The sequence below is a fragment of the Equus caballus genome, unplaced genomic scaffold (genome assembly GCF_041296265.1).
Source record: "Equus caballus isolate H_3958 breed thoroughbred unplaced genomic scaffold, TB-T2T haplotype2-0000564, whole genome shotgun sequence".
Taxonomy (NCBI): domain Eukaryota; kingdom Metazoa; phylum Chordata; class Mammalia; order Perissodactyla; family Equidae; genus Equus; species Equus caballus.
The window spans coordinates 44,352-158,259 of NW_027221927.1; the positions used below are offsets into that span (position 1 = coordinate 44,352).

Here is a 113,908-nt window from a genome sequence, read left to right on the forward strand (position 1 = left end):
TGGTTCCTCCTCCCGCGCGGGCTCCCGGGACAACACGACACTGACCCTGGTCGTCGTCACGCTCCTTGCCCGGGAGCCGCGGCCGCCGGCTGGAAAGCAGAGGCCCGGCCGTGAGCGCCCCCCTCCGGCAGGCCGCGCGGTAGCGCCGTCCCCGCGTCGCCCGCATAAGGCAAGCGAGAAGGGACGCACGTCTGCCGCCTCGGAAAGCGGGGCGGAGCGGGCCGGCCGCTGGGGTTCGGTGGCGGGGGCCTGCCCGGATCCCCCGAGGCGAGGAGGATCGGGGCCTCGCAGCCTCCTCGCGACGGGCCAAGACCCTCTGGAGGAGGACAGCAAGTGAGGACTGGGGCGCCTGGAGGTCGCTAAGATTCTCGCCCCCGGAGGGCGAGGAGGGGCTGCCTCTGCGAGCTGCCGCCCGCGAGCAGGGGACTCCGGCCCGGAGGCTCCCCTGGGCGCTGCCGTTCCCCGGAGGGACAGGGAGCCTCCCAGCGTGGCCGGCGCGGCCAGTCTTCCTCAGCAAAAAGAGGAGGATTGGCGGCAGATGTTAGCTCAGGTCTAATCTTCCTCAAAATAAATAAATAATTACAGAGATAGATCAAGGATAGTTGTTTTCCGAATAAAATTTTTATACCATTGCACCAAGTGTTTACATAAACCCAACTTATCCTAAGAATCTTGCATCTGATTGCCCTAGGCTTCTCTAGGAGAATCTTCAAACAAGCTTCCTAAATTATAATCTTAATCTAAATCATCACCTAAATTTTTTTATCCTAATTAACACACATCAACATTCTAGCTAATTTATAATATGAAACATTGTGAATAGTTGAATAATCCTGCTTAAAACCCTTAAATGACTTCTCATTGCTCTTAGAATAAAGACAAAAGTCTTAGCTATGGCCTTCCTCTCCTTCTCAGCCTTATTCCACACCCCCTGCTCCCTCAGCCCACCCACTTCAGCCACATTTGCCTCCTCACACTTCCTGTAAAGCATCAAGCTCCCGCTTGCCTCGGGCCTTTCTTCCTGCAGTTCCGTTTAGCTGGAACGCTGGCCTTCCCAGGCCCACTCTCCCACCCACACTCCTAACTGGTGTGCCTCAGGCCTCAGGTCACACATCCTTTCCTAGAGCCTTCCTGACTCTGCAACCTGAGTCAGCTGCCTCTTGCCCCGCCTCATGGCAACGTGTTCTTTTACTTCAGAGTGCTCATCAAAGTTGTAAACACATATTTTTTGTGAGTTTTTACAAATTAACATCTGTTTCCCCCCACTCTCACTATGATTTATATGCTCCATGAGGGCAGGAATGTGTCTGTTTTGTCCTCCATGGTAACTCCACCACCTAACACACTGCCTTGCACACAGTAGGCATACTGTAAATGTCTGTTCATGAATGAATGAAGTTATTCTGAAATCATCATTTCAGCCCAACTCCAATTTTCTCTACTATTGCTGGTGATAAATGAAACACATTAATGTGCCTTTGAATCCCAGATAACAATAAAAAAAAAAGAAGTCAAAGAATAGCTCACCCATTGGTTAGTTGAAAATTGATTTTACTAACAGATGGAAAACATCAAAGGCCATTCAGATGCTTTTACTTTTTTTTTTTTTACATCTTTGCTCATCTTCTCTTAAGATTATATTTTCATTACAAAGGGAAATTCTTTGCAAGAGCAAACATCTTTTCAAAATGAGTGTCCTGTGTCCATTTTTCTACTAAGATATTTGTCTTTACTTCTACAGTGTAAAAGGTTTTTAATATATTAAGGCTATCATTCCAGTTGTAAAGATATTTCCCATCTTGTCATTTACCTTTCTATTGTTTACAATGCTTTGAAATATAAGGAGCTTTATTTGATTTCATTTTTGTTGTTTATATTTTCTTTTTATAAGGCGAATTCTATCTTTTCCTTCAAAATTTGTGCTGTTTATGTCATGCTTAGAATGGGCAAGTAAGCTTTTTATTCCTCCATGCACAGCAGAATCTGCAATGCACCCAGGGTACTTTTCTCCAGCTATTTTTCCCACCACCCCCAAGACAATGTAGAGTATAACTCATTCATTTACTCATTCCTCTATTTATAACTTTGTCATTTATTCGGCACCAGGAACCTGGAAAACTGACACAATGCCTATCTTCATGGAGCCTGTAGTGAGAAGAACCAATCATAAATATACTACAAATAGACAAATGTCATTAACAAAAGCATACGCGTACAGTATTAATTCCTGTGGTGAACTTGCTGATTGTAAAGTCACGCTTAAGGGGCTGAGGGCCCTTCTATAATGGAAGGAATTGCCATTCTCGGGTTGGCCCTCCCTTTTCCAGAGTTCACTACTTCCACCATGTTGATCTCTTGTCACGTCCACCCCAAATCACAAGCCCATCTCCACCACTCAAGTTATTTAACCTTTTTGTACCTCGATTTTCTCATCAGTAAAATAGATATACTTATCACACCTAATCTATAGGTCATTTTAAGGATTACAGGAGCTAATATACATGAAGCGCTTAGAAGAGTGCCTGGTACATAGTAAGCACCCAATAGAAGTGAATTACTATTAGTTGAAGGGCGTGAATAGATACAATAAGTTTATAGGCAACTCATAAATACAGAGCAGGGTATGATAAGACCCTGCCTGACAGAAGACCTTATGAGGATTCTGAGGAGGAGGCAATCGTACCTGGTTAGAGGGATCAGGAAGGCCTCGTGAAGGGGGGATGGGGCATTTGGGATGGCAGGGTTTGGACGTGCAGAAAAAGGGGGGTAGGACTGGGGGTATAGACTTCCAGAAGGAAGGAATGGCACTCATTCTGTTTGCTCACTGTGTTTCAAAAAGAGGAAAGCTTAGAGGACTAGCAGGAGGGAAAGCAGGATTGGTCCCATGGCACTGTATTTCGAAGAGCTTTGAATAATAAGTTTATATTACTTCATTGGTCATACAGAGAGGCTGGCAGTTTTCGAAAGGGGAACAGTAGCAAGATCGGAATCCGGTTACTAGAATGTGATTAAATCTACTCAAATCCATCATGGTAATAGGAAACGTTTCCTCAGAACTTACACATTGTATTTGCACACCCATGTTCATAGCAGCACTATTGACCAGAGCCAAGAGGTGGAAGCAACCCGCATGTCCATTGACGAATGAAGGGACAAATAAAATGTGGTCTATACATAACACGATGGGATATTATTCAGCTTTAAAAAGAAAGGAAATACTGTCACATGCTGCGACATGGATGAACCTGGAGGACGTTACACTAAGTGGAATAAGCCAGTCACAGAAAGACAAACACTGTATGATTCCACTTACACTATGCGGTATCTCGAGTAGTCAAATTCCTAGAAACATAAAGTAGAATGGTGATTGTCAGGGGCTGTGGGAGGGGTTAATGGGGAGTTGTTCTTTAATGGGTATAGTGTGTCAACTTTGCAAGGTGGAAAAGTTCTGGAGATTCGTTGCACAACAATGTAAACATTCTCAACCTAATGAACTGAACGCTTAAAAATAGTTAAGCTGGTAAATTGTATGTTTTTTACCAGAATAATAAAAATAAAACGTAGATTTGCTGCTGGTGACTTCAGCTTTTGCCACTAATAAGCTGATTTGGAGTCCTTTTTGAAAGAAGAGTCAGCCTTATCAACGTTCATTTAGGAATCAATAGTGTCAGGTGCCTCTTTTCCCCAGTCGTCCTTTGAAACGGGCTCATCACAGCTGGACTTGGTGGCCCCACAGTCACAGTCCTAGGGAAGGTGAGCGCAAACCAATGCGACTTTAGTGCCAGAGTATCTAGAATGACATTAAGAAACAGTAGGTCTCAGAGGTTGGGACAGCCACAACGTGAAGTGACTGCATTTAGGACACATGCTGAAATCCTGGGTACACTTCTGGGCGGAGAAGTTGTGAGCAGACATAAAGTAAGTGTGCTTGCTGGGTGAGACCCAGTTGGAAGTTGAAGAAAAGACCTGATTGCAGTGATTATGTGCCTGAATCTAATTTTAAAATATCCTGAACCTTACAACAGAAAAATCCTGTGGTTTGGTAGCTTAAGAGGGGAGCACATTTTTATTTGAGATTCATCCTGTTGACCTTAAAAATAAAACAGCCAATTATTTTACCTTCAAAACAAGTTTACTTGGGAATAGCCAAAGACTAGCAATTCAGGTTATGCATGCTGTGGGAATCACGGCAAATCCAATGAACAAGGGAGAGGGACGTTATTTTATAAAGAAAAAGGAGAAATTTGGGAGGGGTTGTTTTGCAGGAAAGTCCATTGGAGAAAAGCAAGCATTCAACGATGGTTTCTCATGCTGAGTGTTGTTGGGGTAGCCAATTTCTGTTTTGGATACAAGGCACATTTCTTCCTGTAATTAACGAGTCTTTCCTTTTAACGACTTCCGTTGGGCTCTGTAATTGACTATCTTTCCTGTAATTTAGGTCCAGTGGTGTTCCTGGGGGCTCACCCTTCTGGCCTCCTGACTCCATTTTCAATGAGGGTTTCCCTTATCAATCTTCACAGTCCCAAAGAGTTACAGATACTGAACAATAAAGCCTCCTCGTCATTCACACAGATAATTCTCACCGGGGATGAGGGCAAGGAGGAGAGAAAAGAACACTTATGAGAATTAGATCCGAGGAAGAGGGAGATGTAGTTTGACCAAGCATATTGTTCAAGCTCCCTTTTTAAATGAAATGTGAATGTAACAGGTTGAGTTAAAAAGAAGTAGATCCTTTTACAAAGAATTGTTTTTTATGTTTTGCTCTTGTAGCCTTGAGAACAAAACAACAAAGTGAAAAGGTAACTTCCCTCCTCCTCTCTTGGGGAGGAAGAGCCTCCAGACCTCGGGCTCTGGGCCTCTGGGTCCCTCACACAGGAGGGCACTGACAGCTCTTCAGTGCTGGGAGCTTATTCCACAGACCACCCCGGCGGTGGTTTGGAAGGTCTGTGCCTGTGGAGAGAAGGGGCCTGGAATGGGGGTGGGACAGAGAGTTTTCAGAGAGGTGGAGCACCAAGGGGTAGGACCCTAGCACCCTGGGGCGGGGGGTGCTGTGTGAATTCCTGAGGATGGAGCACCAGGTTCATGACCTTGGGAGCCCAGGCCAGGCTCAGAGGTCCAAGCTGGGGACAGAGGGAGTGGATGCCACGTCAGGATCGTCTGCTGCCTCAGGGTGCAGCCAAGAGTGAGCTGACCTGGGCCCAAAGCCGGGTGAGCAAGCCCTGCTTCTCTTGCATTCGGGGTTCCTTAAGACCCTGGTTGACAGCGCTGCTCTACAACAGTCATAATCCCCAAGCACGCACTTTCAGAGACCCCATCTTACATCATATAAAAGGTACTGAAATGCACCTGTGTCCCACATTAAATAAAATTTTTGTCCAAAACATTTTTTTGAGTTTTCATAATTTTGCTTCCGAGATTTTTCTATGCCTAACTCATTTAATTTATGTTTGGCTCTAATTTCTGAGGAAAATATTGTGTGTATTGTAAAAATTTGTTTTTTTAAGTTTTTTTATTTTCTCTTTTTCTCCCCAAAGCCCCCCGGTACATAGTTGTGTATATTTAGTTGTGGGTCCTTCTAGTTGTGGCATGTGGGATGCCGCCTCAGCATGGCCTGATGAGTGGTGCCATGTCCACGCCCAGGATTCGAACTGGTGAAACCCTGGGCCACCGAAGCAGACTGTGTGAACTTAACCACTCGGCCACAGGGCTGGCCCCTAAAAATTTTTTTGAACTGTTTTCAAATTTGACAGTTTGTCTTGTTGTTTTTTTGAGAAAGATTGGCCCTGAGCTAACATCTGTGTCAATCCCCCTCTATTTTATATGTGGGACGCCTGCCGCAGCGTGGCTTGACATCGGTCCTAGGTCTGCACCCGGGATGTGAACCTCGGGCCTCCAAGGTGGAGCACACAAACCCAATGGCTCTGACACCGGGCCAGTCCCTGTGGCAGTTTTTTAATACTAAATTTAATTACTAATAAATAGGCAACAATAGAACATTTTCCAAAGTTTAATTAAGCATCGATTAATTGTGATTTGGCTAGTTTTTTTGAAATGAGTGGCCTTTTCTCATCTTCAGGTCTAAGAGATTCTCATAGGCCCTGAAAAGCTCATGGGTCCTGGCACTCTGACTCTAGGGTCTACTCGATAAAGTATTCCTGGATGTGTCGCAGGAAAAGGGAAGGGGCTAGAAGGATGACCAACATTCCATCTATTACCAGCCTTGTTGAGTGGAAAGCTGAAATCGCATTTAATTTAGGATGTTCAAGAAATGCAGTATTTCTTGTCTCCAGTGTCGTGGAAGGATCCATGCCTGAGACACACACTGAAGAGAGTAGCTACAGGGGGCACAGCTGTAAAAGTTTGGGAAGCCCTGACCTGGTCAGTCTTACTCCAAGGGTCTTCAGGCAGTACCTAAAAAAGGTGCTGACTGGGAGGGGCTGGCTGTCCTGATGGCCCATGTGAGGTGCCCATACATCAAACTCACCCACTAGTTCCCAAACTGTTTTGAATAGTTGCACGAATTTTGAAGTTATTAGCCTCCAAGAGTAAATATCTCTCTCTATTTTGGTGATGAAGATTAGCCCTGAGCTAACGCCTGCTGCCAATCCTCCCCTTTTTGCTGAGGAAGAGTGGCCCTGAGCTAACATCTGTGCCCATCTCCCTCTATTTTCTATGTGGGATGCCTGCCGCAGCATGGCTTGACAAGCTGTGTGTAGATCAGCTCCCCGGATTCGAACCGGCAAATGCCAGGCTTCCAAAGGGGAGCACACGAACTTAAACCATGCGCCACCGGGCCGGGCCCCAAGAGTAAATATTTTTAAGGACAAAACTCACTTAGCTGGATGTTTGCTAGTGTGTTTAATTTAATTTTATGTTATGCTTATTGCTTGTGTGCTTGTGGTACATAGGTTAAAATGCTGATTTACAAGAGGATATTTTAATTTAGCAAGCTGGCTGTGGTATAAAGTTTTAATTTTCTTTAAAAAATGTAAATTTGCATACCACATAAAATCAAGTGGTGGTTCTGTCTAGCAGCAAGGAAGTAAACTCGAGAGTCTTGTTTGTCCAGATTGATGTATTGTGTCTTGATGACCTGCTCTACTTGGCACCAACACTTTCCCCCTGTGTGTGTTAGTCTCTGCTCTCAGCATGTGATGCTTCTTTGTAAGAGAAAATGATATACTGTCTTACCCCAGGTCCTCTAGAAAACAGAGCCTGAGGCACAACTAATGTGCAAACGCGATACCAGGAAGCAAGAGCAAGGGGAAGGCGTGCTCAGTCACGCCATTCGGCTCTCAAGCAGCTGTATGGGAACCTTACTTCTCAGAACAGTTCGTGGGAGGGAGGGCAGGGAGAAAGGAGAAGTATTCATTTTTCTGCTTCTTCACATTTACTCTCTCTCAGTGGTCAAAGTTAGCCCCAAGGGGCACTCACTTCTGCATTCTTCCTAATTGTTTCCTGGCCCTCTGGGCAGCTGTTGGACACACCAAAGCCTTTGTCAGCAGAAGGGCCTTCCTCTGAGTGAGCTATAGGTCGAGGGAGAGCCAGCAAGATGAGGGCAAGACCCAGGGACACTCCTGCCTGCCTACCTGCAGCCTCAGGACTTGCCTGGTCAAACCAGCACGTGTCAGGAATGCTAGGCAGGTCCTGAGGTGTGTCATGCCTCAGTCGTGACCGTGAGGCCCCAAGGGAGCAGATGAGAGGGATACGGGGTGAGGCCTGAGGTGAGGTGCTAATGAGTTGTTCTGTGAGCACAAGGGACTGGGAGCAACTGCTGCAGAGAGCCCAGCTGGCACCCTGGCGGAGTGCTGTAAGCCCTACTTCCGAGGTGAGCTTGTTGAGAGCCTCCCTCCAAAAATGATCCAGACCTTCTCTCTAAGCCGTAAGAACAAGGTCCATGGCAAGCAACCTTCCCAGAGGGCCATCGGTAGCATTGAGCAGAAAGGCATCTTAGAGGAAAAGTGGGAAGGTTCATAACTAAGTCTAGCACTTACTCCACTAGAAAATAAGTAGAGATCCTTGCAAGGCAGGACAGGTATGTCCCACAAAACATCTTCCCTGGGAGGATGCCTCTTGATTTCAGTGGTTTTTAATATATTTACAAGGTTGTGCAATCATTACCACTATCTATTTCCAGAAGATTTTTGTCATCCCAAGAGAAACCCCATATACGTTAGCAGTCAGCCTCATTGGCCCTTCCTCCAGGCCTGTGAACCACTAATCTAATCTATTTCTGTCTCTTTGTTTGCCTATTCTGGACATTCCATATAAATGGAGTCATACAATGTGTAGCCTTTGGCATGTGGCTTCTTTCACTTAGCATATTTTCAAGGACTATCTGTGTTGTAACATGTATCAGTATTTCATTCCTTTTCATGGCTGTCTAAGATTCCACTGTTCATATATAACACATTTTGTTTATCCTTTGATCAGCTGATAGACATTTTGTTTGTTTCCACTTTTTGATACTTCTTGATTTTTAATGCTCAATTCCATACAATGTCATATCTCTTGAAATAATGTTTTCAGCAATATTTATATAGAACGATTTATATTTCTATCCTGAAAACTTAATACATTTTAAACAAAAGGAAGAAGGAGAAAAGTCATGATTTATATTCTAAATAAAATTGGTAGAATCACACATAGATATTTTGAAAAGTGTGTTGAGTGTCAATGAAGGGGATGTCCATCTGGGACGTTGCTGGAGCTAAGAAAGAGATCAAAACATCATAGTCATCCACAGTGCATAAAGTTTGTGGTTAAATATTTGGTTTAGTTTCCTCAAAAGCAGAAAATAGAGACAAGGATCCGAGTTTAAATATCTTATTTGGTTAAGGATCTGGGAAACACCGGTAAGGTAGTCAGTGTTGGACACATGCCTCAGAGTTACTCCACCAGGAGAGAGGGAGCAGTGGTCTTTAGCCACCCACTCTGTCAGTCATTGGGTGAGAACTGCTCCCAGGGGGCGTTATTGGAGACATTTCGACCCTGTGACAAAGTCCTAGTCCGGGGACTGTGAGCTCAGTGGACTGTGAAGCCCTCAGGCGGAGTCTCAGGTGCTGGCAGCCGGAACTCAGCAGCTGCAGGAAAGGCCCGGGCCACAGACAGGGTCCGCTGCTGCGTGAGTCAGGCTCTCCAGAGAAGCGGAACCGGAAGAACCAACACGTGAAGGGAGTAGAGGAGATCTACTGCAGGAACTGGCTCACGCACTTCCGGAGGCTGAGTCGTCCCACCACCTGCCATCTGCAAGCTGGAGAGCCAGAGAGCCAGCAGAGCCGGTGGTGTCCTTCAGCCTGAGGCCTGAGGCCTGGGACCAGCCCAGTCGGCCAGTGTCATGCCCGGAGTCTGAAGGCCGAGAACCAGGAGCTCTGAGCTGAGGGCAGAAGATGGACATCCTCGCTCAAGAAGGGGGGTGGGGGACGGCCCGGTGGCTGCTGCAGGGGTCAAGTTCGCCCTCTCGGCTTTGGCGCCTGGGGTTCTCTGGGTCAGATCCCAGGCTCGGACCTACGCACTGCTCATCGCGCCATGCTGTGACAGGCGTCCTACATATAAAATAGAGGAAGACGGGCACAGGTCTTAGCTCAGGGCCAGTCTTCCTCAGCAAAAAGAGGAGGATTGGCGGCAGATGTTAGCTCAGGGCTAATATTCCTCAGAGAAAAAAAAGAAGAGAGAGAGGGCATTCATCATTCCTCCACCGTTTTGTGCCTTTGGGGCCCTCAGTGGATTGGATGGTGCCCACACACATTAGTGAGGGCCATCACTTTACGTAGTCTACTCAAGCAAAAGCTAATTTCTTCAGGAACACCCTTGCAGACACACCCAGAAACAATGTTTTACCTGCTGTCTGGGTATCCCTTGGGCCAGTCAAATTGACACATAAAATGAACCATCACAGCAACATAGGACGTGGAAACTGTTCACATTGCTGCATACGAAGCAATCATTAATACAAGAATAAGCCTGTTAATTTTTTGGTGATCCGAAAGTCACAATTTGAGACATTTACATTTTAACATGAACATTGTTTATTACATTTGGGCTTTTCACTGTGTAGTGTTGCATTTTAGGAAAAGCTTAAGCATTGACGCGTAGCCGTTACAGTTTTTTCCTTTCAAAACAATGGCAAAAAGGACCGGTTGTGTTTGTGGCATTTAACACTGGATTTTCAGGACTGGCGTACTCATGTTCAGAGGGAGACGCCTATTTATAAGCAAATGCTATATTCTAGGTCAGATCTCATTCTGGAAAAAGACACCATCCACGTGCACCTTAGTAGGTGGCAAGTGCTTCACTGAAGAGCCTGCGAGGAGCTGTCAGCGAGGAGCAGAGCTGAGGGCGGAGGGGGCGTGGCTGGGGGCGGGGCGTGGGTGTGCTTCCCACGCTCCCCGCAGTGTAGTCACAGCACCCTCTTTATTGAGCTACCCTTCACTAGCGGACATCTAAACTTGTCTTTTCCTGAAACGTCCCTGGAACCACGCTCACATGACCACGGGAACTGTTTACCAAACAACTTTGTCCCATGAACTTTTACAATAAATCAGAGATGAAGACACAGCAATTTATCAGCTACTGAGTAACGTTGTAACAAATCCTTAGTAAGCCATTTATGAAAGATCTTTCCCAACAATGCATTCATAAAATAAACATCAAAACAGGAGATATTTTTCTTTTTCCCATGGTCTCAAACCCTTGTACCAATGCGGAACACGTGAAGGACGTGTCCCACCCTCACTAGCTGCCGGCTGCCCGGCAGCGCTTCCCCCGAGGCCGCAGGGCCCACGGCGTGAGGACATCTCGAGTTGGCGGAGGGGCTCCGCGGGTGATCCAGTTACCTCCTCTGTGGCCACGAGACCGCGCCTCTCCGCCGTCACCCGCGGCGCAACTGACGGAGGGCCCCGCGCTGAGCTCCATCGCCGGGCTTGCGGGGAGGCTGGTCCCAGCCAACGAGCGAGGGCTGCAGGGACGCCGGGCACCACGACGGGCCGGGCCTGGAGACAGGCCTGCTCCAGCGCGGGACGCGGCTCCGGGACTCTGGCGGCCGCGCTGAAGCTCCCTCAGGCTGTGGGCGCCCTGGGACGGCTGCCCAGCCTTCCTCCCGGCTCCTTCCCTCAGTCAGACCCGCAGCAGTTGGACGGGCCCCCAGCTCGTCTGCCTTTCTCCCCGTTTTCTCTCACACAGATGTTTCCCCTAATAAAATCCTTTGCCTTCTAATCCCATCTTGGAGGCTGATTCTCAGCAGACCCAGAATAACACACTTTCTTAGTTTAGAACCACTGAATTAGATTCTCTTTACCCAGAATTTCTGGCTCTGCCTCCGAAATAGAAAGCTTATAATACTCAGTTGTGCGTGTTCCTCCAAATCGTCCTCTAGCCAGGTGGCTGCTTTTCTGTGAAGTCACCTGCTACTGTTTACAAGTTGCCCTCAAAATAAACTCTTCCAGACTTAACTCCTCGGCTTTGATTCCGCTAATTAGTAATTTTCTAAATGGTGCCCTATCCACAAAACCTTAAAAATGAATAAATAAAAGCAATTGTTTTCCTTTATATTTCAATTTTCAAATTAAGATAATCAAAAACGTCTATTTTTCTGTTACTGTTTTGTTCCTTTGTGATTTTTTTAAAAAAACAAAAATATTTCTGAGTTCTGAAACACTGTTCACTGACGTGGTTATTCTCAAGTTTTACTGGGTTCAGGGACCCAGCACTTGCCCCAGAAAAAGACTTAGACATGCAAAATTTTCACAAAAACCCTACACCAAGGGTCTTTCTAGGCTAAGGAACATTTCAGAATGTCCTCGTTGCTGCTCTGAATTTAATGTATTTTGCTTCCTACTCTGAGCTACTTTTGAAAAGGAAAAGTTAAATTTGTTGTTCATGCTGATTCTTTGGAATTCATGTATAAGTCAATGGAACACATAAATGTAAGATTATATAACTTATATTTAACTCAGATGACCATTTTTTCACATAATCTTCCTGTCTGAAGCAGAGAGTTTATGGAGGAAAGTGCAGAAGATAATGTGGGACTATGGAATGCAGGTTCTGGAGACAGACTTCCTAGGTTTGAATTCCACATTGCCATTCCTTACATATAACAAGCACTCTCCCACCTCAGGGCCTTTGCACTTGCTGTACCTTCTTCCTGGAAACCCCTTTTCTCAAATATTTACATGGCTGATTCACTCACTTCTTCAGGTCATTTCTCAAGTGTGACCTTATCAGAGAGACCTTCCTTATGGGCGCCACTCTCCATCAGTCTCTACCCTGACTCTGCTTTATATTTCTTCATAGAACTTGTCACCACCTGACATATCATCTATTTGTTTCTTTACTGTCCATGTCCTCTTGAAAGGATACAAAGCTCCATGTAAGGAAGGATTTTGCACAAACATACACACACATACCCATCAACCCCATTCTAGAACAATGCCTTACACAGGGTAGGTGCTCAATAAATATTTGTTAAATAAATTGTAGAACCTTAAAATAATGTACATTTTGGGATGTTTGCACAGAACAAAGACTACTTCTAATATAATAGTCTAAATTGCTTTTAACTAATAGTGCTATTCGTCTTTTAATGAGATAGATAAATGACCTTTTAAAGCAGATACTTTGGTCTGCAAAAACATAGTATGGAAGTACATATTGATTTAGTCATCTCGAGATTCCAATAAAACTTCCTTCAGTAAATGTATGTGAAAGCTCACAAATAATTATAACTAATGCTTAAATGGTGCTTACTGCTTTAAATGGTCTACCTATGTTAGTTCGCTAAGTCTTTTAACAGCCCTGTGATACAGACAGTGATCCCCAGGTTACAGATAAAGAAGCCCAGGCATGGAAAGCTTGTAATCTACCCAAGATCACCTTGTTAACCAGTGGCAGAGCTGGGATTCAGGCAGTCAAGTCTGGATGCAAGCTCTTAACCACTACCTTATACGGTCTTTCTAGAACATGAAAGAGAAAACTGGAATTAATGGTCAGGGAAATGTCTATGTTTCCATTGTTTGTACTTCCTACTTACAGTGTGAACATAGCACTGCCGTGGTTATTTAAAGTGCTCAAATTGTCTTTTCTAAAACTCGAAGAAAAAAACCCAAAAGGTTAATTGCTTGAACAACCATCCCACACCACTAGTAAAGCACAATCCTTGGCCGCCTCTTTCCTGCCCCTCCTGAGCAGCTTGTTTCTACACACATTGCACCGCACTGAGTTTTCAACATCACCCTTGCAGTTCAGCCCGGGAATATGTTTTCATACCAAAGGCAGTTAGCTTGTAGAATGGTTTTCTGAGAGACAGTAGCAAAGTTGTTATAGTTTTGGGCTTGGAGAGCATTACCTGTCTAGGAATGTTCCTGAGGGGAGACGGCCCCGGGCCGGCCAATCCTGGGAGCACAGCTTCTCCTTCCTAGTCTGTGCTGCCCTGGTCCTTTGAGGGCATCAGGGTCCTTTCTGAAGGAGATATCACATTTTTTACTGATTCCAGATGTCCAATGAATTTGAGAACTGCATTTAGTCTGATCTATAATTTTGTACTGTATGCTGGAATTTTTGCCAAATCAATCTGAGAAAATAAGTTGGCAGTATTTCCAGTTTCAAAAGCAGGTGTGAAATGAATTTAAGCTTTGCAGGATGGTGAGGACCTAGGCCAGGCTCTTGATGACCACGGCTTACCACCGAGGACCGTGTGCCGGGAAGCTGTGCAGACACAGGCTGTGGATTGCAGGTGCCTCTGCAAAGACCTAGTTGTGCATCCGGCCAGTTCTGCTTCATTTTCTGATGCAAATGGCAGCTGTGCCAGTAAGTGTCTATGGATTTGACTGAGTTGCACTGTGTTCTTTTTTTATACTCATAATTTTGGATTTCAGAAAAGTGAAGGTGTTGAAAAGAGTTCACAGATTTTAAAACTTTACATTAACATTTTTAAAGAGCATAGAGTTTGACATTTCTCCTGAAGCAGCTGCTTCATCACTATTGATTGCCTTGACTTCCAGTTCTAGAAATAAACAGAAGTTCTATCTCACAAATGTTCAAACTAGGACTTAGCAGAGGCTCACGGACAACTAAGTCTATTCTCAGTTCCCCAAGAGCTCACCAAACCTCGTGCTTTATTCGTAATCCATGGGCCTAGCATTATTGGCTCTCTCTATCTCACATTCTTTTGAGAATAAGTAGAATATAAATAAATTCCAAACACATTTTTAAAAAGTCCCTTTGTATTATAACCCTCATCCATGCAGTGGACGCTTCATGATTGGGTCCCAGTATTTCATTTCTCCCTTCTAACCTCCACTTTCCTTTTAGGGACCCATGAGGTTCTCGGAATACTGTTTCTATCCTCAGCCCCTAAGATAGAGCAGGTGACACAGGCTAAGTCAATGACTCAGTCAGAGTCTGAGGGGTGGGATGTGGAAATGGGAGGCTTGAAACAAGAGCAAATGTTTTGCTACCATGAAGAAAGCCAACCTGAAGAAGAAGCCAGTACACGGGGCAGACAGAGTTGAGAAGATGAGGCGGGAAAAAAGCCAGAGTACTGATGACATGAAGAAACTCTAGCTCAAACCCCCTGAAGCCTGCCTCCCTCTGGACTTCTCATTTACATGAGCCAATGAATTGCTTTTATTGTTTAGATCTGAACTGTGGCTTCTGTTACTTGCAATTTAAAACTTTCTAATAATAGTCTTTTGCAAGGTATAAACTGGTACACAGAGGCAGTTTCTTAATACTGGAACTCTATCTGCCCCACTTTATGGACTAGGATGCTTTTGGCTGCAACCGCAGTGGCTTAACCAATGAGATCCAGGACCTCCATGCTGTACGACGTGGAGAGTTCTCCCCGGAGTCATGCAACACAGTGGCTCTGATGAGGCTGTTTATAACACCACTCAACAAGAAGTTCAGAAGCAGGCCTGCTCTAGGCTTGGTTAATGTGCAGCTCGAGAAGTCTTTAAAGACCTGGATCCTTCAGCTTTCCACTCTGCATCCTCAGTGGCTTGGCTTGGTTCCTCGTAGCCCCAAGACACCTGACAAGGAGGAGATATTTTCCTCAGAAGTGCCCCAAAGACTTTGACTCATATCTCATTGACCAGGACTGGGTCACCTACCTACACAAAAGCAAAAATAGATGGGGTTGGGCAAATCATAATCTATATTTTTGGGCTCAGGATGGATCCCACTTCCCTGTGTACACTGCCGTTTGATAATCTGAAAAGAATTAGCGTTCTTAACATGGCTGCATTGGCAACTAACAGTGTTTGCCATATCCACCAAGGATGTCATCAAAAATATCTGTTACAAACCTTTTTATGTTCTACCTTGAGAGAAATATTTTTATCAAAATGTTGAAAGCACAATCATACAGTGGAAATAAAAAAGTGATTTCCAAATCCAATTTTTTATGTCTGTTTTATTGTATGTCAATTTTACCTCAATAAAGCTATTAAAATATCTGTTATTAGTAGTGGTATCACAACTGTTATGCTTGACCCATATTTTAATACTAAAACACAAAGTCCCTGGACCTGGGTGAATTCAACATCAAAGATATTAAAAGAAGAGGACGCTCAATTAATCTGTTGTGTAGCAAGATCTTTCAGATGTAGAAGCTACTATCCTCTCCATACCCTCTCTTGAGGAAAATAAGCTGAGAGCCACACAGGAGTTAAAATATTTGTTTCATATGCCTGTGATTCAAGATATATTATTGCAAAACCTAGTTATATTTTTGAGACTAGAAGCAAAGTTTAACCAACAACAACTTAAGAAATGACAAAATGAAGAAACAGAAAAAACTAGATAGGTAAGGAAAAGGAAATTGAACTAAAGAAAAAGGAAAATAGACAAGGGGAGTAATAAAAATATTTTTCAAAAATTACATATGCCTGGCTATCGTTAAAAAACCACCCAAATATAAGTGATATCTATGTTTTCAGAGATATTGCTATTCGTATAATACTCATTTCTTTTGAGTTTTTCAGTATCATCAGTCTCTCGCTATAGAATTACATTTGCTATGCCATATTATTTATTCTGTATTAAATTGCTCTGGCAATAATCAAAGACATGCTGTGGGTTTCTGTAACGTTCTGACCTATGGTTCTCCTTCAGTCCTCTTACTTTGATTAGTATGGTAGTTCTCCTGCTACCCTAGAATGGATTCCAGAAATGGAGAAATTGGCTTTGGCTTAATATTTATTACTTCCACTTTTCTTATAATAAGCTCTTAGGCCCCACTTATTTCAACATACATCTCCTGCCTTTTCATTGTTTTGTTGTTTATAATGTCATTGGCAAACACTGCGGGGGGAAAAACAGCTCTAACATAGAGAAATTCTGTCTGTAATTATCATGGTAGATAGTGGTAACAATTGTATCATGGCTTCTCTTTGTTTAATATAATTCAGCTTATATTTGTTAATCAAACGCTTAGTGACAATATGTTGTAAATTGCTGCTTCTGAGATGCATCATTTTCTAGTGTCACATCCTCTACATCTCTCTCTCCTTGACCGGGCTTAAATTGACACACATTTCTTTGTGTCCACATGTACTGGATGGATTCCAAAGCTGCAGCTGCAGAAATCTCAGGTGAATTGTCAATGACATTTTAAATTGGTGCTTCAACTGGAAAAATCTCAGATGGTGGTTGTGATAGGCAGCCTCTAAAACAGCTCCCAGCAATCCCCTCCTTCTGGTGTTCATGAGCTTGTGCAGGCCCTCCCCTGGAGCGTGGGCTGGACCAGTGCTCCCTTCTAATAGATAGTGTACGGCAAAAGTAAGTGATGGGATGTCGCCCCTGAGATAAGGTTACAAAAAGACTGTGGCTTCCATCTTGGGCTTTCCCTCTGAGGGAAGCCAGCTGCCGTGTTGTGAGTCCCCAGTGGAGAGGCCCACGTGGCAAAGAGCTGAGGGAGGCCCCCAGCCCCCAGCCAGCAGGTAACTGCAGCACCTCAGTCCAACAACCCCTGAGGAACCGAATCCTGCTGAGAACCACGTGAGTGAGCCTGGGGGTGAATCCTCACCCAGTCAAGGCTTCAGATATCACCCTGACTGCAACTGGAGCCCCAGGCACCCTGCTAGGCTGCACCCAGACCTCTGACCCACAGGAACAGTGAGGTAACAAATGTTTCATGTTTTCAGTCTCTAAATTCTGAAGTAACTTGTTAAGCAAGAATTGATAACTAATATAGTGGCCAATTTAGTCCTTTTTTCCCCCAAAGACTGAATTGAGAATATTGTAAAATGGACTGTTAGCTCTGAAAAAACAAGAGCGGTTCAAGATTACCAGCTGACTTCTTGAAGTAGCCCCACTCCCTCTGTTTCAATGGTGAGGTGGGGAGTGCGGGGCGGGACCTCCTCTACCACCATATAATCTGTCCATAATCAGTATTTGTTAAATATATTAGGGTCCATTTTTCATTGCCTCTTTTGCAAAATAGGTTTGAGGCAGTTTATATTAAAGAGCATAAACACAATACAATTAACATTGCAATAGGAAATCAAGGCCAGGAGAAGAAGACTGCATTGCATCTACCGAGGGTGATGGTGGGAGGCAGAACGATGGCCCCCAAAGATGCCCACATCCCTAATCCCTAGATCCTGTGAGTGTGTTATGTTAGATGGCAATGGGGAGTCAAGTTTGCAGATGGAATTAGATGTGCTGAAAGCTGACCTTAAAATAAGGAGATTATCCTGGATCATCTGGGTGGGCCCGGAGTAATCCCAAGAGCCCTTAAATGGGGAACGGGAAGAACCAGAGACTTGGCGTCAGGAGAAAGAATTGACCGGCCACTGCCGGCTTTGAAGATGGAAGGGGCCCAAGCAAGGGAGTGACCTTTTTCTAAGTTTTCAGACCCTTGTCATTTTATCTGGTCATCAGACGAAAAGATTTCAGGGGCAAGTAGGCACCAAGGCAGGCTAATAATTTCAAGCGACTTCAAGCCTCTGCTCTGTCAGTATTGACTCACCGTTTACGTAGAGAGGCTGAGAGTAGTGTGCAGGAAGGGCCCTGCTCTGAGAAGTTCAGCTTAGGCTGCAAATCTGCAAGTCCCACACACTCGGGGAAACAGAAGCCCCATCACAAACACACCGCACAGACCTACACATCTTAGAAGGAGTTTAGCCATGATTTGCTGCTTCTTGAGCAAGCCGCCTTGGAGACGGGTATCCCCCACCCATCACTGTAGAAAAGTGTTCTGACCCATCCCCTTCCCCTGTCTTTCTCCACTGCAGCCACGCTGGCCTCGTTCCTGTTCCTAAATGCCCCTGCAAGCTCCTGCCTCCTGGCCTTTGTGTTTCTGTTTCCTCTTTCTGGTATGTTCTTCCCCATTGCTCCCTCACCCTTTTCAGATCTCTGCTGAAAGTCACCTTGACAGAAAAGCCTTCCCTCTCCATCCTGTGTAGAGTGCTCCTCCCCTGTCACTGTCCCCTTAATCTGCTTTCCTCTCCTTCGTAGCCACTGTCACTGCCTGACATTTTCTATAGTGATTCTGCACCGTCTCATCCCCCACTAGAATGTGGTCTCCACAAGGGCAGGGTTCTGGCTTTCTGATCACTCTTCATCCCCAGCATCCAGGACAATTCTAGGTGTACAGAAAGCACACAGTGAGTATTTAATGAACAAGTGAATGAATGCTTTCTAACCACCTATAGTCATATCCCCCAGAGAAGTTTCCATAAATGGACTTTTCTCCATCTTGCTTCATTTTCACTGCTGTCTATGCCATCCAGTGATGCGGGGAGTTCTCTGGCACCTGGGACGCTCCTTGTAGGCCCCGTCCTTGACTGGACTCTGTGAATCCACAAATTTGACCTGTATATGCTCGTTAGAGGGTCAGTAACATCTGTTCTATTCACCTAGAACTTACTTATCCCAAGTCGAATCTAGATCTCTAATAAATAACAGATCTTAGTGCATTGTTTTCAAACTTGTTTTAGCCCCAATCCCTTTGTTCAAAGGAGGAGCAGAAGTCTAACACGTAAAACTAAATAAAGCAGCTATGCTCATTCCTGCTCCAAACTCACCCCTCCACACCTAAAACTCCCCAGGGGGCTCCACACCTCCCTGCTCTTCTGAGACCACACAGCAGAAGACATCCGTCTCCAGGCATATGTTATTCCTGGGGATCCCTCAGTTCAGGGGTCAATAACAAGGTCTCCTGAGCACTGTATACTCTGAGCATTTTTTTACCACTTTACTACCATCGGAGTCATGGGAATATGTCTAAAGAGTAAGAATTTAGGGAGTTCCACCATCTCTTTCTTTCGGCAGACATGTCCCTTTGGTCTGTGTAATCCAGGGTCTGCTAGTCCTTTCTCAGATTCCACAACATCTTCCCAAAGGTTTAAGATGTTTAAATCCCGGCAACGTTAATGAGACAATATCGTTAATGAAATGGAGGGAAAGCCCTACATAGTCTACTTTTTTCTGTTACAAAAGTCATATACGGTCATTGTAAAAGTTCTCTCAAATACAGAAATGAATGAGATAGACGTGCCCCCCGGCGTCGGGCTGCGGCACAGCTGCAGTAACATCTCCCCTCTCTTCCCTTCCGTCACCTGTGCCCCGTGTGCTCCTGTGTGCAGGAAGTCCAGGGCCTCCTTCCTGAGGCTCCCTCTCCTTCTTCCCCCTATCTGGCCAAGAACCCCGGGCTCACTCAGGCAGAAGTACCAGGCCTGCTGCTTCCAAACAGGACAGTGTCACCAGTCAATAGCTGATCCCTTTCTTGGCTGATTTTCTTGTGTTGCTTCCACTCAGGATTGCTGTGAAAGTGGTGGTCTGCTGCCCTTGCTGAGCCACACTTGACAACGTCACCAGGGTCCCTGTATCCCTCCTCAGCACTGTGAACATTCACCATACACACGCGGCTGAATGTGGCCACTCAGACAGGGAGGAAGACTCAGGCAGGAGCTGCTCCACAGAGGAGTCCTCCTCTGGAGCCCACAGACCCCGGAATTTCACTATAATTTGTTTCTGTGAAATGATATGTATTCAATTTTGTGCTTTTAAAAATGTTATTCTGAGAAAGTGTTCATAGGTTTCACCAGGCTATCTAAAGAGTGCATGGCACAAAAATGGTTAAGAACCCCTTGGAGAATGACAATTCTCATGCTCAAAGTTCTGTATTCTCAGCCACCCATCACATATAATACGTAAAAAGTAAAAGTCTCTTGCAATCCTGGTCTTCATTGTCTCCCCTAAGCCTGGTTCTCCTCTTGAATTTCCTAATAAATTTGAGATTCTTCCTTGAGCCCTCAAATGCCAACCGCTGTGGATTTTCCCTCCTAAGTATTTCTTGAATCCATCTACTCCTCACCTTCCACGGCTACCGTGCTGGGCCACCATTCTTCTCTTCCCAGGAGCATTGCCATGGCCTCCCGGCAAGTCCACTGCTCCCCTACTAGTGCCCATTCCTGCTCCTGAACTCCTGACATTTGAGCAGACACCCAAAGAAGGTGAGGGAGCAAGTTAAACAGATGATGGGAAATCTGGTAGGAGGATCGCGTCCAGGCAAAATGAATGGCAGGTGCACGAACTCTGAGAAGGGAGTGTGCCCAGGGATTGGAAGCCAGTATGAAAGGAAAGGAATGAGTGTGTCAGGGTGAATGGTAAGAAGGTGGGGGACAGTGCACAGATCAACTAGGGCATTCTAAGTCACTGTAAAGACTTTGGCATTTACTCAGAATAAGATGGAAGCCATTGGAAGGCTCTCGGCAAGGAAATAATATGACTTGACTTCCGGTTTTTGTGTTGACAATGGACTGCAGATGAGCTAGGGTGAAATCAAGGAGACCAGTCTGGATTGCAGTAATCCAGGGACCCACGGTGGGAACAGAAGTGGTCAGATTCTGTATATATTTTGAAGATAGAGCCCACAGGATGTGCTGATGGGTTAAGTGTGGGTGAGAGAGAGAGAGAACAGTCAAATATGATTCCTAGGTTTTTTCCCTGTGCACCTGGTAAAATGGAGTTGCCATTTACTGAGATATTAACCTATCAATAATGATGCCTATCTTTCTAGATTCATTTTTTCAATGCACAGAGAAAAATAGGTTTATTTTACAAAAATAGGATCAACTTGCTTTAAAAAGTCACACTTATAAGAGTAACACATCCTCCGGGTAGAAATTCAAACAGGAGAGACGGGACTACATTGAAAAGTGAAGTACTCCCCATCTCACATTTCCACACACTAGACACAGTCACTTTTAAGATTTCTTTTTGTATCTTTTCAGAAAAAAATTTTTGCATATACAAATATTTATGTATGTTCTTTTTCATATTAATAAGATGATACTATTCGTAACATTTTTTATACTTGATTATTTTTATATCATTTATAGATCTACCTCTTCATTCTTAATCTTCGCACAATATGCCACTGCGTGCATGTACAATTATCCCTTACCTAGATAGGTATTTTAGATTAACGACTTTCTTTTTTAAATGCCTCTACTGTCTCAGCCAGGTGATCAAGAACAACATCAACAGTGATAAATCATGTTAATAGCATGCACACTTGATATGATATGTTCAAAGTGACATTTTACCTCTGTGGTCTTCCTCCCCAAACTTATAACTGCAGTCTAACCATGAGAAAAATGTCATACAAATTCCAATAGAGGGGTATCCTACAAATTGCTTAACCAGTACTCCTCCAAACTGTCAAGATAAGCAAAAACAGGGTAAGTCTGAGAAACTGTCATATCCAAGAAGAGTCTAAGGAGATATGGCAAGTAAATATAACATAATATCCTGGATGAGACCCTAGAACAAACAAAGACATTAGGTAAAAAACAAGAAAAAAAAATCTATGTGAGATGATGGACATTAGCTGAACCTGTTGTGGAAATCATTTTACAGTATTTGTAAATCAAACCATCATGCCATATACCTTAAACGTACGTGGGGTTGTATGTCAATTATTTCTCAATAAAGAAATAATACTTTTTTCTCTGGAAAATAACTAAGGAAATCTGAGTACATTACAGACTTTAGTTACTAATAATGTATCAATATTGGTTCATTAATTGTAACAAATGTACTAATGTAAGATCTTCATAATAGGGGAACCTGAGTGCGGGGGTTTATGGGAACTCTCTGTGCTATCTTCTCAACTTCTCTGCAAGTCTAAAACTGTTCTAAAAAATAAAGTCTGGCAAAAAAGGCAAATTTCATAGAGAGAACTTGTGTATATCTTTATATATATTTAGAAAAGTGGAATGCTGAGTTAAAGCATTTCTGCATTTAAATTTTTGATAGTGACAAACTGCCCTACTGTTTACTCTCCTGCCAGCCAGATATGAGTGCAACTTGTTCTTTTCCTCTTAGTAATGTTTAGTAGCCTATGTTGTTAGTTCTAATGGTTACGTACTCTCTTCTATGGATATAGCTTAATTCATTTAACCAATCCCCTGTCATAAAATGTAAGCTGTTTCTGATGCTGCAGTATACATCTTTGTTCATCTTTACACATGATGCTTACTTAGGATTAACTCCTCTAAGTGGAATTGCTGAATTCAAGGCCTTACACATTAAAAAATCTCCACACATATTAACTCTAGAAAACCTCTAGAAAAGCTGTGCCGATTGACATTGCTACCAACAAAGTCTGTTTCCTCACATGCTCACCAACGTGACTTTTCATCTTTGCCAACCTAACAGGAAAAAGAAAAAGGTATCTCACTCTAATTTACGTTCCTTTGATTGTTCCTGAGTCTGAGGTCTTTTCAAACGCTTGTTGGTCATTTGCATTTCTTCTTAGAGTTGTCTTTTCTTGTCCTTTGCTCATTTATCTATCAAGTAGGTTATCTTTTTCATAATTTATTTGCAAAGGCTCTTTGTGCGTTATGAATATTAACTTTATTTCCTGTCATATATGCCTAAGTATTTTCCTCAATTTTGCATTTTAGCTGTTTTTGGTGTCTTTTGATGCACTCGCTGTCAATCTTTTTTTACAATTTCTGGTTTTGGTACATGCTAACAAAACTTCTTCCCTTCAAAGACTATATTTTCTCCTATTACTTCAATGTTTTCCCTTTTACATATAAACATTTCACATTCCTCATAATTATTTTAATGTATGGTATGAAGTAGGAATATGTACATACTCCTGTATTATATTATATATATTTCAAATGGCTATTCAATTAACATATATTGAACGATCTGTGTATTCTCCCCTTGACTGGAAATATGGAAATACACTATCTTCATCATATCATTAATCAATTAGTATGCATAGAATCTCTACATTTCACTTTATTTATTGATTCCTGGATGAGTACCACACTATTTAATAACTGTAATTGATGACATGACCATATGTTTTGATATTGTGTAGGGCAAGTCTCCTATGACTAATCTTCATCTTCAAAATATTCATGGTGATTTTAAGTAATTTATTCTCCCAGAGGAACTTTAGAATGCATTTTTCATCTCTTCTCCACACCCACCCAGACTCTTTTTGAGGTTTGGATTAGGAGTGCATTGAATTTATTAGGGAGAATTGTTATTGAAACTCCTCATTCAGGAATATGACATATTTCTCAAATTATTCAAGTCTTCTTTTAAATTCAATATATTAGTGTCAGATATTCCTTGGTAAGTTTATTCTACTTATTTTATAGGTTATTATTGTAAGTAGAGTTTCCTTCCAGTATACTTTCTTACCAATTATAGCTAAAGAAAAGCTATTGCATAAATGAGATTGGTCTGCGTGTGTGTGTGTGTGTGTGTGTGTGTGTGTTTGCGAGTGTGTATGTGGTGGTGGTGGTGTTGTGATTCTAAACTTCATCAAGTTTCGTATTAATGTTATGCCAGCCTTGAATGTTATGTGAGTTTACCACTGTTGGCTTGCCTATAATCTCTGCTTAGTCCATATGACCATGATGTATATGCTAATATTTTTAAAATATTCATCTTATATCTGGATATCTGATCTTTCCATCGTTCTGATATATTTTTAAGTTGACTATCCTGGGATTCCTAGGTCTATATCTAGAATATATCATTGCAAATAATAGTTTTGCTTTTCCTTTCTGATACTATGCTTTTTATTTTTCTTTTGCATTGACTAGAACATTCAACAGAATGATAAAAAATAGCAAAAATGATAGTGTAAAAGATGATATGAATCGAACTATGTTAAAATAGAGCTAAGGGCAGGCCCCATGGCCGAGTGGTTAAGTTTGCACGCTCTGCTCCCGTGGCCCAGGGTTTTGCTGTTTCGGATCCTGGGCGTGGACATGACATCACTCATCAAGCCATGCTGAGGCAGCATCCCACATGCCACAACTAGAAGGACCCACAACTAAAAATACACAACTATGTACCGGGGGGCTTTGGGGAGAAAAAGGAAAAATAAAATCTTTAAAACAGAGCCAGAGCAGCCATTTCAGAGGAATTGCCTTGCATGTCTTGTTTTCTTTATCTTCCAAACTAGACCAAACCATCAACATTCCAAGAAGTCACTAACAAACAGAATATCTTGTTTATTACGACTCATGAAATTGGACTCTGCTGATGACTGAATCACTAAACAATCAACGAAGTACGAGTCTAGCCTTTTTGCCTGATGGCTGAACCTCAAGCCAATCTATGAAGGACATCCCAACCTCACCTCATCTAGTGTCACTTAACCCTCTTGATACAACTCACCTCAGCTTCCTCCATTTTTCCTATGAAAATCCTAAGCCCCTCTCCTGTAATTGGGACACTATTTGGGTTTCTACCTGAATCTGTCCTCCCCAATTGCAATTCCTTGATCCCAAATAAACACTTTGCCTCTTAAACTGGTTTTTGTTTTTGTAGGTTGAAATAGAAACCCGTGCCTAATTTCTAATCTTAACAGAAATAGGTCTAAGTCTGGTATTTCACTCTTAAGTACAATGTGTGCTATTGATTTCTGGAACATAATTTTGATATTATTAAGGTAGTTGTCTTTTTCTCCTAGTTTACCATCAGGAATTAATATTTAATTTTATGGAATTTACTTTTTCATCTATAGTGATGATGATTTCATATTCCCCCTTTAATTTGTTAATGTATAGTAACTGATTCTATAATATTGAAGCAATCTTGCTTTCCCTTGAGCATCCTCACTTTTGCTGCTGGGCTCCTGGCTGACCAGTACTCACTCTGCCCCTCATCTAGTGGTGTATATTGTTACCTCCCCACCAACAGTGTCTGCTTGGACCAATAAAAATACGCGATCGATGCACTTCAGTCCACAGGCATTATATTACCTGACTGAAAAAGATGAGTTCTTGGGGCTGGCCCTGTGGCCGAGTGGTTAAGTTCGCGTCATCCGCTTCGGCGGCCCAGGGTTTCGCCTGTTAGAATCCTGGGTGTGGACATGGCACCGCTTACCGGGCCATGCTGAGGCAGCGTCCCACATGCCACAACTAGAAGGACCCACAACTAAAATAAATAAATAGAAAAATGCATTTGATATTCTGCAAACCTGAATGATTGGTTATCTGAAAATGTCTTAGACAGATGATGTGTGTGTTTGAACAAGATAGTTAGTTCAGTTGTTCCCTTTTTAATTATAGCATATATAAAAATCAGGTCTAGCTTGTTTATTCCAGACTTCATGGTAATCTGTTTTTATAAAAGTTAGTTTGAAGTTTATGAGAATATAAAATCTTAACTCTTAAGTCTTTGTTGTTTGAGAAAGTGTTTCTGAGCCAGCCCTGATGGCCTAGTGGTTAAAGTTTGGTGCATTCGGCTATAGCAGCCCAGGTTCAGTTCCTGGGCACGGAACCACAACACTTGTCTGTCAGTAGCCATGCTGTGGCAGCAGCTCATGTAGAGGGCCTTAGAAGGACCTACAACTGGGATATACAACTATGGACAGGGGCTTTGGGGAGGAAAAGAAGAAAAAGGGAGATTGGCAGCAGATGTTGGTGCATCTTTCCCCGCAAAAAAAACCAACAAGAAACAAGAAAATGTTTCTATCAAGGAGAAAAAGAACAGAAAATCTGCTATCACTCTCTCATGCTACTGTCATCCTTTTGTAACTTTGGAAGTAGAACTATGTGATTGTGCTCATACTCTTCTAATTTTCTGTATCATCTCCTGTTAATTTTATTAGTGTTTCATGCCTTTAATTTGCCACTAAAATAAGATGTGTATGTGTCGATTCATTTTTATAATGGAAAGTAATTGAGCATGTATTACTTAAAGATGTTTTTATAAAAGTTAGTTTGAAGTTTATGAGAATATAAAATCATGCATATTTTAGCATACTAAATACTATAACATATTGGGAAGCTGTCATAAGGCATACATTTTAAATAACACTTTTGCATAAATTCACTTGATAGAGCAAATCTCAATAGACACTGTGATGATTCCCCTTTTCCCTAAATCATTAGGCTGATGGTATCTTGAATCATTATATTCAAATATGAAAACACACTTTAATAAATAATTGTACTTAGAACAATATAACATCTATACATCATATAGCAGAGAATTCATAGAAACTTTTTTCCTCCCAGTTTGTTTACCATAGAAATCAAATAAAAAGTGAATTAAGCATGTATTTCTTCTTATGCCACAGTGCTCCCTAGGTGCCACTTATAAAATAGGTGACATATAGAGATTCAATGTCAATTCTTTATGTCTACATGATGCTGAAAGTGACTTCAGAATTTATTTTTACCGTAATGCTAAAGTCAACCAATATAAAAAAGAAAGCTCTCTGTAGCTTGTAGTTCACATACTTTTTCTTTATGGATGACTGTTGTTGTTTCTGGAACCCTGGGTCTTTTGGGAATGCAAGGATATTAACAATTTGGTGAATGTGACCTTGATAATAAGGCCAAGTTGCATACTTGGGCTCCTTGCCACTTTAGTGATTTTCCCGGTACCTGGCAGTATCAGAGGTTTTCATTACTGTACCTTCATGGCTCCATTATCCTTTACTGTCACAGGGCAGTTGCAGGAGCACCTTGGAATCAGATGGTGCCCTGCATGTCACAAAGTGATGGTGTTAGAGGTGGGGCCTTTGGGATGCGATTAGGTCAGCAAGGTGAAGCCCTCATAAATAGGATTAGTGCCTTTATAAAAGAGACCCCAGAGGACTCCCTTGCCCTTTCTGCCATGTGGAGACACAGTGAGAAGTTGGCTGCCTATGAACCAGGGAGCGGGCCCTCATCAGACACCGAATCTTCCCGGCACCTTGATCTTCAACTTCCCAGCCTCCAGAACTATGTGAAATAAATTTCCACTGTTTATAAGCTAGCTGATCTGTGGTATTTTTGTTGCAGCAGCCTGAATGGACTAAGACAGTGGTCTTAGGCTGACGGAGCTAGGACAATTTGGAGTCTGCTGAGGTTTGACTTACACCCTCGCTGCAGTGAATTAGGACCTTCCGTTTGGCAGTAATGTACATATCTGAGGCCTCTTGAGGCCCCCTGTCCCTGATTACATGGATTTTGCAGTGCATCCGCATTCTGATGATCTCTTTGACCCCGATGTCATGCTTATTGTCTCCTGGGGTTTGGGGAATCTGATCAGACTTCGGAGTCCTCTGGTGAATTTGGCTTTAAGTCCCATCTCCTATCTTGTGCCTGCCCGCCCACCATCTTCTATTGTCGGTGAAAACTTTCCTCAGTCTTTGTGTATGAGAAGTCGGCTTGGGGAGAGACCTTCTGTCCACCCACGTTGCCTTCTAACCCCACGTTTCTCAGGTTAGCAGTCAGGCGGTCTAACGTTAGGGTTAAAGCCCGAGGCAGACATGGAGTGGTTTGCGTTTGATAGAGCATCAGGCGGCTTTCCATGGGGCTGTCAGCGGACGGACTTGTGCTACCTGCTGGCGCAGCTGCAGCCCGGAATCGTAGTGGCCGCTCTGGGGAACTTTGAAATGAACAGGACTTTCACTGGAGAGGCGCCTTAGAAGAACACACCAACAGAAAAACAGCAGACAAACCCTCAAGAGGAGAGCCTCTGTGTCCTTCGTCTAAAAGAGACCACTTTGTTTAGGTAGACCACTCACCTTTCATGTCATTCTTAAGGGCTTTTTCACTGTGTGGCTAACATTTCAACTTTCTCTTCTCCGTGAAGAGGAAGGCAATCAGCCTTTTCCAGGGGTACTTTCACGGTAGTAGTATCAAACTCAGTAACCGAGGAGGCCCATCAGACAGGGGCTTTAATGCCTTAGCAGCCTCTGTAGGCAAACCAAAGCCTAGGCCTGTAGCGCCCCGGGGCTGAGAGTTGCGACCTCAAACCCTCGGGCCCCAGCCACCCACCAGGCTTCCCAAAGAGGGCGCCCGCGGAAGCCACAGCCCGCCGAGTGATCGCCTTGCTTGGCCTCTGCCTCTTCTCTACAAAGTCTTCCCCTGGCTCCCGCTGGTGGGCTGTTCCTGACCACTTCCCATTTGGTGCTGCCAGATTTCAACCCATTTTTGCTCAAAGTCAAAAATTTTAATATGCCTCAATTTATCTTTTAATGGTATAAAGCTGGCTCTAGCTCACCTTTTTTCCTATTTCTCTTTTTCCTCTCACTTGAAAATTTTTAAAGATGAATTCAGAAAAAAATAATTTTGTCATATGTGCAATCTAGGACTATCTGGTGCAAATGAATATCCAAAATGGCTAAGAGAAAAAAGCCAATAAACTATTTGTGCTGCTTTTGCATAAAATGTGGACGAGCGAATTTAAATAATAGCCTTTGCTATTATGGTTATAAGCAGAAAGGTTTTAAGATAAAAGAGGAGCTTTTAAATATGATTTAATGATTATGAATATAAGGTTTATAAAGTATTTTTAAAAAAGGTTTATGAAATATTTCCGGTAAGTGGATGAATTGGAGCAAACGAATGAATATTTCTTTAAATCAACTATATGTCTTCTCCAGGTTTTATTATTTAAAATTAATGCTAATAAAATATTCTAGCTTATATAAAACTAAGGTTGAACTTCTCATGATTTAAATTTTCTAACTTTCCTATATTCATCTTATAGGTCAAATAAGTTATCACTGACTCACCAATTATGTAAGGTTACAAAATATAAAATGGTGTTTAAATAAAGCTGTAATACAGATATCCTTTAAAGGGGTTTTGACATTATGAAATTGTAATTCTATTAATTATAAGGACCAAATGTGTTAGCTAAAATTGTAATTATTCAAATCCTCAGGTAACTTCTCAAGACCTTAGAAAACGTGCAATTAGCCCTTAGATACTTGCATAATTTATAAGTGAATAATGGTACAAAGCTTTGGTCACTAAGGATAGTTTCAATGTATCTTTATTCTTATACATTTATAAAGTGACTGGATTAAAAGAATATGCAAATGTTTTGGATGATACCATATATGTGTATTTTGCCATTGTAAAACTTAACAGAGGTACCATATAATGTGTACACATAAGAATTTAGCTAGAGACTTCTTGGTTTTTTGTCTTTTAGTTTCCTCTGTGGAGAAAATAGTTGATCCCTTTGGTTAAAAGTGATTAATAAAAATAAGATATAATTTGTGTAATAATTACGGAAAAATATGAAAATATACACACATAGAAGATAATGAGTATGAATTTTTCCTCAAGGAAACTGTTAAAGTGGTAATTTCAGTGTAATAGATGTACTGTTTTATATGTACTATTAAATAATTATATCTTAAAATTTTATTACCATTTACATAATTATGTGTTTATATATTTTAAACAAATACATATAAAGGCTTCTAAGACAATCTTCGAAAGTCTATAAATGAAAAAGTTTATTTAATGGTATATTCAGTGTTAACGGATTTACTCATCAAAGAAGCTTAATCTTTTTTTGTAAATTAATATATGGATGATATACAAAAAGTAAATTCGAAATTCATTACTGAGTCTCTGGTTTTACTTGTCCCTTGTAATTTCCTCTGATTTCTATTTATTCGATCTCGTTCATTCCACAAATATCATTGAGCACCTAGCCCACGCAGGGCGACACAGCGATCCACAGCCCAGTCACTGTTCTCACGGCATTGACCTCACTGGGAAAGGAGACAGCGCTCAGGTGTGTGAGACGTCTGGTCTGAGAAGCGCTCTGCAGAGCGAAGCCACACGAGAAGAGCGACGGGGAGGAGCTCGCGGGCGCGGAAGAGCCGGGCCTGGAGCACCCCGTTGAGCGGCCGCCTGCACGGAGGGAAAGCGCGGGCAGGAGCGGCCGGGCGGGGCGGGGGTCAGGGGGCAGGGGGCCGGGGCGGGAGAGGCGGGCTGGCGCGCGGCCCCGACCCCCGGCGAGGGGTTAAGGCACGCGCTGCCAGGAGACGGCGCGCTCACAGCGACTGAGTGCGGCACCGGCTGCGGTTTATGAGATGAAGACGACTGCAGAAGACGGTGCTGGGAGGGAGATCAGACGCTCCGTTTCGGACATAGTAAGTTCGCGATGCCTCCAAGTGGAATCGTCAAGGAGGCTGTCTTCCATATGAACTGGCCCTAAAACGCCTAACACCGAAGAACGACGGAACGTTCGAGATGAGAAAAAGCACTTGTAATTGATAGTTCAGTCATCATTTTTCCACATTCTTTTCAGGTCGTGTCCTGTAGATAAGTATTTTTTCATATCTGTGATGGTAGCATAGATGACAACTGCTCTTTTTGTCACTTAAATTCTGTTAAAAAACGTTTCTCCAGGTTGCTACAGTTGGCACCACATCCCAAAAGGCTGCAGCGCTCTGGGAGCGTGCAAGGCTGGATGAGCTCGGTGAAGCGACTGCAGCTCCTCTTCCTCGTCGGCAGAGGGCGCCCGGGCAGCGGAGGGCGCTGCTCGGCCCTGAGATCCGGGAGCTCCTCCCTCTTTCCCTTCGTCCCTCCGCGCTCGCGTCCTTCGCCCCGGAAGTGCTCTTCAGGCGCTGCTGGCCGGCGTGACTTTGAAGGTCTCCCGCCGCGGTGCCGGTTGCTGAGCATCCCGGAGCCGCGGACCCTGCGCGCCCGTTCTGCGCCGGCCATGAGGCTGCTGGGGACGGCCGCGGCCCTGGGGCGCGGGCTCCCGCGGGTCCCCGCCGCGCTGGGCTGGCAGGGGAGGCAGGTAGAGTGCCCGGGGAGCGGGGCCGAGCCCGGACTGTCCCCTGGCCGCGTGGCCCTCGGAGCGGCCCGGGCCCCTCTCCCTGTCCGTGCCGGCCGCGGGGCGCGCCCGGGGGGCTGGCGTCGGGTGGCGGTGGCCCGCTGTGCCCGGGCCTGGCGCGCGCGGCTCGCAGGCTTCCCTGGGTTTACTCTGGAGGCGCCCGGCGCCAGGGTTCCCATTAGTTTTACCCGCCGCTTCCAAGTTGTGCTTCCCTCTGCCCACAAGTGACCGCAGTGCACTTGGATGTGCAGCCCTGTGGGCAGTGGTTTACATTGTGTCTTAATTCCATAAAATGCAGGATTCTGCCCTGTCCCCCCCGCCCCGCCCCGAGTAAAATAAAGTTTAAAAAAAAGGCGTTAACTTTGTGTAGAAGGAATTGGAAACCTTTTGTGGGCTGCGTTAGAGCTGTCGGTACCACCGCGTGAAGCACGGAAGTCCTCGGACGGCCTTGCTAGCTGTGAACGAGACTAAGGGGGAAGGGGAAACAGCAGAACTTAAGCTGAAAACTCTAGTTCCTAGTAAAGTAGTTGTTAGGATCTATCTTTCTGATTTTATTATCCCCAGTGTATACTTTCAAACCTATAACATTTGATAAAAGTAGTTGTCCCCTTTTAATTAATTATATAATTAATGCGAGCATCTTTTTCTGATTGGTTGATTATGTATTTGTTTTCAGGCTGTGTCTTCTCTGCTCTCCCCTGCAGCCTTCCCTTTGGTAGCGGGAGTTGCGGTGGAGACGTGCCCTCTTTTGCCTTTCCAAGCTGTGTCGTATGGTGTTTTGTGTCCGTTGAGTTTCTCTGGAGGAGCGATGTCCGCTGAACCCATGCTCTCTCTTAGAAAAGGTGCACTGAATTGATCGCTCTTACTTTTCAGGTTAATTGGAAGGTCTGCCGATGGTGTTCGTCAGGGGTGATTCCCAACGAGAAAATACGAAATATTGGAATCTCAGCTCACACTGATTCTGGGAAAACCACATTGACAGCACGGGTGCTTTAGTACACCGGCAGGATTGCAAAGATGCATGAGGTGTGTGGTTGTGGTGGGCTCCAGAGTAGTTAGAGCTTGGTTTTACTTGTTTTGTAGTTAATGGTTTGATAAACTTCACAAAACTTGAAAGGTTAAAAGAATGGTAACCGTGGATCTTTAGTCAGTCATATCACACAGAGGATTGCTCAAGTTGGCCTGAAATGTTGCTCTCAGGAATCCGTCTAGACCATCACTGTGGGTATCCTGAGTAGATTGTCTTTTAAGAGTGTTGTCAATATGATGTACCCTTCAACAGCCATTAAAATAGTATATACATAATTTTTAATGTTGTTTAGAGATGTTTATAATGTTAAGTGGAAAAAATGGTTTTAAATAATATATAGTATGAGCTTGAGTTAAATACATATAGCAGAAAAAAATTTTTTTAAATCTTGAAACTCTCTTGAAGAAATTATTATATCATTGAGTGACTTAACTTTCCATTTAAAAATATTTCTTCAGATAAAAGATCGTCTTGTTAAATCATACGCTTTAAAAGCTGAATCCTTCCCACCTGGGCCTCAGACTCTACATGCAGCAGAGCAGGGCAGAACCCGTTCTCTGAACATCTGCTCCTGGACTAACACGAGGCTGGTGGGCAGGAGCGGGGCAGAGGGAGCAACAATGGCTCTCAGACCAGGTGATTGCTCTGTGGGAGCCCTTGCTGGGAGCAGCAGTGAAAAGAGGGTTAGACAGTTCACAGAGGGTAAAACCTATTACCAGTTTTCTATTTCAAGAGATGATCTGGTTTGGTGATTAGGCTTCTTTGGAAATTGCCCAGTTAACCATCTGTGTTCTAGTTCCACCTCAGTAAAGACTTCTTTCCTTCTTGGAATATAGGGACAGAGAAATCTGAATCACTGTGCTTGTGTTTAGGTGAAAGGTAAAGATGGCATTGGTGCTGTCATGGATTCCATGGAACTAGAGAGACAAAGAGGAATCACTGTTCAGTCAGCGGCCACCTATACCGTGTGGAAGGATGTCAACATCAACATTATAGATACTCCTGGTAAGCTGAGTTCTTGGTTTTGTTGCAGCTTATTTTGGCAAAAGCCCATTTAGTTCTTTTCTATTCTATGACCCAGCTCATTGTTGAGTATCAAATAATACTCTAAAGTGTGACTGTGAATTTCCTATTAGAGAAATCTGACTTGGGACCTAGAGCATTTCGTCCTTATGTAGTTTCCTTGAAAAATAGTGCAAATAATTTGTGACTGGGAAGGTTCTCACGTTTTATGTGTTGTAGCTGATCCAAAGGTGCCCATGTCCTGGTATCTTTTTGAAGTGATTTGGGGCTCTGGACCTTATGCTGGGTGAATGGTATGAGTGATTTAAGAAATCCACATTCTAGGGGCCGGCCCCGTGGCCAAGTGGTTAAGTTCGCATGCTCTTCAGCAGCCTGGGATTTTGCCGGTTTGAATCCTGGGCGTGGACATGGCACCGCTCATAGGGCCATGCCGAGGCGGCATCCCACATGCCACAACTAGAAGGACCCACAACTAGAATATATATACAACTATGTACTGGGGGGCGTTGGGGAGAAAGAGGAAAAATAGAATCTTTAAAAAAGAAAAAAGAAATCCACATTCTAATTAGAAGACTTATGTCGTGAAAGATAAGAAACTTTTAATTTTGCATGTTATAAAAAAATCAGACCGCTCTTTAAGACTTTCCCACACTTCTTTGTCTCATTTAGGGCACGTGGACTTCACAATAGAAGTTGAAAGGGTCCTGAGAGTGTTGGATGGTGCAGTCCTTGTTCTCTGTGCTGTCGGAGGGGTGCAGTGCCAGACCATGACTGTTAATCGTCAGTGTGCTAATGTGCTAGTTATTGAATTAAGTTTGTTGTGGGTGCCTTCAGTCAATTCTGACTCTAGCGACCCTATGTACAGCAGACTGGAACCCTGCCTGATCTTTTTGTGCCATCCTCTCACCTTCCTTCACTGTATCAGACAAGGCTCTGGTGTTATTCATAGGGTTCTAATGACCAGTTCTTTTGGAAGTGGGTGGCCAGTCTTTCTTCCTAGTCTATCTCATTCTAGAAGCTCTGCTGAAGCCTGTCCCCCATGGGTGACCCTGCTGATATTTGAAACACTGGTGGCATAGCTTTCAGCATCACAGCAGCATGCAGTCACCACAGTACGACAACCAAGAGGCAGGTGGTGTGGTTCCCTGACTGGGAAAGGAACCTGGCCTTAACGGTAAGAGCACAGACTCATAACCAATAGATTGAGCAAAGCACTTTTACTGTACTCTCAAATTTAATTTACAGCAAATTCTTTTCTTTGTTTGTTTTCTGAGGAAGATGCACCCTGAGCGAACATCTGTTGCCAATCTTCCTTTTTTCTTTTTATGTGAGCTGCCATCATAGCATGGCCGCTAACAGACAAGTGGTATAGGTCTGTGCCTGGCACCCGAACCCGGGCTGCCAAAGCACAGTGCGTCAAACTTAACCGGTAGGCCACCAGGGCTGACCCTACAGAAAATTCTGATGAGAAGCACTGCACCCCAATTTTACAGTTAAAAAATGCAGCACTGAGAAAGTAAATGACTTGTCCAATTTTACAATTTTTGCAGAAATTCAAATCTAGGTTTATGTGGTCATAAAGCAGATCTTACAATGTCCTCACCTCAATTCCCTCTTATTTTCAGGTATTCTTTGAAGAAAAATTCAAATAAAAGTAAAATATAACATTTTAAACATAAAATAGAGCTTTTCTTACATTGTTCTCTGACTATTTAAATAATAAATTATCCTAAATTAAAGTTTTCAGAAAGGGTTATGATAAACTTGAAATAAAAGACATTGTGATAAAACTGTTTTATGACAATTAATCTAGATTTTGTGTGGCACTGGAACTTTATTTTCTTCTATAAAATTTTTATTTTTGTTTCTCCTTGTCATTTTTTTCTATTAAAATCCAGAAAATGTTGGGCTTCACAAAGTTATTGGCGTCTTAATTTGATCAAAAGCATTTTATTTTTTAATATCAACTATATAGTTTTCAAAACAGGATCTAAACAAAGTCATTTTAGAAATTTGTGAGGAATAGAGACGCAGTACTATGATCTCTGAAATTGGGCCACAATTTTAATTTTTCAAAGCACTTAGTTTTTAAAATAAAATAAAATCACTTAGTTTTTATTTTGGGTAAAATAAAAGGCTCCATAGATATTTCTACTCCTCAGGCAGGGGAGAAAAACACTAGTAAACTTTATAATAGTTATAGCAAAAATATTGTTTCTGTAACAAATGAATGGCTTCATTTTCTCAAACTCTAAATACATTGTACGGCCATCAGAAGTAACCTAAGAGAGTTAAATGCAAATATCATTTTAAATATAGCACTTATTGAAAGGACTGTACTTACAGTGTGCCTTTTATACCTATAAATCAAGGGAAACTAAAATCTTCTTGACTATCATTATATTTTTAATGTTAGTAGGAGAGGAACTGATGTGATTAACATATTCAGGCAAGGCCAAATTGAACTTTAAAACTTCTGTTTTATATTTTTATTCAAGTTTGTTCCAACCTTTATAAACTGTCAGCAAATGAGCAAAATAATGAAGATCTGAGGAGTCACAGGGTGTTCTGCAGTGAGTAAAATACTGACCTGGTGATCCACACAGTTTCTCTCACTGACACTTCTACTGCGGGTAGGATCCCATCCAGTTATGTAACACTCTCTGCCTGATCTGTGCCTAATGCACAAGCACACGTAATATACTCGTGGGGAGGATACAGTAAAAAAAGAAGACTGATGATGCGTGATATATAGGGGGAAATTACAAGAATCAATGTTTTTGAATTAGGACAATAGAGCTTGAGCTCAAATGGAGGGTTTGATGATGGATTGAAGAGTGAAGACATTGCGGCAGGTGAGAAGGCAGATTCATGGATACAGATACAGGTAGAATTGCAGAGGTGAACTTTGAGGTTCTGATTTACTTCTGTGATTTTTAAAAAGCAGCCCAGGTGATATAGTGAAAAATCATTGTTGAGAACTATTCTAGGGTCAGCCTATGGGAGGAGAGCCTGAGATTGGAATTAGAGGAGAGTGTCAAGGAATTGAAAAAACAAGCATTGGCTGAACTATTGCTATCTCTAGAAGTTAAGATAGGATTTGTGGTAGGGAGGTAAACAGTGACCCCTGTGCTGGGAAGAGCTGCCATTGTCGGAAGGCAAGAGCTTCAAAGGTGCTAAAATCCCCTCAACAGGCTTAGCTTCACTTCACAATTTCAGTCCAATCCTTGCCTCAGTCTAGGTGATAAGTTTTGAAATTGTCTTCACATTACAATAACTTATGGAACATTAAAATAATAAAAACAAAAAGCTAGTGCCGGGTCTCCCCTTGCTTGAGATGCTATTAATTGATCTGATACGGGGTTCAGTCTAGGTATTTTTAAAAGATCCCCATGTGGTTCTAAAGTGCTGCAGGATAGAAAACCCGGCTCTGGGTGAAGGAAATATAAAGCATCAGAAGCACGTTAGTTAAAACAAAACGAAACAGAGAAAGATTTTCGCTGGTTCTTCTGTCATTTTCCGCAGTCACATGCCCACCCTAGTAATCAGAAAATAAAGCATCTATGACCCCTCTCTCCTTCCCTGAATTTCTCGCCTCTTGCCCTCTTCCTCCACCCCTCCTGCTCCTTTTACTGGATGCTATTGCCAACCCCCACTGCAGAGCACATTATGAATAACTTTTAGATTATTGTGAAGCATTCTCGTACCCACGTTTTTGCCTCCCCCCACCTCCTTCCTTCCTTTTTTTCTTCCTTCGTTCTATGGGCTTCAGGAAAATGCCTCAGTTTAAGATATACTTTAATTCAAATTTTCAGGAACACTAAATTAGACTGCAAAGCTCTGAACATGTGCTCTTTTTCAATACTTCTGTCCCTTTTTGGACTAAAAGCATATATCACCCAGCACTCTGAGCCTAATTCTTCTGTCTGGACCTCCTCACTGCATCCTGAGCACTTGACTTGGCGTACAGCTCTCTAATTCAACCTGAAGAAATCAAATTGGCTTACACTTACATATATGTCACATTTTTCAAGCATTCATTTTAAAAATAAATTTATTCTACTTAAGTGTATTTTGTTTGACATAAAGCTTTGATTATTGTATTTGAATAAGGATCACACCCTCAAATATTAAAAGAAAATTTTCATTGAAAACCTCTTTTAAAATATTTAACACTAAAAAATTTGCTTGATTCTTTTCATGGTGCAGTTACCACAGTGAAAATGTGTGAAAACTCAACATTTTAGTTACTGTTTGAGTTTGCAATACCTCCTTGTCCAGTTTGATGAAATGAGTGTTTCATGGAGAATCCACAGCAAGAACGATAAAAATGTCCTTACCCTTCCCACATAAGCTAACATCAAGAAGAGTTTTCAAATATTCCCTCTATGCCATGGAAACACCTAGAGCAAGATCGCTCAAGCTGTGCTGTTTATCTATTTTCACTAGGGCTTTCATTTGATCTTCAGAGAAAGGGGAGGAAGGCTGTGGCATATCACTGGCCCACATTCCCACCTCTAACCAGAGAACCAGAGCTAGTGCAGGGCCACGTGACATTTATTGAATCTACACTTAACATTTTGTTCTTGAGTAAAGAGTTTGGCTATTACAAAATTTTTCTTTTAAAAGTAGAAAATCACTAACTAGAGGCAGATAAGATAGCAAATTGTGAAGAGTCTGCTGAGTACATTGATTATAGACCTGTGTGTGCGTGTGTGTGTGTGTGTGTGTGTGTGTGTGTGTGTGGTCCTAAGTTATTAAGATTTTGTCATGAATTCTAGGAACATTTCGGGCTCCACACAGCATAGGCATTGGTCATCACCCTCCTTACAAATTATACACTTAGAAATTGTTCTCTCTGTTTATCCTGAAGAAAAGCAGAAGGATGAGCCTATCCATGAAGGGAAGACAGGAAAAAAGATCGAATGCTTTAATCACAGTGTTATCTTGGGGAATTGCTCCAGGTACTTATTTCCTCATAAAGTATCTTTTAATGGAAAGCAACAGGAAAACAACTGATATCTGGTAGTGGATACTGCCGTGAATGATGCATGTATTTCTACTTTTGAGAGAAATGCTGATGATCCAAATAAGTACTATTAGTCCTCAAAATAGAAAACAAAATCTTGTCATGGAATTTTGAAACGTTGTTGAGTCTATTATTCTGACAATAAATGGAACTGATTTTTACAGCAGATATAAAGTTAATATAAAGTTAATATTCTCTTAATAGAGAATATTAAGCTGGAAACTTAAAGCAGCCACCAGAGCTTCAGATGTTTGAGGGAAAAAATAGCTCAAATCCTCCACTTTTTTTATCTGTAGACAGCAGTATTTGTATTTAAGAAAAGAAGAGCTTCTACATTATTGAAACACTTCTGGAAGGGGAAATTTCTCTAAATGTTTTTGTCTAAGATTATTGTTATTTATAAGTTGTACTCCAGTCTAATCATAAAGAAGACTTGAAGTCCACATTAATTTTTCAGTATCCAGCAGACACTTGAAGACATGTGATTTTCCTTGTGAAACTAAGTAAAAGATTGGCCTAGAGTGGAAAAAATCCTTCTGTGATAAAAATAATATAGAAAGGCTGAATAAAAAGTGAAATATTATGGCGGTCATGATTCTAAACAATGGCATCAAGAATCATAGAAACGCAGGAAATACAGACCCATCATTTTCAGGTTCAGATATTTACAAGTGACTCTGCAGGTCATTGATATGTGGCTATTTTTAGTTTCTTAGGAGGCTTCTGGATGGGAATGAACAACTGGGCTACGGAGGTAGACAACTCAGTTGCTGACCAGCCACCTCACAAAGCATGTAAGCATGATTTTCTCCTTCGTTTCTGCCTTTGCTAAACGTATTGTGATTAGGCTTACATGGCATTTCTTAGTGCAAATGGAATGAAAAAGAAATCCAAGTGAAGGGCTGTTTACACTAGTGATGAAGGGTTAGAATTGGAATCTTTTATGCGAAGTCGAATAAATTGAAGCGCAAGAGTTGAACTGTGGGGCAGTTTATGCGTATGTTTATATGCATATGTATAATTTTAGACAGTGCCCCAATAAACATAACACTCTTCCTCAATGCATAGATAAAAACGGATGTAAGATGGCTGACTCATTCATTTGATTTCAGGAGATGTTCACAGGAAAGTTGAGACTCTCATGAGACATAATAATTCTGGGTAAAATCAAACTTCCAGGTATTGATTACATGAAGGAGCTGATATTTAGGGCACATAAGCTTGAAAGCACTGATATGAATATACCCTTGCTCAGGAATTACAAGAAAAAACAACTTTATGTGCATAAGGATAAGTTAAGAGAAGAAGAATCATTCTCTGACCACATATTAGAGAGAAATATTCTAATCTAGCAAAGAATCTCTAGAGAGAAGTATAATAAGACATAATACCCTACATATACTGGATGACAAAACCTTCTGAAACATGCACATCTAAGGAAAAACAAGTCAAGGGTACTGATCAGTTTATGGGCAATGGGCCAAAAATTTAAATAGAAAGAAGTTTACTGTATTATTCTACAAACTATAGGTCATTAAGGGATGAAGAATAGGGACCTGTTATATGCTGGATATAATAAAATAAATGATTAGCTGAAAGTACAAAGTGCAAAGTTTCTGTTTTCCTTTAATTGCTTTGGGATCGCAGCAAAGAACAGATATGGTACAGGGTCAGGTGTAAGTCACTTGTGCATCTTAATGTTGCGATGTTTATTTTCCCCTTATAATGTCATATACTTTCAGCCTCTTGACCAAGATACAATACATACATTCAACAGGATCACATTTAGTCTTTGAATATACTGAGTGTGATGTGGGAAGATATTGAATGGAAATTCATAATAAAGAACCATTAGATCAAGGGAGGTCTAAAACATTAAATAATTTTGAAGAGCTCTGTGGAAAGAAAGGAAATTATTTCAAAGGATAACCTCTTAAAAATAAAATACTATATTTCTAAGTGAGCAGATGGTAAAATTATTGAGTACAATGCTTAAACTGAGTTGAAAAAGCTGATTCAAAGGCCACCAAGGAGGAGCTGCTGGCATATCCAGGAAATGGGGTTAAATTTGTCAAAAAAGACAAAACTGCAATTTCAAGAATTAGGAGAAGGTATTTGGGAATCTTTAAAACGTAGTAAACATTTTTTATGCAGTATGCTGTTAACCAGCAGACCATCCAGTTGTGATTTGCTAAGAAAAACAAGCAAACAGAACTTTGAGATCATATCTTTTTCTGATTCCTCTAAAAGTTGCCAATCATAATGCTCTTAAAAATAAAATTTACCTCTTTGTATATGGCTATTTCCATAAATCACTCATAGCCTCCTCTTCAACCGTCTCCCAAATATTTTCCACCAACTAATTCACTTACACAGGATGATGCAGTCACTTATTAGAATGCCAAGAGGAGATTTGATTCATCCTGCTATTTATCCTTTTTTTTGCAATTTTTCATCAACTTCAGCTATATTTACTGTAAGATCCATTAGGACAAAGAGGTTACTTATTTTTATCACTGGAGTATCCCAAGCACAACATCCTAACACAGACTCCAACACAGAATAAATATTCAAAGAATCTCCCTGGATAAATGAAGTCATAGGTACATAAATATGCATTAAATGCAGACATTATTCTCTTTTTTCTTTATTCTCAATTTCAGCATTATCAACAATGTGATTGTCATGCTTCAGTTTAATGAGCTGAAGAAATATATGGCTCATGCCAGTGCATTGAAGAGTATTAATACCATACTGAGAGATGTAAAAGACTGACGTATCCATTCTCGATAAGTATGAACTGAATAGCCCCTAGTCTCATATGAAAGATAATATAAGCATCAGTTTAATTTCAGAAGCCCATGTATGTGGGTGCATGTATTTGTGTGTATACATATTTATGCAGTGAATTTTTTGAAGGCTAATGTGACTTACAGTATTTAAGATTTTGTTTTTAACAGAAAGATGCTGCAATATTAAGATAAAGAAAAATCAATTTAAAATATCTACATTGAGCTTATGTTTCTAGTAATGTGGCAGAGTAAGTATATGAAAGATCCATACTCCTCAAAACAATTGAAAATTCAGACAACAGATAAAAATCACTTTTTAATGAATGGGTGATATAGACAAAATATTAAAGAATCCCCTCTCTGCACCTCCACTCCAAAAAAAGAGAAACTGCAAAAAAAATCCAGAGAAGTAAACAAATATTGCTTCAATAAGCTAGTGGTTCCGGTGGGAATATCCACCGATCAACTGTGACCAAAGGCTTTGGTTTCTATAGCCACTTCAGAGGCAAGGGAGCCTGCAGACCAAACAAGATGAGATATTTAGATTAGTGAACCAAGCCCCAAAATAAACTTGAGACCATGGAGATCTAAACCCTCAATGAAATGGTGAACTAGGGGGAAAAATCTATCTTACAAGAGAAGACAGGTTTTCCTGCTAAGTCACCAACAGCTACTAACTACTGCTGATCTATGATCTACTTCATATGCCCTCCTTGCCTCTCTGGCCGTTAATTTTGTAATGTGACAAGACTCAGTAGTTTGACTCCTTTATTTTCCATCCATATTAATTTCCTTGTGGCATCATCCTGTCTGATAAATTACATTATATATAATATAAAAGATATCATATATAGGTGTATATAGTGTGTGTGTAAAATATATATATAATGATTATTAGAATTGACTTTCAAAATTATATTTTATGCTGTTCTTTTCATGTTGTTGATTTCTGTATAATTACTTTTCAGATTAAAAAGCACCACATTACTATTTGTGTTTTATTTAGTCTCTCCTACATAATGCTGCAGTTTACCTTTATTTCCATTATTATTACATATTTGTGTCTCTTCTGCTGGTGTTTGCATCACAAGAGCAGTATCAAGCCTACTGTTATTCACCAGTGTCCACGGCACACAATAAAAGTTCAATACCATTTTAAAAAATAAATACAGGAATATAAGGAGGATAGTAACCCTGCGTCCACTTGATTAGAATTTGTACCTTCCAAATTATATAAACTCATCTACATCCAGAGAGGAGGGTGTAGAGTTTTTCTTTGACTCCTACTGGATAGTTCTCTGCACCTTAACCTTTTTATTTGCTCTGAGATCCTGGACCACTCAAGTACAGAAGATAAGACTCCACCTTTTTACTCTACTTTGTAAGTTTATCAGTTCTGTGAAGCAAAACACACAGAAAGGCCTAGCAAGTGACTAACCTAAAAGGAAAAAAGAAACCTACATATTGATAAAAGTAAGCAACAGCAAATCCATCCGACCATTTACATTTTCAAATATTGTTCATCTACATTTTAATTTTTATGTTTGTTTTTACTGCAGTAACATTGGGTTATAACATTATATAACTTTCAGATGTATATCGTCACGTATTTCGGATTCTGTGTAGGTTATATCACGTTCACTACCCAAAGACTAATTACAAGTCATCACCACACCCATGTGCCTAATCATCCTTTTCATCCTCCCCCCTCCCCTTCCCCTCTGGTAACCACCAATCCAATCTCTGTCTCTATGTATTTGTTTGTCGTTGTTTTTATCTTCTACTATGAGTGAGATCACGTGGTATTTGACTTTCTCTCTCTGACTTATTTCACTCAGTATAATACCGTCAAGGTCCATCCATGTTGTCACAAATGGCCAGATTTCATCATTTCTTATGGCTGAGTAGTGTTCCATTGTGTATGTACACCACATCTTCTTTATCCATTCGTCCCTTGATGGGCACCTAGGTTGCTTCCAAGTCTTGGCCATTATGAATAATGCTGTGATGAATGTAAGGGTGCATATATCTTTATGCGTTAGTGTCTTCAAGTTCTTTGGATAAATACCCAGCAGAGGAACAGCTGGATCATATGGTAGATCTATTCTTAATTTTCTGAGGAAATTCCATACCATTTTCCCACAGTGACTGCACCAGTTTGCACTCCCACGAGCAGTGTACAAGGATTCCCTTCTCTCCATATCCTCTCCAACACTTGTTATTTCCTGTCTTGTTAATTATAGCCATTCTGCTATACTATACTATAATTAGTATACTGTACTATACTATAATCAGATGATATCTAATTGTAGTATTGATTTGCATTTCCCTGATAGTTAATGATGTTGAACATGTTTTCATGTGCCTGTTGGCCATCTGTATATCTTCCTTAGGGAAATCTCTGTTCAGATCTTTTGCCCATGTTTTAATTGGGTGGTTATTTTTGTTGTTGTTGAGATGTATGAGTTCTTTGTATATATTGGATGTTAACCCCTTATCCAACATGTGGTTTGCAAATATCTTCTCCCAATTGTTAGGTTGTCCTTTTGTTTTGTTGATGGTTTCCTTTGCTGTGCAGAAGCATTTTAGTTTGATGTAGTCCCATTTGTTTACTTTTTCTTTTGCTTCCCTTGCCCAGTCTGATGTGGTACTTGAAAATATGATGCTAAGACCGATGTCAAAAAGCATGCTGCCTATGATTTCCCTTGTCAGAAATTAGCTCTCCATATATTTGTGGGTTTATTTCTGAGCCCTTGATTCTCTTCCATTGATCTGTGTGTCTGTTTTTGTGCCGGTACCATGCTGTTTTGGTTACTATAGCTTTGTAGTATATTGTGAAATCAGGGAGTGTGATACATCCAGCTTTCTTCTTTTCCCTCAGGATTCCTTTGGCAATTCATAGTGTTTTGTTGTTCCATATAAATTTTACGATTCTTTGTTCTATTTCTGTGAAAAATGTTTTTGGAACTTTGATCAGGATTGCTTTCAATCTATAGATTGCTTTAGGAAGTATGGACATTTTAACTATATTAATTCTTCGAATCCAAGAGCACGGAATATCTTTCCATTTCTTTGTGTCTTCTTCAATTTCCTTCAACAATGCTCTATAGTTTTTGGTGTACAGATCTTTCACCTCTTTGTTTAAGTTTATTCCTAGGTATTTTATTCTTTTTGTCGTAATTGTAAATGGGATTGTATTCTTAATTTCTCTTTCTTCTTCTTCATTGATAGCGTATAGAAACACAACTGATTTTTGTATGTTGATTTTGTATACTGCGACTTGACTGTATTCATTTATTATTTCTGAAACTATTTTAGTAGATTCTTCATGGTTTCCTATATATAAAATCATGCCGTCTGCAAATAGTGAGAGTTTCACTTTGTCCTTTCCAATTTGGATCCCTTTTCTTTCTTTTTCTTGCCTGATTGCTCTGGCTAAGGACTTCAAATACTATGTTAAATAAGAGTGGTGACAGTGGGCATCCTTGTCTGGTTCCTGTTCTTAGAGGGCTAGCTTTCAGTTTTTCTCCACTGAGAATGATATTAGCTGTGGGTTTGTCATATATGGCCTTTATTATGTTGAGGTATTTTTATTCTATATCCATTTTCTTTAGAGTTTTTATCATAAATGGATGCTGTATCTTGCCAAATGTTTTCTCTGTATCTATTGAGATGATCATGTGATTTTTTATTCATTTTGTTAATGTGGTGTATCACATTGATTGACTTGCAGATGTTGAGACCCATCCAGGAATCTCATCCCTGCATCCCTGGAATAAATACCACTTGATGATGGTAAAAGGTCTTTTTATTGTATTACTGTATTTGGTTTGTCAATCTTTGTGCTGTCCTTACCTGGTTTTGTTATCAGGGTAATTTTGGCCTCATAGAAAGTGTTAGGAAGCGTTCCATCTTCTTTGATTCTCTTACATAGTTTGAGAAGGATAGTTATTAAGCCTTCATTGAATGTTTGTTAGAATTCTCCAGAGAAGTCATCTGGTACTGGACTTTCATTTTTTGGGAGGTTTTTGATTACTTGTGTTTGGTCTATTCAAATTCTCTAATTCTTCTTGATTCAGTTTTGGGAGGTTGTATGAGTCTAAGAATTTATCCATTTCTTCTAGGTTATCCAATTTGTGGGCATATAGTTTTTCATAGTATTCTCTAATGACCCTTTTTATTTCTGCAATATCTGTTGTAATTTCTTCTCTTTCATTTCTAATTTTATTTATTTGAGCCTTCCCTCTTTTTTTCTTGGTGAGTCTGGCTAAGCATTTGTCAATTTTGTTTATCTTCTCAAAGAACCAGCTCTTAGTTTCATTGATCCTTTTTACTGTTTTTCATTTTTAGTCTCGATTCCATTTATTTCTGCTCTGATCTTTATTATTTCCCTCCTTCTGCTGACTTTGGGCTTGTTTGTTCTTCTTTTTCTAGTTCTCTTTGGTGCATTTTAAGGTTATTTATTTGAAATTTTTTTTGCTTGTTGACATGGGCCTGTATTGCTATGAATTCCCCTCTTATGACCTCTTTTGATGCATCCCATAGGAGTTGGTATGTTGTATTTTCATTTTCGTTTGTCTCCAGGTATTTTCTAATTTTGCCTTTGATTTCCTCATTGATCCAATGGTTGTTCTATAGCATGCTATTTAGTCTCCACATATTTCTGACGTTCCTAGTTTTTTTCTCATGATTGATTTCTAGCTTCATAGCATTGTGGTCAGAAAAGATGATTGGGGGTGATTTCAATCTTCTTAAGTTTATTGAGGCTTGCCTTGTTTCCCAACATATGGTCTCTCTTTAAGAATGATCCATGTACACTTGAGAAGAATTTATATTCTGCTGTTTTTGGATGGAATGCTCCCCATATATCTATTAAGTGCATTTGATCAAGTGTTTCATTTTAATCTACTATTTCCTTGTTGACATTTTGTTTGAATGATCTGTCCATTGATGTAAGTGGGGTGTTGAGGGCCCCTACTACTATTGTGTTGCTGTTAATTTCTCCCTTTGGGTCTGTTAATAATTGCTTTATATACTTTGGGGTTCCTGTATTAGGTGCATATATATTAATAAGTGCTATGAGCTCTTGGTGGAATGTCCCTTTCATCATTACATATTGCCCCTCTCAGTCTCTGATTGCCTTTTTCAACTTGAAGAATGCGTTGTCTGATGTAAATATGGTAACTCCTACTTCCTTTTGTTTGCCATTAGCTGAGAGTATTATCTTCCATCCCTCCACTCTAAGCCTATGTTTGTCTTCAGAGCTGAGATATGTTTATTGGAGGCAGCACATTGTTTGGTCTTATTTTTTAATCCCTCCAGCTACTCTACATCTTTTGATTGGAGAATCAATCCATTTTCATTTAGAGTCATTATTGATATATGAGCACTGAATACTACCATTGTATCTCTTGTTTTCTGGTTGTTCTCTGTATTTGTTGTTTCTCTTTCTTTGTATTCCTGACTACCATTTCATTTCAGTAGTTTTCTGAAGACGTTTTTCTCCATTTTCTCTCTTTTTATGAACTGTGGCTTCTTCTCTGATTTTTGTTTAGTGGTTACTGTGAGGATTGTATAAAAGATAGCATTGATGAGATAGTCCCTTTTCTCATAGCCTGTTATCTCCATTAACCTAAGCAGGTTCCTTCCCTTTCCTCTCCACTTCTGAGTTATTGTTACAAATTTCTCTGTTTTTTATGATGTGAGTTTGTGACTATGTTGAAGCGTTTACCATTACTCTTGATGTTTTCTTTCCCTTTCTCATTTAATTTATAATTCAGTCTTTGCCTCTCTGTTCTGACAGAGAGCTGCAGTTTTCTGTCTATTTATCTCCTTGCTCAGAGCTTTGTAGACCTTTGTCTTTTTGTTTCAGTGTGAGGGCATCTTTAAGTATTTCTTGTAGGGGAAGTCTAGTGGCAATGAACTTCCTCAGCTTTTGTTTATCTGCAAGAGGTTTTATTTCTCTATCATATCTGAATGAAAGTTTCATTGGTTATTTTTATATAAAGTTATTTACTTCTGCCTTGCTGCTCTTAATATTTCTTCCTTGTCATTGGCTTTTGCCATTTTTACTATTTATGCCTTGGATAAAGTCTTTCAGCATTGGTGTGATTACATACTCTATTAGCTTCATATACTTTTAAATCTGGAAACTCCTTTAAATTGGGAAAGTTCTCAGGTATTATTTGTTCAAACAAGCTCTCTGTTCCTTTTTCACTCTCTTCCCTCTGGAATACCTATAATCCTTTTGTTGCTTTTCCTAGTTGAGTGGGATATTTCTTGAAGAATTTGTTCATTTTTAAAATATCTTGGTTCTGTCTCCTCCTCCACCTGTAGAATGTCTATATTTTTATCCTCTAAATCACTAACTCTTTCCTCTATAACATCTGCTCTATTTCTTAAGGGTTCTGGATTATTTTTTATTTCACTAATTATGTTTTTCATATCCAGGATTTCTGCTTGATTCTTTTTTATAGTTTCAAGCTCTTTACTGAAGATATTCATTTTATTTCTGATCTCATTATATTGTCTTTTGGAGTTCTCTTGTAAATCATTGAGTTTCTTATGAGATAGATTTTTAATTCTCTGTCATTTAGATTGTAAATCTCTGTGCCTTCAGGGTTGATTTCTGAAGAATTGTAATTTTCCTTCTGGTCTAAATTATTGCTGAATTTTCTCATGGTGTTTGACCAACTAATTTTTTGTCAGGGCAATTGTGGTATTATTAGGTTGCAGATTCCACCTGTTACTGCTAGGGGGAAGCAGAAGAAGAATTTCTGGCCACCACCCCTTCTGCTGGAAGCTGTGGGGGTAGTGTTGGCACTTGCCCTGGCCTGGAGTGGGTTCAGGCTGTTGTGTGGACTGTGCTTGGCAGGTGGGCCTCCTACTGGACTGATCTATGGCCACTTTTTGGCACTTCAGTGGCACGGTGGTTTCCCTCTCCTCATGGGGAAAGTGATCACGTGCAGGCCAACGGTTGCTACTGCCTCTTCCCACAGCCACCCCAGGACATGCTCCCTCCTTTGGTGCTTAGCAGGACTGTGGGTGCCTGTGCAGGTCCGGAGTGTGCTTTCCCCAGCATTTTGACCTGCTGCACCCTCTGCTTGTGGTCTGGGGAGCTGTGCTTGATGGACTGGGCTTCTTCACTGGGACCAAGCTTGGGCCACTCCTTAGTGCCATAGGTGCTTAGTGGGCTCCCTCTCCCTGCTGGGAAAGTGATCGTGAGTGGGATAATGGCTGCCACTGCCTTTTCCCACAGCCACCCCAGGACATGTTTCCTCTTTTGGGGTTCAGCAGTACTATGGGTGCCTGCACAGGCCTAGAGTGTGCTTGCCCCAGCATGCAGATCTGGGCCTCTGCTCATGGGCCAATGTGCTTGGTGTGTGGGGCTTCTTTGCTGGGACTGAGCTAGGGAAACTCCTTGGTGCCACAGGTGCATGGCAGGCTCCCCCTCCCCACTAGGAAAGTGATCATGAGTGGGCTAAAGCCTGCCACTGACTCCTCCTACTGTCACCCCAGTGCATGTTTCCACTTTCTGCTCACTTGTACCAGGTGGAAAGTATTTGTCTGCAAGCACAGGGCTACCAGGGGAGAGCAGGGAGTGCTCACCTATCTCTGCCACTTACTGGGTGGCCAGTCCATCCAACCTCAGGTGTAGAGCTGGGTGTGTCTCTCAGGCATCCTCTTGTGCTTCATAGGATTCCACCATTGGTCAGTGAATGTCCATTTAGTGATAGTTAAAAATGGGGAGAGACAAAGGGAACGTTTAACTCTGCCATGTTGCTGATGTCACTCCAGTTTTTATTCTTAATATACTATGAAATGTGATTTATTTTGAGTGGAAGACATTTACTATTAATTGCTGCAATTAATTATTATAATTAGTAACTATTAATAATACACAACTTTGCAGTGAAAATTTTTCAAGGATCAATAAAGATAAAATAACCATAGAGCATATGGAGAACTGCAGTATCAAAGTTCAGAGCTTTTGGGGCTTTTATTGTTAAAATATACTTTATTTCTGAAACAATAGGTTATATGTAACATCAAGGCAACTTGAAATACATTCTTTTCTTTCTTTTTTTAGTGAGATATAATTGACGTATGACATTTTGTAAATTTAAGGTGTACAACGTGTTGATTGAAGGCATTTATACACTGTAATGTGATTATCACCGTGGGGTTAGCTCATACCCTGTTTCACGTCACATGATTATATTTTTGTGGTGATAAAATTTAAGATCTAGTCTCTTGCAACTTTAAAGTATATAATACAGCATTGTTGACTACAATCACAATGCTGTACGTTATCTCCCCAGAACTCGTTCATCATCTAACTGGAAGTTTGTGCCATTTTAGCAGCCTCTCCCTATCCCTCCCCCCCCCCCAGCACCTGGTAACCACCATTCTACTCTCTGTTTCTATGAGTTCAGCTTTTTTAGAGTCCACATACAAGTGATAAATCATTGAAAATATAGATGTTATAATTGAACCAGTTGAGCAAGTTTTCATTATCTGTATTTTTCTCATTACTATTATTTCTTATCAAATTTCCACAACCCAGAGCCAGGAAAAAGATCATGGCTATTCCATAAAAATCTCTACCTTATTTTTAAACAATAGTTGCAGAACTGTAAAATTATGGAAATTTGCTTCATATACCTCCTAATTTATATTTAACTATCTTTCCTTTTTTTCCTTTAAGGAATTCAACTTGAATTTGCCATCTTTACTTTCCAAGGTTCTTAATAGGCATTAAACGAATGTATTCATGTTAAAGAAAAATAGTAAATTGAGAATTTTTATTAATTTTTACTATTTTTAAGTAATATTCCTAGAGGGAAATTTAGACAAATTATTTTCTATATCTAATATAGATCTAAGTAATAAACTAGCTCAGAATATTCTCTTTTTATAATGTGTGAAATACAGATTAAATTTTACATAGATTAATTGGAAAATATAAATATAAACCAAAAATTATTTTTGTTAAAATGAACTACTTTCATATATCATGTTTTTAACCTTGGTTCAAATAATAGTAAACCCAGAAGATATTCTAAAGTAGATGTTATAATGTTCTTAAACTTTTGAAAGGAGAAACATCTTGCCTTTTTCAAAGTATTCCTGTTTAATACTACACATATTTGTAGTATTTGTGTTCAGCAAGTGACACCTTTTGTCACTTTTAGAGGAGGAGTCCCACTCCAGCAGGAGCAGCAATCCCAGGATGTCAACTCACTTCATGGTTTGGGGTCACCAAGAAAGGTAAAAGTCACCAGGAACTGGTGATGGAACAGTGCTTTACTCACACTGGGAAGAGACAGAGTGAGATCAGCTTGTACAATGAGCCTGGGTCCCCAGTGGCCAGCAGGTCTTGCCCCACTGCCAACACAGTGTGATGGTCTGCAAGCAGCCCCCCTCCTGCTGCAAGCAAAGGATCCCATCCTTCCCTGGTGGGGTTCACATACCGAAGGCTGGGACTGTGCCTGAGAGCTATCTGAAGCACAAGCTTAAGCAAGACAAAGAAGCACATCAAGCCTGGAATAGGGAAAGAGACTCTCAAGCAAGGCCCTATGTCTAGCAAATGCTGTGAGGGCTCACCATCTCTTTTGCAAGGAAATGTTCCAGGCCCATTACAGGGCCATGCAAAGGTCAAAAGACTGCACACACAAGACTGCATTTTTCAGCAATTTGCAATCCAAAAATATTTATAAACATGATGTGTATAATAAAAGAGTACTAATTCAAAAATAGTTAATAATTTTCTTAAAATATTTTGCATTTCTCCTTTTCTTTAAAGCACCTGGTTTGGGTTATTATAAATCATATTTAAACTACATTATTTGCTTTATTAGTTAAAAGATTCAGCATACTATTAATTCAGTGCTGATGAAATCTACGTTTTCTTTTACAATATTATTGTCTATATTCATTATACTGTGCATTAGATCTCGATGGCTGATTTACTACTCATTTCAAGTTTGTACACTTAAATACCATCAGTCTTATCCCCCCTTCCCTGGGTAGGCCACCCTTTTACTCTATTTTTTAGAGGTTTAACCTTTTTTAGATTCCTCATATAAGTGATATCCTACAGTACTTGTCTTTCTGTGACTGACATCTTGCTTAGCTTGGTGTGCTTAAAGTTTATACAAGCTGTGGCAAATGGAAGGATATCCTCCTTTCTTATGGCTGAACAATATTCCATTGTGTATGTGTACCACTTCTTTTTTGTCTATTCATCCATGATGGGCATTTGGGTTGTTTCCATATCTTAGCTATTGTGAACAGTGCTGCGATAAACGTGAGCATGCATATATCTCATCAAAATGCTGTTTTCATTTCCTTTGGGTGTACAGCCAGAAGTGGAATTGCTGGATTATATGGTAGATCTATTTTTAACTTTTTGAAGACCTTCCATTATGTTTGTCATCGTAGTTGGACCAATACACATTCCCAAGACCTATGTATAAGGGTTCCCTTTTCACCACATCCTTGCCAGCACCTGTTGTCTCTTGTCTTCTTGATGGTAGCCATTCTAATAGGTGTGAGGTGATGTCTCACTGTGGTTTTGATTTGCATTTCCTTGATGACTGGTGATGTTGAACATCTTTTCATGTGTCTGTTGGCCACTTTTATTTTTGAAAAATGTCTATTTTGATCTTTTGCCCATTTTTAAAAATCAAATTTTCTGAGTGTTTTTTGTTATTAAGTTGACTGAGTTCTTTGCATATTTTGGATATTAATCCTTATTAAATATATGGCTTGAAAAGATTTCCTTCCATTCTGTAGGTTGTCTTTTCATTTTGTTGATTGTTTCTTTTGCTTTGTGGATGCCTTTGATTTGATGTAGTCCCATTTGTTGATTTTTGCTTTTGTTGTTTGTCTTTTTGGTGTTGTGTTTAAAAACTTACTGCCAAGACCAATATCACTGAGTTGCTTCCCTGCATTTTCTTCTAGGAGTTTTATGATATCAGGCCTCATATTTAAGTCTTTGATCCATTTCAAATTAACCTTTGTGAGTGGTGTGAGATAGGGGTCTAATTTCATTGTTCAGCATGTGTTTCTTCAGTTTCCCCAGCACCTTTTATTGGAGACTATCCTTTCCCCATTGGGTATTCTTGGCTCTCCTGTTGAATATTAGTTTTCTGGATATACTGGGATTTAGTTTTGGGTCATCTATTCTGTTCCATTGGTCTATATGTCTGTTTTTGTGCCAGTACTACACTGGTTTTATTAACATGGCTTTGTAGGATGGTTTGAAATCCAAAAGTGTGATCCTCTGGCCTTGTTCCTTTTTCTCAGGATTCTTCGGCCATTTAGGGTCTTTCGTGGTACCATGCAAATTTCATGATTGTTTCCTCTATTTTCGTGAAGAATGCCTTTGGTATTTTGATGAGGACTGCATTGAATCTGTAGATGGCTTTGAATAGTATGGCCATTTTAACAGTATTAATTCTTCCAACCCATGGACATGGGATGTCTTTTCATTTGTTTGTGTCTCTTCAATTTCTTTCAGCAGAGTCTTGTAGTTTCATTGTACGAATCTTTCATTTCCTTGGTTAAATTTATTCCCAAATATTTTATTGTTTTTGATGCTATTGTGAATGGGATAGTTTTCTTTATTTCGTTTTCAGATGCTTAATCATAAATGTAAAGGAATGCAATTGATTTGTGTATGTTGATTTTGTATGTTGCCATTCTACCAAAATTGTTAATTAATTACAACCATTTTGGGGCTGAGTTTTGAGGGTTTTCTATATATAAGATCATATCATCAGCAAACAGTGACAATTTTACTTCTTCCTTTCTGATTTGGATGCCTTTTATTTCTTTGTCTTGCCTAATTGCTCTAGGTAGGACTTCCTGTACTATATTGAATGTGAGTGGTGAGAATGGAGATCCTTCTATTGTTTCTTAGAGGAAATAATTTCATTTTTTCTCCACTGAGTATAATGTTAGCTGCAGGTTTGTTGTATATGGTCTTTATTATGTTGAGGTATGTCCCTTCTATACCTGATCTGTTAAAGGCCTTTCTCATGAAAGGATGTTGTATTTTGTCAAATGCTTTTTCTATGTCTATTGTGACGATCATGTGATTTCTATCTTTCATTTCATTGATGTGCTGTATTACATTTACTGGAAATATGCATTTTGATATATTAATGTTTTATCATTTAATACAATTTGTAAGCAATTGCATAGACATTTACAATCCCAAATGTTTGTAAAATAAATATATAATATAAAATTAAATTATATATTATGTACAGTATAAAATATATATATTTGTGTGTGTCTGTGTACACTTCATACTCATTGTCAACTTTGTCTTAATCATACCATCTAATTGCTTAGATGGGGAGAACCCTTATGTAAGAGAATAAGCTGATGTTACTAACTTATATGTATTTATGCCTTCTGAGATCGTATAAGAAATAGCACATATACTCCCTGGCCTGTCTGAGTTGGTTGTACAACTTATGCATATAAGGTTTTCCCTCCATAATTGTTTTCTTGATAGAAAAAAAGAGAAAAACTAATTCTACATTCAGCCTTTGTTCTTCTTCATTTAGTCATGCAATACGTGAGCGTAAGTACTAGTGATAAAGCATTTATTCTTCTTCAACTTCTGCACCAATTATTTTTCCTCAGTTCTTACATTCTTATGTTGTTTCAATTCAAAATATACTGACAGATTCACAATGCAAACTTAGTCTTTGTTTATCTAGTTATAGATATTCAAAACTACCAGAATAGTCAGATGGTACTTCAAATGCACATGAATAGTATAAAACATCTTTTCTTATCTAAAAAGCTTTTTTTGTGGTCATAAAATTCTTTATTTTGATTACTTCAATTAAAAGAGAAAATAAAAAATATTTTTGGTGTTTTGACAACGTTGGGAAGGTAATTCTAAGTTGTAATGATAAGCAATAACAATAAAAGTATATTTGGAGAAACATAGGAATGGTTTAGCCTCAGGTGTATATAGATGAATAGCATAAGCTGACACATTGAAGACATTGATAGATCTCTATCTTTCTAAGTCAAGATATGCATTTAATTTTTAAAAATCTGCATTATATTATTACTTTAGTGAAGCTGTAATTTCAGTGAGAAGTACATTAAATAACCTCAAACAATATATTTCATCATGCTGAATTAGCTTCTTTTCTACCTATTTTGACTTTTTCAGCTTGACCTTAAACTACAGAGAGTAACTACAAATTTAAGAACATAAATAGAATACTACAATGATAACAATTATCAGGTCTATTAAGGAGAATTATAATAAACAACAAGCATATTTTGTGTTATTTATATGCGTCAATGAGTCAGATAAAATACCCTCAAAAAACCTGTCAGCTATTATTCTTATCAATTTATAGATCAGATGCCATAGTTGGATGACGGATAAGCGATCTGTTGACCTTCTCAGGGCTGGACAACGAGCTGGAACTTGAATGCACTTCGGTCAAATTCCAGACCCAAGTTCTTTGCAGCATGCTGTTCTCTTAATAATGCAATCTTTTAGTTCTCAATCATTTGTTTCATGTTTCTGTATAAACAATGTATGATAAAATTAATCACTCTTTCGGAGAAATGAGGGCTGGTGGAGAATAAAACATTTAATACACCTTAGAACGAAAGTTCTTTATTCACGTCTTCTCTTCTTATCCTTCCTAAGAATTATAAATGTTGAAATGAATATTTATTAGTGTAAATTATTTGTGAGAATTTTTGAGAATGTGTTTTAAACTTGCTTTTTCGTCTAAAACCAAAGACAAAAATACATTGCTACCTTCTATAACCTGTCAGCAACTCGAAGTTTATTATCATTTATAACTGAGTATTTAATGTTACATGCATTGTAGAGCTTAGGTAGAAATCTATGTTTTAACACAAATTTGAAAATGTAACTCTAAAAGTCAAATCCTGGTTCAATTAAATAATTTAAAATATTAATTTGGGATATACTATATAGATCTGTGTTTTAGGTATAAATCAGGAGTAACAACAATGATTAAATATGAAAGCATACTAATTTCTGAAATCACGCATAGGCAATAAATAGTGCAATAAAATATTTAAATATCTAAAAATGAGAAAATTTAAGGTAGAATCCGTATCTCTAGAATCAGTATCTTGAACTCCCTAATCTCATCATATTTTGTTTCTCCACTGAGCAGCATGACCCTCATGGCCTGATTAGGGTTGCAGGCATTTACGTTTGATACACTAGAGGGCGGGGATTCTGTTTTGTTTATATTTCCTTGGGCATCACTCCAGCAGGAGTCTTGCTCAAAATTGCTACCAAGCAAGAATCTGACATGTGGAATATCAGTCTCATTCCAGCTTTGAGAGTGAACATTCAAGGAGGTTTCTTATACGCCTTTGTATTCGGTAGCCAACTGTTCTTGGGTTCTGGTGTGGAGTCAAATATTCTTAGATTCTAATGTTTAAATGATACCAAGAGTTTTCTTCTCAATCTGAGAAACCAAGAAACTGTGGCCTTCCAATGTCAAAGTGTTTTGCTGGGTCAAATACCTTAAAATCTGTACAAACCAGTTAATTGAGCACAGCTCAAGAATACTTATGATTTTCTATCTACAGAGGCATTGCTACTTTGATATATGTTCTCAAATAAAAATGCCTCATGTGGCAGCTCAGTGTGTTATTTTTATACTTGTGTTTCTAATGTTTTGAATTTTTTAAATGTCTCTATGTGTGGTGTCTAAAATAAAACTTTACTTGAATTGCTGTGTAAAAATCTAGATCGCACTTGTCAAAATGGTCAAGAAGTGCGTTCCTTGATTTAAAAAAAGCTTATACATTATATTTATTTTTCAAGAACATTTCAAATCTCCACTTGATCATGCCTTATATGGACTTATGTTTTCTCCTCACTATTTTTCTTAAATTTTTGTACATTTGATTTATGTGGTTTTAAGATAATTTACTTTGAATTTTAATTTTTATTCAAATTCTAGAATATGGGTACCATAGGATCTCATATTTGTAAATCCAAGCAAACACCATGTGTCAAGATATCCTAATTAGAACAGAACACTTTGTTTTTAATTGTACAAGTTGTTTTTCTTAAGTAATGAATAGAGAAAACTTGACGTGGCAGATGGTGGGTGGGTGGACCCCCTGTAGGCACAAACTATCTTGGAAAACTAGAAGCCGTGGAGAAGGATTCTGGATAAATTGGCATTTGAGAGGATGATCTGTCGACAAAGAGGTTGGTGTGAAATCAGGAATTTGAATCCAATCTTGATGGAACTCAAATACTGTTTCTTAGAATTGGGTTACTGTTTTAAGCATGATGATTGAACACTTACTTTGTTATATGCTGTGTTTTCATGATTAATAGCTTTTGAGATAGTTATCCATCATCCATACTTCTTGCATTCACTTGTTAACTAGAGAAGCTTTGCAAAAGACAGTGCTTGTAAATATATTTATTTGGTATAAAGAAGTGTTTTCAGTGTTTTATATGTTTAAATATGTTAGGGAAATGGAGAGTTGCTAAAGTACATACACACAGAAGAAATATGAATACATAGACACATACATATATATCTATACGCAAAAGTTTAAGGTAAAATAATCCAGATATGACAGTAAAATTTTGGTCTTACTAAGATTAATCAGGTGTCATATTTTTAATCTTGATACTTTCTCAGTATTTTACAATACAGGAAGAAACAGTGTTACCTATATCATATATGGCATGTATGTATATTAAATGAGACAATATATGTAAAGGTCTTCAGTCAGTGGCTTTCATATTATACATACTCAGCAAGTGGTGCTCATCATTATTAATAAGAAGACTGAAAGGCTAAAATAAATGTTTTAATTAGTTTTATCTGGCTACACAGCTGAATATGAATTTAAAATATTTTAATGTTCACTCTGAACATTTATATTTATATTGTGTTACCATAACACAAAATAACTCAGCAAATTTTAAAATATTAAAACTTCTTCACCCTTACTAGGAACAAAAATGTCTGATGATTTAGACTATTGGCTCTGGAAACATGATCTTGGATCAGATTCCTGATTTGTCACCTAAGAAACTCATCATATTGAACATATTATTTAATCTTTTCAGGTCTCAGATTCTTCATCTGTAAAATTAAGATGACACCAGTGACTACATTATAGAGTTGTTATGAGGATTATACGTATAAATATACATAAACCATAGTCTGAAAAAGATTCATCATGCAATAAATGTTAGTTACAATTTTAATTAATGTTATGTTTTAACACTTTACTAAGAGATAAATGAAATTTTCTTAGTCATTTTCCGTATTATATAAGATGATCTGAATATTCAACATTTGGAGGGCATGTTTACACATGAATTCACTGAAAATTTGATTATTTGGCATTTAGAAAACTTGCCCTGAGAGATTTTGGACATCAATTTAACGAGAGTAATTAAAACCAACAGAAATAAGGGGCCAGTGCAGTGTCGTGCTGGTTGAGTTCACATGCTCCACTTCCGCAGCCTGGTGTTTGCAGGTTTGGATCCTGGGTGGGAACCTACGCACTGCTCCTCAAGCCATGCTGTGATGGCATCCCACATACAAAATAGAAGAAGATTGGCATAGACGTTAGCTCAGGACCAGGCTTTCTCACTAAAAAAAGAAAACCAAAATAACACCAACAGAAATAAAAAACTGAAATTCACCAAAAGTTCTTTTATAAGAGTGTTTGAGTAGAAGAAGTCCATAGTTGCTAAGTCATTTTGTAAAAAGAAAAGAATAAAGAAAACAATGATTTCAAACATGAGCTATAAAGCAAATGCCATAAAGTGTAAAGATATTCATTGAGAGTATGATCTAAGTGCTTCTAATATAGGAACACAAGAGACCGCATTCCTGGAAAAACCAGAAGAGATGCATTTATCGAAAAGTGTTTAATATTTCTTCAAGAGAATGCAAGGAAGCCAGTAATTCTAAGACAATAAAACAACCATGTGTAGTAATCTGTTGAATATCTATTAGTTATGTCCAATTTCTGTATCCTGATAATGTAGACATAATCTTAGCTGTGGTTTTTAAAAGTAAGATAGATCAAGTGGCATCATATATCAAGACTTCAAATGAGAAAAAAAAAATCACAAAGAATAGAATTACTGAGGGAGGGATGTAGCTAATTGAAGATGATTGCTTCAAAATGAAAAAGAAGTAAACAAACAAAATTAAACTACTTTATTTTTGGGAAATGGGCCCAATGCATTGCCTCTTTAAATTCTTACAGCAATTCTTAAGATAGGTAGTACAATTCTCATTCATGTGTGATAAGACTTGACATATAAAAAGTTCAAATAATTCATCAAAGGTCACACAAAAAATCACTGTCAAGACACAATTGCTACCAAACTCTGTGTGTTTGCTGTTACCCACATAAGCAGAAACTGCTACTACTAGTGAAAATATTTGGATATGATGGCACAGCCCAAGGAAAGACCCGATGAGTTCCCTTAGTATCTGTCAGTAATCCTCCACTAGTCACTGCAGTAGTACATCTTAAAAGCCAACAGCATATTTATTCCTATTTTACATTAATTATTTTCTTCCTCACTACTAAAAGAACATATTTCATTATTATTTGGAACATAACGGAAAAGAGTTTTTGATGTTTAAGTAAAAGTATTATTGGAGAAAGAAAATAAAAGATACATATCCAATGATTTACACCACTTATTGAATTCCTAGCATGTGTCTGGCAACTTAGATACATGAACCAGAAGCTACAACCACCTGATCAGACCAGTGTCTATTTTATAGACTAGTAAATGGAAGTTTAGTAAATCTAGATATTCCCTGAAAACATGCAAAATGAAGGAGGCAGATTTAAGTGTCAAACACAGATGTTTGATTTTATAGTCTGTGAACTTTTAAATGAATCTTACCCATGATAAATTTAGTTTCTCCAAAGTAGCACATTATAATAAAGTATTTCTCTCTGAAGAAGAATCATACCAGTACAATCCCTGTACTTTCAATCTCAAGTAGTGGTTAATGTGGTTAGAAGAAGAAATTACCATAGTACATGTCATTGTATCAAAAGTGGAAATAGTTCCATAGGATTAGTTTAGCATGAATAACCCAACAAAAATGATTGTGTGAGTGAGAGAGGAGGTAAGGAAAGAAGAATGACTATGAGGGTAACGAAAACAAATTTCATATATTCACTGCATTTGAATTAGAGAATCTGGGACACAGGAGAAGTCGAATATGAATTTGTAGTCAATGTAAAATTGCTACTTACCTGAAGCATGAAACTTCATCACCCTCATCTTAGCTCCTAGAAATCCAGAGTTATTAATGATTAGGAAATTATCTTTCCCTGAATTTCAGCCAAAACATTTAACTCAATAACCCACAACGTTGGTTAAGTGCCGTGTAAAGAAATGTTTCCCTTTACGGGAACCATCAAAGTGAAGGAATGGTCCTTTACTTTGCTTTATTGCCCACAGTGGTTGCCAATTAATTTTATTATAACACTCATAAGTTTTAGCGCTTTCCTATAAGATCCTCTTCAGATTTTACCCTCTTGGTTTTGCGCTTTTCACTGTACTTAAATTTAATTTCCCTATTTGTATGAATACTTCAATTTCCTCCCCCCTCCTTTTTTTTTTGAGGAAGACTGGCCCTGAGCTAACCTCTGTGTCCATCTTCCTCTACTTTATAAGTGGGATGCCTGCTACAGCATGGCTTGATAAGCAGGGTGTAGGTCGACACCAGGGATCTGAACCAGTGAAGCTGGGGCCGCCAAAGCAACGCACAGGAACTTAACCACTACACCAGTGGGCTGAGCCCTCAATTTTCTTTTAATAAAATATATACTTGGTTTTAAAACAACATTGTTGATTTATTTTTCCATCAACCAAAGTTAAAGATAGCATTTTGCATTTAAAATTTATTTTAATTTTGAATTCTTTTAAATATATAGTACAGTACGGAATTTGATAGAAATTAATATAACATGACCCAATGAACCCTAAGTTAAATTAAAAATATTGAAATATTATATATATTTTAGATATGAGGAAATTTACAGTTATATCTAAAGCCACATGAAATTTATTATTTTTCAAGTCCCAGATCCAAGATGATAAATGACAAGGCTAGATCATGTCAGACCTTGCAAACAGTTTAAAAAATACTTAGTTTTAAATGAAAATTTGATGCTAAATCATTAGACAGTTTTGTGCAGAGCAGTAGTATGACCTGACACATTTCAGTGGAACCAATCTACTATTATATTTAGAAAAGACAAAGGTGAGGAAGAAGATTGACCAAATAGGGGGCTATTGTAATTATTTTAGGGAGAAATAATGGGATTGAAACAGAATGGTAATTGTGGAAGTGAGTAATCAAAGTAATTGAGGAGTAATCAAACTGAATATGGAAATTGTCTTATTGATTTATCTGATTGATGGATTCTGTGATGTTGCAGTAAGAGGGTAAGGAGACAAGGCAAGCATAGTTCTGCTTTCCTGTTTTGTTTTGTTTTGTCTACTTTGGTCCTCTGAATCTGGAAGGGTGGTGTTAGGTGTTACCATGAACTGTGACAGGGAAAATTATGATTAGATCAGCTTATGAAGAAAGGCTTAAGAAAGCATTAAGGTGTTTTAGGATATTTTTCTTTGTCTTTTGGGGTCTTCAATTTACATAAAACATTTCTACGTAAGGATTTGTTCTTATTTCCTGTCCTAGTCTATGTGTTCAGCGAAATCTGTAGGGGAGGGCAAATGTGAAAATGCATCACAGATGTGAATGAAAATGAAGGGTATTGAACCCTGTAGCATTCATTGTTAGAATGCATATGTTACAAATATGCAAATCGTATATGTATTAAACTCTTTCTATTTTTCCTACTAGATTTCTTTAAGAAAGAATATCAAATTGGTGAGGTCCCTAAAGCATTTTTCAAACATGTCTTATATTCAGATTATTTTGTGATTATTTGGTTCCGAAGAACTAAAACTCATTCAGAAATAATGCCTCAAGAAGGAAAGTATAAGTGCTATTCCAAAAATGTGTCTGCAGAAAACTTTACCGCTAGATGAGTGCAGCTGATGTTTCCTCCATTTCTCTCCTCTGGGTCTTCCTACACACTGTTTTACTTACCACCCCAAGCAACTGAATTCCAGGCATCTTCCCCTATGTGGAAATACCTGTTATGACAGCCCAATATAGGATGTTAGGCTGTGAGTGTGCATCAACTTTTGAGCTTGGATCTTTGCAGACAAAATTCACATTTGGGAAGTGAAAGCTAATTAGTTCAGAGTGGCCGAGTTAGCACTCTACAGTGGTGAAGGCGATAGTGTGATGGAGTACTTCAGGAAGGCAGTGTTTTTGCTAAGAAGGAACTGTAAGTGAGGAGCAAGTTATTACTATCTCTAGTGTAAAATATAAGCAATATAACTTTACCATAAAAAATAAGCAGAAAAATAATGTATTGATTATCATAAAAATATCCTGTTTTTAATGCAACTTTCAGAGGTAGTATTGGTTATTAATTGTCATTGTTTACCCTTTTGCTTTATTTCTTAATAAATTCCCAGAGACGTAACTCAGGTTAGTTCTTAACAATGACGTAAAAAATACCGTTCTGGAGACATGAATATTAGAATTGGTGCCACAAAAAGGTTCATTTTTCAGTTTGCTGAGAAATGGGAGCTGAATTTCTTCAACTGTTTTTAAGTTACATCAACTGTGAAATAATTATGTTTCTCCAGCTCCTATAGGAGTTTTTGCTGTGCAATAATTTGAAGTGCAGAAGGTCTAAAATTGCAGATATCTCATGCACTTATTCCTCTCTAAGCTGCTGTGCAAATTTAGAGCAAAAAGCTATAGTGATGTTTTCAAACACTGATTTTCACACATATATTCATAACCAAATCCAGTCTATAAGCAGTACATGAGTACTCACAAAATGCTAACACGAAAATTTATGAGAATGGCTAACAATCTCCTTCCTATCTTAGTGTAACAAATATTCAATTAAAGTTATTATTCTTTAAATATTAATACTACAAAAATGATAAAATTTGAATATATAACAATATTAGCTTTCATTACTATTTCTTGGAATTCCATTAGGCAATTAATAGCAAATTGTTAATATATTATGCCTCTAATTTTCCCAGAATCATAAACTGAATTTTGCTTTGAAAAGGCACAATGTTGATATATAGCTTAGTATTTACGTTAATATCTTTCTTATCACAATTTTCCATTTATTTAAATTGTATTCGCATAAAATATATCACATTAATTAATGTGACCTTTATAATCATAGATATTACCCAGAGAACATTCCTTCTCACACTTACACTCTTCTGGCATCTTCAGAGTCTCTTTCGTTATTGGATCTTTCTGCATTCCATTGTTTGCTGTTCTCAACTATAATACAACCAAGTAAAAATGTAAAATTATTTAATCTAGCTGACAATTCTATATCTCAAACATTCCTATTCTTTAGTTAACAAATCTCTTGAATCTGGTTTCCTTAACTTCTGATAATCTGGGTTCAGTACCCTTCTAGATACATATTACCTCATTCAGATTCAGGTTTAATTCCTGATTCAGCTTCAAGAAACATTTATTAAGCACTTACATTAAGCTTTAAAGTATATAATATTATCTTTAATTCTTATATGAGGGTTTATTATTCATGTACCTATTAAACAGGAGAGTAAGTATCTTCAGAAATTTGAAAGCATTTGGCCTAAGCAGAGCTATATATTTGATTTAGGTTTTGCTGTGTATTAGTCAGAGTCTAATCATGACAGAGAGTCACACAAAATTTGAGAAGGGAAAGTTTAATACAAAGAATGATTCTCCACAAGAACAGATTAAAGTGGTAGGGAATTGGCTGGTAAGATGTAAAGAGAACTGTAAAGTTACAGAAAGAGCAGGTATAAGAAGCAATCACTACACCTACAGCCAAGACCGAGCACCCAGGGAAGAGACGCCCTGGACTGAATCAGACCTCGTTGGAGAATTCTATTTTTCACACTGGCTACCACGCTTTCCTTACTTAGATATTTCAGATAAGATTTGTAGTTTTCTTTGTGGCCATCTTTTCTTCTCCATACTTATTGCCAAAACTTTTGTGTAGTTTTGATCATTTTAAAGCTCTACTATTTCTGCGGACTCCAAATAGTTATTTATTACCCACTGGATTCAATTGAAATTATTGTGTGTTTTTTGTAGTGGAAAGAATATGGACAACTAAAGATAAGGAGATCCCTTTTATGAGTCTTAGTACTGTCACTTGCATATCACGTTACTCTAAATAAATAATTTTCCCTTCCAGATTTTAGTTTCTTCCTCTCAAATTGAGTGAGGAAGATTCAGTATGTATGGCACTTCTAATTTCTACGTAGAAAGGTAAAGAATCAGTAGATAAAGATAAAGATATTGTTACTGCTCTTCAATATTTCTAATTCTTTTTCCCACCTGGGCACGTCAGAGGACTGAAGCTTCTAGTCACCTTGACGTGTGACATAGCCAGATGACTTCATTGACTAATGAACTGTGATCTGAAGTATGAATGCCATTTCTAGATGAAAGCAGTTAAGATATCTTGCCATGCCACTGTGATCTTATGAGTTCATTACATGGATTCATACAGTGGTGCCCCAGATCAAAGCAACCTAAAATAATATGCCCACATAGGGGATAGCATGTATGGCGGGTTGCCCTAACCACAGTGGACATTTCGTAAATGAGAAATGAGTGGATATTATGTATTTTAAGCAACTAGCTTGTTTGATATCACAGCATAACTTATAAAAGATTTTACAAAATCAATGTAGCTAGACAAGAACCCAGAAGGATAGTTATATAGGCAGATAGAACAATAGAAGGTAACACTTATTCAGCACATATGATTATGCCTGGTACCACTCTAAGAGTTGTACCTAAATTGTCTATTTACCCCATCCATTTAAAAAGGTAAATTTATGATTCCTGTCTTATGCTGCTGATAACAAGAAGGTTTAAGTAATTTCCCCAAGTTCACAGATTACAAAATGAATTGACAGGACCCATATTCTGAAAACACAGTTCTTGCTCTTAGCCACTGATGAGTAGATAGCTAAATAGAACATTTCAAATAACATATTTGAGTGGTACCGAAAAGGAATTTCTGTTTAAGAGGAAAGTTTCTCACTTGTAACATGGCTTGGGTTTGGCCAAAAGTAAATCATCAATATATCGTATTTTTCAATTCCAAGTAACTCGTCTATTACATGTTAAAACCACTATGTGAGAAGATATAATAATTTCTTGAAAGTTAAGTAATAACTTAGTAAAATAAATACATATTGAATAATGTTCTTGATTGATTGAATGATGTTTCAATCTGTCTTCCAACAATTGTCTCTTAACACTCATTAAAACACTTGCAGCTGACAAAGCCTTAGGGAATTTAGCCAAATCTACTAACCTGAAATAACAATCCAAGAACACTTCAAGTGAAAGTCAAATCTGGGTGAAAAATATGATATTTATTATTGACTACTTTGCAAATTAACAATTATTTTAAAATTAAAACAAAATTTGGTTTTGGCCTAGAAAATGTAAATCTTTTTAAGCATTTACAGTGAAGTACAATATACTGTCACCTTAACAGAAATTGTGCTACTTGAATTCAGTGGTAACATTATATCAGAACTCATAGTGGAATAATCTTCTACTAAAGTAAATAGAAAAACAAGAAACAATGCTTTCAGACAAGTTATCTTCTTATGTTTCAACATAAGGGGATAAGAAGCCCAATGAAAAGATTAAAAAAAGAAAAGAGAAGAGAAGAAAGATAACTTTGGTAAATTTCACTGCAGGTACTAAAGCTATTTTGAAATATTGTGCATAAGTCATGTAAAGGAAATTTGGCAATGTATCGATGTTTGTCATCTCCATGAAATCAAATGCAGAAATTAAAGTTTATTCTAGGGCATCAAAATGACGGCAATGACAGATGCAATAGAATGATAAAGATGTAACCAATAATTAATGAAGACACTGTTAACAGTGTAAAGAAGGCATATGATGACATAGTCTTTGTTGTAAGTTCTAACTTATAATCAGTTGTATTGTCTACAGGAATCACATACAAAGCTGGGAGTGCTCAGAAGTCACAGTCTTTTGAAGAGTTGATAGCTTAGATAAGTTATACTCTGGATTAGATTTGGTCCGATGCAAAGGGATGTCTCATCACTGAATCCACTTCTGCAGCCTTTGATTCCCTGATTAGCAGAACAGCTGTTTTCACGCGCACAGGCAGACACACACATGTACACACACACACACAAAGATAGGCTTCTGAAATGACTTGATAGAAAACCTAGAAATCTTTCAAATAATCTAAATATACACAAGTAGTCATCATGAGAAACACTTTATTGGCTTCTAAATTTACTTCCTTATATTAACGTGAAGCAGATTAGCGTAAGAATTTAATCAAGTGGAAATCTACCTCATAAAGCATAATCTGTAAACAGGAATATTGATTAAGAAAAGGTTATCTTATTTCTAGATAGAATCAAATTAAAAGTACAGAGGGACCAAAGTCAATTGAAAATTTTCATGTTTTCCAATGGAATACCTTTGAATATTTGGGAATCGTGAAGATGTTTTTATCAGGGAAAATTACGAACATGAGTATTTGAGATTTCTCATCACCGTCTTATGTAAAAACTATGGAGCAAACATGAAGACAAAGTAGAACAGAAGATAAATGAAAATACAGACAGGCAAGGGGACTTCATGGGTAAATTCAATTATCTTTGTTAAAAATAGACTATTTAGCACGTATGTTTTCTTCCTCTTCTCAAAAAGGTACTTGGAAATAATTTTTAAAAAATTTGAGCATCGCTGGGACATAAGAGAGGTTGTCTCAATACAGCGGAATTTTGAGGAATTTCTGGGAGATATGAAGCAGATGGGAACAGATGGAGGGCAAAGCTGATCAGTGCAGAATAGCCTTTGATTCAAAGCAGGCAAAAGGGGAAAACCTGGAGGAATAAGTGAGCAGATTTTCTAAACTGAGCCCTGAAAACAATCAAAGCTCAGAACAGAAGGGACTGGAAACAAGGCAAGCTGGGTAATAAGGTAGAAAGTGAAGGGATTCAGATTCTGAGCTAGTCATTCCCACACAAGTTGACTTGTACAATCCGAGTTGCCAGGGACTATTAAAAATGAACTGAGGGATATGGCACTGAAATCTGTCAATGTTGGCAACAGAGACAAAGAGAAGAAGGGATTTACCACAGCAAGCATTTGGGTGCCATTAATAAAACTTGGAAGACAAAAATGATTTAACATATTTGGAAAACATCCTGAATGATGTGGTATTTCCTTTCTTATTGAATCCCAAGAACTACGACTCTAAGTGGACTCAAACAACCCTAACACCTCAGAGTTTGGAAGATTGCGCTGCCTGGGGAATAGACGAGGAGATGAAGTACAGGACTTTTAAGGTTTCCTCCAGGGACCAACACACTGAATAGTTAACCACAGGCTATGCACTCAGGCTTCATTTGGTGTGAAAAGCAACTTAAAAGGGATCATGCCATTTAAGGGAATTCGTAGGCAATCTCCTGATTGAAGAAGTTTACCATCTATTGGAAGACTTCTAAACAGACCCAAACTCTCATGTCAAACACCTCACTCAACCAACACACACATAAAACTTCCACTAGACAAAGCCCCTGACAATTCATTAATGTGGGATTGGATTACCAGGAGGGATGTGGAAGTGATCTTTGTCACAAATTTGTGCTTGGGTGGATGATGAAGTAGGAAGAACATCTATTTATTCATTTTAGTTTTTTGAAAAGTTAATGAGCTTTTAAAAAGGACATGTAAAAGCTTTACACATCGTATAACCCCAGTAATATTTATTAACTTCTTTTTCACTAAGTCATAGAAGGCAGCCTGATAATAATTTAGGCCTGCATAACTGAAGAGACGCTAAGGTTGATCAGTCATATGAGAAGAAAGCACTTGCTTTGGAAGATAAGTATTGGGACACAGACCAATAGGGGTGGGATTGCCTTATTGAACATTCTGTTCATTTTGATGATATCCTTTAGAATTAGTGTGCCATTTTTGTTCTCTTGGAGCAAGCACATTTGACAGAAACACAAAATAATGTCAGAATGTATGGTCCAGGATGTGGAATTAACCTTCTAACTGATAACCTTCTAATTGATAGCTCCAATTGTCCCAGAGAAAAATGCCAAGAAAATGAGAGGATCCTGCCTTAGGGACAAGAGGGTGACATCAGCACACTAGATGTTTACTGCAACAGATTTGCTCACTTTGTCACCAGTAATTAATGGGTTTAGTAATAGTTATTCATTGCCTTATATTAAGCATGTTCTATTTATTTTCCTGTGAAAGGATTTAGGGAGATAGAAATAAGATTTCTTCTCGATTTTTTTTCAGCGTACACAGGGACCAACTGAAATAGAAAATGTATTCCTCAGAATACTGAGCAATGAGATGATTCATGAAGGATGCTGAACAATCCATCATTCTACGTCAATCTAGACATTCTTTTCCTAAAAATGACAGATTTGAAAAAATAATAATCAGACATACGAGGAGAAACAGAAAATTTTCAAAATAGATGTAAAATGAGTGGATTCATTAGGACAACCAGCTATTGATAAAAAAGCTGAATGCAGAAAACAGATAGGACTTTGCAATAAAAACAACTTTAAGCACTTTTTTCAGGAACGAATCAATAAATAAGCTTGGCAAGAAAGAGCATTTTGGGAAACAAAAGGTATGGTGGTAAAAATAATGGGGAAAAAGTCAACAGAGAAACTGAGTGGATAATATGGAATACTGTCTGTGATTTGGAAGATAAATATTAGATATTCCACTGGAATGCAGAACAAACACACAAAGAAGAGATTAAAATACTGAGGGCTAAGACATGACACACGGGATCTAGAACATCCAAATCCGTAGAATAATACTTCCAGGAGCACAAAATTGGGTGGATAGGGAGGTATAAAAAAATCAAACTAATGGTGAAAACTGAAATAAAGAAATGGTTAATCGTTAATAACAAAAAGGCCACTGAATAATGGACAGTATTGAAAAGAAAACAAAACAAAATATTACTCAGTGAAAGTCACATATTCTAAGGATAAATAGGAAGCCTGTGAGTTACCTAATTCAGGGAGATGGTTACAGAGGAAAGAGAATCAGGTTAGTGTTAGAAAGCTCCTCCAGAACATTGAGCTCTAGAAGACCATGGGAAAAAAATCACAAGGTCTTTAATGGAAAAGTATTGTGACATTTAGATTCCACATTGGAGCAAATGGGGCAGAGTGTAGAAGAGATCTTTTCAGATAGGCAAAGATCAAAATATATATGATCTATAATTACAGTTTTGTCTTTGTTTTGCGTTGTAACTGTTATTCTGGTAGAACTTTGGAATGATGCTCAAATCCCATTTGGCTTTTGTTAGTAGGCCTCCTAAGCAGGGGATGACAAAGCTCTTTTCAAGCAACTTTGTGTATTTTTCTCCATCACCAGTGGCCTCACCTTCTGTGTGACCCTTCCTTTACAGTCTGATCCCTGCCCACTCTGGAATTTGGTATCCAGAACTACGCCCAGGGGCTGAGCAGCTTTCTCAGCCCGCTTTGTGCATGTTGATGTGTGCAGGCACTAGAGTCTTTTATTGTCATTTAGTACAGGCCAGTGATGCTTATGACAGTACAAACAACCTTAACTCAATTAGCTTCTTATCTGTTTGAATTCAGTGAACTCCATGTGCTACATAGCTGTGAGTATAAGACCGTAATACACAGTTCATTTCCTGCATAATGTCTCGTATCTGCTTTATTACTATTAATTATTACTATTATTATTTTGCTTTCTGACCCCAGACCCCGCCCCCTCTCTTTCTCCCTCTTCATCTCATGTGGTTAATGTGAGTTTATTAGGCTTTGGTAGGAGAGTTGTACCTTTGGCCTCTTTTCCGTGAGCTATTTTTGTCTAATTGATGCGATTTAATATTACCACTTTAATTCGTTCATACAATTTAGTAAGGAATTCTTTGATTTGATCATTCACACAATTCTAAATTTTCATTGGCCTCTGTAGGTCTCCTTAGTTTGTTTTTGCTTCTTCGAGAGTTGAGAACAATTTGTGTTTTCCAACCCTGCAAGTCTCTGCATTTCTAGCCTCTCTCTGTTCTTTTTCCATTCTTCTTCAAATTTGCTATATATTTTATCTTGGTGGCATCGCTTTTTTTAAAATAGTACTTACTCTGTTGAAACCATTGGTCACTCATCTATCCATACTGAGAATATGTTTCCTAACATCTTCTATAAATAAAAGTTCAGTAGAACATTAGCACATTCCACCTGATCACAAGGACAGTTGTACCGACTGTTCTGTCGCTGTATAATGTTTATCATTCTCCTTCTAGACTTCAGTACTAATTTCATCCAACCCTTTAAATCAACGGACTCTTTAACCATTGCTGTGTTTCTGTGTTTTGCTTTTGTCACAGTAGCACCTACTTCAAGCATCATTTTTACAAATCAGTCTGCTGCAGTAACAAATAAACCTAAACCTTCATGACATCATATAGCCAATATTGTATTCTTAGTCATACTTCCTGTCATGCAGGCTCTGCTCATCTTAGATAACTAGGTAGCAGCAGAGTTTCCACTTTGACACATGCACCTGTATTCTCCAAGGAAGGAAAAGGGAATTTGGTGAGACATATGCTGGCCCTCAAAACTTCTGAGAGAGAAATATCGCTTATGCTCTCTTTTCATTGATCTGGTGAAGTCTCATGATCTGACCGACACTGTTGAAAGGTAATAGAGAAGTACGATTCTAGTACATGGTAGGCACTATGCTAGCATTTGGGTCTAAGGGAGCAAATCAAACAGAAAAAGTTCTTATTTTTTGCAGGGACAATCAATCTTCCTCATTGTTTTCCCTCCCCAAAGTCTCCCAGTTCATGGTGTACATCCTCATTGTAAGTTCTTCTATTTCTTCAATGTGTGCTGCCACCACAGCATGACAACTGACAGGCGGGTGGTGTGGCTCCACGACCCAGAAATGAACCCGGGTGGCCAAAGTGCTGAGAGCGCCAAACTTTATCCATTAGGCCCTCAAGGCTGCCCCAGAAAAAATTCTTAACATATTTGAAATTTTATCTTTCCTTTAAATGAAGTAAATTGGGTTTGCTTTTGATTCTTAATGGGATAATTTTAGAAATTTTTAAGAAAATTTCTGCTTTGCTTCCTTTATTTAAAACTTTTATCTTTTAAAAAAATTTCTCCTAGGTTTAATATGTCATAGAGAATTCAGTTGCTCATTTGCCTAATTTTTAAAAGTGTATTATCTAACAAGTTATCACAATTTTAACAGCGAAAAACAGCAAACATTTATTATCTCACATTTATTAGCTCAAACTTTCTGGGGATCAGGAGTCTGGGGTCCTCAGTCAGAGTCTTAAAAGGCTGGAATCAGGTGCAGGTTGAGCTGTGGTATCATCAGAGGCTTGAAAGGGAAAAAAAATCTGCTTCCAAGCTCCCTCAAGCTGTCGGTGGAATTGATCTCCTTGCTACCATGGAACTGAGGGGTCTGTTTTTTGCTAGCTTTCACTGGCCGCTGCTGTCAGCTCCTAGAGGCCACCAGCAGTTCCACGTCTCATGGCCCTTTCTGCAGGCCCTCTCAGAACATGGTGGTGGAATTCTTTAGAGCCAACAAGGGAGACTCTCTTCTCAGAGGGTCCAGTTCCTCTTCTAACGTTTTTCGATTAAGTCAGACTCAACTAGGATATTTTGATTAACATAAAATCAATTCATTTGGGATCTTAATTACATCTTCTAAGCAATGTCATCTTTCCCATATTCTGTTGACCAGAAGAAAGTCACAGATCCTGTCCACTCTCAAGGGGAGGGGATTATTCAGATGGTGAATACCAGGAAGTGAGGGTCATGGGTAGTCAAGGTAGAGTGTGTTCACTACAGGAAGATTGCTGTTGTATTCCTCATGTCCAACTATATAATCTAATTTGGTCACATTCGTGAAATAATGTTATCTATCAAGTAGCCCTTATGTTTTCCGAATCATTTCTTATTGTCCTTTTTTAAACTGTTAAAAGTTTCCCAATAAATGTATCTTTTAATTTCTTCTATTATTTCTAAGCATTTATCTTTTATATACCACTTATTGTTTTGTGTAATAGAATTGCTTAATTTTATTATAATTCTCAATTAATGAGTTGTAATTTTGTATCAGGCGCTCTGTTAAGCACTTAAATATGTTATCTTATTAATTAATTATAATACATCCAATTTAGATATAACGGTAAACGTTTCCTACAGACACCTAGTGTGTAAGTGATAAATTACAGGGGCCAGTTTACGTCTATCTATTTAACAAGGCAATTCTTTCATGTGCTATATATTTGATCCCTTAAGTTAACAATAGCTTCAATGTCAATTAAAAGATATTTATAAAAAGTGACCTTCATTTAGTCACATAAACTAATGGTTTATTAGGATGGTTGTGTTTTGATACCTATCTTCTCTTTTGCATTCCCTATAGTAGCTTTATAAATTAATTTTCCTTTAAATTTTCTGTGCTATTTTGAAAAATTCCGTATAAATTTATTTTGTGACCTAACTCAATCTGAATGCCTTTTTATTTCTAAAAGCAAGGTTAGATTATTTAAATTATTATTACTTCTCTTTGGTATGGTTTATGTGCCGAAATAGTTTTTATTTGTTTCAACACTACCACTCTGTTTCCTTGACATACTTAATTTTACTATGAGAATTGTGTTTTCCCTGTTTATTTTAACCTAGATTTGAAAATTTATGTAACATTTCCAGTATTGCTACTGGTTCTGCTTATGTCACATTTATTTGGGCATATGTTTTTTAATTATAGAAGACAAAAGTTAAAGTGCATTTTTCCATAATCTATTTTATATGAATTTTAAAATCTTATGCTCTCGTGTGATCCCCTCCTTTTGTGTGTTGGCTCAGTCTAATGATTTACTTCTAACAAGAAGAATAAGACAAAAAGTAACGGGATAAGGCTGGACTACAAAAGATTGTGATTTCCATCTTGATGATGCCATTTCTGGTTCCTACTTGTTCATTCTGATGAAGCCAGCAGCCATGTGGTGAGCTGCCCCATGGAGAGGCACAGGTGGCAGGTAAATGAAGGCAGCTTCAGGCCAACAGCCGTGAGGAACTGAGAGTCTCTGTTCCAGAGCTCCTCCAGCCGGCTGAGCGGCTATGGTGCTGCTCCACTTCAGAGGCCCAGGGTTCCGCTGGTTGGGATCCTGGGCCTGGACCTACTCACTGCTCATCAAGCCATGCTATGGCGACATCCCACATCGAAGAACTGGAAGAACTTACAGCTGTGATGTACAACTATGTACTGGGGCTTTGGGGAGAGAAAAAAAAGAGGATGATTGGCAATAGGTGATAGCTCAGGGCCAGTCTTCCTCACCAAAAAAAGCATCCTTAAAAAAAATAATAAACACAGCTCCTCAGTGCAAGAGCCCATGAAGAACTGAGTCCTTCCAACAACCACAGGAGTGAACTTGGAAGTGAATGGTCCCCAGGTGAAACCCAGCAGACACTGCAGCCTTGTGAGAGACCTTGAGATGAAGAAATCAGTTTAGTCATCCTGAAATTTCCGAGTCATAGAAACAGAATAAAATAAAGGTATGTTGTCCTAACCCGTTAAATTTGGGGAAAATTTGTTAAACAGTGATAGATAAGCAATACAATTTTTTATATGATTGTTTTCCTCCAAGTATGTCAAAAATATATTATCTTGTATTAGTTGTTTCCAACAGTACGTTTCTCTCAGTCTGTCTATGGAACAATCTTCAAACTGAGGTAGTTGAATAAAAAAACTAATACCGTAAACGCTTCATTGAACAAGCCTCATCTTTTTCCAAAGAAAAGGCATGTAAATAAATTCATTAAATTTAAATAATTATACATGGATTGGGGAATATTTTATTTTAATATTTTAATAAAAATTTTACATATATTCCACCTATGAAATACTTTCTAGTTTTGAGTTAAATGATAAATAAAATAACAAAAATTGATTCAGAAGCATGAAATGCTTAAAATACAAAAACAAAATTAATTTGAATTACATAATTAAATTTGATTTATTGCAAATATATGAAGAATATTTAAAAATAACACATTATTTTAGTAAGTCAAGTAGACACATATCTGCTTTGAGATCCAAGGAGTACTCAATAAATAATAACAAGGAAGTATTCTTTAATCTGATGTTATTAAGCCCAGTGTTTTCTTATAGAATAGAAGTGTGCATTTAAATTTTACCCTGGATTCACTCATTGACACTGGATTACTATATCAAGAATTCCCTGAGCCCTGCTTAGGTTTATTTCATGCTATAAAACACTTGGGCTGATTTCGTTTGACATTTAATTCTGTGCAAGCTCTAACAGCTCAGTAACTCACATGAAAAGTGCAATTGCAAACATCCAGGGAGTGGAATTCGCTGCGATTCATACGAACAAATATTGTATGCCACTAACAATGTGGGAACATTGCCAAAACAATACAGCTGATGAATGCTTTTATTTTCTGTCTCCTATAAACTGCCTCCTAGAAGGATTACTGGCAACACTCACATTTTTACACTCTTGGTGCATATTGTTTTGTACCCTTCAAGAACTAGTAACAGCAGAGGAGTAAGAAAGATACAACTTGGCATGAATATTACAAAGCACTGCTTGTGAAATTTTAGCGAAGACTTTATACGTGATCAGATTCAGAAGTAAAAACGATGGGAAACTATTTTTTACTTAATATAAATCCATGTAGAAAATACTATTTGACACATTTATATAAATATTTCACATATTTATTTGTCAATACATGAAATAAATACTACGTATAATATGAACACATATTTATACTTTTTGAGGTTTTCTTAAACTTAGCAATATGTATGGAGAATGTTGAATAATATATTTATTTAACGTAATCATATTCAATTACTTGATATAGAAAATTTTGCATAAATGCATACATTATGCATGTATCCATGTGTTACTTTTTAAAATCATACAGTAATACTCATGAGTTCCTTCATTTTGAATATATTATTTTTGCTTCAGAGGAGGATTTTAGAACATAACATAGAAATAAATTCTACTATCCTTTCTTCCAAAATGTTCAATATAATTAAAGTTTTAAAAAACGTCTTTCTGACAAAATATGGCTTTGGTAAATCCCCATGAGAAAATATACAATGCTCCATTTTCATATTACACCATAGCAGTGTATTGTAAATATATCTAGATTAGCCATGAATACGGATCCTTTATTTTAAGATGATGCCGTATATATTATTACACAGGATGAGTTGCAGGATGATTGGAAATGAGGGCAAAAAGATATAATCACATAATGGTTAAAAACTGAAAATCTAATAGAGAAGCACGTCATGTTCATAAAATATAACATACATCAAATTTTATATTATAAATTGAAATATGTATATCATTACATTTCTTCTTTTTCTGTGATTTCTTCTCATGAGTTGAATGTTCAGAAAAACATTTTCACCTCAGAGTGCTCACAATAATTTTTATTCTTCCCCCACACCTAATACATGGCTAAAATTAGACATTGAGCAGTTTTTGAGGGTCAGTGTAGATCTGGGATTCTTTCTACAGAAGGAAAATATTGTTAAAATGGATCAAACTTACTGAACATTAAAATCATAGGATTTTTTTAAAGTTTCCTCAATAAATCTCAGCCCTCCAGAGCTTTCGTATTTAACCCTAATATCCTTTCAATCAAATTATCTATTAAGATAGTATCTTTTATAGTTAGATTTTATGCATTGTCTTAAATTAATTTGCGAATTCCAGACTACATTGTAGAGATGCCAGCCATTATTTTGGGGGAATGGCAAGGTATATATAATTCCCAATAGGTTTTAGCCCCCATAGTTTTGTCACTTTTTTAAGCACTTGCTCAGTTCTTGGGAATTGGCACAATTGTTGAAAGGAATAGGAAATAGCCAGGGTTTTGACTTTTACTACTACAATATAAAGTTGGGGGACTCCCCCACGAGGTAGTGGTAAAGTTCAGAGTGCTCTGATTTGGCTGCCCAGGTTCCCAGGTTCGATTCCTGCACATGGACACACACCACTCATCAGCAGTCATGCCGTGGCGGCGACCCACGTTCAAAACAGAGGAAGATTGGCACAGATGTTAGGTCAGAATGAATCTTCCTCAACAACAACAAAAAAGGCGGCATTATCACTCTCTTCTTGAAAATCATGCCAGAGCAATGAGAGTGGGAAACATAAACACAGATCTGTTTTAGCAAAACTAAGACACTGAACTTTCAAACTTCAACCCCAAGTGAAAAGACTCTAGAGGTGTAGAGAGTGAGCCAGCCATAGTATACATAAAAAGGGGCAAAGAAAGCAGCACTGAGCAGCCAAGTAAAGGTCTGGAGGTCTGCATGGAGAAGAGTGTTGTTCCCGCAGCAAAAACATTAAGTGCAGCCTAAAGAGTCATTTTTCTTGTGTGGCTGGGCTAAAAGAAATTTGGAGCAATTACAGGTGGCCAAAAATTAATGTAAATTTGTAAAACAAACATTAGTGGTGATCCACACTAAGTGCTCAGTGAGGACTGAGCTCTCCTGGGAGCAGGTACAAATATCTGCACTGTGGTTAAAGGCTGGGCCTGGAGTCAGTCGCACGGGTGTGTGTAAGGTGTGTCTTCTAGCCCATAGAACAAAACTTTATTTATTTATTTTTTAATTTTAATTTTGAGGAAGATTAGCCCTGCGCTAACACCTGCCACAAATCCTTCTCTTTTCACAGAGGAGGACTGGCCCTGAACTAACATCCATGCCCATCTTCCTCTACTTCATGTGGGATGCCTGCAACAGCATGGCTCGACAAGCAGTATATAGGTCCACACCCAGGATTCAAACCAAGGAACCCCGGGCTGCTGAAGTGGAATGTGGGAACTTAACCACTGTGCCCCAGGACAAAACATGTTGATGGCACAACACAAGCATTCTGATATGGGTGGCTATATCAGCATCCCACAAAATAAATTCTAAGAAAAAAATAAAACTATCATTAAATGATACACTACATCATGAATATAATTGACTATAAATTACTATGTACCTAACATGTGAAGTAACTACACAGTTGAAAAAACAAAAGAGTGGTTGACATTTACACACCGCAGATTGCAAATACCACCACAGTTTATTGATAGGTCAGTCAAGCCTGAATAAATACTTTACATATAAATAGAGATCATTTAAACAACAAATGGAACAAGCTTGAATATTTTAGACATGCATAAAATATTGAATGAAACAAATACAGTATAAGGAGTATTAATCCCAAAAAATGGAAAATTTTAAGCAAAGTTGGTCATACGTAGCTAGCAAAAAATTTCTCAAATGTTTCAAGAATCTATATGTTTACAAAGCAATTGAAAAGTAAATAACAGAGAGGCAAATAAAGAATTATCATCCATAAATTATAAGTAACTTCTGTAAACTAATAAAAACAAATCAGTCTGATAGGAAATGCATAGAAAATATTTTAAAATCTTGAAAATAACGTTTTATCAAAGATAAGCCTAAAAGATAATTCTTACCCACTGCTGGGGAGGTGGAATTTAACTTCAAGAAAATAGTCTGGCACTATTTTTTACAGCTAAACATTTGCCTATTCTTCAACACAATAATTCTGTGTTATGGAATTACTTAAGAGATCTTTTGTACATAGGTACCAAGAGACTTTTATAAGAATATTCATAACACCATTGTGAGGAATAGAGACAACACCACTGATTTCTATTAAAAAAAAGAATGGATATGAAAATCTTGGTTTATGCCTATATATATATATAATACTGAACAACTCTAGAAACAAAATTTTTACATGTGGCTATCCAGTTTTCCCAACTTCATTTATTGAAGAGACTGTCTTTGCCCCATCGTGTGTTCTTGGCACCCTTGTCAAAGATTAGCTAACCTCATATCCATGGGTTTATTACTAGGCTCTCTATTCTGTTCATCAGTCTATAACGTCTGTCTTTATGCAAGTACCGTATGGTTTTAATTACTTAGTTTTGCAATATATTTTCAAATCAGGAATTGTGATGCCTCCAGCTTTGTTCTTTTTTCTCAAGATTGCTTTGACTGTTCTGGGTCTTTTGTAGGTCTGCCAAGATTTTAGAATTGCCTTTTCTATTTCTGTAAAGAATGCCACTGGGATTTTGATGGTGATAGCACTGAATGTGTAGATTGCTTTGGCTACTATAGACATTTTGACAATATTAAGTCTTTGAATTCATTAACATGAGATACCTTTCCATGTATTTGTGGCTTCTTAAATTTCTTTCATCATTAACTTATCATTTTCAGTGTACATATTTTTCACCCCCTTGGTTAAATTTATTCCTCAGTATTTTATTATTTTTGATGCTATTGTAAATTGGATTTTTAAAAGCATCTTTTTCAGATGGCTCATTGTTCGTGTATATAAAAGCAACTGGCATTCGTATGTTGATTTTGTGCCCTGCAACTTTACTGAGCGCACTTATTCTAATAATGTTTTTGTATTAATTTTGTATAGTCCTCAGGGCTTTCTACATATAAGATCACGTCATCTTCAAACAAATAATTTTACTTCTTCCTTTCCAATTTGGATTCTCTTTATTTCTTTTTCTTGCCTACTTGCGCTGGCTAGGCCTTCCCTACTGTACGTCATACACAAACATCAACTCAACATGAATTAAAGCTTTAAACATAAACCATGAAACTGTTCAACTAGGAGAAGCAGGGTAAATCTTCTTGACATAAGTCTTGGCAAAGATTATTTGGATATAACACAAAAAGCCCAGAAAACAAAAGCAAAAATAGACAAATGGGACTATATCAAACTGAAAAGCTTCTTCAGGGCAAAGGAAACAATCAACAGAATGAAAGAGCAACCTACAAAACAGAAAAAAAAATTTGCAAATCATGTATTTTCCAAAATATACAAGGAAATCCTACAACTCAATAGCAAAAACAAAAAATGTTCAATTAAGAAATAGGCAAAAAACTTGAATAGATATTTCTGCAAAGAAGACAAATGAACAGGTATATGAAAAGATGCTTAATGTGACTCATTACCAGGAAAGGGCAAATCAGGACTAAAATGAGATATCACCTCACACCTGTTAGAATGTTTTCTATAAAAAAAAAAACAAAGGATAATGGGTTGGCAAGGTTGTGGAGAAATTATAATCCCCATATACTGTTGGTATGAATGTAACATGGTGCAACTGCTATGGAAAGCAGCACCGAGATTACTCAGAAGATTCAAAATAGAATACCGTATGATCTATAAATCTCATCTCTGGTATATGTACCAGGGAAATGAAACTAGTATCTCGAAGAGATATCTGCATTCTCGTGTTCATTGCAGCACTATACACAATAGCCAAGATATAAAAATAACTCATCATCCTATGAAGAGATAAAGAAAATGTTATGTATACGTACAACAGCATCTTATTCAGTCTTGAAAAAGAATAAAATCTTGAAATTTGTGACAATATGGATGACCCTGGAGCCAGTCAGAGAAGGACAGATATTACATGAATCTACTTAAGTGAAATGTCTAAAATACTTAAACTCATAGAAATAGAAAATACAATAGAGGTTGCCAGAGGCTTTGGGGGGAAACGGGGAGTTATTATTCAATGAATACAAAGTTTCAGTTGTACTAGATGAATGGATTCTAGAGATATGCCCAACACAGGGTCTATAGTTAACAATATGGTATGGCAGCACAGAACACTGCAACATTTGTTAAGAGGGTAGATCTCATGGTAAGTGTTCTTACCACCAAGAAAATAAATGTCCCACACAAAACAAAACAAAAAGCCCACAAAGGGACAGAGGGAAGCTCTGGAAGTTGTTGGATATGGCTATTACATTGATTGGGCTATTCTCATACATCTAAATTAAACAAATTGTACACATTAAATATGTGCCGTTCTTTCTATATCAGTTATACCTCAACAAAGCTGTTAAATCTAGAAACAATATTCAATGAAAACACAAATCAAAACAGAAAATGTACAGTTTTATACTTTTGATAATGTTCTAAAATAATATTAAAAATATAGTGTTAAGAAAATCTACCTGTGGGATTTTAGCAACAAAGAGGTATCAAAAAAAAACAAACAAAAAAACCCCAGGGGAATCGGAATAGTGGTTCCCTCTAGAAGGCAGACAGCGGAATAGGATGGGCGTCTTTTGCATGGGTTCTTGGATGAACATTTCGTGCTGGATTCTGTATAATATATAGAACATAGCCCTAGTTCCAGAGGCTTCTGTAGATGCAAAGCACTTCCCAGCCACAGGGGCTGCCATTTACACAGTCTGCAGCCTGAGTGGGGGCCCCGTGGCTGAGCGGCGCGGCGGGCTGCCACTTTTACTTTACTCACTTGCGCCATCGGCCGCCCGAGTGGGGACCCCCCCAGGGCTGAGCGGGGCCGCAGACTGCCACTTTGACCCACTCTGGTGGGCGGCCGCCTGAGTGGGTGTGGGTCCCCCAGGGCAGAGCAGCGCGGCGGGCTGCCAGTTTTTCCCACTCTGACCTTCGGCCGCCTGAGTGGGGGAGGGGCCCCCAGTGCTGAGCAGCGCGGCGGGCTGCCACTTTGACCACTCTGGTGGTCGGCAGCCTGAGTGGGTGTGGGTGGGCCGCCAGGGCTGAGCAGCGAGGCGGGCTGCCACTTTGACCCACTCTGGCTGACGACCGCCTGAGTGGGAGTGCGGCCCCCAGGGGTGAGCAGCGTGGCGGGCTGCCACTTTGACCAACTCTTGCGGTCGGGCGCCTGAGTGGGGGGAGGGACCCCAGGGCTGAGCAGCAAGGCGGGCTGACACTTTGACCCACTCTGGCGGTCGGCCGCCTGAGTGGGGGGAGGGCCCCCAGGGCTGAGCAGCGCTGTGGGCTGCCACTTTGACCCACTCTGCTGGTTGGGCACCTGAGTGTGGGGGAGGGCCCCAGGGGCTGATCAGCAATGCGTGCTAACACTTTGACCCACTCTGGTGGTGGGCCGCCTGAGTGGGGTGTGTCCACCAGGGCTGAGCAGCGCGGCGGGCTGCCACTTTGACCCACTCTGGCGGTCTGCAACCTGAGTCAGGTTGTGTCCCCTGGGCTGAGCTGCGCGGCGGGTTGCCACATTGACCCACACTGGCGGTCGGCCGCCTGAGTGGGGGAGGGGCCCCCAGGGCTGAGCAGCACGGCGGGCTGCCACTTTGACCCACTCTGGTGGTCAGCCGCCTGAGTCGGGGGGGGGCGGCCCTAAGAGCTGAGCAGCGCGGCGGGCTGCCGCTTTTTCCCACTCTGGCGGTGGGCCGCCTGAATTGGGGTGGGGCCCCGAGGGCTGAGCAGCGGGCACGCTGCCACTTTGACTCAATCTGTCAGTAGGCCGCCTGAGTGGGTGATGAGGGCCCCAGGGCTGAGCAGCGCGGCGGGCAGCCACTTTGACCCACTCTGGCGGGCGGCCGCCTGAGTGTGGAGAGGTCCCCCAGGGCTGAGCAGCGCGGCAGGCTGCCACTTTGACCCACTCTGGCGGTCGGCCGCCTGAGTGGGTCAGGAGGGCCACAGGGCTGAGCAGCGCGGCAGGCTGCCAGTTTTTCACACTCTGACCGTCTGCCGCCTGATAGGGGTTGGGGCCCCCAGGGCTGAGCAGCGCGGCGGGCTGCCACTTTGACCCACTCTGGTGGTCTGCCGCCTGAGTGGGTGTTGGGCCCCCAGGGCTGAGCAGCTCGGCGGGCTGCCACTTTGACCCACTCTGGTGGTCGGCAGCCAGAGTGGGGGGGGGGATCCTCCAGGGCTGAGCAGTGCGGCGGGCTGCCAATTTGACCCAGTTTTTCTGTCGGCCGCCCGAGTAGAGGGGGGCCCGCCCGGACTGAGCTGCGCGGCGGGCTGCCACTTTGACCCACTCTGGCCGTCGGCCGCCTGAGTGGGCGTGGGACCCCCAGGGCTGAGCAGCGCGGTGGGCTGCCACTATGAGCCACTGTGGCGATCGGCCGCCAGACTACGTGGGGCGCCCCCAGTGCTGAGCAGCGCGGCGGGCTGCCACTTTGAGGCACTCTGGTGGTCGGCAGCCTGAGTGGGTGGGGGGGGGGGGGGCCGCCAGAGCTGAGCAGGGAGGCTGGCTGCCACTTTGACCCACTCCGGCTGACGGCCGCCTGAGTGGGAGTGCGGCCCCCAGGGCTGAGCAGCTTGGCGGGCTGCCACTTTGACCAACTCTGGCGGTCAGCCGCCTGAGTGGGGAGAGGGACCCCAGGGCTGAGCAGCGCGGCGGGCTGCCACTATGACCAACTCTGGCGGTCGGCCGCCTGAGTGATGGTCCGGTCCCCAGGGCTGTGCAGCGCAGCGAGCTGCCACTTTGACCCACTCTGGCGGGCGGCCAACTGAGTGGGCTTGGGTGCCCCAGGGCTGAGCAGCGCAGCGGGCTGCCACTTTGACTAACTCTTGCGGTTGGCCTCCGGAGTCGGGGTGGGGCCGCCAGGGCTGAGAAGCTCGGCGGGCTTCCACTTTGACCCACTCTGGCTGTCGGCCTCCTGAGTGGGGTGAGGGACCCCAGGGCTGAGCAGCGCGGCGGGCTGCCACTTTTTCCCACTCTGGTGGTCAGCCGCCTGAGTGGGGGGGGGGCGGCCCTAAGAGCTGAGCAGCGCGGCGGGCTGTGGCTTTTTCCCACACTGGCGGTGGGCCGCCTGAATTGGGGTGGGGCCCCGAGGGCTGAGCAGCGGGCACGCTGCCACTTTGACCCAATCTGTCAGTAGACCGCCTGAGTGGGTGATGAGGGCCCCAGGGCTGAGCAGCGCGGGGGGCAGCCACTTTGACCCACTCTGGCGGGTGGCCGCCTGAGTGTGGAGAGGTCCCCCAGGGCTGAGCAGCGCGGCAGGCTGCCACTTTGACCCACTCTGGAGGTCGGCCGCCTGAGTGAGGTGAGGGACCCCAGGGCTGAGCAGCGGGCGGGCTGCCAATATGAGCCACTGTGGCGATCGGCCGCCAGACTACGTGGGGCGCCCCCAGGGCTGAGCAGCGCTGCAGGCTGCGACTTTGACCCACTCGGGCGGTCGGCCGCCTGAGTGGGAGTGGGGCCCCCAGTGCTGAGCAGCGCGGCAGGCTGCCAGTTTGACCCACTCTGGCGGTCGGCCACCTGAGTTGGCGGTGGCCGCCAGGGGTGAGCAGCACGGCGGGCTGCCACTTTGACCCAGTCTGGCTGTCGGCCGCCTGAGTAGAGGGGGGCGCGCCCGGGCTGGGCAGCGCAGCGGGCTGCCACTTTCACCATTCTGGTGGTCTGCCGCCTGAGTCAGGGTTGGACCCCCAGGGCTGAGCTGCGCGGCGGGTTGCCACTTTGACCCACTCTGGCGGTCGGCCGCCTGAGTGGGTGGCGGGGCCCCAGGGCTGAGCAGCGCGGCAGGCTACCACTTTGACCCAGTCTGGCGGTAGTCCGACTGAGTGGGTGGTGGCCGCCAGGGCTGAGCAGCGCGGCGGGCTGCCACTTTTTCCCACTCTAGCTATGGGCCACTTGAGTGGGGGTCGGGCCCGCCCATGCTCAGCACCTCGGAGGGCTGCCACTTTGACCCACTCTGGCGGTCGGCCGCATGGGTGGGGAAAGGTCCCCCAGGGCCGAGCAGCGCGGCGGGCTGCCACTTTGACCCACTCTTTTGGTCGGCCGCCTGAGTGGCGTGAGGGACCCCAGGGCTGAGCAGCGCGGCGGGCTGCCACTTTTACCCAATTTTCAGATTTCAGCTAGTGTTCACATCGTGATTTCCTCTTCCACTAATCCAGTTTATTTCAGTGAATTCACCTTAGTGAGTTGCTTCAATTCTCCAAGACTGATATATTTCAAAACCAGTATGCCTCATCCTAATGCATTACGTTCCCCCCAAATAAGAGATCCTAGTCTTGATATTTTTTTTTGGTTTAATTTATGACAATCTTAAATAAATTCTAGTGAAGTAGCCGATATTACAGCCAAACCACTCTAATATCTTAAAACGGTATTTATGAAAATGCGCATTTTGTGGCATCAGTTTAAAGAGTGGAGATGGTGTGTCTGTGTATGTGTGTATATGTAAATTCATATATACTGTATGCATGCATATATGTATGTATGTGCGCATATTAAATACTATTTACTATTTTACAGTTTACACTGTTTAAATATATAGATGCACATATTGCCTCTATTGCTTTCTTCTTTCTACTATCTTCCAAAATCCAAACCCTTCTTTCTTCAGGGTTCAAGAAATCAAGACGTCGTTTAGAAAAAGAAAATAAGGCTGATTTTTATTGAACATATATGGTGTGCCAAGTTGATTAACCCTTGGTAAACATTAGGATCACTGGATCGATTTTAGCTTTTCAGTTTCTCTTTTGAACAACTCTGTTTTCAAGGGTCCATATTTCATGACTTTTATTCTTTGAGTCCTTCCAAAGAACAAAAATAGCCTTTACCTTTTTTCGTAGAATATAATTCATACTCCCTTGCGATTATCATTTTGGTCCATTGGATTCTGTAAAGAATCTAAAATGAATTATGAGATCATGATTTTATTTTCTCTGTATTTGAAACATTTTTCTAATTCATCATCTTAAGAATTCTTCCATCATTACTCATGATTACTCATCAGTTATTCCAACTAAGCTGGAAAAAGATAAGTAATAAGAAAACAAAAGAGTGGTGAGATCACTTAGGAGGAGGACACAAGAGTGGAATAAATTGTTATTTTTCTGTGTTTTTATTGTGTTATCCAACTATTGCATCATCTTTTAAGAAAGTGTTAGAAAATACTAGGGGCAGCATCTCTGTAGTTTGCTTTCAGATCCACTCAATATGAGAATTAGAAGTTTTTATTTTCCAACCATGATGACAAAGAGAAGAAATTTCACATTCCATAGCCATAAGGTGAATACGATCAGAAGAATGAATGAATGTAAAGGAAAAGACTGCAGCACTTAGGCTCTAACGGTACGATGAAATTTTCATATTAATGAAATCAGACTATGTGTCTTCAGATGACGATATTTTAAATAAATTTTCTCAAACTTAAGAATTGATCCCTAAACAATGTATTTCCAAGAAAAAAAAATGGAAATACAGTATTCTCCTCCAGTTAGTCCTTCAAAGGAAAGTACTTCACGCAACAGTTTGAAATAAAAATCTGGACAGTCCCACATTGTTAAAAGATGAAAGTATTCTTTCATCTCCAGTGATGTCTATGGACAAAAATTTACTGATTAAAATAGTTTTACTATATTTAAAATGTATTAATATTTAATAAAGTTGATTTCAGTAAGTCTTTATGATATTTGTAAATTCCTTGTAAAATGACATAAAATTATATGAAGTTAAAATGTGCCCAGAGGGTAAACAGCAATAACTATTTGCCCTGTAATCTGAGGGTTAGATATCCCATCTCAATTCATTTTCACAAAAATTCTCAAGGAATCATTATCCTTTCACCTCCACTTTGAGTTAACTCATCTAAGACTACAGCATAAGACAACATTAAAGGCAAAATTTAAGCTCAAATTTCCTAATCTTGAATTACACATAGCTTCACTTATGCCGTGGTACCTCGCTTCAAAGGAGAAAAAACACTTACCTATGTCCTCTGATAACTCTGAGGACCTCTTTCAAAAGAAGTCGGACAGAGATGATATTTAATATTCAAAGGAATAATGGAAATTGAAATCTGCATTTCTTTATCACTTTCACATTGTGGATATTTATTTACTGAACAATTTCCATAACCTTGTGATAATGTGTAGTATTAAGACAAGTAAAAGGAGAAGCCCATGTTATGCTTGTCCTCAAAATAATCTTCTTAGTTAGGACACTATAGCTTAATTTCCCAGAAAAGTTATAAGACTTTGTAGGAGTTCCCAGGAATGGTCCAGATTGAACCCTGTAGAATGTTAGGCAACAAGTAGATTCAAGTGCCTTAAAAATCATCTAGTGAAGCATCCGAGAATGTAATTCCCCTTATGGAGGAAAAATATTACATGGTACGATTAGATTTTGATGAATAGAAGATAGAAGGTAACCAGCTGGTTTAAATTATGTTGTAAATCTAGTAAACTAAAGGAATAAATATATTAGTACATTGCTTTCATATTATAGGTTTTGTGCAGATGTTTGCTGAATAAACTAATCACTAATTTAGAAAGAGATCACTGCTCAGCAATGATGGTTAATTTTTTGTGACAACTCAACTGGACTAAGGGATGCCCAGGGAGCTGGTAAAACGTTATTTGTGGGTGTGTCTATGAAGGTGTCTCTGGAAGATATTAGCATTTGAATCAGTAGGCTGAGTGAAAAAGATCATCCTCACCAATGTGGGTAGGCATCATTGTATACCTTGGGGGCCTGAATAGAACAAAAAGGTAGCGGAGGGCAAATTTGTTCTCTGTTGAGGTGGGACATCTGTCTTCTCCTGCTCTTGAATTTCAGCACCCCTGGTTTTTGAGCCTTTGGACTAAGATTGGGACTTACATCATTGCCTCTCCAGTTCCTCAGCTCTTCAAATTTGGACTAGAACTACACCACCAGTTTTCCTGGGCTTCCCATTTGCAGGCTACAGATCATGGAACTTCTCAGCCTCCATAATCACATGAGCCAATCCCTCATAATAAATCTCTTTCTGTACACCTCTATCTCTGTCTCTGCCTCTGTCTCTATCTCTATATCCTGCTGGTTCTGTTTCCCTGGAGAACCCTGCCTAACACAGCCAGCATTCCCTTTTACTTATGGAAATCTCAGACAGGAGATTAGTCATTCAATATTAATATACATTGTGCACATTACATATACAACTATCTATCTAAATATCTATTTTCAAACAAATTTTATTTGTAATTCTAAAAAGAACAGACTTTATAAAATGCTTATTCCTATTTTTAAAATATTTGCCTGGAGGAAGATACTATTAGTATTTTCATTGGTACGTTATTGTTATTATTTTAGTGTTCTTGAGTTTATCTGAAATTACAAAAAAAAGGGAAAGGTGTTTAGGTAGTAGGTTGTCTGTGGTGGATTGATGAGTATGTTTAGAATACTTCTGAAAAATACAGATTGATAAAGCCCACACTGTATGACTCTTTCTTTCAGGACATGAAAAGGCTATGCAAATTTTTAAAGGCTGTAGTGCAGAATATTTGATTGTTTAAGAAAATATCTTGTAAAACTCTGTATTTACTTTTTAAAAAATATGTATTTTACAAATCACATATATGGATATATATCAGAGTTAGCACTATCCTGATTCTAACGTGGTATACCTAGATCTTACTGTTCAAAGTCAAATGGCTTGTATCCATCTCTAAACCCATTTCTAGGTATTCTGAGCATTAATAGCATATTAATAATTAGGTAAACATACCAATGTAGCTGCCATACTTTGTATCTGCCATTCTTTAAAGCTTTTCAAAATTTATTGATTTACCAAAGGAATATCTAGTTATAATGATGCTACTGATGATAATAGCTAGCATTTATTTTTTACAATATACTCAGCACTTTGTTATGTGCATAGTTTTCCAGTATAAGATTCACAGCATTACAGAAATGTTGATGAGGGTTTAGATTTCAGTATTAAATAGAGGGTCAGGGTAGGACCCAGTAATCCTAGTGAATTCTCGAGATAATATTCTAGGCAGAGAGAACAGGGTGGGAGCACCAGTCCTGAAGTAGATGTGTGCCTGGCTGCGTGGTGTGTTTGAGGAACAGAAAGGAAGTGCGAGTAATGAAAACAGAATCAACACAAAGAAGAGTGATGGCAGAAGAGATCAGATAGGCAATGGGGGCAAATCATCATGCACTTCAGTAGTAGGGCGAGGAAACATCCCACTTGTCCTGGCCAACTTATTTTTATGTCTACTCTTCTGTCATAATTGCTATAAGTCCTTCTTTCACTCTCTAATCTAGGTTGGATCATAAATTATGTGATCACTCTACTGATAAGCATTGCAGATATCTTGGCTTTTATGCTGAATATAGAGTAGCCATACAGAGTTTTAAGCAAAAGAGTGGTGTGATCTGATTTATGTTCTAAAAGATTCACTTTGGCAGCTGTGTTTCAGGGTCTAAGCTCTTGGGCATTAGGAAGAACTCGTAGAAGGCTCTTATGGAAATCCAGGCGAGAGGTGATGGTGGCTCAGGCTAGAGCGGGAGAAGTAGAAATGGGAAGAAGTGGTTGGAGTTCAATATATTTTAAGGTAGAGCTGGCATGATTTTCTGATGGTTTAGACGTAGTGTTTTAAAAATAAATAAAGGATTCTAGGGTAAAACAAAGATTTTTTTTGGCCAGAGAAACTAGAAGGAAGAATTTTCCATCAACTGAAATAGTTAAGGCTGCAGATAGATAAGATTTTTGTGAGATCATCCTGAGTTTATACTTGGACATATTAAATTTAAGATCTCTAAGAGACAACCAGGTGGTGATGAATATACGTTTTAAGTACGAGAACCTAAGTGTGGGAATTCACAAAAGAATTGTGGATTAGAGATACACATTTGACAGCTGTGAGTACACAGGTAGTATTTAAGCCATGAGGATGAATGAGATCAGCAAGGACTAGGCTTAAGGCCTCTGCAAGTTTAAAAGCCCAAGAGAAGAGGATGCAGCCACAGAAACCGAGAAGCAACTCTAGCGATAGGGGAGAAAATCCCACAGAGTATTCAGTCCTGAAAGTCAAGTGAAAAAAGTAGAAGAAGGAGAAAGGAGTTGTGTCAGATGCTTCTAATAAATCAAATAAAACCAGGATGCAAATAGATCACTAAATTTAAGAAGCTGTATATCATGAGTGACATTGATGAAATCAGATTCGTTGGAGTGATGAGAGGTCAAGAGCCTGATTGGATGGAATTAAGAGAGAAGGAGGGGAGAGAAGTTGGAGACCTGGAGTCCATTACCAGAAAAATAGAGCAGACCAATTAAAGAAAGAAAATCTTAATAGTAATAGTAATGCAGGTCGCAGTGAGGACAGTTCCAACCATTTACTCAGTCCCTTGGTTCTTTTTTCATTTCCACCGTTTGTTAGGTGTTTAACATTAAGTAAGACAATAACTTCTCTAAACCTAAATTTACAGTAAAACGTATACACTATTATCACCCACCTCAGCATGTTGATAGGGTTGGTGGTGTTCAATAGAGTGGTGTTCAATAGAGTTTATTAGAGTGAGGTCGTCTATTGAAAACATCTAAAACATATAAATAATGAAAAGAAGTCATTGTTATTTCTGTTTTTCTTATCATTACTTATACTGCTACTACTGCCCCTGCTATTACTATTTTCTTCAATTACTGTTCAGTTTTTACTTAACAAGGAGTGGTAAGTAGTGCCCTGACCCTGCTTGCTCCTTACATTTTTGTACTTCTCTCATTCTTCCTCCTGTCACCACCCTGCCAACATCTCCTTCTCTGAGAACTATAACAAGCATACAAAGAAAACAAAATTTTCTTGCTTAATTTTAGGAAGGCACTAGGTGTTTTTATATTCTTCTTCAAAGTACATCCATATGGTAAAGAATTCTCTTTATTAATAATATTTCTCCTATTTTATATTACAAGTGCCTGCCAGGGTGAGGCTGAAGCAGAAAGACAGACATGAAGGAGGTGTATGTGTTAGCTATGTCTCTGACGTTCCACATTCCCTGACTCAAGATCTGTTCATAGGCCGCATGCTCTGCTGAAAATGTCCACCTCTTTCTTCTCTTCACTAATTATCACTTGCTTTACTCCAAGGTTCCACACTCAAATGCCTTCCAAACTAGAATTCAAATTGTCCCTAGCCCACATAAATATTTCAAGTGTACTGAACATCTAAACAATCTGTGTTTTTTAAAAAGGTGCTACAGTGAGTGTGGGAAAGAGAAACAGTCAAATCCTTTGTAGCCAATCTCCCTCCCCTCCTCTCCTCTTTTCCAGGCCCTTCACAAGGCATTCTGACATTCCTGTCATTGGAATGGGTGAGAATGCTTAGAAATATGGTTCATTTCCACAAATTACAAATCTTACTATTTCATCTCACTTACATAAATTTTAATCAGAATTGTATATACTTATCATCATCTTTGGTGCTTCTACTGGATGGAATTCCTAGACTGTAAGATATATTTTCTTTATGATGAGATTCCAAGTAATAACATTCTATTTGGAATATAGTTAATATTTACATTTTTAACTAAGTTGAACCAAATTCTGTTTCATCACAACTTTGATATAAATATTTCCTATATTTTGACATAATGACATAATTATTTATACATAGTTGTTATGCCTGTTACTGTGACTTCTATTCTTACTCTATGACAGCGTAAAATATTTCTCATCAATTGTTTTATCAATATGTAGGATGAGGAATTTGTCTTTAACTTATAGCCGTGAAAGAAGCCTCAGATTCTCTATATTAGTGAAACTTAATGAAGAAAGGATGATAATGTTGCTTAATTTTCACTATATACACTTCTTTGGTTACAAGTTCTGATAGTTGTTTCGATTGTTGCATATTGTTATGGAGCTACATGCAAATATGTATAAGAGAGTATTTTACATGGTAATGTGATGTTGAGTTCCAATATATGAAATATAAGATGTTTAAAAGTCTCAATGTACTAGAAGATTGCTAAAGGTGAGAGATGTAACTATTGTCATACAAACAAGAATAAAACCAAAGGGCCCACTCCATTGTAATTTAATTGGAGATTGTAAAAGTGGATTTCACTAGTATCTGTGTCTGTGGCTACTGTGAAGTGTTTACATTCCCCAAACAGTATAGAACACCAGCAGCAAATATAAGATGGCCATCTGGCCTAAATTGGAACAGGGATATTACTCTGCCATGTTCAATGGCAGTTTCCATGAGATGTTCATGTTTCCTCCCGCTCTTTACCTCCAGCACCAAAGGAGATTGACCTTAAGGAGGATGGGACTAAAAAGTGTCACAAAATCAGGTTTTGCCTTTTATCTCCCAAATCACTATCGCCATTAAACTAGAGGTATGTTTTAAGTCTGCATTTGAGACTGGGAAAGATATGAAATGTAAATTGAATTTGAGATCAAAGTCTTAAATCAGACTTGACTTTTCATAAACAAAAGTGACGAGAGTCTGGAACATCTTATAGTGCCAGAAAGTATGGAAGAACTCACAAAACAACAAAATGAAGGAATATGTCAAAGGGACACAGGAGCTAACTGAAATAACAAATTGGCACAATTTGAACAACCACATAAATAATGCATTATTGGATTATAATCTAAAGTACAAAATAAATATCCATTGGTGTATAGTGATACAAATAAATGATTGAATAAATAAATTAGTGGGAGAGAATAGATAGATCCCCATTGGAGAGGAATCCAAATAATTTCTATAAATACTTCCTCTTCCAGGAAGGAGGGCATAACTCTCCACTCCTTCAGTGTGGGCTGATTACAGTGACTTACTTCAAAGAGTACAGTACAGAAAAGGGGGAAAACAGTAACTTTACAGTATAGAAACCTAACCAACACTCTCTTAGTCAATTGTTCAAGGTTAAGATCAATAGTCGTAAGACATACTTTTGATATGATATGAAGAGAATGGCAATTTACCTCTGTGGTTGGCCTCCCCAAAACCCATTACCCTATTACCCTAGTCAAAAAATGAGAATTATATCAGAAAAATTCTAGGAGATATTTTTCAAAATATCTGACCAGTATTACTCAAAACTCTCAAGGATATTCTGTAAACTGTCACAGTCTGCAACTAAATGTGATGTGACTACAGCGATATGACAACTAAATGGATGGAATCTTGTAACAGAAAAAGGACATTAGAGAAAAACTAAGGGAATATGAATAAAGTGTGGACTTTGGTTAATTATATACCACTATTGGTTTATTAATTGTGACATATATACCATGCTAATGTAAGGTATAAATAATAGGAAAACTGGATGTGGGGTGTATGTGAGTTCTCTACACTACGTTGACAAATTTTCTGTAAACCTACATCTATCCTAAAATTTTAATAAGTTTATTAAAAAATTCAGAAGAATAGGGTATGTTAAAAGAACACATTAGCCAACCTGAAAGAGCACCCGGTAAACAAAGCTGGGTCAATTTGAGGAATGAATGAATAATGCAGTATTGGATTATAACCAAAAATAGAAAATACATATTCATGAGTCCATACTAACATAAATAAATGATTAAATAAATAAATACACGAGGAGAAGCAGCAAATCTTCCTGACAGAAGAACCACATTAATATATGGATACATCTCCTCTTTCAGGAGGTACAAGTTAATCACCTTCTAGGCCCTGCTTGAGGGAGGGCTACACGTAGTGACTTGCTTCCAAAGAATATACCATAGAAAGGTCGATTAGTAAGTTTTGTGTGGATGAATTTGGCAAACACTACCTTAACTAAGTGACGAAGGTTAAAATCCCCAATGAAATCTTGTTGATATCATGTAGCACCCAATATGATGTAACGAGAAGAGTACTGTGTGTTATTTTTTCCAAAAACCATATACTAGTCTAACCATAAAAAAAAAAAGAAAAAATCAGAGAATCCCCAGTTGGGTACATTCTACATAATTGGTCAATGTTTCTAAACACTGTCAAAGTCACAGAAGATTAGGAAAGACTAAGAAACTTTCACAGACTGGGAAGATATTGAGAACTAACTATAATGTGGTACCCTACATTTGAATCTGGAACAAAAAGAGAAAATTAATGGGAAAACTAGTGACATCCAAATAAAGTCTAGAGTTAGTTAATACTAATGTAGCGATGCCAGTTTCTTTGTTTTTGCAATTGTTCCATTTCACTGTACGACGTTAACAGTGGAAGAAATTGAGTATGGAGTATTTGGGAACTCCCTGAACTATCTTGCAACTTTTCTGTAATTCTTGAAGTATTCCAAAATAAAAAAAGCTTATTTATAAGGAAAGATATGTGACATTATTTTATAAATAGTATACGTGGTGCTACTAGTATCACTAGTTCTTGAGATGGTGTTCTACTGGAACAAAAATCTAAAACTTGTGGAATTAGCTTTGAAATGGAGTGGTGGGGAAAGCTCCCAAGGACACTATTGGTGAAAGCTGGAAGGACAGTGATCTTGCTATTGAATATAAGAGGAAAGTGAAATAACATTTGCCAGTACTGTTGCTTGAGATGTTCTGGAAAATAGAAATGGTATCTAATTAACTCACAGATATGGCCTACAAGGTTTCCAGGAAGAATGCTGCAGCTACTAGCTGACTTCTCTGAGCTTCTTATGAAAAAGTACAAAGCTTTGAGAAGAGCCAAGATGAACTCTCAGTCTTCAGGTGGAATTTAAAGGAAAAATAAAAGAGCAGGACTGTGTTTGAAAATAAAACTTTCTCATTCCAAGTCTTTAAACAACAATAAGTTACCAAAGTAATAAAAGGCTTCAGGTAAAAGATTCAATTCAGTGGGACTTTAAATCCAGTAAAGTGGTCTCTGAGTCAAAAATGTCAATGGTGGATCTTGTAAGACCCTTTGCTAAGACCTCAGAAAGATTTATGGCCCTGTCTCACAGACCCGTGCAGCTAGATGAAGAGCTTCTGAGCAGCAGAAGAGTGTTGTCCAATGGCAGCCTAAAACATGATGTAGGGTAGAGAAGGGCCTTCCTTAGAAAGAAATCTGGGCTTGTCTCACACTTCGTCTCATTGAATTGAATATAAATTGCAGAAAAGAAACTCACAAATTTTCAAAAGATTAATCCACTTGAACTGAAAGGGACAGAGAGAGTTTAAAACAAAGAGTGGTCTCTACGCCCTTAACTTCCCAGAACCGTGACCCAGACTGAGAAAGCTATGCAGCTGCAACTTTGGAATATTTCTAATGGCAAAGGGCAGAGCCAAGAACTTAGAGAGGGAAACGAAGAGCCATAGAAAACCATTCCCAGAGTGCGGCACTGAGCGCTAATCAAGCAACTGGCAATACACACCCAGAGATTTCAGAATCGCTATGAACTAATGATTTCTCTCTGCCTCCCATTCTCCTCCTTTTTGAATAAAAGTGTCCATTACCTTTTTCCTGTATCTGTCATTTTATTTGGGTATATGGAGGGCACAAAACTTTTCATGTTACTTCATGTTTTTTTAGACCAATAGAAACCACATCTAAAAACAACCCCCACATCTGCATCTCCTGAAACAAACGAAAATACTCCAGATTTGAGTATGATGACTAATGAGATAAATCTTTATGTCTTATAGGGTATTTTAAAGGTGAGTGTTATGTAAATAATTATGGGTAGAGGGTAGACTATTGCAGATTAAGGAGAACTATAAATTCTTTGTCTCTCCCCTCAGAAACCTGTAGTCTGTTTCTCTACCCCCTTGAATCTGAACTGTGTAACCAGAACGGAGAGTGTTTCATAGAACATAGCGGAAGTGACTCTCTGCTGGTTTCAGCCCTAATTTCTTAGAAGACTGTCAAGTTCTGTGTCCTCTCTCTTGATATCTATCCTGCTATGAAGTGGAAAAAAGCCCAGATAACCATGTGGAAGAAAATTTAAGCCTTAGTTGATAGTCCCGGCTGAGTTTCCAGCCAACAATCAGCCACGATGAATTACTGGATATCTTCTAGCCCCAATTAAGTTGTTTCACATAGATTAGAGATATGCTGTTCTGGCTGAACACTGCTCAAATAAAAAAACTAAAAACTCAAGAGCAAAGAATTTGTTGTTTTAAAAAACTTCGCATTTAGGGTAGTTTGTATGCAGCAGTAATAATGAAAATACTAGGTCTCACGTCTTTCTCTTTCATGACAATGCCAGCAAACTTAATGTAGGTTAGAGTAAATTAGATTGAAAACATTATTTTTCTAGTAGCATTATTAAAATACATAACACGTGAATGACTGAAATAATTTCAGCATTCACTATATGTTGCACATAAATGTTTCCCCCTTTATTAAATTGAGGTTTTTTAAAACAAAATTATTTTCATTCATTTGATATTTATTTCAATGTAACAGTCTTCCAAGTTTACTCTACACTGGAATATAATGATTTTTGTATACTATATCCATATTGGTGCTTAAAAATGAAAATTTAGATTTACACATGATTATCATTAAATTATTGTGACAAAAATAACCTTGAGATAAAGCCTTACATAATGAATTTTAATTTTAAAGGGGTTATTGTTACTTGAACTAAACGGTATTCTCTGACAATTTACACAATTGCGTTTATTTGCCATTAATTTAATCTCATTACTGTCATAAGTTCTTTATTTTTACATATAGTATTTTGCCATCTAGTGACAAAAAATTAAATATAGCAAACATACTCTTTTAAGTCATCTTGAAAAAAAAACTGTACACTATGCACTTGCTTCATCTGGTACAGAAAATAAATTATGTCTTTGCTTTTTCTTTTTAAAATTATTTTCCACTTTGGAAAACCATTTAAAATGTCATCACCTTTAAGATACTCCATGTCATATATATCCAATATACCCACGTCTGTTAAAATCCAATTCCACTGTAAGGAAAATAAAGTGATGTTAAATTTACTCTGTCAAATAATAATATTTTTGTATTCTAATCTGGATAAAAGTCTTGTCATTTATATTTACTATTCTGTTTCTTTTATAAAATAGAGCTCATTAGCTTGTTTATTTACCAATTAAAAATATCTAACACATCTTCTCTCTATAGAAGTCTCTACTAACACTCACAAAACAGATTTTTTTCAGATGAGTATATCCTTAATGTTAATACATACAATGGGTATTTGTGTTCCAAAAATAAAACATTTTTTCCATCTGTCTCATATATTGTCCACCTGAGCCATTTCAGAGATACAGGTATTGAGACTTAGAAAGAGTAAGTGACTTGTCTCTAATAATAAGTGGTATAACTAGTACTTGAAAAGAAGCATTCTCATGCAAAAATCAAAATTAAAATTCTACTTGGCTAAGAAAATCTCAAATATAAAACATAGTATCATATTCGACAGAGATGGTGGCTAAGGTTTTTTTTACTTATAATTCTAAGTTCCTCCTTTATTTTTATAGGCAAATGCTTTACCATCTTTCAGATAAGGGGTACAAAATATGGATATTCCAATATGGATATCCCATAGCTATTTCCCCCAAATTACCCCTTGGCAAGAAGCTAGAAGATTAAGCAATTTAGAGCAGAATTTGTAAAACTGTTTTTTCAGTTACTTTAAGATTCTAACAAAATTTGTGGGAATTTTCTCCTAAAAAGAATCACTCTTGTAAAGCCCAGCAAAGTGATCATTAGGGATATTGCATGAGGGAGCCTTTCCCTTATGGATTGCCTCCGTTTATTTGCCACTAGCAAGCTTCTACAACATTTTTTCCCTTTCTTAACATTTTTGACAAGTTTTCTTTAAATGTGATCATGTTCCCCCCAAAAATGTGTAGCAGCTGAGAATTCTGCTCTCTCTACATATTAATGTACCAAAGGAAATATCTTGAAATACACATATATATGTATATAGGTATATACGTATATACAAATTAACATTGAACTCATCCTTTGTGTTCTTAAATATCTTAAAGAATTCATTAATTATATGCATGAATGGATTTTTTTGCAAGATAGTGAAGAATAGAAAATTACTTAGCTTTTGAATATAAAGCTTAGAAAAAAATTATTTCCTATATTCCTATTCTTTGCATTTATCGTATCAAGAGCTAAGCTTTGAGGACCTGATCATAGACAGAGTTTAGCATAAGGGAATCCCCAACCAGACAGTGAAAGAAAAGAAGGAAACACCACCTGTCCTGGTCCCAGGATTTTATGGAAGTAAGCCACATATATAAAAGCAAGAATCTAGGCAGATGTCTTAATCTGACTTGTGCAAATTTCAAACCTGTAATAAAAGTATTTTATATGTCTTTAGACACTGGATATCTGAGATTTATGAAGGAGATACTCCACACAATGCTCTTCTCCCACGTCGGTGGGTTCCAGTAAAGAAAAGAGAGAGGATCAGCTTTGTTATCTGGGAAGAGGGAGTAGCTGACACTCTTGAATATCTTTCATCTCCTTTCAGCATAGTGAGACCCAGAAATCTCCACGTGCTTTTTAGAGTCAATAGACGTAACCATACTGAGAGCCAAGAAGACCTCAATAAATGTGCTAGGGCTCAAAAGGTAAAAGTCACTGTTGAAATGGAGGCCGAAGGCAACCCAGGCAAGAATCCAAATGCAGAACCTGGCAGACATTGAGAGATAAGGGCCAAGGGATGATGAGGCAGCAGCAAAGATTACTAATAAGGACTACCAGCCTAAATTAATGTAAAAAGAGATGAGATCCAACATAAGGAAGCCGTAAACATGAGACACATCTACCAGCTGCACACCCAGGGATAGGATTGAGCCAAACCCTCTTTGGAGTACACCAGCCCAGGAGAACCTAGAGGCCACCTTATGCATCTGAAGATTCTCTATTTTCTTCATTGCCACATTCTCTTTCTATCTTAACAGTCTGAAGATTCCCTGTTTTCTTCATTGCCACATTCTCTTTCTATCTTAACAGCCTTTTTCAACTCTTCCGCTCCATGAACACAGGGCCAGGTAAAGGGAACACATAGGAAAAACACCGAAATTTCCTTGCATTTTCCAAGCAGAGATTGTGTATAAAACATTAAAATAAATCCAGTGGATTCTGTTGACTCTTTCAAAGTCCCCCAAAACTCCCATCCTATGCCTGCTACAGAAAACTACTTACGGGTAGAGAATTCACAGCAAATAACAGATTAGTTAGAAAGAAATGAAGACACTAAACTTTTTCTTAATATCTGCTGTGGACTTTCTGTTTATGTTGCCCCAAAATTCATATGTTGAAACTTAATCCTCACTGTGAGGGTATTTGGAGGTGCCGGCTTTCAGAAGTAGTTAGCAATGCACTTAGTGCCCTCATCAAAGAGGCACCAGCGTGCTCCACCACGTGAGGTCACAGCAAGAAAACAGCCATCGAAGGAGCTGGGCCCTCACAAAACCCCGAATTGCCAACTCCTTCATCTTGGACATCCTGGCACCCAGAACTGTGAGAAATAAATTTCTGTTGGTTATAAGCTGCTCAGTTTATGGCATTTTGTTATAGTGACCTGAATGGACTAAGACAATGTCAGAATGCCGAATAAATTTTCAGATTTCACTAGATACCTAATTACTATATTATGCGGTTCTTACAAGGAAAAGTGGAATAAGAATATGCATGGAACTCTCTTTCTCTGCTATCAATACATATGATAAGATGATAGAGATTGCATCAATATAAGGTTTGATTAGTATACTTCCATTTTGTTCCTTTGATAGTCTCTAATTTTCAACTGGACCTTAGTCTGTGAGAATATGCAGATATATGTGGCTACTGAACAATTATGGTAAGGAACTTGTGAAGATGAGGTTATGACATAAAGCTACGAATAATTTAGTCTTATTATTTACAGAAATTATGAAACAATGACTTTTTTTAATAGTCACATTTTTACAGGTGTCTGGTGATATTTCATTGTGGTTTTTTTTTCAGGAAGTTAGCCCTGAGCTAACATTCACTGCCAACCCTCCTCTTTTTTGCTGATGAAGACTGGCCCTGAGCTAACATCCGTGCCCATCTTCCTCTACTTTATATGTGGGACACCTACACAGCATGGCTTTGCCAAGCAGTGCCATGTCCGCACCCGGGATCCGAGCCAGCGAACCCCAGGCCACCGAAGTGGAATGTGTACACTTAACTGCTGCACCACCGGGCCGGCCCCTCATTGTGGTTTTAATTTGCCTTTCTCTGATGCTTAGTGACATTGAGCACGTTTTCAGATACCTGTTGCCCATTTGTATGTCTTTTTTGGATAAATGTCTATTCAAGTCCTTTGCCCACTTTTAGTGAGAATATTGTTTTTATTATTATTGCTATTGAGTTATAGGAGCTCCTTATATATTTTGGATATTAATCCTTTATCAGATATATAGTTTGCAAATATTTTCTCACATTCTATAGCTTGCCTTTCATTTTGTTGGCTACTAACTTTGCTGTGCAGAAGCTTTTTAGTTTGATATAGCCCCACATCTGTTTTTGCTTTTAGATTTCATATCCAAAAAGTAATTGCTAAGCCAAATGTCAAGAAGCTTTCCCCCCGTGTTTTCTTCTAGTTTTACAGCTCCAAGATTTTTAAGTCTTCGATCCATTTTGAGTTGATTTTTGTGTATTGTGAAAGTTAAGGTTCCAATTTCGTTCTTTTTCATATAGATGTCCAGTGTTCCTGCCAGCATTTGTTGAAAAAACTATCCTTTCCCCATTGTGTATTCTTATTACCCATGTGGGCTCTCTTTTCTGTTCTATTGGTCTATATGTCTATCTTCATGCCAATACCATACTGTTTTAGTGTGTTGGCAAGGATGTGGAGAAATTGTAACCCTTGTACACTCTTGGTGAGAATAGAAATGGGACAGCCACCATGGAAACCAGTGTGGTGGGTCCTCAAAAGATTAAAAATAGAACTACTGTGTGATCCGGAAGTCCCATTTCTGGGTATATGTCCAAAAGAATTGAAATCAGGATCTCAGAGGGATACCTGGACTCTTGTGTGATTGTGTGATTGCAGCATTATTCATAACACTCAAGATATGGAAGCAACATGAATGCCCATCAATGGATGAATGGATTAAGAAAACGTGGCATATACACACAATGGAATATTTTTCAGCCTTAAAAAAGAAGGAAATGCTGCCATATGGGACAAAAGGGATGATCCTGGAGGACATTATGCTAAGTGAAATAAACCAGCCACAGAAGAACAAGTAAGTACATTATTCCACTTACATGAGTTATCTAAAATAGTCAAACTCATAGAAGCAGAGAGAAGAATGGTAGTTGCCAGAGGTTGGGGGAGGGGGAAATTGGAGCTGTTATTCAATAGGTGTAAAGTTTTCGTTACGCAAGATGAAGACGTTCTAGAGATTTGCTCTACAACATGGCGATCATGGTTAACAATACTGTATTGTACACACGACAATTTATTAAGTAGATAGATCTCATATTAACTGTTGTTGCTACAATAAGAAAATTACACAATTGGGTACTAGCTAAACTTCAATAAGTATCTAAATTGATGTCCACAGCTCCAATAAATTTTCTTCCAACAAAATGCTCAAGAAACATCAGTAAAAATAAGTTTTAAGGGTACTCTTCCACTCGGTCTAAATTAGGACATTCATGAATTAATGATAATTCATTTGTAGATTTTCCAAAATGTCATTTTGAGGTGTGTTTTCCTTATGCTGATTATAAGATAAAGATTTTCTATAGGCAAACTACTGTTTAAGTACTTTATATACATTAAATAAAAACTATCATGAAGTAGATACTATTATAATGCCAGTTTCAAAAGTGAAGTAACTGATGCACAGAGGGGTTAAGCAGCTTGCCCGAGGTTACGTTGCTAACACACAGAAGATCCACACAGTGTGGCTTCAAATTCTGTATTATTTAAAATTATGTTACATTGCCTCTGCCATTATATTTTGAAATATAACTCTTGCTGTCACTTCCTCAACAGTTAGCTAGTATCCTACTCTTCATAACCACCCAAAATTTTAGGGTATTATGGTTATACTTCTCGGAAATGTAGTGCAACATGCAGCTCAGTCTAAACAAAACATTCAAAATCTCATCTCCTGAGAATGATTACTTATTCAGGTATGATGCATGACAAAATTGAGAAAATGAAACATGACAAGATATTTTGAGAGAACTTCTGAAAAGAAGTTTCCTCAGTTTTTAAGAGTTTCCCAAAGCAAAGCTGTATTTCTTCCCTTAGTAAGATTGCCAGACTTAGCAAGTAAAATACAGGATGACCAGTTAAATTTGAATTTTAGATAAACAATGAATAATTTTTCATAAGACATACTTATACGAAAAAAAATGCTGTTTATCAGAAATTCAAATTTAACTGGGTGCTCTGAATTTCATCTGGCAATCTTACTCTTTAGTTCATTACAGAATAATGAAGATCTGGGAACTCTTGGCAGACATCTTGTAATCATAACGGTAAGTCAGTCTTCAGACGAAATGTCAGCTAGTAAAAGAGAGAGATGGAAACAAACAAGATAACGATGGCATACTTTAACTGTTGAAACAAAACAAGCCCGAAGCCAGCCTTACTTCATATTTTTCACTAACATGGCCAATATGTTCCATTAGTGTTTTAGCTAGGCTAACTTGAGCACTATGTTACTATAATAAAATATACCTACTGTGATACACACAAAAGAATTATCATGGATTGTGATTGATCTAATAAAGTTGTTCTGTTCTCCTGAACATGCTTCAGCTATTCAAAGTTTACACTCTCCACACATGCAAAGAGAAGTGACTTGGGATCTACAGACAGGTTACAACATATAATATAATTCCTTTGCTTTATTTGGCTCCTAAAACTTGAAAGTTCAAGACAGAAGGCCAAAGGGGTAATAAGAACTCTATTTTATATCATGCAGGGAACATCACGAATCAGTACCAAGGCCAGCAATATTCAAACATCATATCTTGATGTTAGAATAGTGTACAATTTGTTCCATCACTGCACATGACTGATGTTGTGTTTTGGTTGTTGTCATTGCTCTTTCCCTCAAATCACCTCTTGGCTCTGTATCTCTATGTTGTGTTAGATCTATTATTCAACTGCTATCTTTATTATCAGCTCATTATCTCACTGATGGCGTGATGTTTCCCTGGTGACGCTGGAATGGGCCTGCATAAAGATGTTCACACACTTGGGTTTTGGTTAGAATTAGAAAAACTTGACACCAGTATCCCCCAGAAACAGTGATAACCACTCTTTTATACGTGTGAGATGTGTTTCAGTGGAGGAATGTTAGAGATAATAGAGATGAATACTTAGTAATAAGTAGCTTGAGTAAGGAAACTCGGGTGAATATTTATTTTATTCAAATAGTCAGCTTTGTCTTTATATATTTTCAAAGTAGACAGCATAAAAAAAGACTAGCAAAAAAGTGTAACCAATCACATATCTTTTCTTCAAATGCAATCCTATTTTTCTCTTGTATTTACTAATATATATATATATGTATATAGATATGTATATTGTCCCACTATCAGCCCATTTATTATCTTTCCCCTATAGGAATTCATATCTTATTGTCTTTCCCCTATAGGAATTCATATTAGTTGGCTGTTTTCAGGAACACTTCTCTAAAACTAGATTTAAACCCTGACAATCTCCTCTACTCTATATCGAAAAATGTCTTCTAGTTGCTCGCTTTTCTTGACCTAAAAATCAAATTTTATTTTGAACTTGTTATCACTCAATACTGACTTATTCCTAGGTCATTTTCATAGTATTTGTATTTTCCTCTTCAGCTTCTCCTTTACGTTAGTGAACATATATTCACCAAATGCTTATATATCTGGTTACTCTTTCAATTGTGAAAAATAACATATTGCCATGGACTTTCTTTACACAGAATCTGAAAAGAATTCTTGTACATTTGTGGTAGATTTTATTATTCTTTTTTTCCTCTCATAAGAGTATATGTCATCAGTATTAAGGTACATCAAATAATCCAAAACCTGAGATTAAATGGTTAGTAAATATACTTGAGCTAGACAAGCACAGAGCTATTGCCAACAAAAAGAACATAATAAAATCCAATTCAGTTCTTAGAAGCAATACAAATGAGCATTTTACAAGGGTAAATAAATAATGAGATGTACCCATATATTCATTTATTAAAATTTTCCTACAAAGGAAACTTACTAACATTAAATATGTACCCCAGAGTACTGTGTGCATATGTATGTAGGTATCCACATACACACTATGCACCACACACCTACACACACATATATATGCGTACATACACACTTTATATATATACCTAACAGACAAATATATATATGTACACATGAATGAAAATATATACATATAAATTTATTATTATTATTTTTGAGGCAGATGTGCTAACATCTGCTACTAATCCTCCTCTTTTTGCTGATGAAGACTGGCGCTGAGCTAACATCCATGCCCATCTTCTTCTACTTTATATGTGGGACGCCTACCACAGCGTGGCTTGCCAAGCAGTGCCACGTCCACACCCAGGATCCCAACCGGTGAACCCCGGGCTGCCAAAGCGGAACGTGTGAACTTCACCGCTGTGCCATCAGGTCTGTCCTATATATCTAAATTTGATGCATAGTATTATGTTGAAAATTATTAACCTAGCATCAATTTTATCATGAGAAAGGTGTTGAAAGCAACATTTTATTGGAAACTAGTTGAAAAATTATGAAAACTTCAGGAAGAATAGCCACTGCAATGATGAAAATGATGACCTTTAAGATTCATTTAAAAGAACAGCCTTAGTTTAGGCTTGTTTGAAAATATATATATATCTATATATCAGAAAGGGCATATTTGGTGAGATATTCTTCAGTGATATCTGCTTTTTTTCAGAGGAAAAATGTTAAATAGACTCTAATTCATAAAGACAAAACTGTGTCATGGGAATTAGGAATATTTATCTTGCTGCTCCCCATATGAACTTTCTGAATATTCCAGGAAGACAGAAACTTTTAGAAAGAAGAATGACAACTAAAAATAAAACAAATTAATATATATATGTGTGTTAATATATATTATATATATATGTACATATAAAGTAGGTAAGAAAAGGATGAATAAACCATTAATATATGTCAAAGAGAGAACACTGTCTTAAAGATCTTGCCACAAAGGAAGTGTGGCTGCATATTATTGTGAATTAAAAAAAAATAATAATGAAGCAATTATCTTTATAGAAGCGAATGAGTGGCTCACAGAAAAAATCTAGGAAAGGAATAACAAAATGAAATAGAATAATTCAAGAACAAATGTTGAAGAGTAAAATAAGGCCATCACAGAAAGGAAGGTCAAATCAGAAGTATGAGTAACAGAATAATCACTAATGAAAATAAGGCAAGTGCTTGAATAGTAGAGCCAAGGAAAGCAGACACAATTAAGGTGAAATGAACAAAATATTAACATGAGTAGAAAGAAAATGGTAAACTGGCAAAGGGATGTCAGCATGCACATTATTGGCACCTTTTAAGGAAAGAACTGTAATAATTAAACCAAAAATATAACCAGATATAAAAATCTAAGAAGCCTGAATTAAAAAGTTGAAAATGCACAATGTGTTCCAAGAAAAATAGAGGAGCAACTTCTGTGAAAATTAAATATTTATACATCTTTCATTCCGTCAATTCTTTTCTTAAGAACTGTCTGCTGGAAATAAAATGAATATAAAGATAAATTATAAGTATATTTTTGAAATATTGGAGTCAAAGTGACTAGAATCAAAGTGACTATTAATCAATAAGGAATAGCACAAATTTTTGTGTTTCAAATATTTGAAAATGATAAATTAGCTCTACACCAGATAACGTTTAGAGATCTTCACCAGATATTGCTGAAGGGGAAAAGCTTGATTTAAAATAGTTTGTAGCATCTTATTTTTATAGAAGTAGCAATAAACTAAGAAATGAACATGCTCTATATGTGTAGGATTTTTCCCCTTTACTCTTCCCTCTGTTTTGTATATTTTCTAGAATGAACCTCTACTTTTGATAAAGATAAAAAGTTATGTTTGAACATATAATAACTTTCAATTTTTGTGCATGCATACACATTTATAGAGAAATATACTAACCAATTTTCTTTGTATTATTAAATATACCTACTTTTAGCAAGAAATTCGAGTTCTTTTCTTAAAATTTCTCTTTAAAAAATAAAAATTCTAAGAAGTACTGCATTGAGGAAATATATTCTCTGAAGGCAGAGATCCAAATTTGGATAATCCCTCAGTGTATGATAGGGAACTTTTACTACTTATTCTCAACACTAAACAGTTTCTACTCATTAATAAAGTGAAATTGAAAGTTATTCCAGTACTTTGTGAAAGTACAAGTAATGTATAAGCAAAAGAGGAGAATAAAAATTTGGAAAAATCATTTAATATCAGTAATACCAGATTAATCTGGTTTTAATTTTTTAAAACCTTTCTGATGTTAAAAGACAGTTAAATAGAAGCTGCAATCTTTTCAGAAAGATTCAGAGTTAATGGGATTCTGAAGTACACCTGTTGGGATGAACAAGGCTTTTTAGTGGAGGTGATATCCTAAAGTTGAAAGTCTGCATTTGACTTCAGTTCACCTTTCATTATTTTCTCCCTAGTTACTTTTTAACTAACCTAATGAAACAATCTATAAACAAGGAGCATTTATAAAGCATGGGTAATTAACATAGGTCATGGGTTAATAGCAAGAAATAGCCATCATTTAAATATTTACTTCTGTTGTAAAGGCAGGAAGATCAGGGAAATGAAAATCAAAACTACACTAAGATATCACCTTACACCTGTTAGAATATCCAAAACCAAGAGTGACAAATGTTGGAGAGGCTGTGGAGAAAAAGGAACCCTCATATACTTTTGGTGGGAATGCAAACTGGTGCAGCCACTATGGAAAACATTATGGAGATTTCTCAAAAAATTAAGAATAGAAATACCTTATGACCCAGCCATGCCACTACTGGGTATCTATCCAAAGAACTTGAAATCAGCAATTCCAAAAGTCCCATTCACCCCTATGTTCACCGCAGCATTATTCACAATAGCCAAGTCATGGAACCAACCTAAGAGCCAAGCAACTGATGGTTGTATAAAGAAGATATGATATATATATACAATGGAATACTACTCAGCCATAAAAAAGAACAAAGTCGTCCCATTCACAACAACATGGATAGACCTTGAGGGTATTATGTGGAGTGAAATAAGCCAGACAGATAAGGACGAACTCTGTATGACTCCACTCATAGGTGGTAGTTAACATAAAGACAAAGAGAACTGATCGGTGGTTACCAGGGGAAAGTGGGGTGGGGGGAGGGCACTAAGGGTGAAGTGGTGTACCTACAACATGACTAACAATAATGCACAACTGAAATTTCACAAGGTTGTTAACTATCATAATCTTAATAAAAAAAAGTTAGGAATCATTACTCTGGTCATTTTCCTCATTTTATAAATGACTCACAGGGGCCACACCCATGGCCGAGTGGTTGAAGTTCCACATGCTCTGCTTCAGCAGCCCAGGCTCAGGGGTTTGGATGCTGGGTGTAGACCCACACCACTCGTCAGCCATGCTGTGGTGGTGACCCACATACGAAATAGTGGAAGACTGGCACAGATGTTAGCTCAGGGCTAATCTTCCTCAAGCAAAAAGAGGAAGATTGGCAACAGATGTTAGATTAGGGTGAATCTTCCTTGGCAAAAAAGAAATTAAAAAAAAGACCCATTTATAGTGTATCTACAAGCACATATATGAGATGGATCCCTGTCCTCACCCTCACTAGAGTCCTTTGCAAGAAGCTGGCAAGAAACTTGGTTTCCTGCCAAATGTGCCGTGATTAGGATAAAAATAAAACACAGGAGACAGCAGAGCACAGGTAACTGGAAGGCTGACAGTTTTGTTTTCGTTTTTAGGCAAGAAAAACTATTTAAAGATGAAGAAATAGGGCAGAAAAAAATCCACTGACATGCTCCTATGAAAGAAACAGGATGACCTTCTAAAAGAAAACAATGTCTAGGTCAATGTTGCCTGACACCTAAGACCGTTTTCCCTTAAAAATAATCTTTGGGGTCCATTGCCAGTAACATGGGGGCCAAAATCACCTGCAGGTCCTCCCACAGGGCGACACACTTAGAAATAAGGATTAAAAAACAGCAGCCTGTTAAACATACAGCTGAGTTTGCAAGTAACTGAAGAAAATCCTAGGGGTCCACGCCCAGAGCATTTAGCGGACGTGGAGTTCAGCAGCTCTGAGGCTGTGCCGCGGTGGCTTGGTCATCTCCCTAGTGAGGTGCTTAGGTTCTGGTGGCCACGTGGAGGCAGGAGACAGAGCCTTGGACCTCAGTACGGCCGGGGTTGGAATCGAGACCCCTGTGGAAAGTTGGAGCCTTCACAGGCCCACAGCTTCAGTGAGGGCGAGCGAGACCAGAACCGGCTCAGGAGCGTGGAGACAGCCTGGGCCTGGTGAGGTGGAGGGAAAGGTCCCCCATGAGGACAGGGAGCTCCAAGCCTGCTTGCACGCGGGCCTGGGCCTCAGGATGTGTCTCTCCTGCAAGGTCCAGTGATCCTCCAGGTCAAAGTCAGCATGAAGGACCCCTCGCTGTTGGTCTCCCTCGAATCCCGCCAGAAGCAACAAAGACGGTTCCAGAGAGACATCTTTCCCGCAGGATCCCCACAGGAAAAGCCGCTCTGAGCACGATGCACAAGAAAAACTCACAGAGCACACGAGAGCGCCACCACGAGCCCCTGTGAGAACCAGCAGCCGCATTCGACGCCAGCCATTCAGACGGTGGAATCCTCTGACCCACAGGCTAAAACGGCCGTGTTAAAACGATTAAAGGCGTGGTGAAAACGGGAGGAAAGAACAGACTTTTGTTTTTAAAAAGACCAAGTAGTTTTGAAAGAGAATTCCAGAAATAAAAAAGTTTCATATTAAAAACTCAATGGACAGGTTAAACCGCAGATTGAGCACAGCTAAGGAGAAAAGTGGTGAAATGGAATACGGACACAGAACACAGCACAGAGAGAGAAATAGAAACAGGAAAGAGAGGGAAAGAGACACAGAGAGCTAAGGGAAAAAAGTCACCTTCACAGAAGCAATGGGGAGAGTGTTCCCAGACAGATGGAGTGCGATGCGAATGCTCAGCTCAGGAAGTGAGTCCTGAGCAGGAAGAACACAGCTGCCTTCACACCCAAGGCGCTTAGGTGAGTCACCAGAACACCAGCACAAGTGATCACAGCGAGAACACAGCATCTCCTATGTGCTCAACGCTTTACTCAAAGATCATCCTTTTAATATGTTGGCCTATTTCCTTCCAGTCTTTCATCTATGCGTGTTTAGTACACATACAAAAATTTCAGGGGAAAATCAGATTGATACAGTACATATAATTTTGTATGTACTTTTTTTACTCAGCGTTTTCCCATGAGCATTTTCGCAGGTCATTACGCAGCAGCAGCGGAACTGCATCAATAAGAGCGAAGACTTGAGTTGTGGTTACGAACGTGGGATGTGAAGTCAAGCGTTCTGTGTCTGAGTCCCAGCTCACGACTCACCAGCTGTGTGACCTTGGGTAAGTTACTCGTCCTCTCTCTGCTCCCATTTTCTCATCTGTAAGTTAGTGTCACTTGCTATTTACTAAGCTATCTGGCAGGCACTGTGCTAAAGACTTGAATAATCCCATTTGATTTTCACAAAACCCCTATGGATTACATGTGTTATTGGCCTTATTTTACAGACGAGAGACTGGGCCTTAGAAAGAATGTGAAGTGATTCGCCCCAAATCACACGGCCGCTGATGGTGCTTCAACTTGAATTGAGATGTGTCTGCAAAACCTGCGCCCTCGATGCCACACTCTTCTTCCATACATTTGAACAGGCTCAGAGTACGCAGACCATAAAGCTGACGACAAGAGGCCCCGAGTGCTGCACGTCTCCAATTATTTCCTATCACACACAGCCCAGGAAGAACGTCTTTGCCCATCAAACTCTGTGTGCACCTCAGGTCGTGCCTGCAGGGTGGTTACTCTGAAGTGGACTCACTGAGTTGAAAGGTGTGAACATTTTAAGGCTCTTAATCCATGTTGGCAAACTGCTTTCCAGAAGCGACGAAACCATTTACAAACCCAGTGGCAGTTTAGGAGCGTAAAACTGATTTATTCTGTTATTTACCTATTTAAATGCTTTGCCCAAGTTTCTTTAGATGTTCATTTGTCTAATTTGTATGTTGTATAGTTATATATTATGTTACGTTATACATTATGGTATATGTATTATATGTTATGTGTGCATGTATGCATATGTTATATATAATATAAGTTCTCTATTATGTTTTATATAGTTATATAGTATATGTATTAGCCAGTTTTATCAGGAATATGTTTAATAAACATTGATTTTAGAACAGCTCTGGAGTTGCAGGAAAGTTGGGAGATAGTAGAGAGAGCTGTCACATGCCCCACACCCAGTTTCCCCGCTGTGAACACCTTCCGAGGGATGGCACATTTGCCGATATTAATGAACCAGTACTGACGCCCTATTCCGAGCTACAGTCCACACGTCACTCTATTTCCTTGTTCCCACCTATGGCCCTCACTGTCCCAGGGTCCCACCCTGGATGCCGCCGCATGGTTAGCCGCCAGGGCTCTCTGGGATCCTCTGGCTGAGGCGGGTTTTGCCTAGCATTCATTTTTGCAAATCTTTCTTCCAATTTATAATTTCCCTTTCTCATTTATGTGTGCTGTTTCCTGATGTATATGAAAAATAAACTCTATATTCAAATGGATCAGTCTTTTGTTCTGTGGTATCTTCTGCTGCATTTATTCTTAGAACGTTCTTCCCTACATCAGAATGGCAGAAATGTTTACCTATAGAGATTCTCACTGTTTCACGTTTTCACTTTTTATGTATATCTAATTGACCAAACCATATGGGATTTATTTTGGAATATGGTATGAGGGGGGTCTGATTTGCTCTTTTCCAAATAGTTACCATTCCTCTGAGCACCACCTCTTACAGAGTCCTTCCTTTGCCCCTTGATGTGTGACCCTCTGTTCCCTGTGAACGTTTGCTTCTGGGCTGCCCGCTCTTTCCCACGGCTACGCAGACCACTCACCCCAGTGTGCTCAGGACTGTGTCAGTTTTATCGCTGGCAGCCCCGGTCCTGGGCACCCTCAGTCCCGGGCAAACTGGGACAGTTGGTCACCCACCCACGACCCAGCCTTGCACCACTGCCATGCTGTCCTGCTTACTGTTGTACGCCTTTTGTGGTCCCCCAAAGTGGGCTGTTTCTCTTCCATGAAATACAGAATATTTCACCAAATTGCAACATAAGAATCCTACGGGAGCTGCAATCCAGGGAAAAATAATTTGAGAGCAGACAGTGTTGCAGTATCGAGTCTCCTCCTGGGAACACGCAATGCCTCTGTCCAGCCTTCTTTATGTTTCTCAGTAAGACGCAAAGTTCTCTATACACAGGCCTCTACATCCACCTCATTCCCGGGCAACCTAAAAGTTTACACTGCTATATTAAATGGCAACTTTTCCCCCATTACATTTGCTAAATAATTTTTAAAATATTCCATGTATATTCACACAGTTTTTCCTACATGCACAAGTGTGAATATGCGCGTGCTTTATTGATCAACCACAGCCTTTTTTTCTTTTGCTTTTTCTGGGTTACCCTAAGTCTTCTCCACTTCTACCCCCTCCCCACATCTCAACAAGCTAGTGAGTATCTTTTTATTTTCCCCATACGTAGATACGCCTAGACAGACAGATGGATAGATAGGTAGATACATAAAGTAGGTATGTTTTTTGGATCATTGACTGTTTGGAAAAATGAGATGATATTACATGCATCTTTCAAATCTTTAATGCATCTCGCCCGATTGCTTACCATGGCTGTAATGCTAAATATTTCTCCCATCAATGTGATGGTGCCTGTACGGGAAAAACACTCTTCCTCCCGGGTGCCTCCTGACTCTCACACCACTGCCACACAGCACTCCTGACACCAGATGTGAGGGTGCTCCACACACCAAGCCATCCTCCGACCCCAGCTGGGTGTCCCACAATTCAACTCTGTTCTAACGCTGACTACTCAGAGTGGGCACCACAGCTCACAAGTTAAGGGCTCAGTCCCACGAGACCATCCTCACTGCAGATGCTAGTTGAAAAGGCCCAGGTTGTCACCTGCACTTCTGACTGACCAGCTATCAACTGGGGTACCCATGACCCCCTCCCTGGGTGTGACAATTTGCTAGAATGGCTCACAGAACTCAGGGAACACTTACATTTACGGGTTTATTAAAGGACATTATAAAGGATGTGAATACAGAGCCAAATGAAGACATATATAGGGCGAGGTCAGGAAGGGCCTTGAGCATAGGAGCTTCTGTCCCTGTGGGTTTGGGATGTGCCACCCTCCTAGCATGTGAATGTGTTCACCAACTCAGAAGCTCTCCAAACCCTGTACTACTGGGATTTTTATGGAGGCTTCATCACATAGGCCTGATGGACACTAATTCCATTTCCTGCCCCTCTGCCCTTCCTGGAGGATGGGGTTGGACTGAAAGTGCCTAACTTCTAATCACCCCTTGGTCTTTCTGGTGATGAGCTCTGATCCTGAAGTTATTCAGGAGCCCACGAAGAGTCACCTCGTTAGAACAAATGATGCTGTTACCACCCAGGACATTACAAAGGATTCAGGATCTCCATGTCAGGAACCAGGCTCAAAGAACAAACACTAGAACAGACAATGCTACTGGTGCTTGTGTCATTTAGGAGAGCACAAGGGTTTGAGGAACTCTGTGCCAGGAACTGGGAGCAGAGGCCAAAATAGATATTTCCTATTATTTCAGAGTACTTTTTCCCCACACACCCAGCAGCAATAAATTTTGCCAGCATGAGTCCATCATAAAAGATTTCCTGGATAAAATATGGTGCATTGGAGCAATGGAACCCCATGCAGCTGTCAAGGGAAATGAGGAAGGTTTCCATGTATTGCTACAGACTGACCTCCAGGACATACCAGGATGGGAACGAGCAAGGTTCAGGACAGTGTTACAGGAGGTACTTTTCACGAAAGAAAAGGGGAAAATAAGACCAGATATAACTACTTGTTTATGTTTTCAAAATAAACAATGGCAGTAGGAACTAAGACCTAACAAAAATGGTTACCTCTAAGAAGAAGGAACAGGACATTGGGGGTCAGGAGGGGAAGGTAGACTTCTCCGAATGTGTTTCATCATTTTCACTTTGGAATTATGTAATTTTTTTCACAATTATAAAAATTACACCAAAAATTCCTAAGACATGAAAACAATAAAAACAACAAATGACTCCTAAACATACATCAGCTGTTGACAGGAGCAACACAGAGAATTATTCCATGTTTCTTTAAGGCACAGTAATTGCACAAAACTGGTAGGAGACACCCCAAAGACAAAAGGAATCCAAAAGAAATTGTAAATGACATTCAATAATCATATTTGTTAATACTGGAATTGTTATTTTTAAGCTGTAAGATATATATTATAGAATAAAGTAAAGAAATAATTCTATCAATGTTATTAGCAACTGAGATTTCAGCATAAAAGAAATATGAATATAAAATTAAGGAAGTTGAGGGGCCGGCTCCGTGGCCGAGTGGTTAAGTTCGCGCGCTCCTCCGCGGCGGCCCAGGGTTCGGATCCTGGGCACGGACATGGCACTGCTCATCAGGCCACGTTGAGGCGGCGCCCCACGTCCCACAACTAGAAGGACCTGCAACTAAGATATACAACTATGTACAGGGGGAGTTTGGGGAGATAAAGCAGAAAAAAGAAAAAAAAAAAGATTGGCAACAGTTGTTAGCCCTGGTGCCAATCCTTAAAAAAAAAAAAAATTAAGGAAGTTGAGTACAAACCCTATAATCTTAATGTTGAACTGGAAATATCAGAATAAACTGATTTATATTTCTCTTTCTAAAAATACACTTTTAATGTTTATAGTTGAATAAGTCTCTCCTCTTTTCTGGAGCTTCTGGGTACTCGGTCTTCCCTAGAAAGAGTTCCTCCAGCCCTGCGCTGTACCCACTCTACCAGACTTGCCATGTTGACCATTTCACTTTGATGTTCAGGTTAAGCAGGCTGAACTGAGTTTTCAAAATTGTGTGAGATAAGAATCCACTTTTCTTTTCTTCCAAATGGACAGTCCATTGTGCCAGTACCAACGATGACACATCTACGCTTTTCCTGCTGAACCGATCCATTGCCTTGCTCACACGCGAACTTTCACACATCCTAGGAACTCACTCTGGATGCCGTTCTGTTACACTGATCGAGTTGTCTAACCTTATATTCATATTCTGTCACCTTGATCACACTGGCTTCAGAGCATCCCCTGACACCCAGCGAGGCAAGGTATTCCTCAGAGTTCTTATTTTTCAGACTTTTCTTGACTACTCATTTGACCCAATTCCCACTCAAAAAATTTCACAAGGATTCTAAGCAGAATTACATTACATTTATTTGTTAATTCTGGGAGAATTGGTATTTTTATGATATTAAGACTCCTCATTAAAGAACACTGCATGATCTTTTTCATGAGTTCACGAAGTTGTTTTCTATTTATAAAATTTTTATAATGATGGTTTATAGTTTTCTTCATATAGGTCCTGTGTCTTTCTGGTTAAATTTATTCAAAGTATTTTATGTTATTTTTACATTTTTTTTCCAGCTTTCCTAGGGTACACTTGACTAAACAAATTGTATATATATAAATATGGTGTAAGATGCAATGTTTGATATATGTATACTTTGTGAAATTATTACCACAATCAAGGTAATTAACACATCCACACCTCCCACAGTTATGATTTTTTTGTGCTGAGAACACTGAAGATTAACTCTCAGCAAATTTCAAGAACACAATTCAGTATCCTGAGCTGCAGTCACCATGCTGGGCATTAGATCACCAGCACGTGTTCATCCTACAGCCCTGGAACTTTGTACCCTTTGACCCACGTCTCCCCATTTCCCGCCAACCCCCCAGACCCAGGGAACCACTACTCCACTCTGCTTCTATGAGTATGACTATTTTAGATTCCACACATAAGTGAAATCAGGCAGTAGATATATTTCTGTGTCTGGCTTGTGAGTTGTTTTTTCAGCTCTTGTAAATGTAATGATTGTCTCATTTCCCTTTCTAGGTGTATACAGCTATAACACAGATAATTAGTCGTTGTGTGTTTATCTTGGATCCAAATTTTCTCATTCATTAGAGATTTTTGTTACTAAAATCTCCTGGGTTTTTACGTATATAAACATATGTTAAGCAAAAGAGATGGATCATTTAATCTCATCTTTCATACTATATATACAGATATTCTTCTCTGACTTCATTCTCTAGAACAGCATGGCCCATGGAGTTTTCTCTGATGATGGAAACGTTCTATAGCTGTGCTAACACAGTAGCCACTAGGCACACGTAGCTGTAGAGCACTATCAATGTGCCTAGTGAGGGGCCGCCCGGTGGTGCAGCGGTTAAGTGGACACGTTTTGCTTCGGCGGCCCGGGGTTCGCCGGTTCACATTCCTGCTGCGGACGTGGCACCGCATGGCAAGCCATGCTGTGGTAGGCGTTCCACATAGAAAGTAGAGGAAGATGGGCACGGATGTTAGCTCAGGGCCAGTCTTCCTCAACAAGAAGAGGAGGATTGGCAGCAGGTGTTAGCTCAGGGCTGATCTTCCTCAAAAAAGAAACAGAAAAATTAAAAAAATAAATGTGCCTAGTGAGACTGAGAAACATTTTGAATTTTATTGAAGTTCAATTCCTTTACATGTAAACAGCCACATGTGACTAATAGCTACCCTAATGCACAGCACAGATCTAGAATATCTGAAACAATGTCAAATAATAATGAAATAGTAGGAACGTCTATATAGCCCCGGCTTTTAATCAAAATAGTTTGAGTCTTTTGCTACTTAGCGTGCTCTTTGCTGTCAGTTTTTGGTAAACAGACTATCATATGTAGGTATTTTTTTCTATTTCTGTGTTACTTAGACTTTCTATTAAAAATTCTGGCTGAAGTTTAGCAAATTACTTTTCACTATTTATTTATGTGATTGTGGGACTTTCTCCCTCATTTTGATGATATAATGGACTATGATGACAGATTTT

General features: G+C 39.2%; 1 protein-coding gene and 1 long non-coding RNA gene across 8 annotated transcripts; both read left to right on the forward strand.

Annotated features, from left to right (window-relative positions):
• Nucleotides 1-30,813: 30,813 nt before the first annotated feature.
• LOC138922187 (uncharacterized) lies at nucleotides 30,814-108,531 on the forward strand. Of its 7 annotated transcripts, none has more exons than XM_070259031.1 (11): nucleotides 30,814-31,035; nucleotides 31,945-32,097; nucleotides 32,974-33,106; nucleotides 37,998-38,088; nucleotides 38,862-38,947; nucleotides 98,724-98,919; nucleotides 100,111-100,168; nucleotides 102,205-102,304; nucleotides 105,661-106,951; nucleotides 107,163-107,319; nucleotides 107,485-108,531. In XM_070259031.1, the coding sequence occupies exons 2-9, from the start codon at nucleotides 32,089-32,091 to the stop codon at nucleotides 105,690-105,692; spliced, it is 705 nt and encodes a 234-aa protein (XP_070115132.1). In that variant the 5' UTR covers nucleotides 30,814-31,035; nucleotides 31,945-32,088; the 3' UTR covers nucleotides 105,693-106,951; nucleotides 107,163-107,319; nucleotides 107,485-108,531. The 7 variants fall into 7 exon arrangements, with proteins under 7 accessions (XP_070115132.1, XP_070115131.1, XP_070115126.1 ...); XM_070259027.1 differs by adding an exon at nucleotides 32,560-32,737 and having other exon boundaries at nucleotides 30,840-31,035; nucleotides 106,303-107,319; XM_070259030.1 differs by having other exon boundaries at nucleotides 105,661-107,319.
• Nucleotides 34,157-35,977, forward strand: LOC138922189 (uncharacterized). Its single transcript, XR_011435261.1, has 3 exons — nucleotides 34,157-34,298; nucleotides 35,623-35,697; nucleotides 35,914-35,977. It is a non-coding gene; the product is annotated as an uncharacterized lncRNA (long non-coding RNA).
• Nucleotides 108,532-113,908: the final 5,377 nt, after the last annotated feature.

Bases quoted from the DNA above. Each gene is read 5' to 3' on its own strand.
- LOC138922187 (XM_070259025.1), top strand. The intron at 100,169-102,204 runs GTAAGTCAGTCT...CGCCTACCACAG, and splicing joins GACATCTTGTAATCATAACG to CGTGGCTTGCCAAGCAGTGC. The intron at 102,305-106,302 runs GTCTGTCCTATA...CTCTCCTGCAAG, and splicing joins CTTCACCGCTGTGCCATCAG to GTCCAGTGATCCTCCAGGTC.